Source organism: Leguminivora glycinivorella, chromosome 15 (assembly GCF_023078275.1).
Source record: "Leguminivora glycinivorella isolate SPB_JAAS2020 chromosome 15, LegGlyc_1.1, whole genome shotgun sequence".
In the NCBI taxonomy this organism is placed as follows: domain Eukaryota; kingdom Metazoa; phylum Arthropoda; class Insecta; order Lepidoptera; family Tortricidae; genus Leguminivora; species Leguminivora glycinivorella.
Window position 1 is genome coordinate 22,157,788 of NC_062985.1, and position 144,179 is coordinate 22,301,966.

A 144,179-nucleotide genomic window follows, 5' to 3' on the forward strand; every position below is an offset into this window, starting at 1 on the left:
TTGTTTCGTCTGGCTTGATAACATTTTAATTTACCTACATTTAATCAAAGACACAGTCTTGAAAAAAAAACATAAGCGTTGAATTTGTTTCACGCTCTATCCAGGAACTAAAAATATGCCCTTTAATTGCTTTGTTTTGTCCATCTTAATAAAACTCGAATGAACATTAAATCAAACACTTTAAACAAACTTTAAAAAAAACGTTGAATTTGTTACGTTCTGTGTAAATAAATAGGTGGGCAAACTTTTCTACGTAGTCCTTTATGAGGAACCATGGGATTAGGCGCGCCGCATTAAATATCACCCATCAACCTTCTTCATCTGACTCTTGATCCAACAACCTGGCGACAATCTCTCAGGTGGCTGAGACACTTCGCTCTCAAACTATTCACTGAAACGGACTTTGGGGATGAATGTCGAATCGACATCCCACGTGGCGGTCATCTCGTGAGACAAGGTTAAATCCTTCCAAGTTGATATTATTGTTGACATGACGTAGAGGTAGTTGCCTATGCTTATTTATAAGCAATACTCATTTACAAGACTTTTCAAGATACCATTAAAATTAATAAGCCCGCCCGCAGTGAATAGCGGTGACCGCTTTCTATCAGGCGGACCGTATGCTTGTTTGCCACCGATGTAGTATAAAAAAAAATACGGACACTCTGCACGTTAATACATCGCGATTGGCAACATTTTATCGAGTCATATGGAGACCCCTCATCAAGCATAGGACTAGACTCCGTGGGGTGCGTATCGATCGATATAACTTTTTTGATATATTTTTAGTCGTTATAACGACCATTTGATATAATTAATAAAACATATAACAACAAATAATATACTAACAAATTGTATAATTCTTATTTAATATAATGATCATTTTTTCGAATAACATTTATCATAACATACTTTGAGTATAATGCTTATTTCCTATAATAAATAAATTGTATAACAGAAATTCTTTCTAAACACAGTTAGAACAAAAAAAAAAATTGTACAATAAATTAAATCCATCATTTACCAGAAAAGTAAATTAGGTTAGAACTGTGATCCCTACACACAACGCGCTGCTACCAGAAAAATAGGTTAGGTTAGGTTAGAACTGTGACCCTTAAACATATATATGTACTACTATCAGATAACCTAACCACAAAATTAAAATTTTGAAAAAACCCCCGACCGCGACATAGTGGACCGATTTTCATGAAACATGGCTAAGAACACTCCCGACTAACTCAGCTTTCAGACAAAAAAAACTAAACCTAAATCGGTTCATCCGTTTGGGAGCTACGATGCCACAGACAGACACACACACAGACAAACAGACAGACAGACAGACAGACGGACAGACAGACAGACAGACACGTCAAACTTATAACACCCCTTCATTTTTGCGTCGGGGGTTAAAAAGTAGGTTAGGTTAGGTTATAACTGTGATCCCTTCAAAAAAGAATAAAATTAATTCATGAAATGTTTTATACTGTTTGCTAGTTATATTATACTAGTCGTATATCAATAGATAGTTATACCATATAACGGTTATTAGAAATAAGTGTTATACGAAATAAAGATTATACAAAATAAAAGTAGATATTTTGTGGTTATACCAAATGTTAATTATGTCAAATGAGTGATTATATCCTTTGAATATATACCAAATGTTGTTATATCAAATGTTACTATAGCAAAAAAAGTTATACCAATCATTACACACCCGACTCCGTGGACGAATACATCCGTATTAATATTTAAAAAAAATTAATATATCTCACGTAAATTTTACGTCTATGTTTTCAAGATCTTAACATAAAAATAACAATTACAAATGTGAAACTTAGAATCAGCCTCCGATTTATGAACTTAGCGAAGAAGCCACAAGCTCTGCTCATCCTAAGCCGCGCTGTCTTCACAGTCCGGGTACAGTTCTGCGCAGGATTCGGTCGCCGAGTGCGCTCTGTCGTACTCTTCCAAATCGAACGAGTAGGAGCCTTTTGGTAAACTGAAATTAATATAAAGTAATGTTTAAATCTACCCATTGGTTTCTCTCACAAATTTTGTATTTTTCAATTATTTGGCTGAATCGTTTGACATTGTGCTTAGTCTTGTATTTCAGCATTTACTTTAACAATGTTCTTATGTTTAACAGAGAAAACTCAAGTAAGGAAAGAAACATTCAGTATAAAATTAAATAGATAGGAAGATACCGTTTAAGCTAACTTTAAATCGACTTGCACAGAACAAAAAAACACGGATCATGTATTTTCGTTCTGTGCTAGTCGATTTAAAGTTGGCTCTTTTAAATATACTAGCCTTTTCCCGCGGCTTCGTACGCGCAGAAAAGTACCTTTGTTATTTTTGTTTAATTTATACATCCTTTTGTACCTATAGCACCTTTTACCTGCACCTGTGTTCCTAAACGGGGTAGGAATTGCACATGAAACTGCTCAAGGGTCAGAGCCACTCTTAGAAATTAATGGTTTGAAAGAAAACGTTATTGTGATATTGATATTACAAGTTGCCAGCCCACCGCCCATACCGCAATGGAACCCATTTCCTAATTTCACCACCCCTTTTCCTCCCGTGAGCATCAACTGTGGGATATGGGTTTCATTATGATAATATGGGCAATCGGCTGGCAACCTGTCACTATATTTATCACAATTTCGTTTTCTTTTAACCTCTTAATTTTCAAGAGTGGCACTGAAACTTACAGTTTCACGTGCTCTGCCTACTCTGTTTGGGTAAACAGGCGTGTGTGAGTAAGTATAGGACAACGTTTAACGATGTGCACAACTTTCGTAAGTTCTTGTATGATTACAATTTTGCCCTTCGTTATCGGATATTCTCGGAGGGATCATAATATACTTATATTTACTCGTAAAGTAAAAAAAGAACGCGAGCGTAGTGAGTGCAACATTTTTTATAAACTTTTATTTATCTTGCAATGCAAGTATATGTATGTATGTATGTTTGGGTGGGCTTGCGACTCATTTTGAAGCAGATAGGTATATTTGAACGATTGAGCTGATATAATTTTGCACAATATGTAAATCACGTGACAATGTAATATTATGGTATCATGGAGCTGATGCTGGAGTAGAAGGTCTTAGGAACTCTGTAATGAAATGTCGGGGATACGACACACCGACCGAGTAAAGTGTTTTTAGAAACGTCTCGGAGAGCAGTAGGTAGACATAACTGTTGAAGGAAAAGTACAGTCGACGATAAAAACTTGTGCCAAACATGATTTTTTTGTGAAAAGACTTATTCGACAGTAATAATGCTTTTTGATATACATATCTAATATTTTGGTGAAGGCGAAGCGAACTATAAAACAAAAATCAAATCGCGAATGAAAATTTTAAATAGTATTAACGCAATCCAGTATTTAAGAATGTCACATACAGAAAAATCGAACAGATTTTGTGAGCGTTGTATAGTGTTCGATGACTCGTTTGAGTCATTCTTTGGGGGAGGGGAAGATGAATCGAATGTGCTAAAATCCAGAAGCATCCTGAAATCCAACTTTGAAATCAGCGCTTGATGAATCTCGGCAATTAAGTAACCTAGCAGCATCAGAACCGAACCAGTCGGAAGGTCAATATGAAACTTAAATTATCAAAAATACCTACAAAGTAATTGAGGAATTGGCATCATCACGACTAAGCAGTTGTGGGTCATGATTAAATGCATGAGCCCCTGCCTAATGTTTTAATCCAACTTAGAAATAAGAATGTCAGCAATGAAGCGAAGTATTGCAGATAGTAACTGTGCAGCATCATAAGTTATGTTGTAAATAAATATTAATAAACGATTAACATTTCTCTCAACGTGTCGCCCTGGCGATACAGAGAGGAAATGCCGCCATCATAATGGGCACCATGCCGCAGGCGGAACTTTTAGATGGAATTTTCTTTTTATAGTTGGGTTTATTTTTAAGTAGTTATATTTAGTTGTAATTTAGTTTTGTTTAGTTATTTCTAAGTATTTTTTAAGTTTTATATTGTTATTCTTTCACCGATGTATATAATTGTGTTTACTAAATAAACAGTCCATAAACGATTTGTTTTATAAAAACAATTATTTACATATCTGCATCTCCGTACATGACATCAGGATTTGAAGATCAAAGTTGAAAATCTTGTATAAAATAATGGTCACTGGGACGTAACACATATCAAACTTTTTCGACATCGGTTAGTTGGTAATTTTATCGCAGACTGTAATTTCGTTCCACATGCAGGCTGCTAACACTCATCGAGACAGTTTTAAAAACCGTAAAATCTGATTTACATACGCGTGCAAAGTTTCAGCTCATTTCTAATTCAGAAAGTGGGTCAAATCATACAAAGTTTTATCACCTATTTTACCCCAAACATCACCATTGGTGCTAAACTTGGTGCTAAATTTGGAATCTCTAGCACCAGCGGTTTGGGCTGTGCGTTGATTTAAGTCATTCAGTCAGTCAGGACTTTGCCGTTTATAAATATAGGTTTTCGTAAACATTTCAAATAAATGAAGAACATTTTACAGCTTTTCATTACAAATATCATGCTTACTCGGTCAAGCTCACTACTTACGTGAAAACAGCCCTCATGATTTCGTCCAGGAAGGACCCTTGTGGCTGGTGCTGCGTTTGGCCCACGCGGCACAGAGTCCTCAGCACGCAGTCTCGCCCGTTGCTGCCGATACTGAAAACGGAACATCTTTAAAGAAGTTGTCATCAAACTAATAGCTAACTGAAATCAATGGCAGCTTTCTAAACTGACTAGTCGCAGCTGCGTAAAATGTGAGATTTAAAACATGGCCAAACAAAAAATTACACCTAAGAATACCTAAGAACACATCTGCTTTAATGATTTTACTAATGGTAACTATCCCAACCAGCACTCAACTCAGTTTTCTCAACTAAGTACTATATTTTGCAAAAATCGTTCATCAATTTTGTAGCAGTTACTAAACTGTTAACACCTCGTAGCCTCGTACTAAACTTTTCAAAATGTTTGAATTTGCAACGTAAAATCTACCAACACGTTTGATCCATTTGCACACCCGTTGCAAACCTATCAACACCTTTTAATCCAAAAAACAAAGCTTACGCCTGTAGCACCGTCTCAATTTTCGGATAAAGCTTCGCGCGCGCGGTGCGGTGGAACTCGGCCCGTCCGTCCACGTTTTTCAGAAACCGGCGCGTGTGTTGCGAGGCGTGCATGCGCCGCCTGTCGGGAGTTTTGAGGCTGCGCTTCGCCATCGCCGGGTTTACGAGGGGCTTCCTGAAAGGTATTAGCTGAGTGGTGAGTGCCTTTGATTTGGAGTGAATAGATTGGATTGGTAGTTGATTATTTTATATGGAGTTTAAGCTTTGGAAATGAGAGAACAAAAACATTAGAAATCTTTTTTAGGAATACTAGAAGGAAGAAATGTGTTATTAAAATACTGTGGACCCACAGTATTGCTAATCTTTCATTTTGTCTAGGTAACCTCAAAATATAAGAGATGAATGTTACACAAAAAAAGGGACCAGGTCCACCGGTCTGCCCAGGATCGAGCCAAATGGATAATGCTTCTTAGAGCCTGATGTCGAACGTGAAGATGATGATAAGGGGACTCACCTATGGTACTCCTTGCCCCACAACACTTTCCCTTTATCATCAGTGAAGTATATCATCTTAGTGTCGACCCTGCGATGGAGCGGATCGGCGTGGTGCATGGCCGGCGAGTAGGGGTCCTGCGGCAGCTCGTAGGCCAGAGCCGCCGTGTACCCGAACTGGAATATGTCTCCGATGTCGAAGATTGTCGGGAACGACAGGCAGAACACTGGAAATGTAATTAATAAAATTAATGCGCTTAGATGTTTAAAGGAGGAACTCTCGGTTGAACAGCTAAAAGTAGTATACTATGCACTGGTGGAGTCTAGGCTGAGGTATGGCATAAAATTTTGGGGAAACACCTTCAAATATAATATGAATAGAGCCATGGTAGTGCAAAAAAGAGCAATTAGGACAATTATTGTCCTAATTGCTCTTTTGCGTATACCACAATGGACATCTTGTCGTGACTACTTCTCAAGGTTGGGTATTTTACCAGCTTCTGCGTTATACGTGCTCGATTTACTGACCGACAAAACACATGTCTAAATTTGAATCCCTAGAGGAACAGGAGTTGCGCTTTCAAACACGAACAAAAAACATTAAGTACTCCTTCTGCCCTAAACTTCAAGTAGTTAGGCATGGTGTGAGGTATCAAGCGGTCAGTATAATTATTTAACCAACTACCTGAAAACCTGAAAGTCATTACGGATCATAAAATATTTGGTAAGCATTTAAAAATGTTCCTATTGAGGGGGTGCTTCTACAGCATTGATGAGATATTTACTTGTACAGATTAAGTTGATTTATTTATAATTTAATTACATTTTTTGAATCTTAATTATTGACATATTCCGCTTTTATTTTAGAATTTAAAATTGCATGCCTTAGTTTGTAATATTTTTCTAACACAATAATTTATTGTTAACGAAATAAATGAATGAAATGAATAATATCTACTATAAAAATTACTGTGTGGGATATGGGTTAAATTGTGGCGTAGGCGAGAGACTGGCAACCTGTCACTGCAATGTCACAGTTTCATTTTCTTTCAACCCCTTACTTGCCAAGAGTGGCACTAAAGCTTTAGTAGTTTCATGTGCTCTGCCTACCCCTTTATGGGATACAGGCGTGATTGTATGTATGTATGTATGTATGTATAAAAATACTGTATAATAAATTAAAAAAATTAAATCACATACCAAGTTGAAGCGAACTCCCTTCCGGATACACCAAAAACCTTTTCCTCCGCGACAGCACTTTAGATTCACTAAACCCTACACTGTGATTATAGCTTTCACTGACAACCGCACTGACTAACATACTTAATAAGATATTATATGTGGTCGCCATAGTTACCGCTAAAACAGTACAGGTATAGCTGAATACGGAGTCCAAGAAGCGGCGGTCGTGACGAGCGTCATGCCACGATACGTCAACACGAAACACCGTTACATTGTGTCTACATGATGTTCTTTTTTCAAAATTATGTTTTATATTTTATGTATTGATGCTGTTTTGTTACTGTTTATCTAAAGACTTTTTTTTTTTCGTTGCAATATAGAAATTAATCGCAATGCAATAGTAATGTAATTTAGGTAGTCATTATTTATTTTATTTAATTGAAAAATAACAACGCATTACAATAGGCTAGTTTCCTACTAGTCAAATCAGCTTCTTTTTAAGAAATGTCAATACGACTTGCTAATATGGAATTACTATGAAATACTGAGGAGTGACGTCACGGTCAATTCATTTACTTTATATCTTTCTCTTTGACTTATTAAATAGAAATTATGTTTAAACATAACCACTGTTCATATTTTTCTTCTAATTATGTGGTGCTTTATTTCGTGCACTGCATAAAATATTTTATTTTAAGTGTAGGAAACTAGCCTATTTCACCAAGGCCCTGTGAACTACAAAACTACCCAATAAAAAAGAGACACAAATTACAGTCGGTCCGTTGTTGTGTTGTGACTAAAGGATTCCTTAAAGCCTAAACGGACGGAATTTTATTTGAATCTTGGCTTGAGAATAGTGCTATAAATACACGTATTTTTTATGGTCGTTTTTCTTTTTACTGAAATCGTAACGTTACCTATTCTATCACAGAGCCTTCAGTTGTGCTGTAAGCTATTTTCGTCTATGATTTTCTTTCTTTAAGTATGTTATAGTTTTCAACGAAAAGAAAATCGGTTTTTATAATGTATTGGGGTCTTCTTAGATCTCGCAAAGTCGCAAAAGCATTCGACACGGTTTCTTCCCCGATTCTGCTCCGGAAACTCCAAAATATGGGTATACGGGGAGTTCCATTGGCCTGGTTCACTAGTTACCTTCCTGGTAGAAAGCAGTTCGTTAAGGTGGGTTCCTTTAAAAGTGACTATGAGCACATAGATTTCGGGGTCCCTCAGGGTAGCATTTTAGGTACAACTCTCTTTACAATATATATCAACGATATATTTAATCTTAACATTCCTAACTCTGAGATTATATGTTACGCTGACGACACCGCCATTCTTTTTAATGAAAGTAATTGGGAGAAAGCAGTGACTGTCGCCGAGAGAGGTATGCGGGTTGCATCTGAATGGTTTCGTGCCAACCTTCTGACCCTTAATAGAGACAAAACCAAATTCTTGTGTTTTTATAAAACTGCTTTAACAAAACCATCTTTCAATACCATAAAGATCCACCTATGTACGGACTCACCAAATATTTCCAACACATGCGACTGTGACATAATTCAGCGCGCTGAGGTTATAAAATACCTGGGACTTTATGTAGACGAAAACATCACAGGTTTTAAAAGGTTTTAAACATCACATTCACAAACTCTCGGGTAGAGTTAGGAAGTCTATTTTCATTTTTAAGAGACTTCGTAGCTCTGCAGACGAGTCTCTATTAAGATTGGTCTATATTGCATTGTGTCAATCTGTTATCTGCTACTGCATAGCTGTCTGGGGCAGTGCTGCAAAGACGGTTATGCTGGAGATGGAGAGAGCGCAGCGCTCAGTGCTAAAAGTAATGTTCAAGAAACCTTTCCGTTTTCCAACTGCTGATCTCTTTATGCTGACTAATGTACTCACTGTTCGCCAACTTTTTATACACAAGATCTGCTTACAAACACATGAGTCATCTAGACTACTAAAAGATTACACGGCCTTATCACAGAAACGCGTCTTTAACCTGCTCACTCCAAGAGTAAACTCAGCTTTTGGCAAACGGTTTGGGGATCGCATCCGAGCGTCTACATATAACGCAATTAATAAATTATGTATCCTTAAAGTTGTAGTCTAAAGGAAGCAAAAGTATTACTCTGGACTTTTTTGCATTCACAGAAATTTGCTGGGACAGAAGATTTCGTAGCTTCAACCATCTAGTTTCAACTTGAGCCTTAGTTGTTTAAATTTAACTTTTAAGTAGTTTTCTTTAAATTTGTAACTAATTCAGTAACACAATGTAAATGGTTCCCCGCGACACAGGCACAACCTAGTGCGGAGACCCCTGGAAATGCAGAAACCTAACTCTGATAATAAACTTTCTTTCTTTCTTTCTTTCTTTTTTTTCTTTCTTTCTTTCTTATCATAACGAATTATTTGTAACTTTTGTAAGTATATAATGGAATCCTATTCCTCAACGTAATGTAACTTGACGCAAAGTCCCAATGTGCTGTTGGTGCTAATGAAAACATTAGCACGTTGTTGTTCACATGCCTTTCCTTTATTTTACCACCCCTATTGTGCTGAGACAGTTGTCTGACGTGTGAGGTGCGATCGTTCAGCGGGTTAGCGCTACTGGCGAGTGCAAGTGTGAAGTTGAAACTGTTTTTTTAAAACTTTGTTACTTACAGTTACCATTTCTTTGTTATTGCTTCTTATGGAGTGAGCAATCTCAGCAATCTTTCGTATCGGCGTCGCTCGACTACTTAATAGACACGGGTGCGTGGAGCGGGAGTGCTCCTCAGTGACCCAGTAGATGCCACTTTAAATCCTAAGTCATTGTCAATAAATGTTAATGAAAGGCGTGTTTTGGACAACAGTGTTTTTTATCTTATTTATTTAGCATCCGCATCTTTTCCCAGCGCTTGCGTTACCTATCGGCTAGATAACATTAAAACATTATGATTCTGGTATGGTGCCGTACACGCAGACAAAAGACGGACAGAGCCTAGTCAAAAGACAACAAACGCCTGAAACTCTAAATATGATAATGTATTAGTTGAAGAAACGTAATTTTTAACGCTATTAGATATTTTTAATTTGAAATATATGTGAATCTTTGACAGTTTTATTCCTACTTATCTAATAATTTCCCTTAGTTACAAAATTTGCGCTTAAAGACAGCATTCGGATGAGATGAAGATGAGTAATGTGGAGCTCGGGCAGACGATTAGTCAACGTCGCGCTCCTTTTTAGTTATCCATTGTAATTTCCCGGGTTAGTCGGGTTGTCTTGATACACTTCATTGTTTTAAGCAGCCATATCTGGGGAATGTTGCCAGTACACATACATACCGAAATAAGCCAAATATAAACCACAACCAAGGATGATTTAGGATATACGCCGTGTCAGACGACGCAACGGAGCCACGCTGTTACGTCGTCGCCTAAATAGAATATTGTTTTTTTTTTGTCTGATTTTTACTGTTTTATGTGCTATATTTATACCTATTGTTTTTATTTTTTAGTTTCACAGTGCTTTGGTCTTACTGTTATGCTGTGTAACTTATTTGAATAATAAATAAATAAAATAAATAAAAATATAAGATTTACAATCTTCATACTAAGAATCGTACCTCAATTTTTTAGCGCCACCTATTAAATACTATCATACACTACTGATGATGCCTACAATTTTTTTTTTTTTCAAAATGTGTATTTACTTGATATCATGATATGAAAATAAAGAAATACATCATTTGTTCTTATAAAAAATAAAAACATGCAAAAATACATACATACATACATACAATCACGCCTGTGTCCCATGAAGGGGTAGGCAGAGCACATGAAACTACTCAGGTTTCAGTGCCACTCTTGGCAAATAAGGGATTGAAAGAAAACGAAACTGTGACATTGCAGTGACAGGTTGCCAGCCTCTCGCCTATACGCCACAATTTAACCCATATCCCACAGTCGCCTTCTACGACACCCACGGGAAGAAAGGGGGTGGTGAAATTCTTAACCCGTCACCACACGGGCAAAAATATTTGGGGAAAATATGATTTTGGCAACTTCCAGGCTGCGAAACAGCGCCATCTAGGCCTAAAAGGCCCATACATTTCAGGAGTACGCTTTTTTGTATGGGCTTTGTCAGTCCCGTATTAAATCGTCGTTGCCACAACCTACTCTTACGGGTTTTGCAAAAATATTTTTTTTTGTGATTTTTGGCAGACGTTGCTTCACACCAACGCTAATGTCGTTTACATAAACCCTTAAGGTACTAATGATGTATACATAATTAGATTTCGAAAATATTCACTGTTAATGCGTATATTGCGTATCTTTTATTTATTTCTAAACATTTTGGAACACAAAATAAATTAATACTCACCGTAGGACTCAGTCAATAAAATAAAATAAATATTATAGGACATTCTTACACATAGAATGTCCTATAATATTTATTTTATTTTATTTATTAATACTTATTATGGTCGCCAAAGTCCTAATGCAACAGCGAAATCCTTCAAAAATCTCAGCATTGGATTAGTGTAAACTTTTCCAATCCCCCTGTAATCTTCGACTCGCTGCAATCACGATCTGACCGCAAAATCCGACATCAATAAAGTCGCGGTCAAGTCCCAAAAATAGTTTCATGAAAGGGGACGACGTCATTCTACCGCGTCTCCATTTTCCTCTGCGGATATGAACTTGTAAGGATGTGTTTATGACACCCTCGCGATGTTTTCCTTCATCGAAAATCAACATCCAGATATGAAATGACATTTCGCACAATAAGTTCCGAAAAAATTATTGGTACGTGCCAGGGTTCGAACCCGCGATCTCCGGATTTAAAGTCGCATGTACTTACCGCTAGGCCACCATCGCTTTATACGCTATCGAGTTCTGCTTATAAAAACTCTTGGTAACTTACACATAGGTATTCGAGTAAGCTTAACTATTACCGTTATGGTACACTTATCTCGTTTTCAGTTTGTTTGCATTTAATGTTATCAGGTTTCAACGACGACATTTTGACCCACTGAAACAGTTGGCCAAGAATAAGGAAGGGAGCAGGACAGCCGCATTGTTGCCATGAAAATGTTCCAAGTCATTTTATTGTCTTATGTAGTTTTAATAGCTTTTGTGTTGATCGGTTCCGGTGGTGCAAACAGTGAAAGAAGTCAGAGAGTGAAGAGATATCTAAGTTTTGAGAATGTTTCTCACTTCTTCGTGAGTATTTCATTTTTTTATAAGAGTTATACGGCGATGAAAAAATAAAGATTTCAATGCTTTATTGCAAATCATGTGTATACATAATGATCTTAGGCTAAGTATAATATAGTCTCAACATGAACCCTGAGAGGGCATAGCAACATAATTATATATAATTGTTAAAAAACTAACTTAAATAAAACAAAAAATTACATTACATTACAAAGAAATCAAATTATCATCAAATTACATTAGATTACATTATTATTATTATTCATTATCATTAAATTACATTACAAAAGAAGAATTGAAAGATGTCATAAAAAGTACCCATAAATATATGTACAACGTGTTTCCAGTATCACTCAAAACCTCAGACATCCCAACAGATTTTTATTTTTTTAAACTCATCTAGAGTATTCATCTTTTAATCTGATGGTTACTTTTTTTTTAAATTGAATTTTTAGATTTCTGTACACTTATTGCTACTACCATCATAAACCATAAAACTATTTATTTGTGTACGTTACTGCAACGACATAAGGTTTACCAATAGGCAGCTAAGATGTCATTGTAAAACACTTTAAAGCTTTGTCACAGTAAACTTCAAATTGATGGACATGTAATCACAGTAAGCAAATTTAAACCCAATATTCAGAATAACAAGGTTGTAATTAGGTACGAGTTCAATTTGTTATGACTTATGATAAACATTAAGATTAAACTGACAAACAACGTCAAACTCGTAGCGGAAAAAATAATCGCCCAAGTAACCAGCCAGTATTAATACCCCTAAATACTGAAAAAGGTAAACAACCTCTAGCAATGCGATATACACAATGTTGTATTACGAATACAATAGAATAGGCACGTAAAAAATAACTAATCATATTAATTTAAATAAAAATATTACCCCCATCTAGATATAGCTCAATCGATTCTACTCTCGATTCTGAACAAACGGTTTTCAGGTTTTTAGTGTTAAGTGAAACACGGTGTATAATAGTTGCTTAGTAGGTATTAAATTAATAGTGTTTTTAGAAGAGTTCTGTTTCAGGTACACTATATGATACGTCAAAATAAGTATTGTACATAATACATATATCTATCTACAGCTTTATTCAACTTTACCTACTGGTACCTTGAAATCATGTGCATTGTGCGCAAGGCTATCATTCTTTCATTGCACTTCGATTATGTGCGTTGTTATCATATATGTAAGTCCAATTATACCCACCTCTAACTATTCTGGTGTTCCGGGTGTCCATGGGCGGCAATGATTGCTTACCATCAGACCTGTCTGTTCTTTTGCCTCCTATCGCAAAAAATAATAATTTAAGAGTGAATAAAAATAGCTAAAAATTCTATGTTTCCTTCATTTTTGTTTTGACGACCGGTCTGGCGCAGTCGGTAGTGACCCTGCCCGGTAAGGGCATTCATTTGGGTGATGAGCACAGATATTTGTTCCTGAGTCATGGATGTCTTCTATGTATATAAGTATTTATATATTATATATATATCGTTGTCTGAGTACCCATAACACAAGCCTTCTTGAGCTTACCGTGGGCCTCAGTCAATCTTTGTAAGAATGTCCTTATAATATTTATTTATTTATTTTATTCCAGTATCGACTAAACTTCAAAGCCAACATGGTTCCCTGGAACCAAATATACGCGTTAGCGTTAGGGTTCCGCATGAACTGGGACGAACCCCCCGACTCTTTCCACCCCTACCACCACCTGCATCGGAGATCAGTGTACGACAACCTGGAGACACTGCTGGACAGGTTAGTTCTGGCACAAAATACATATACGGCACCACACAGAGGAGAACCTGTTGACTCTGTCTAAAGCTACCACCACCTGCACCGGAGATCAATGTATGATAACCTGGAAACACTGCTGGATAGGTTATTTGTGCTGGGACCAGATAATATACGCATACGCCTTCACACTGGGGTGAACCCCCGACTTGTTCCATCTCTGCCACCTGCACCAGTAACAGTGTATGATAACTTAATAACCTAAAACTCTGTTGGACAGGTTTCATGTCACATACATCATTCATACTGTCATGGCCGATTTCGACTACGGCGACTGTTTACTTGTTTATTAGCCACTAATTAGTGGGAGTGACATTCATGAGCTATCAGGTGGCTGACTTAAACAATCACATCAAAATATTAGACATTCCATATCCAATGCTTCATAAACATGACGTATTTTTCAGGAACGGTCTCAACGGCTACCACTGCATCCGACGAGCGATCTGCGAGACGCAAACGCTGCTGAGACCTACGGGGGTGTACTTCAACATACTGAAAATGGTGTTCCGGTACGTAATATACACATACGCCAACTGACAGCAGGATGTAGATTTAAATGGGTATCTGCCTGATTGTAAAGTTCCTGTATGTATGTATGTGTAGTAGTGGCACTGAAGCTTTAGTAGTTTCATATGCTCTGCCTACCCCTTTATGGGATACAGGCGTGATTGTATGTATGTATGTGTATGTATGTATAGTATATCTATCTAGAGTCAACGTCCAATAGACAGTTCCAACGGCCCGACTCAAAATTGGCCTAGTACTCACTGATAAAAACAACAAGATAAAGTCGAGAGTCACCTTCCGAAAAATATCCACCAAACACTTCTTGTCTTGTCTTGTGGCTTCATTTATTTGTCCCAAAGACCGCAGGTGGAGACAGGTTTTGCTAGTCTACGAAATAGCCTCTTGTTCATGCATCACCGTATTTTACGAGCCGCTCAAATGATTAGATCTTAAGTTTAGCTGCATACTCTTCTTCTTCTCGTGTCGATGGTTTCTTTTTCTTTTTTATATTAAGCGGGACCAGAAGGTAGCAATGCTTATTGCCCTGTCTGTCGCGTCCCGTAGATCTTCCACTGAGCATATGTGTGGATTCGCTGGACAGCACAGCATGTGTGTCATGGTATAAAGAAACAAATGCTTTTCTTGGTCTTTACAGGAAACAGTCGTCAGCAACCGAAAAATGGCACAGCAACGTGACGGAAGAGAGTTGTCAGCAATCAATCTCCAACTGCCCATTTTCTTTGCTCGAAGTTTCAACATACACTGACTTATGATCTAAAATCCGGCACGCGTGGAGTGCAATCCGACTGCAATTTATAATAATACGTCGGCTTACAGCTTAAGTTCCTAAAGATATAGTATGTTAGTGTTGCAGTCGTGTTAGTGTCGTTTTAATCTTTGAAGTAACTTATAACGGAAAAGGATTCGGAAGAATGTAAAAATATGATGGACTTGTTTAAGGTACAATCAATAGTTTCATTTTATTAAAAATACTACAGCCATAAAGTCCTAGCCTTGTGTTCCTCGTTAGATTGTTATTAATTCTACATTATTAAATAATTACATGAAAACACCGTAGCCGTCAAAATACTCCACCTTTCGTCACAAGTCCTCTCTGATCTCGTGATGATTTTCAGCAGCAGCCGAAATCTTAAATTGTCAAAAATTAAACGGTCGGACATGGCTATGATTAAAACAAATCAAAATATAAACATTTTCCGTTATGACCATTCTGATCTGTGTGTCTATAACACCCTTTCCTCATATATTTCGACCTCGTACGCTGTTATGACATATGATTTATTTTTACTCCCTTTTCTGATGCTGACACGAATTATTCTATCTCGGAACAAAAACTACAGCAAACGACGCCTCGTTACGCGAGCATCATTACTCACTCTCGAGTACTAATTAGGAGGCGCTGGATAATAATCCCGAGCTCGGCAACACTATGATAATATACGTAGTGTTCCGTGGTTATACCATGAACAAAGCATTAGATAGATATAATAGTTATCTAGGCCTGTGCAGTCACCGGCAATATCAACGTACATAACCACGATACATCATTCCAATTTTGAAGAAACCCCCGGTACAGTGGACCCATTTTCATCACACATAACATAGCTAAAAATACTCCCAACTAATTCAGCTTTCAAACTAAAAACGAAACCTAAACCCGTTCGAAAGCTACGATGCCACAGACAGACACACACAGAGACAGACAGACAAACACGTCAAACTTATAACACCCCGTCGTTTTTTTGTCGGTTGTTAAAAAAGACACAAAACACAACGACAGCACAATAAGGGTCACTTACGCCATCGAAAATAGAGGGTTAACCCGAGGTTAACCCACCATTTTATATGGAGTTTGACAGTTGACAGCCCACTAAACTTGATTTAAGCGGGTGGTGTAAGTGGCCCCAAGCAACAAACAAACAAAAGAAAAGCGCAGACCCTCTTACGGCTCATTTAGGGCCGGTTGCATCAAACCGTCTGTCACCGTTAAAGCGTTCGTTAAATTTTATTGTATGGGAGGTTCCATAGACGTCTGCTGCGTCACGATGATGTGTCTGTCAAATGTGGTTGATGCAACTGGCCCTTAATCAATAAGATTGCGTCAGATATTTATTTAGTGCAGTTCGCTACACTTGGTGAGAGCTGGTAGCAAATTCTAGGCCGGCGATGTTGCTGACAATTTTATAGTCTAATATGGATGGAATCACATCTATTTAATGTGTTATAATTTAGCTCTAGTGCATTTTAATTTAATTTATTGTATTATAATTTTAATTTTTTATAATATAATTATGATCCTATGTTGATCGCAGAATAAATAAATGAAATGAAATATAAATATCGAGTCGCATTTTGTGTATCAGAAACCGCTCGTTTGTATGAACGTGCACGATGCACGATGCACAGGTGTCTTCAAACTAACGAGCGATTTCTCATAAATAAATTGCGGCTCGATGCTGACAGGTGTGACTTCACCCTATGTCTTTTACAAGAGAGTGAACATCCAAATTCCATAGACAATGACAGCCAGACACCCTAAGCATGAAATACGTCCGGCGCGCCACCCGCGGTAGTAAATCGACGGAATCGCTTGCGATTGCCGCTCCTCAGGGCGCCATTCCTTGCCTCATGTATCTCACGGGGTGTTGAGGATAACTGCTTAATTGTTTTAATGTAGTTAATATATAATCCTATTCGGTATGTAGTAGGTACTTAATGTGTGTTTTGCTTTTAGAATAAATGTCAATAGTACATTCTTACACAGATTTACTGAGCCCCGCGGTAAGCTCAAGAAAGCTTTTTCACCAATGTTTCAGTTTATGAAGTTTATGTTCGTGAAGATGGTGTGAATATTACTACCTAAATAAAATAATACAATGGTTAAAACTGTTTATTTAGAAATAGTCGAAACCCAGTCATACGATACGTTTACATAATTATACTTAAGTTTGGTTGCTTCAGAACTTCAAAAAGTCAAAATAAAGCTTACTTGATCTACCTACCTATAAATGATTAACCTTGAAATCTTTAAACCCCTTTTTGCCAAGAGTGGCATTGAAACTTAGTAGTTCATGTGCTCTGCCTTCCCCGTTTATGGGATACAGGCGTGATTATATGCATGTATGTATGTTGAAATTTTGAAAAGCAACCGTTTCAGAATTTTGAGACATGATAATCTACCAATCATCACATAATGACTTTAAATAACTATGTAAATCATAGGCCATAGAAGATCATATTTATCTATCTTCTTGAACAATTTAACAACAAATGATTTTTTCAACTCGGCAACCCAAACAAAACGCCAATTAAATGAATCAACGAACATTTATGATTCAAAATAAAACCGGGATGCAGTAATTGCATTATGCAGCAACAACTGTTACTATTACGAAGCAGAAAATTGAATTGTCATCATAATTGAATTTCACACTAATTTACAATTCGAGCCACTGATTGTAATATTGATTGATATCAACTGAAATTCGTGTTCAATTTTTGTTCATACAGTAAGGAGGTACAGTAAACGAGGTGAGATGTCGTTAGTGCAACCGCTGTACGGTTTTTGGGACTTTTACACGGAGTAATCATTTGTGCAATCACGCCTTCAGGATGTTCATAACATTTATGAGTTTTAGGAGACCGAAAGAGAAAAATCTTTCATTTCGAACTGTTTGCTACTCGTTTCTCAACTGCGAGATGAACTCCAGGATGCCCTGCACTGAGAGAAATTTGCATTGTGAATTTAACAAGTTCGACTTGTTGCGGTTTATCCGTTTGAATCAGCCAAACGTATGTTTAAAACAATATGTGTCAGGTTGTTTTTATAAAATCGACTTGTTGATTCAAATATATTGCCGATTCAAATGACAAGTAGCTTGTTGTTTGAACCAAAGAGCACGTAGGTGCTATTTTAACCAAAAAACTTGTTGAACGAACATGAAAACTGGTTGTATTTTCTCTCAGTGTGGCCCTAGGGACAGCCGCTGTAGATGTAGGCGCAGCTGAACATCTGCCGCCCCGCCACCGCAGCGTCCACGTACGGCGCCAGGGCTTCCTGCAGCTCTTCGTCTAGTTGCTACTCGTCTCTCAGCTGCGAGATGAACTCCAGGATGCCCTGGCCCTCGGGACAGCCGCTGTAGATGTAGGCGCAGCTGAACATCTGCCGCCCCGCCACCGCAGCGTCCACGTACGGCGCCATGGTCTCCTTCAACTCTTCGTCTATTTCTTCGAAGGGAGATTTACCGTAGTCTGGTCTGGAAAAATAATTTGATGTTTTTGGAAATTTGTGTTGTTTGTTTTGTATTGGACTTGCTATATCTAATAAATGAATATGAATGAATATGAATATCTATTAAAACTCTGGTATCGGACATTGGAACAGACTGTGTGAGAAATGTTATGAAACGTATGAAAGTAAATTATGAGATGATGGGCGATAAAGAGTTAACTATGGAACAAAAAGACATGCTGCACCGTACCCATCTAAATGGGATAAGGGCAAGCGAATGATGCAACAAAAAAGTATTAGGTCTGCGATACACGTGCCTACAGCTTCCACAACTGGCGTGCCAGCTGCGTAGAAAATTGCTGGCAAAGGGACTCGACACGCAAGTTGTGCAAGCTACAGGCATGTGTATCGCAGGCCTTACTTACGTCAATAGTACGTGTAAGAGCTCCCCGACGAAGCCCTCTTCTTCTACAGGGAACTGCGCCGCCTCGCAGATTGCACGCAGCACACATTCTCGTCCGTTCAGACCCTTTCTGAAAAAAATGTAAGAAAAATATGTTATACCTAACAAAGTAAAAGTATCCAGTAAGTAAAAAGGAAAAAGTATCCAGTAAGTAGGCTATGGTAGCCAGTTGAGCTTTTACTGCTCAAGTCTCAGTGTATACTCTTGTTAATGAAGGGGTTGAAATAATACGAAATAGATCACTACTTTAGACTGATATCAATCACAGTGACAGGTTGTTTGGATATCCCATCGCCCACACTACAATTGACCCATATGTCACAGTAGACCTCTACGTCATCCACGAAAGGAAAAGGGGAGGTGAAATCTTAGCCCGTCACCTCTCGGGCCTACCTACTCTCAAATCTTCACGTTTCTACTCATAAAAATATAAGGATGCTTACGAGTCCATCACTTCAGCAACAGATCTGTAGAACAGAACCCTCTCCTCCCTCCTGCCCGCAGCATCAGCATTCCTTTGCTCCCTCGACACGGTATTGATGACGTAGTACCGCGACAGTTGCGTGATGTTCGTGAACTGGACGTACTGGTACTGGAAGTTGAACAGGAAGATCAGGGGGACCTTGTCGTCGTTTTTTATGGGGGTGGTGAAGCCGGTGATGAGCTGGAAAGCAGAATGCGAAATATAAACATGATGGAAGCCGTCAAACTGAGATTATGTATACTGAGTACTTTCTTGATCAGAGCAGTGACTTTTGGTCAGGTGGTTATACAAAACGAATTTTCCGTCGAGACTAACCCCAAGCTACAAAAGATTATACTGAGTTGAAGTGTATCCGTAAGGGCCCCCGCAGATTTAAGATAAGATCTAGATAAACTATGTTGACTGTCCGGATCTCCTGTCAAGCTTGAAGTTCTCAGTCCCCTCACGCCTTTCGTCTCGCGCTAAACGAACGTTTCATATCCCCTACGCTAACACTAACTTTAGGAAGAACTCCTTTATTATAAGAGCCACTAAGTCTTTCAATCAAATTGGTAAGAATCGAGACCTCATCGATCTGTTCTGTGACAGTTTTGCATCAGTACGCACACTACTGACCCATGACTTCTCCCACTGTTAATTCTCAAATAACACATAAATGTTTTTTGTTTTTTTTTTCCTTTTTCTCTTATTCTCTTAAGTATTGTTTGTTTTCAATCATTGCTCAAACTCATTACTGCTGTAGGTACTTTAAATACTGATATTACTGATACATATGTAGTACTAGATCTTCAAATATATTTAAAAATTTTCTGTAACTTTGCACGCATGTACTTTGCCCAGTTTCTATCTGTGGAAACTTGTTATTGGCTCATTGTTTTTATGTTATAAGCCTTATTGTAACTTTAGCTGTAAGTTTTCCTAACAAATAAAATAAAATAAAAATAAATAAATAAGATGGTGGAAAGTAAAATATTGGACACATCAGAACACATCACCTTCACATCAGGTAATTAGTTAGATGGCTTAACAGCCCAAGGTTGTACTTTTTTCATGATGCATGATCGGTACCACAGAAAACCATGTTAAGAATAGCCATCATCTATTTTTGGGGCAGCCTTCCAGGTTCTATTCGGGATCTTAAAATACTTGGATACCCTTTCGTTTGAAACGATATAGAAAGGATAGATATTCGGAAAAGTTGTCTTACCTTATAAGTTGCTCCATAAGGGTAGACCAAAGGCAGTGCATTGATTTGCCTTTTGGCCCTATAGTCAAGCTCTCTTAGGTTTTCTTCTGAACTCGCGTCTCCAAGAGTCCAGTATAAACACAGTAACCAGATAGATACCCTGAAATAGTTATTAAAGTTAGGTGAGCAGGGTTGTAAATTGGCTAAAACTGACAGGAAACAAATTTTCTAGAATACCTATATCCTTAAATTTTTCAAGATGGGTTCAGTCAAGTCTCTTCCAAGAACCGTTCGGTTTTCAACTAATTGTACTTCTGTTTCACTTCTGACTGAGTCATCACTCGTTAACGCCGGAGGTGCATTTCAGCATTTGTCACTTTCCTTAATAAAGTAAGTGATTTTTGTTGGGCTTTCCATTATGTGCACTAATGATAAAGATATGATTGGGGCATTAGAGAATATTTTGACCACTACCCAAAGATATTTAATATCCGGTAAAAGCTGATCAGAAAGTGTTGATTCATAATTAAGTCAGTAATAAGACAGTTACCATGGAGTTATAAATGATTTTCAGTTTTAAATCTCCATTCATAAATAAATAAGTAATCCAAAAGCACAAAATATTCACTGACCTCATGGTTCGGATGAAAGCCATTTACGGCCGACTGACGCGCGTTACATTTTTCCTCTAACGCTGCTCACTGACGCCCGATGCTTCGGCAGCGTCAACGGACGCGCCGGCTAATACGTAATGCAATTGTTAGGGTGTGTTCACATTGGATAATCTTACTACGCAGCTTGTGGACGTAAAGCTGACCAGAAATATACGAGTACGCGCCATGTTTCGGAATTCCATTAGAACTATTTTCTTCATATAGTACTGAACTGTCACCGCAGACATCACTATAACAGCGCCCACTTGACAATAGTCATACATTTCTGGGTGGCTAGCCGAATGGCACAATCGCTCACGAAACGAAGCGCTAGTAGATATCTATCTCTATCGCGCTTGCGTATTGGCGCGACAGAGTCAGCGGCGTATCGCTTTCGTTTGGCGTCGGAGAAATGCCATTCGGCTACGGGGCCTGGACAGGCATTCTCGGAGGAGTAGACCGAGACTTCGGATTTCCACTTACTACTTATGATCAGAAACTTCGGAATGTGGAATGGTGGAATGAATTGTCGCCTGCGGTATTTCCGGACCGATACGACCTTCAAATTTTCAAGAAAAGAGCGTACACCCATCTTAAAGGCCGGCAACGCACCTCCAACACCTCTGGTGTTTCGGGTGTCCATGGGCGGCGGTGATCGCTTACCATCAGGCGACCTGGCTGCTCGTTTGCCTCCTATCCCATAAAAAAAATTCCTGACGTAAACTATTGTAGTGAGTAATTTGGATTTAGCACAAATTATGATACTCTTTCAAATCCTGTAATTGGATTTTTGTTTTTTTTTTCGATTTTTTGCATGTCTAAGTCTAGTACGTCTATTTAGCGTGACATGGGGCTAGCTTGTCTTGACAGCTCCTCAACAAATGTTCCGAGTTCCGTCATTACAATTCTCCTGTCGTTATAATTCTCCTGTCCTTTCAAGAACGTATTGCATGCCTATTAGGAATCCGTAAACCCCGTTCCAAATATCGCGTGTACATTTTCTAGGATTCCTTGGATAAACCATCATATATCAAGGACGTTACCGATCAGTCACACTAATATTTATATTGATAAAAACAGTAAGCAAATCTAAAACTATCAGGGCATCTAATAATAGACGTCCCGTGAGAGCGTGTCCAACTTTATGCTCTGAATAAAAGCTGCTGTGTGGGATGATTCTCAAAAATTAGCATGCATGTACAACAACGAGGGATGTTTTATCATTTATCGCGCGACCATAATTGCCTGCCTGAAGAACTTTTGGACTTGGTGCTACCGTCGAGCCAAAGAAACTAAGTTCATCCCCACTTTCTCGACACGTGGCTTCTCGCTCATTTTTGCCCAGAACGTGCTTGTTGTGGAATGAGCTACCTTCTGGAGTATTTCCCTTTACTTTAAGACATGGGGTTCTTCAAGAAGCGGGTATTAGAAACGCATAAGTAACTGCCCTGATATTGCTTATGCCCATGGCCGGCGATGACTGCTTTCCTGGTCGTTCTTTTGTGAACTCCCTGGAATATACTGAAAAACAGCCCACTGTCCACTGTGACCTCGCCCTTCGGATCGCCATCCAAATATCCAGTCACATGCTCAAGTGGCCACTAATTTGTTTATCCAACAAGGGGCATGTCACGAGACGCAAAGTACACTGCCTTATTACGTGTCGCAGTTGCTATCGGATTTAATGACAAGTAACAAAGTGGTTCCTGTTGACGAAATGGAACTTTGAAACATTAAAGTTTTTATTTCTAGTACTAGAGGATTTCTTTACGTACGTCGTAAGTAGAAATAAAACATCGCACCAGCATGTGTACAATACTGTCATTGTACTACTTTTAATACATTTAAATGAACTTTCTTTAAGCCGTGTTTTAAAGTGGCTAACGAGACAGATCTATTAAGCTTTTTTGTATTCGTAAGAAGTAGATCAAGGGCCGATTGTATCAAACCGTCTGTCACCATTAAAGCGTTCGTTAAATTTTATTGTAAGTATGGGAAGTTCCATAGACGTCTGCTACGTGACGATGATGTGTCTGTCAAATTAATATGGTTGATGCAAATGAAAGCTTTTTTTTGTACATTGTGACAATTAAAACATTAGATAGGCGTTAAGAATATATTAAAATATTTCGAGAACATCAAGGTGCCTCTCTTAGTCACAAATTTTATTCTTAGTGACTCCTATGTCTTAATAACCCAAATCGTCATCGCAATCTCATTGACACGTAATAAGTGCCTCTTGCCCACCGAACGGCACTGACCACACATTCAGTCTATCAGAGCCATCACGATGTCGAGCTATGTGGCGATAATCAGTGTATTATGCGTGGCAACCCTGATGGGAGTGAGCGAGACGGCGATACGAGAGGAAACGGTGCACCGGTATCGGCGGCAGCTGTTGTATCCTAACAGCACCTTGTTTCAAGTAAGTTATATTTTCCGATGCAATTATACTTCCTATCCAAATCCGAGACAACAAATAATGTTTACTTGCAGCAGCACACGGAATCGTGCCGTCCTTGTCACACATTTCAGAGATATAAAATTTAAAAACAAGTTCTCACCATTCGTACCTACCTCCAACATCGCCCAGCGCCCTGCGGCGTTTACCCATTACATGTTTTTGTGTCGTCCGAGTCACACGTAATTTTTTCAAAATAAGTGTTCCTCTAAAAGTGTAAATGTTTTTAAATTTATGAAGTTCGGTAAGTGATTTGACACCTATGTACCTATAGTGCGCTAAATGGTAACTATAGAATTCAAACTATATTTGAACAACGGCCGACCGCCATATAGTACATACCGGCGAGTGTAGTTTCGTTTTTCATACGATCGTCGATCGTAACTACGAGCTAGTAAACTCACATTAAAAGTGTACTATCATTTAAGTAGCTGGCCTGTCGATAATTAGAACTATTTAAGAAGTTAACGAAATACTAAACTTATTTGCGTTCATATTTGCTCATACGAAAGGATTTTTTACGACTACCTTCTTTTTCAAACAAAAGGCTTACGGTATGAATAATTAAGTTACAGTAGGAAAGTAATACGATGGAAAGAGTTACCTACATAATTATATGTGTATGAGTGAAACAAGTATACGTAAATCATAGATTACTTACAGAAATATGTAACTATTAAACTACCTACTGACAATCGATGTGATATCTGACTTCAATGTTTACGAATATGATTTGATATATCGTAGGCGTATAGAACAATATAAATACGTTAACCACAACATGTCTGGTCTATTAAAATATTTTTTCTGGTTGGTGATAAAGCGCCTTTTACAAAAAGTTAAAAAGAAAAACGCATCTTTATGTAAATTGCAACAACATTCAACAACATTACAAATAAACAAATTATACGTCAAACAAGATATAGTTGTAACAATATTTACAATTCCTAGAACCAGTAATTGAACTATATTTTTTCCGTTGATTCATTCAATAATATATTAATAAATATAACGACAGACTGCACATTGCCAGTAACTGATAGGTACATTTAAACAGGACGCGCTTACACGGTCCTACCCTATGGCGCCTTAACTAATACCTACTACCGAATGCATGGCACAAACAGCAACACCAATAACTGACTATCGTTAGACTTTATGCCGTGGTAATAGGAATTACAAATGTGTTAACAGTCTTGACTGTTGTTTGCCGTTGTATAAGGCCTAAGGGTCGTACTTCGATGCCGACGAAAGGATGTATGCGGACATTACGGGATTATAGCTTGGCATCATGGTCACATCCTAATTTTTTCTATCAGTAATTTGTGAACCTCCTTTTAGTACTTTGATGTACTTAGTTGACGTTGTAAAATGTATTAATGATGCCCTGATATTATTAGTAGGTACTTATTTTTAACAGAGAAGTACCAGATGTGAGCAAGTCTCTTTTTGTAAGTAATTGCCTATGATTAGGATGACATGTATTTGTTTCCAGCAATTTGAAATTATAATGATACATACATTAGACATTATAATTATAAGATTTTAAATTGTAAATAAAGATTTAATTTGTGTCATATTGTGAACTATTCCTTAAATAACTCCGATATTATAATAGCGTCGAAGATGATTGGTCGAGTATCGGGTGGAAAAGAAATATAATAAAACCGTGATGACTGAAAATTGAGATTACAATACTAGGTACCTGTACCCCGCTGTAACAGTGTCGTCGCTATTTTCTCTCTCCACAGATTAGGTCGAGAGCTCCGCTAAAGGCGTTGTAGCTACATGTGCCCCACTTTCACAGTTGGCGTGGCTATTTTTTCTCCACAAATTGTGTCGAGGGCTCCGCTAAATGCGTTGTAGCTATATGTGCTTCACTTTAATAGTGGCGTGGCTATTTTTCTCCGCAAAATTGTGTCGAGGGCTCCGCTAAATGCGTTGTAGCTATATGTGCCCAACTTTAATAGTGTCGTGGCTATTTTTTCTCCACAAATTGTGTCGAGGGCTCCGCTTAATGCGTTGTAGCTATATGTGCCCCACTTTAATAGTGACGTGGCTATTTTTTCTCCACAAATTGTGTCGAGGGCTCCGCTAAATGCGTTGTAGCTATGTGCCCCACTTAAATAGTGGCGTGGCTATTTTTTCTCCACAAAATTGTGTCGAGGGCTCCGCTAAATGCGTTGTAGCTATATTTGCCCCACTTTAATAGTGTCGTGGCTATTTTTTCTCCACAAATTGTGTCGAGGGCTCCGCTAAATGCGTTGTAGCTATATGTGCCCCACTTTAATAGTGGCGTGGCTATTTATTCTCCACAAATTGTGTCGAAGGCTCCGCTAAATGCGTTGTAGCTGTTTGTATGTATGTGGCACATATCCCACTTTGACAGTAACTTTGCTATCTTTGTTCCACAAATTGTATCGAGGGCTCCGCTTAAGGCGTCGTAGCTGTTTGTGTCACACTGTAACAGTGATAGGCTATCTATTCTGCACGAATGAAGTCAAAATTTCCGCTCTCTGATTATTGAAACTTTGCGGGCTTCACTTTATTATGAAATAAATAAAATAAATTTCAACAGTGTGACTATTATCTTTGCTTCAAAATTGTTTCGGGAGCTCTTCTTTCGTTCAAACTACATTGAGAATTCCCGTCTCACAGCGCATCGTTCACTGTGTTTTTCAATCGCTTCGCGCTTCGGTGGATTCATTCTTCTGTCGCTACGTTCATCGGTCAGTTCGCTCTTCGCTCGCAACTCGCAACCTTCTTCGATTGCTTCGCTCCTCGCTGTATTGAATCTGTTTATTCTTAAGCCGCTCCGCTCCTTGGTCTCTCACAAATTAAGTTAAAGATAAAAGATACTTACTCCGCTTTAATAGTGTTAATGTCAATGAAATTTATATTATCCAGAGACTTTTTAATTAAATACCTATATGATTTAATAGCGTTATAATATAACTTAAGTAGGTACGTACCTACCTACTTTATGTACAATATACAGAAGGAGTATAAGAACATTTTCGCCTAAAGATTGAACCAATGAATAGTATAAACAAAAATGTAAATTTTATTTTCCTTGAAGTTGCTAATACTCTTGCTCTGACAAGACATGCAGTATGGTTCTATAACGTGTGAGCATCATGCACACACTAAAATAATAAAATAGTCATAGCTACATGATCTATACATACACTATATGATATATACCTACATAAATCACATTATACTGGTTATGTGTCATAATGAATTACTCGCTATTATAGTTAGCTTAAAAATAATGAAAAATAAATAATCAAGACGCAGTAAATCGACTACATATAGATAGACGTTGCCACATACGCATTAACTACCTCCATACTACACTTTAATTAACATACCTCGCTTGAAAAAGAAATATAGTACAATATTTAGCTCTAAACTAGAGGGGAGCTGTGGTGCAGGAAACAGGGTCTGACACGTTGTTGGTGCACATTATCTAAGTAGGCCTACACGGGGCGTAAAATCGCCGATGGAGACTAATACACACAATAAATTTGTGCAAATTATACAGAGTTATGCTGTTATGAACAGCTAGATAAAAAGTAATTAAAGTTTCCAATTAAATTAATGTTTAAAATGAAACACAACTACCTATTTCAATTTCAATTTCAAGTTCATTTCAATTTCAATGATTTATTTGCAGAAAAGGTTAAAGTTTCTTTCTTGTTAATTAGTTTTGTACCGCAGTACATGCACATTGCACACAGTACAGCTTTACTGTAACGTTATTTTATTTTATATGGTTACTCCATCAATTCATTAATAAGGAAACTGTGGAATAACCAGAACTGTTTCCTGAAGGATTTCTAGACAAACACGACAAATTAAAATTTGAATTAAAATAAATAATAAAAAGTAATGATTCGGGTGTTCGGTATTCATGAGTGACAGTGACCTGTCTGCTCATTTGCCTTCTTTATAATTTAACAGTCAGATGTTAAAATTAAATGATTTTGTACAGTTTGTCCTCAAAACACCAGCAATAATGACATAATAATTAATCTACTTCTTACTTTTTATCGAAAACTTTTTTGTTCTGGCACTTATATAAATTCCCTTTATTCAAAAAAAAAAATTAATAGTATACTGGGTACAAAAATCTAATTACAATTATAATAAATTAAGTATGTTATATGGACAAAGTGCTATGATGCCTATGATGTTTCTAAACAATAACTACAAAGTGTTATACTTTTAAATTGCATAGTAATTTAATTTGACTTTTAACTAACCTTGCAATATATGTAGATAGAATATTTTAACTGCTTATGCTTGTATTGCCTATGCACAAGACATAATTTATTGCTATGTTTAAAAACATAAGATAGAAACATAAGAGAAGAAGATTTCTTGTATATGGTAATGGTAAAAACCTTACATCGAAACTGATGAAGCTATTATGACCTTGACTTTGAAACGTAATAATAATGTAAGGAAATTTGATTACAGGACAATGGCATAAAAAACTAATTCAATACACAAAATAATGGTATAAAAATCAATGCAGTTCTAAATAGAACTTAGAAATTATTCAATGTCATCATGACCAGAAAATATCAAAAACAGTCATAAATGTATTCTTTATTTACATGAACATATTTACATAATTATACAAGAAACTAAGACTAGACTTAAAAGCTAGCTAATGTCTAAAAAAAAAGCTATTAAGTTGAAGCTTAATATAAATAAAATATGATAGTCTCAATAGGTTATATAAAATAATAGGAATAACAACAGTTATTTTACCTTTTAATCTAATTCATGATGTCATCATGACGCTAAATCGTCAGGTACTTAATATCATTAAGTAGGTACTTACACGTAACTTAATAGTCTGTCGTATATTGATGTCGATATTTTATTTTATTTTCGCATTCAGTATTTGTATTGACATACAAGGCTCTGAACATCTACAAGTAAACATTATTTGTTGTCTCGGATTTGGATAGGAAGTATAATTAATAATCAAACGAACTTACCTGTGAAGTTTGATTACAATTATACGAGTATCCAAATCCGAGACAACAAAGTCCCGCCCCCCATCCCCGAAAATAACAATAAAATCGTTTCACGACACAAAAAATCTACTCTAAAATAATAATGGGTAAACGCCGCAGGGCGCTGGGCGATGTTGGAGGTAGGTACGAATGGTGAGAACTTGTTTTTAAATTTTATATCTCTGAAATGTGTGACAAGGACGGCACGATTCCGTGTGCTGCTGCAAGTAAACATTATTTGTTGTCTCGGATTTGGATACTCGTATAATTGTAATCAAACTTCACAGGTAAGTTCGTTTGATTATTAATTATCATTTAGAACATAATATAAATATGTAGTTGAAATAGTCAATCATACTCCAACATACATGCAAAGGCATGGTGTTTTATATACAAGACCAACATTACTGCTTACTATCGACATAGTACAAAATGTAAACACTGTCAAAGCAGACTATAGTCCTGCTACTTAAAGAAAGGCTGTTCCAATAGCGAACTTACCTACCTTTGCTAGAACGGAGCAATATCAAAAGTATGAATAATTATAGCGAGTTTTCTGTATCTTGCAGACTTTCTTATTGAAATACTTGTGATTCCTCGCACTGTTGCTGGCCGCAAAGTGCGCCGTTTCACGGTCTGCCACTGACGGCTGCAGACATGTTTAGTTAGACATCGCAAACACTAAGTTTTATTTTCGGTTCAATAATCAATCCATCGTGTAACGGCACATGGGAATTTTGTGGGAGGGGTCTGCTTGACAAGTAATCCCAAGAATTGAAGTAAGCCTAGTGGTTTCTACACGATATTTTCTTTCATAAAAAGCGAAATATAATTTGTACGATCCGCGCGGGGGTTTAGGGGCAACCTTACGCAATCAAAAGTCGCACACTTTTACCGTTAGAGTATCAACACTTCATCGTACCTAGTTATATTATAGTCTTCTATAATAGAACAAAAATGCACTTTGCACAATACTCTTATTGTTGATTGGACTTTGGTGAGAGCAGTATTAAAACGTGCCTTATATGTATACCTACGATATTTTTGTTCTTTCCTAACGTTAACGCGTCAACACAAACTTAATTATGACAACCACCAACTAAGCTACTAATTAGGAGCTATTGGACCCTTTTGTAGCTTCAAATCTTCAAAGCAGTGATTTTAATATATTTCTCTTTTAACATAAAATATTATAATATGTAATAGGTACGTGTCGCTCGCAATATCTGCTTGATAAAAATCAATATTTACTTCATAAAGATAGTCGTGCAAAAAATAGAGTGCAAGCATGATTCCAATCAGATAAATGTCTGTGAACGGCCATTTGATTCCCAGACCGCCACTTTCCCACCCGCGCTCTCTTCACTTCTATTTCAAAATTAAATAAATGACGATTGGACCACTTCGGTCTCACTTGGAATTACACAAATGACAATCGCATCAGCTTGTATTGCTTGCAATTTTATGTATAAATGTAAAAGGTAAAAGTAAATAAGTTTTTTAAATATGTAATAAATTGACAAACCCACCGAACGTAAGTTTTGTCACGAGGGTATTTTATTCGTTATTCGATTCGGAGGTTGCGGGTACTGGCTGATGCTCACTGAGTGAGTTGCTTATTGGCGAAAGAAAATATTATAAGAGTTTTCTCACGAGTACAACTAACATTATTTGTCGGCTAATTCTTCAGGGCTAGTTGCATTATCCACAGTCAACGTCACGCAGCATGCAGAAGTCTATGGTAACTACCATACAAAAAAATGCGAACTCTAAATTCGGTGACAGACGGTTCGGGGCGGAGCAATTATCACAAAACATTGTAATAATAATAATTCAAAACTTTATCGTATATTTCCAGGTGAACATAGGCTTTGGAACCCCAACGCCGATCAAGACCATCAACGTGAACTGGGCCATGCAGGCCAACTTCCAGCTGCCCTGGAATCGCTCGCAGATCCCCGTGGACCTTCTGTGGGCCAACTCCGGCTATGACGGCGAGTCCAGGGGGAAGAGAGAGCTACAATCCTCCTATTATGAGAATGACGCAAAGCTGTACCACTTCTATCAATACGTTGAAGATGCGTTGAATAAGTAAGTATCTCCTGCTTATGATAATAAGACATAGTTTTTATATATCTAACTTAAGACAACTTGATCGTCCTGAGGTGGCAGAAGTCAAAGCGTCTTCAGCTTTCGTACGTTTCATTTCTTCTTCAATCTTTGAGCGATTCATACTTCATAACTAGACCAGCACTGCACCTTTGTCAAAGCAACAACGTAACGCAGTAATGCAATGAAGAGTCGCTAGGTCCTCGTCCACACCAAAATTGAACCCATACCCAATATCCCATACTATCGACACGCTTTCTATTTACTTCGTGTGGTGATGAGTTAAGAATTACACCACTGGACAGCTTTTCTTCATAATCAGTAATCTATCATCTTATTATTCTAGGTATTGTAGAACTTTTTTCTCAATGTCATTCGCAACATATTGGCCAGACGTTCGTAATATAAAAGCCAAAAGCCGTCCATTTGCCGCGCGAATTATCGAATTCAGAATATTCTGACAATTGTTTGCTTGAAAAGCAATTTGCGCATAAATTGCCCTCGTCATTCCTGTTTTCCGAATGTCGCGCTGTAATTTATTACTGTTTACTGGGACAAAGCCTGCTTCATACTAAACGTTATAAATAGAGTTGTTTACATGGGGAAATTTACATATTGAAACTAACACTAATCGTACATAACAATAGCAATCTCAAATAGTGCCTTGTATGCATTTCCTCTCATCAGAAGGTGTTCAAGGGTAGACTAAAATGGTGTCAGTAGTAATGTGCAAGTTGCAAAAAAATCTTAAATTTCTTGAAAAATTCATGAAACTTTCACGAAAAATAAAGGGTATTTAAATTTATGAAATGGAAATTTTCCATCCATACAATTGTCCATACAAAGTATGGAAAGTTTCCGAAGTTTTCCTATATGAAAATTTAAGAATTTTGGTAACTTTCCGTCGGCACATCAGTAGGTGTCAGGATCCCCAAGATCAGCTTAAAATGGATATTTTAGCCACCAAGCATGACAAAGGAGATTTTAAGACCTTTTGAAAACGCAGAAATCAACTGAGTAGCAAATCAAGTAAGTATACCAGTAAGTGTCAATGTTGCAATGGTATTACAGAGCCAAAACAGACAGCAAACATGTTTTCCATACTCTCTAAAGCGCAGTCGCCCTTGGGGCCGTCTTCATGCGATGTTAAGTCACATCATGTCCACTTCTCATACCTATGGTGTAAGCTGGCTCAATTATCGCATAGGATTTTTATCTGCAATTGATGATGCAGGATCACTGAGACTCACATACAGTTTCTTTTGTGGTTTACAAACGCCAACCCCTTCAAGTGCAGGATGTTGTTGATGGTGTGGTGACTAAATTATACAATAAAAATGTACCATTTTCAGTTACGGGCACAACGGAACGGCCTGCGTGCTGAAGACCCTGTGCCAGCTGGGAGCGGAGCCGCTGCACACCGACCACGACGACGACCTGCTGCATGAGATAACCAGCTATGTACTCAAGTGAGTACTTCCTTTCTTCATAATCCACTTCTCACACTTTCACAGATCTTAATCGCATCTAGATTGCAACACTGAAATAGATAATCACAATTTACGAGGATACAGAATTCTATACACAAATAATTCCTTTCGCCGGTGAAGTAGTTTTCTTACATAAGAATGCGATTTTAACCTCAAAAAAGCTTCGTTAATGGTACCAACAGGGGCCTATTGCATAACAATTTACAACTCATATTACAAGCGGTAGGCCCCCTCCAATTCATTTTATAAGAAAGAGAGTTCCACTTGTAATACAAGTTGTAAATTGTTATGCAATAGGCCCCTGGAGTTTAATTTTAATTTTATAATGGACAGGAGCTAAACTCTAAAAGTTTTATTATTTTTCACTTCCTTCCTACCCACACTCGTCAAATTGATAAAACTCGATTGCACACTAACTGGATTTTTCTAAGTAATTTCACTTGTTCACCTTAACAACACCTATTTTCATACATATTTCAGCCCATCAAACGACATAGCAAAGCGTCCGTGCGCCGAGGCAGCCCCTTACGTGCACGCGTTCGAGCACGGGCGGAACCTTCGAGACTGTTCCAGGATGTTCCAGTGCACTACCATTTCACTACTGGACATGTTCACTAAAGTGTTCGATTCTCCATAACAAAGACCTATGGCTAGTTCTACTGAAGCGTCTACAGCGACGTGTCAAAACTAACCCAACAGCCTGGCAATGACCACAAAATTAAAATTAAAAAAAACGCCGACATAGTACCGATTTTCATTAAACATGGCTAAGAACACTCCCGACTAATTCTGCTTACAAACAAAAAAAACTAAATCTAAATTGGTTCATTCGTTCGGGAGCAACGATGCCACAGACAGACACACACACACAAACAAACAGACAGATAGACACGTTAAACTTATTGTTTTTGCGTCGGGGGTTCAAAAAGAATAGAAATTGAAAAGTTTCTACATCGTAGTGCCGTCCCGTCCCTCACAAATCAATTAGTATGCGGAAACGCGACGACACTACAATGTAGCCACTTTTTAATTTCTACTGTTTTTTGGCAGGTTGTACAATTTGTATGGAAGAACATAATAATGTTACAGTTCGCATACAGCCCCCATACAAATTGCAGTTCGTCTCTATCGACCTTAACTGCGTTTTCACATTATCCGATCCGATATCGGATGTATGACCGATATCCCATACATTCAAGCTGCCACCTCTGATTTTTGCCTTTGAAATATTTCCTGTATCCGATATCGAATCGGATAATGTGAAAACGCACTTATGTAGGTCATTCAATTGCCTTGAACTGAAAAAACTAACTACTGATAAGGAAAAAGTGTCATTGCATATCGTCACTACTTTGAAAAAAATCTCGTATCTCACGCTGCTCCTCAAACTTAAATGCAGTAAGTCTATATGCATTCCATACATACTTACTACAATTTTATTTTCATTGACAGACAAAGATACAAGTTTTTTTTAAAGTAGTGACGATATGTTTATAAGATTAAAAATATTTGACATAAACTCTTTCATTGTGTCTATGGAGTGTAGAAAGAAAAGGAGGGTTCAGTTTTGGAACAGAACGGTCGCAAGTGTCGAGCTGTCAACTTTATAGTTACAAATCCGATGTCGCTAGGGGACCGCAAAGGGAATGACATGAAATTAGTCGTTAATGACGGAGTGAAGTACGCTGTCAGCGATTTGGAATTTGCCCACGAGGGGTTTGCAGCGCCAGCGCCACCTATGTATGTATAGTTTTATATGTGCAATTTTCATACATAAAGATATTTCTTTTCGTTTTACACTCCATAATGTGTCCGCTTACTATTTCCGGACTAATACTCCCTCCATAATATTTAAAAACTAGTAATCGTTTACTGATTTGTCTATTCGTTGATCTTTTGTAGGTATGAGTTATCAAATAAGTCTACGAAGGCCATTTTATAAAACATATACATATTACAGAAATTTGAAGGGCTAATATGGCCTTTACTATGGCAGGAAAATGGTAGGACGCGGTGTGACAGGAAGGTGATTCGAAACTAAGGAAATTGCTGTAGTGATATGCTGATGACAGACTTGGTTAAATATTAATAGTAGACTTTCAAATAAGAATACATTAGCTATCTCAACAATTTTAATACAGTCCGAATTTATGCAAAGTGTCGACGCCGATTTCCGTGAAGGTCTCCAAGACCGAGGTCTCACATTCCGGGAATAAAGACTCGCAGTTGCCGTCGGCGCTGCGGCCGAGCCGCTCCGCCGCGTGGTACTCGTTGTCCGTGTGGTGGGACAGCTCGTCTTGGGTTGTAGAAGGTCTGGAAACAAACAAATCAGTACCTAAGTGTCAGTATCACTCAACTGTGTAGTTCCATGCTTCATTTTTTCACAGGAGGGGGAAAGTAATTGTATACAAGATTCATTTGCGGAATCTGATGTTCCGTTATTACACGTGAAGGCTCGACATACTCGAAAAGGCTGATTTTGTTATGACTGCCCCTGTGGTGGTTATTATGATAGTCGTAAATTACTAGCGCTGCGCCTAAGATGGCCCGATTTTGAAGCTTTCAAACTTTCTGAATTTCATGCTTTTGTGAGTGTGAATGTGCTTATAAGATGTAAGTGTTAGTTTTACGCTTTTTATAAAACAACAGGTATTATTTGCCACTTCAAAGTCAGCCTCATAGTGTGCTAGTTTTGTTGTTCAGCATTACCTTCATAATCAATAGTGCACCACTGAAGAATGGTCACTTCGTTAAATATTAATGAAATACCGGAGCCAAAGTTTTACTTACGTGAACAGAATGTGTGCTATTTCACCCAGCAGGCCGTGTTCGTACGTAAACGGGATCTCAGCTGCCTCGCAGATAGTGCGGAGCAGGCACGGACGGCCCGAGTACCCGTATCTGTAACACATGAGATTTGAATCAATAATGGATTCTCGAGAAATTGGGGTAAGCCATCAAGCACCCCCGACATGTTAATCATCAAAAATTGGATAAATGGTCGTAATAAAATAAAATGGTCCATTATAATAAGATAAGCCATGATTTAGACCATTGCAAAGTTTGGCTTTTGAATAAATTATGTACTTGTACAATCCTATTTAATAGATCTGCTGCTATAAGCAGGCAACTCTACTGCAAGCTTCATTCTCATATTGTTTTCTTCGTTGTATATATAATAATTGCATGTTAATATAACACATGTGAAAACAGACTACATAAGTAACGGTCCGCTCTAAAAATGCAAGTGGTTAGCACACAAATGTGTCAATTGAGTTAGAGACTCCAGTTTTAAAACCGTTACAGATCACTACGGTGCAAGGAAAATATTACCTTTCTGACATATGTTCAATGATTTTGTAAAAGTCCCATCTGTTCATTCTCTGCGGCCCCGCCTCCTCTTCTCTCGCCTTCTGGTCTATCAGCTCCTGTCGACTAATAGCTTCGTCTAAACTCAACTCGTTTTTATCCTGTATTGCTCCACCTTCAGAATATATTACCGATCGTCTTCTTCTGTCATTAAAAGTGATATCAACTAGTGAATCTTTTTGAGATTCTTTACTTTCTTTGCTATCCTCGTTTTCATCGTCATCATCAACGTCATTTTCTTTAGATTTTTCTTTGGCATCATTATCAGCAGCTATTTTCCTAGATTCAGAATCTTTTTTATCTTCAGTATTTTCATTTCCATCCATATCTCTGGAAACAGTTTCAGCGAAGCCGTATATTCTGCTAGTGTACTCGCTGCTGTTCGAGGGAAGGTAATATTGGAATTTTATGACAGTTCCCACTGTCACTGCCTGCTCCTTGAGGTCCACTGGAATACCCAAACCAATGATAAACTGAAAAATAAAGGTAATTTGTTCTAATTTTGTGCGGTAAAATACTTGTTATACAAAAGTGGTATAATGTTGTTCTCAAAAATTTCGATTATGATGATGAACATTGATGGAGAGACGGTATTCATAGTACCCATTTGTAATATACCAAGTATAAGACCAGGTATCTATAATAAACTATCCGACAACATAAAAAATATTAAAAATGAAGCCACATTCTATAGTAAATTAAGGAAATGGCTGACTATTAATGCTTTTTATGACATCTCAGAATATTATAATAATAATGCAATTTAATGTTCAATACGATCACATACTATTATTATTATTTTTTTGTAATTATTGTTCAATATCTATTTCTTTTTTTAAATTAATTATTGAATTTATTTGAGAGTATTTTCTATTTTTAAAATGTAATATTGTATTGTACCCTAATTATGATAATTTAACTTTAACTTTGACATGTAAAATTGTTAATTTTATGAATAAATGAATATGAATAATATGAATATGAATAAGCTTCCTGCGAAATATATCAATCAAAATAATCATGTCATGATTAATAATAATTACTAATTCTGCCATGTAAGCAGGTATATTTATTCGTATGTCAATACATTTAATTAGTAAATAGATTAGATAAGTGATAAAAAAAATATTTGCTGTTATTTTACTGTACGGAATAAAAATAATAACATTATACTATAGACTTTTAAGGCCAGACATAAATATAAAACAACACAAAAACCCAATCAATAGTCGGCGAAATTCTAGCTTTCCCACAAAAAGTTGCTCTACTTTACCAGGCAAACAGGTTTAGCCTAAAAAGATATTTACACAAACGAAGAGGATATTATATAAAATATAAAAGCGAAAACAATTTAACAGCGCTTATAATATCGGTTATTCGGGCACTTCGTCGCTATTGTTGCGAAGGCCCTTGAGGCACTTATGAAATTAGATATACTCGATCATGGGCTAATGATACCCAGTCATTTGCGGAGACGGATGACAGTCCGCGGGGACGGTCGCCGCGCATTGATACTGACGTGATTAGGTTAATGGAGATAATTGATTATTAATGTATCGACAGTATTTTTAGAGATCTGGCAAATTGGAGGGGAGATCATGTAGATTAGCAAGTTTTTGCAAAAGAGACTTTGTATTCATCAAACTGAAGAAAAACCCAAGAGCGTAATTAATAAAATAATTAGAAAATGGGTATGACTGTTTTTTTATAATTGCTCAATTATTCCTACTGAGTTTTGAAGCTTAATCATTGAGCGGATATTGTCTTTATAATTATTTATTTATTTCCTATCTGAAAGATTAACTGTCTACATCTAAACAAAGTTTAAGATTGCTATCAGGGGCGGCTCACTCCGCGATTCTATCGCCGCGCTACAAGTACATGTCGGCGGCCGCGAGTTCGCGGCCCATTCAGTGACGACCTTCGCGCGGCGCCATAAAAGTCAATGTCGGCTGCTTGTGTGCGGTCCGTTTGTTAATGTAGGCAAGAATTTAGAATGGCAACATTTTATGAACATCAAAGGAGTGAGCCTTCTGTACTTGTACTATGTATTATATATTCTGTGTTGTATCTAAAAACCTAATTCTACTAAAATTTTCTACGTATGAATCTAATTTCTTCACACAACACTTCTCCATTCAATCAGATTAAATTAAAAACCCTCCACTCACCAGAACTACGTCAAGAATTAAACGAAGCAAACGAGAAAAAACCTCGACTAAACAAATTCCTCGCACTTCAAAAAGCAGGCCAAAGCGAGCAACTTAATTGCATTTAAATTCACCAACAAGAAAAAACATTGCTTCGTTAAGCCCGATCCGGTGCGCAAAGAAAACATCATTTGCCCGAGTTAAATCAGCTACGTTATGTAAATTTGCATGAGCGAAGTCGAATAAGGGGAATACCTGGGCGCGAGTCGGGCCTCCGTCGGGGTACACCAGGTACCTCCTCTCCCTGTGGGCCGCGAGCATCGTGAAAGCATTCAGGAGAACCAGTGCGAGCAGCATCGTGCGCGTCGTGTGCGGACTGCCGTCGGAAATGAAATCAATGTTACTAGTATTTGCTCTGCTTTGTGACTAATGAACCGTTATGTTTTCTCTGCGATTCCGGCATGCGCCGCATTAGCGTTACCTGAGCGAGCCAATTACGCTCGCATGCCTGTCTGCGAGCCATCCCTTTGAACTGGCAAAGTTAGCTCGGTGGAATTAGTATTATTTGACTAGTTATTAGGTCAAATAGGGATAGTTTTTTCTGGTTAATAAAATTAAAACAAAGTTCTTTCATACCGTGTAGATTGGTACATTTTGGAGATGACTTTATTTTTTTTAATGTAGGTCAGTATGTCTGACTATATTTTGAGAGGTCGATCAGTTTATGAATGTGACTCCTCAATTTTGGCCAAACACCAAATCCATAAATTGGCAATAATTTATTCTGTGTCAAATAAAACAGAGCTGAGACAAATGAGCCGGCTGGTTCTCTTTTTGTGACGATAATATATTATGTACCTATTGGTCAGTTTTAAATTACATTTTAATTTTTTTTTGTGTATTCAAATGTAAATTCAATCGCTTAGTATTCTAGATAGTTCGTGCAAAATGTTACTAGTACATCTCTTTATTCAATTTACTACATAAAGGCTCTCCCGTTAAACTGAAATCTGATTGAATTTCGCCACAGACCATTCGGCTCCTTTCTGAGTCGCAAAGCGAAATAAATTGTAAATTAGAAGGCTGCATGTGGAGCATTTATTGAGCATGCCGCTGCACCGCAGAATCCCATTATATTATGGCCCTTCATTCCGATAAATTGGCTGCGAGCGGAAAGAGAGCGCCTTTGATGCGGTGCTGCCGAGCGATGTCGGAAGGCACGGAGGAGGCATGACGCCAGTTGTAAAATCTACGCTGGTCTCAAGTCTCCGTAAAGGTGGTCACTAATAAGCAGAAGACTATAGATTCGTGCTGGATCAATCCAAATTAGAAGAAAAAGTGAGCACCGCTGAATATTGTACCTTGAAGCAGTGTTGTTTTGATAAAAACCTCTTTGAGTAGTATGGACCTATTTCTACTATCATCATCATCGTCATCATATCAGCCTTTAATCGCCCGCGAGCATAGATCTCTCTTCTAGTACGCCACTTGTCCCAGTGGTTCTGACCAATTGTACCCTGCAACCTTCCGGATGTCGGAACTCGGAACATCGAAGTAAGTTTTGAACAAACGTTTTCTTTAACTCCAATTACCACTTCTACTCATACTGTTGTATTTCTGACGATGAGTAAGATTGCCAGAGCTCAACGAGGCTAAGAAGTGTTACGGACGGCAACCGCTTGTGACACCTTGGGGTGCAGAACACCTCAGAATTGGTAGGCTAATGAAACTGCTTACCATCAAGCAGGTCGTATATGTACCTACATAATATGAAAAAATTTATCTAAGTGTACCTACCTACAAATGATGGCCTCATTTTAATTTTCTATTTAAGTAGGTTATCCGAATATTCCAATCACAAATTATGACTTGTTCCAAATGCAGTAGACATAACGGATGTAAATCAAATAATTCAAACATTTTCCGAGTGCTTCGAGCCTGCCCGGCGTATCGTGAAATTCGACGACCCGATAGAAATGCATCTCAGCGTTCAGTTCACTGAGCACTGAATGTAGGTACTTGTACCTTGCGAGCGTATTATTTTGAGTGGTTATGGTGGAGTGAATTTAGGTTTTTTTGCGCGCAGTCATCCAATTTGAATCCTAGGCCACTGTAAACGTCAAAGTGGAAATGTGAAGTAAGCTCAGTGGGCCACGAACCACGAACATCAAAATTCAAGTTTCAGGACTCCTTTACTCTTATTACCACTTCTAGACCCTATTTCATAGTGTTGTTCTTGCCAGTGAATAAGGTAGCCAGAAGAGCTCAACGCGGCTGCAGAATGTTAGGGCCGCACACGCGCAATCAATATTTTTGAAGTTGCAGGCTAAAAAATACGCTGCCCGCTTCCCATCATTATTCAAGTGGGCCGGATGCTTGTTTCCTACCGACGAGTATTAAGTAAAAAAAGTTAAAGTACATTAGAGTTGTTTGTTGTTGAAATGTTTCGTAGCTCGGCGTCCAATCGGATCCGGGCCGCGTTTCAAATATTCCCTCTCCGGTGGCTCCGAGCATTCCATTGACTTTTAAAAGCCTGCACATATGAATTATATCAATTATCTAACGTTAGCTTTAATGTCAGTATGGGATAACTTGATTTCCTTGCTTTTCTCTTCTATTTTTGTATACTCTTTGATATACTTGTAATCGATACTTTATTGCCAATTCTCTGGTAGCTTCAGAAATGTACTATTTAACAGGTTTAAAATTAAAAATAATATAATTTTAACGATAAAAAAATATGGTAAGTTAAGGCCGGTTGGTAAAAAAAGATTCGGAAACCTTTCTATTTCTAGTCGATCTTCCGATTTTTGGACTCAGAGTACACAATGATGTTAGTCAGACTAACCATGAACCATTAATAATCATTTAGATAGATCTTAGAGACATATTTATACAATAAATGTAAGCACTCTGTCATCATAATGGTACGAAATAAATTTTGATACCTAATAAATATAGACTACGGAGGAGATGTAATAGCACAAATATTCAAAAAGAAAACCTATGTAGAAAATGGTCTAAATCCACGTCCGAGTAGCATTCACCCCCTGACATAGTTGAGGATCGTGATGGCTAAATTACAAGTCCTCGCGGACGTGACCGGCAAACCTTACACTTGTAGGAGCTCTCTCCCCGGGCCCCGCTACCACGAGTTTCATGTCAGTATACCGTATACGTTACTCGATAGGTCACGGGAACAGGAGAATCACGAGCGAGCAAAATGGATGCAAGGGACACATTCACGGCGAGGCGTTTGTAATCTTCAGCGTAGTAAGGTATTCGTGTGTTGACTACCATTAGTCGTATCGTATGGCACCACATATGGCACGCATGTTCAAATCAGTAGATGCATATGGAACTTAAGTGAATAATTATTGTAAAACATGGGAAAATATCGATTAAAATGGTCCCCAGTCAAAATTGTTCCCCTGTACCTTATGCAAAAAATCCCTTTTAACAGGGAAGAAAAGTGCCAATTTGCTCCTTCTAAACGGTAAAGATTCCATAATCTTCCTAAGATCATAAGATCCTTTCCGAAGTGGTGATGTAAAAATGTGTTTAGTTATTGGCTGTTGTGGGTATTCGGGCCGCTGTTCTGACAACCTTTCATTAAATCTCCTCCACCTCCTTAGGTACAATGAATGTCTTTTTCATGACGCTTTCGTGTAACGTATTAAAAACTCGTAGTAACCACACACTAATGAAGGCGCCGAGCGGAGTTGCGGAGATTTTCGTCTTTGATTACAGCCGCTATGTGCAACCAAACACGAGTCCCGTCAACCAATTTACACTTACTCGTCAAACTATCTCAACTACTGCGCGTACAGACTTCACTGCAACAGAGTACAAATAAACCAGATCTCTAACAGGCGACAGGTTGTCAGGCGACCTAGCCGAATGACAATCGTGGATGTCAGATGCCAATCGAAACTCAGTCTGGCTCTGTCATGCCAATACGGAAGAGCGATAAAGATAGCGATAGCTAGGAACGATATTATCGTGATCGTTTGTATTTACATTTGGCTACGTATACAGTTTAAATGTACAGTTTAAATGTAGGACATCAGAAAGAAACCGTTTACATAGACATCGTGCATCTCGTCCGCGACAAAAGGAAATTCTCGATATCCGAATAACATCTTTTCAGATGTTCTAATTATATCAGTATACTTAGGTTAGAATTCTTAGAATTTGCCTCTAAGAATACTGTTGCGTTCGTCAAGCGTGTAAGATTTTTTGAGTTCGTTAGCTTAGTCTGTACGCGTCGCGGAATGATCACAAATTGGTAACACAAATAAGACGTCAAGCGTTCATTAAGTTGAACGCCGTCAGTTTTGGGAGAAATTGCTGTCAATCACCGTTTACAACTGTCTGTTGAATTAAAAGAAGATGTGGATTGGTTACCGTTGGGTGGTGTACGTATTTATAAACTTACTTTTTAGCCAATATTCTTACTTACTCACTTTTAATGTAAACGTTTTCATAATTGTACTTTAAAATTATGAGATACGTTTGAAAAGAATATACAATTCATTAAGTTTTGTGCCAGCATTATTTAATTCAAATGCAATTTTATTGACCTATCCGGATTGACAGGAGAGGACAGATTCAGCATCGAATAAGGGATATGAGAAGCCTTTGCCCGGCAGTGCATTGGGATACTAAAAGAAGACTCATTAAAATAAAGTATTCTATTGTTTTGGTAACTAATAACCTGTTTATTTTCAGGTATTTATTCCTCTTTAACTTGGACCAAGGATATTCAGACAGACAAAGGAGATATTTGTTATTTACCACATCTACGCAATATGGAGTGAGTATAAATAGTTTAAAACATTTATGATTTTAGGTAGTAAGTTCTACCAAAATCCAAGTTTTAGTTTCAGTTACAATTTTTTAGGGTCACGATCAAAGAGCTTTTCACACTGTGTGAATCTCACGTGAAAGTAAATATTTGCTACATTCAAGCAGTGTATGATGTCCATAATTTTTTACAGATCTTCGCGACGGTGTCGGTGCCACTGCACCCGGACACGACGACGAGCGTGGCGTGGTTCTACGAAGCGAACTACTACAACGTGGCCAACGCCTCATACTTCGAACCGTTGCTTGGCGACGTCGCGGTGAGTTGAGGCTACCTAACTTACATCTAATATTGTTTCGTATGACATAGGTATTATTCATTTTACCGAAATATGTTAGCTAGCCCAGACGATCCTCTAGTAAACGAATTTCAATAATATTTATTATCGTGGTTTTATTGTAAGACTACCGACTAACCCCCTCATTCATAAACGTTCACTAAAGTTATCAAGCCGATAAAGTTCGTTGGTCCCTTTCTATCACACCAATACGTCAGAAAGGGACAAACGAACTTTATCGGCTTGATAACTTTAGTGAACCTTTATGAATAAGGAGGTAAAACATGTTGCATTCACAGAGTACATAATAATGAAACCTTAATATTTTTTACAGTGGGGAAGAAGTGAAGATAAACGTAGCGCTGATAATACCAATGAGTTGTTAACTAGAAGACTCCTGTACACTTCCATCGAAGCAATGTTAGAAAAGTAAGTGTGCTACCTGTGACAGATCCTCTTGTTTTATATTTACTTAGCATCACGACCACATGACTGTAACTTATCAGTTAGTAGTTATTCCATTTCTCGTCATTGTTATAATTATTTCCCGCACCTATTAAGCTTTTATTGATTTCTGTTTGGCCCAAAGGTAACCTGGTAGAAAACATATAAGTAGTTTGCATTTTATACAATTTTTACAGTGCAACAAAAACAAATAAATAATTTGTTTTTCCAGGAACCGTTTTCCGGGCCGATCTTGCCTGTTAAGGGCTATCTGCGAGGCAGCCACGTCCCAACTGACGCATAATGGCGTTTTAGGAGACCTACTGCATCTTGCGCTCACGTAAGTCCACTTCGTGGTATTTTAGTTTTACAATGGTTTTGATACTTTAATTAGGATATCTGTAAAAAAACCTGTATATCCCGAATTTCTACATTTTCAAACGTACTTTTCACCTCCATTTAATTGTTGCCTAATTGTGAAAACCTGGTTAATTTCAGGTATACCATTTCTCAGGCTTTGTACCAAAATTTCAACTTTTGACGGTCATTAACTTCTTAACATTATAGGTACTGCCGGCGTACCATGCTTCCAATTTTATCACTTATCCACGTGGATAAAGCATCCGTCACGCTTTAGCAAGTATGTCAGTGTGAGAGTGACAGATGTCTTATCCACGTGGATAAGTGATAAAATTGGCAGCATGATACGCCGACTTTTACACCTAACTATGTCAGCTATGATCAATCAAATTTACGAATATTTGACTTTTTTTTTAAATCTACAAGATAATTTTTTTTATAAAGATACTACCCTGTTTCAGGCCTTCAACATCGATGGAAGAGGCGGACGTAGAGGAGTGTTTCTACGAGGCGGAGCTCCGCGGCGCCCTGCGCGCCTGCGCCCGCTACCGCCGCCGCTGCCCCGACAACCCGCTCGACTACATCTCACTACAAACTGAACAATTCATTCATTAATAATAAATTAAAATCAAAGTCTTTTTACTCTTAAAAACTGCCTTATTAACTATTAAACAAAGTATTGCAGGATCCTACTTGACTGTGTCAAGTACACCGCCTACACGATTACGCCAATTATCTTTGACACTATCCAGCAAATACCTCATAAATCTTCATTCAAACATAAAATAGATTATTATAACATTACTTTGAAAACTTCAAAAGCGTTATCATAGATGAAATCTTTAAATATCTCGTGGTATCTCGGACTTGATGTGATTACCTGACTGATGAGTATCAATGTAACAAAATTAAGATAAAAATGCAGTCAATCAATGGTTGAATATTAAGCAATTTAAAATACCTACAAAAATCTTCAAACTTGAATTCAAAATATTCGATATTTGGCAAAAACATAGCAATACCGGGTGCGGTCAACAGTGAGTCAGCAGAAATTCGGCATCATTATATCGCCGGCGCGAGGTCAGTTTGCGATTCGACAAATAAGCATCGGTGAGTCAGTTGCAGCGCCGGTTATTTACTCTTCAACGCCAACGAAATACAGCCTTTTCATAAAATACGGGATTTACCAAAACAGGTAGGTTTTCTACTGTTGCATTTTGATGGCAAGCGTTGGCAAACAACTCGCAACATAAAAGATACTCTAAGTAATTACAATTCGTTATGCACCACATAAATAACTATGTAGAAGGCTGGCTTCTAAAAATGTGTCTTGACACTACACATATCTAACAAGTTACAGCAAAACTATCCGGTAAACAAAAATCGCAGGTAACTCTACTACTCCAAAATTGTTCAAATTAACCCAGTTACAAGTATACAGAAAACGAAAATGCAAACATTCACGTTATTCCATCGGTTAAAAAACTACCGATTTTCTAAACCAGGTGAATAGAGAAGAGGGCTGAGTTTGTATTGATTGAAGGCAGAAAATTGGGGATCTTTTGTGTGTCGATGTTGTTTTCAATGTATACTTCGATTACGTGGTTTCAAGGCAATACGTGGTATATCTATGTAAAAAAAACAATACAATGTGTTGCATTTATTAAATTAAGTGGAAACGACTTTATTGTGATTAACGATTGGTGGGCATTTTCTGAATTTGAGCCCCCCCTCCAACTAGCAAAAGTTGTTAACTAAAATTAAGTCTCTGTCAGTTTTTTGACGATAATTAAGCATGAAATTTCAATAAAAATTTTGATTTTGTGTGGTTTCTTGCAAGGAACTTATTCCTACACCTTACGAAATAAATCATTTTGCAATCTAAATGTTCAAAGTGTCTCCATGTTAACTATAAAACTTGTTTCAAAATATTCCAAAGTGCTTTTTACTTTATCTAAATTGCAAACTGTATCTCATGTACGCCATTCAGCGCTGACTCTATTCAGGCCGGATTGAATAGTTGCAAAACTATATTGGCTGTTTTGTGATGAAATAGAATAAAAATTGGCTCTTGCTGTGAAAGGCTTTGATAGGTTTTAGCCCGTTTAACCACAATGGCGCGGTGTCGACGCGTGAACTGAGCGAAATGATTTAGTTTCACTTTTTAGGACAAATCATTTTTATACCACGACTGTTGCAAAGCTTCCGGTGATGAAGATAAAATAATATGTGTACTGGCAATATACCTACTGCTAGCTGATATGTACCTGGAGTCTTTTAAGAGCTAACAAACGTTTATAATGTATATTGAGTATACAGTAGGCTAAACAGCAGCAATGATCACACTGGCTATACGTATGCCGTTCGGTAAAAACATTTCTGAACAAACTACGTGAAACTGGTGAATATGGTAAGTTACAAGAGATGGAAGCATGATTGGTGCTATTTAGAGTATCGGGCCTTATTTTGAAAAAAGCCTGGTTTTTAACGAAGTTATCTCAGAAATGTATACGAACAGCATACCAAACTGAATGTTCTATTGTACAGCCACTGGCGTATATATCGAAGCGGATAAACTGCTTATAAATATCTGAGCAACACCTACATTATCAAGGTGTTTAAGTTCGTCCAAAATTCGTAATTTTAAAACAAAATTCCCTTCAAGATATCAACTGGGATATAGTTGGCCTCTCTGAAGTGCGTAGGGAGGGTGAAGAAGCTCTCGAACGGAAGAACACCATTTTCTTCTACTGTGGAAACTCGGGAGGACGGAATGGGGTCGGCTTCTTAGTAAATAAAAAGTGGAAAGAAAACATTATTGAATTCATCGCATATTCTGACAGGATAGCAGTTTTGAAATTTTGGATCACTGAAAAACATAATCTAAGTTTGTTTCAAATCTATGCACCAACAAGCACACATTCAGACGAAGAAGTAGAAAATTTCTATGACTTATTAAACAGAGCTTGTGACGAGCATCGGGCCACTTATAATCTAGTTCTTGGCGATTTTAACGCGAAGATCGGGAAAAGGCAAAACATGAATGAAGCCAAAACTGTGGGTCCTCATGGTTTAGGAGACCGAAATGACAGAGGATCACGCCTCATTCAATTTGCCTTTGGGCAAAACATGCAAATCGCAAGCAGCCATTTCTTTAAAAAACCCCACCGCCGTTGGACCTGGATATCCCCTAATACACGAACCAGAAACGAAATAGACTATATACTTACCTCAAACAAGCATGTTATTAAAAACGTAGAAACAATCAACAGCATCAAATTTAGCTCCGACCATAGACCCCTGCGCGCCAAATTAATATTCGATAGTAAAATTCATCGCCAACAGGTCATTTCGAAAGGTAAAATACGTAAACACGACAAGGACACTCTTATAATTCACAAACAAGAATTCAATATAGAAATAAGTAATTACTTTAATGTTTTGGACAATTATAGCGAGGAACATGTGGATGACCAATACACGCATATAATAACTAGTATAAAAAGAGCCAGCAATAAATTAAAAACATTAAAAAACAGGCATAAAAAGTTGACCGAATACACCCTAAAACTTATAGACCAAAGACAGAAATTAAGCCTCCCTAAAGACAGTCAAGAATACAGAGAAAAAGATAGACAGGTTAAACGAAGCATTCGCAGAGATCTTAGGAATTATAAAACGAAACTTGTTAAAATCGCACTCACTAATCATAAATCTCTTAAGACCGCTAAAGAAGGAGCTTCACACGGTCAAAGTTGGATCACTAGCTTAAAGGACAGCACAGGCACCAAACACCGAAATAGAATTAAAATTTTACAAATAGCTACAGATTACTACAAAACCCTTTATTCTGACCAACCAGGGATGAAACCTGTCACGCCATCCCACCTATAACTGAACACGAAGTGCACACAGCCCTCAAGAAAATGAAATACAGCAAGAGCGCCGGTGAGGATGGCGTAACTACAGAAACTTTGAGAATTGGAGAGCCATCACTCATTACCTACATACAAACACTGTTTAACAATATTATTAACACCAACACTTTTCCATCAAAAATGTGTCATTCCAATGTAATACTGCTACATAAAAAAGGAGACAAGGCTGAAATTGGCAATTACCGCCCTATCAGCCTTGTATCTCACCTATATAAAACTTTTATTAAAATTTTATTATAGAAGACCGCATCTCAGGACAGCTTGATCGCCACCAACCGCCCGAGCAGGCTGGATTCCGGCCTGGCTTGTCAACCACGGACCATCTGCATGCACTAAATCAAGTGATCGAGAAATGCACAGAGCACAAACTCCCCCTTTACCTCGCCTTCGTCGATTACTCAAAGGCTTTCGATAGTATATCGCACCATTCCATTTTTGAAGCCCTAGGACACCAACAAATAGCCACAAATTATATAAATCTTCTAAAAACCATTTATTTAAATAGTACCGCCGCCATAAAACTCCAGTCCTCTGGCCTACCTTTCAATGTACAAAGAGGAGTTAAACAGGGAGATCCGCTGTCGCCGAAGCTTTTTACCAGCACTTTAGAGCACGTGTTCCAAACACTTACGCAGCGTTGGAAGGGGAAGGGCTTAGTTGTCGGTGAGAGGAGGCTGACCAACCTCCGGTTCGCCGACGATATAGTCTTGTTTTCCTCTACTTCATCCGAGCTACGTCACATGCTAGAAGACCTTAGCAACGCAAGCCTCGAAGTTGGACTGAAGATGAATATGTCAAAGACTAAGGTCATGACGAACAGCACAGAACGTAGGATTGAGATAAACGGAGAACACATCGCATATGTCCAGGAGTACCTTTACCTAGGCCAAATAGTCTCTTTCCAGGCGCGACAAGACAAAGAAGTCCAAAGACGCACTGAAAACGCCTGGAAGAGTTATTGGTCAATGAAACACCTAATGAAGGGAGACCTACCTATGTCACTCAAACGTAGGCTCATGGACATGTGCGTACTTCCAGTTCTCACCTACGGTGCTCAGACCTGGTCTTTGACGAAAGCTCAGAAGTCCAAACTCGGGGTTTGCCAGAGAGCTATGGAGCGCAGCATATTAGGTGTAAAATTAAGGGATCGGATCCGGAACATCACGCTGCGCTCTAAGACTCAAATAATGGACGTAGCTCGGAAAGCTGCTAAGTTGAAATGGGACTGGGCTGGTCATGTCTGCCGAATGCCGGACGACTTGTGGGCTAAGATAACCAGGAAGTGGGAGCCCCACGAGTCAAACCGGGGATCCGGCAGACCACATCGGCGATGGCGAGATAACCTCGACTCATTTTTGAGTGGTTGGTCAGACATAGCACTTAACAGAGACGAATGGAAAAAGAGGGGGGAGGCCTTTGCCCAGCAGTGGGACACAGCAGGCTCCTAATAAAACAAAATGTGTGTTGCCTGAATAAACATTATTCTATTCTATTCTATTCTATTCTAAAATCAGCTGCGACTGCCCGCCAAAGTACACGTTCACATACAACTGGCGTGTTGCAGTGCGTAATGCGTATGTATCGGCCCTTATATGTATTTCGCGAAGGAGCGAAAATTACCTTTAAAGCCGAGCACACATCACTCCTCACTTCCGAATCACACATACATTTGTTTCCACGTCTCGTCATATTAACGCGCTCACTAATGTCATGTAGGAGCATGTACACCCGCCCTAATGACGCCAAGAGGCTTTTGTCACGAAAATTACGTAAATTCAGAGATTACATCTGTCAAGACGACAGAAAGCCAATTTGTGAGCTTCAACCAACATACATTGTCCGTCGCCTTTGCCAAATAAATTCAGGATTCGTTCTTACCTTTATAGAATTGTGTCTGAAATCCGGAGGTGAGCAGTTTGAGAGATGCAAATGTTATGTTGGTTTTGGTTGGAGCGGAAAGTGATATGGGTGGATTTTTATTGTAAGTACGTCTTAGTTCTTGGACATTGATTTGTTTGGGACTTATTAATTTTCTATTATTGACTATAAGTACCTAGGTCAAATTGATGGATACGTTAGGCCTATCTTCATTATCTTTTATTAAATTTATCAGAGTTAATAAATAAGAACAAAGAAAACTATATGCATCCTTTTGTTTAGGGTGCTAGAGAAAAGGATACCTATAGTTTTCTTAATAACCTTTATTAATAACACTTAAATAAAAATTTGGTACAATAAATATTATAAACTAGGCAATAAAAAATAATAATAATAAAACTAATTTCCTCTCTCTGCAGCCCTAACCACCGGCAGCTTGGGCCCTGCCCCGCTGCTGGCGGCACCCTAGATTAGGTTTTTTATAATGTGTTTATATATTTTGTATTGTTTTGTATGTGGTTTTGTATTTTACTTTTATAATCATATTATAAAAATCCTAGCATAAGAATTAAAATGAATAAAGGAAATAAAACTAAAAATCTAAGTCTAAAGAATTAATTGAATTGAAACAGGTAAAGTGGGGCCATCAAAATATCAATATTCAATAACATATTAAACAACTTAATACTAACATTAAAACAATATTAAATAAGAACTAGGCTTGTTTAAACGAACAGCTCGGTTTAAATATTAATTTTAAATGTACATAAAATATTAGATGCAGATACGATATGAATCGGATAACTTTATGACAAACATGACATTCTGTTTAAAGAAACGACACACGACCGGTCTGGCGTAGTTGGTAGTGACCCTGCCTGCTCAGCCGCGGTCCCGGGTTCAAATCCCGGTAAGGGCATTTATTTGTGTAATGAGCACAGATAATTTTCCTGAGTCATGGATGTTTTCTATGTCAGTATATAAGTATGTATTTGTCTATATAAGTTTAGTATATATATCGTCGCCCAGCACCCATAGTACAAACTTTCCTTGGGGCCTAAGTTGATCTGGGTAAGGTGTCCCCCAATATTTATTTATTTATAATATTGACAGATCGGTATCAGTGCCGAACTCACATTTTATTAGAAGCATTATTCGAATATAACAGTAAAACTAAATATTTGATTAAAAACAGAATCTCTCAATAAATATGTAGTTAAAGAATTTTATTAATCTCAAAATATTTAATAAGTATTCAGAACTACGGCAAGAAAAGTAAACATTAAAAATAGGCCTTTTAAAACATCACACTGTCCCAATTACAAAATTACAGAAAGGTTAAACAGTAAATATGAAACCAATCGAACCTAATTTGAAAGACAAACGGAACCCTGCTCCACATGTAGAGTAGACTGTCTCCATTTAACACCTCCTAGGTAAGTGCGCAGCGATCCACATACAAGACTAACAATACTAACATACAACACTAGAAGCTCCAAAACCTGTTGGTAGTGTTAGTGTCGTATATAGACAGTGTCAGTTATAGTCTAGTCTAAATTTGTGCGGCGTGAACTAAATACGTGTTGATTTAGGAATTTCGTTTTTGGTGGAAAAATGTGGCTTGAGGTGACTTTACTTTGGTAAGTTTTTGTTATCTTGACTTTTAATTTAACGTTTTCTGTGGTTTTTATGACATTCGTGAAATCAAACTTATTTAAACCACGTATTTTGAAAAAAAATACTATGATATTTTAAATCATTCAGAGTCAAATGGGAGTCAATCATCTCTGAAGAAAGAAAAATGAAAAAATCCACACCTTCGATCCATGTTTCAGTTTGGCTGGAGGTCACAGGTTCGAGTCCTGACGGGAGCGTGAATTTTCTTATTTTTCATTTAGTATAAAAATATTTCAATATCCTTTAAATTTCATCATGTAAACAAGGAAATTTATTTTATATTTCAGGAGTTTGATTTGCTATTGCACCGGCGACATCGAGAAGCGAGCTCTGATCTTCCCGCCAACAAGTCTTTATGGGGTGAGTTTTTACTTTCATAGTTTCTTGATGAAAAAGTACTCCTATCTTCTTGAAAAATAATTCTTAACTAAATAAAAATGTTATTTATATTCGCTTGGCGTTTTTCGATAACCAATTGCTTTCTTGTTTGTGGTCCGGAGGCAAAAATTTACTTGGCACAATACCTTAGGAGCCTATTTTAGATTTAAGCTTGTTAAGGAGTTGTAAATAAATAAAATATTATTTATTGGACCACTAACTCTAAATCTTTTCAAAAGGTGTATGCTGTGTTTAAGTTTCTAATTGTATTTTTTCTAATATAAATAAGTAAACTTACAAACCATTTGACTGCAGACATTTCTGGCGATCGCCGTGCCGATCGACATCCCGGACAAGAACGTGTTCGTGTCGTACAACTTCGAGGCCAACTACAGCCCCGTCACCAACATCACGCAGGTCGACGAGGTCATCTTCCCCAACTTACCCGTGAGCACTCTTTTATGATACAGGACAGGAGACAATTAATGATTTCTCCCCTAATTTACCTAATCCCCTATTTTACGAGAGAACTTCATGTGGCGCGAAATCCAATCGCAGATCTTTGCCGCCAACACATTTTTTTGATATCTATAGAATCGTCTTCTTCAACCTAAATAAATAAATAGTATTGGGGACACCTTACACAGATCAATTTAGCCCCAAACTAAGCAAAGCTTGTACTATGGGTGCTAAACGACGATATACATACTTAAATAGATAAATACATACTTTATATACATAGAAAACATCCATGACTCAGGAACAAATATCTGTGTTCATCACACAAATAAATGCCCTTACCGGTATTCGAACCCAGGATCGCGGCTTAGCAGGCAGGAACAAATATCTGTGCTCATCACACTTGTACTTGTACTTGTGGATTCGAATAACAATAACCATAAAAGATTCTTCGCCTGCAGTTTTATATTGTCTTGTGTTGTGTATTGATTTAATTTTTAATTATTGGTTTGGCCTAGTGCATAGTGACCCTGCCTGCTACGCACGCCGCGGTCCCGGGTTCGAATCCCGGTAAGGGCATTTATTTGTGTGATGAGCACAGATATTTGTTCCTGAGTCATGGATGTTTTCTATGTACATATATAAATCGTTGTCTGAGTTCCTTCAACACAAAGTCTTCTTGGGCTTACCGTAGGACTCAGTCGATCTGTGTAAGAGTGTCCTATATAATATTTATTTATTTATAATAATATTTATAAGTTATTTCTAATTATTTTTGCAGGAAATCAGCCGCAGACATAGCCGAAGCATCACCAGAGAATTAGCTTACACAGTGTTGGAAGCAAGATTCAGGGAGTGAGTTCACTTGCTATGTTTAATAGTAATCATTATTAGTTTCACCTGTAGCCATTTCAATCACAGTATCAGTATTTTCAGTCCTTCATTTTACAAAACAAAAATGATATTCTGGTATACGCCTTTAACATAAAACTTTTACACCAATATCTCTATTGGTGTAAAAGTTTTATGTTGTGTTGTTGTGTTGTTACTGAAAATTGTTATCTGGCTTGGTATCTATGGTCTCCCATAGATACCAAGCCAGATAACAATTTTCACAACTCCGTCGGTGCTATTCTTATTGTATAGGTCAAAGTGCTATGAAATTATGATATTTACTTAACTCCTGTCCATGCAGGGCTATCAAAGTTGCTTTGAACTTAGCTTTTTACGATCATCTGACCATATCCGTGTGAATTTACGATGCCTAAGAAGATTTTACTCGTAATCTTTTACTTGCCCGCATTTTTTCCACTTGAGATCGGTGCAGCATGTCTTTCTCTTCGAATACCGATTCGCCCTTACTTTTTCTGCTCCGGGTGTAACCTTCAGTCTTCCTTTCTTCTTCTTCCTACCCTTATACCATGTTGTCCCTACTTACTACCCTTGTCCCGTGGGGAATCACTATTTTTTTATCCTTCTCTTCTTGTTTTACTGAGCTACCGAGTTGAACTTCCAGGCACGGCATGAAGGGCAAGGAATGCATGCTGCGCAACATCTGCGAGGCTGCCGAGACGCCGCTGCACCACAACGGGCTGCTGGGACACATCATGCACATCATTTTCACGTAAGCATGGGTTATTTATATTTTATTCCTTTAAACGCTCCATGTCATAACTACAAATCAAATTCGAAGACCCTGGGCACAAAGGAGCTAAACCTTTGCGCCCAGGAAAATAAAAAGTCTGAAAATTATTTTGACAGTCAGAGACGCGCTGTACTCTATCTGCTAGAAGGACAACGACGACTTTTGAAGTGTTTTTTGCCTCCAAATATTTATCTGCAAATTCCGCAACAATATTCTGCTCAGTGTAAAATTTTTGTTTGCCTTGCTACCCTATCAACTTAGCAATTTGTAACATACAATACAAAATAATAAATATCCCAAAAGCATCCAAGGCTCAATGTTCAAGGTCTCTTTTGTTTTTAAAACGTACAATTTGCTTTGACTGTCACCAAATGTTCTTCGCCTACATAATTATTTTTGTGCTATTACACACACATTACCTGTTCCAGGCCATCCACGTCCCGTGAGGAAGGTCTCTCGTATGAGTACTACCAAGCTGAGCTGGACGGGCAGCGCCAGGACTGCGACAAGTACCTGGACCTCTGCCCCTTCAGCGTGTTCGACGTCATCACCAGGCTCGTGGAGTACCCACACTGACATTCTACACTAGGGTCTTACCACACCAATTGATCGATTATCAACCTAAATAGAAACTCTTCTTCTTTGTCGTATCTGACGTTCGCGCGGCGGTGACATACTCTCGCGGCAATCATGTGCTAACCCTGCTGGCTGAGAGACGTGACGACATCATCAAAATGAGACTCTCCATTTGCACCCAACGTGTGCTGGGTTTCTTCGGCCATCTGAGCAGGCACCGCATAGTCTAGAGAAGCTCACAATCACGGGACGCATGGCAAGGAAGCGAAGACGTGGAAATATGGGCACAGGTTGGGCAGACAGAATAACGTCTGTGACAAAGACCACATTGCAGGCCAGCATGCACCGGTGGAAATAGAAACTAGAGACAGGCAAATATATGGCAACGATTTTAATAGAATTAAGGATTGAGTATAAAAATCACAATTTCATCAAAGACGTTTCAAATAACATTTGGACGTGCGAGGCTTTCAAAATCGTTGTCAACATGGACTGACTTCATCTTCCAGACATATTATTATAATGACACCGATCTAATGGTGTGTTAAAAAACTAATCAAAGTTAAAATCAAGACTGTGGTGATGTGGTGATACAGTCCTCCATCTGAACTTAAATCTTAACAATTAAATTATTGATATTAGTATTACTTTTTGTTTGTCATTTGTAAATAAATACACTTACAGTTTGTGAGAATTCAAAAGGGCATTCGGTTTTTGAGTGAAATCAGACTGACGTAGTCGCAAAATTTACACTAAAGTAGTGTAGGTACTTAGTAGTAGTTTTCGTCCCATATTATAGCTCTAAAATTTTAAAGTCCTTTTAGAAGCCCTCACACTGTACTAATTAAAATCGTAATATTAAAAAAAATCCTTGTTAAAAATTAATGGAAATAAGTTTCTGTTAACGTTTAATGACGAAATGAAATGTATATTTTAATTTCTGTATAATTTTATTGTGTGCATATCTTTTAACCCGAAAGTATTTCACATAATATATTATTATGTGTTACAGTAGCTACTAAATTTAAGTAGGTACGAAGTACTTAAATTACTAAGATATCAAATATTTAACAAAGTAACTTCACAGCCATCAAAGTAATTCTTATAAGTTAAAAACTTACAAAAGCAATTCGATACTTACGAAAGTTAAATAATACATACATCCCTATCCAGAAATAATGTACCGCCAAAACTGCTCAAAATAGGAAGACTTAAAATGTATTTTTTTTTCAAAGTACTTTAGATATTATTCCTTTCATAAACATTTACTAAAATTGACAAGCCGATGTAAATAATTTCTCCCTTTCCAGCATACTAATACGTAGGACAGAGACACGCGATCAATCAAAGCGCTTATTAACTTTAGTAAACGTGTACGAATACGAATAAGGGGGTTCGTAAGTGTCAGGTAAATCACATTTTAAAGTTGTCCCTACTCACCCCATTTGACGGTAGGTATCTGCGTACACTAACTCTGACGTCGAGACTTGTTAGTGTAGGCATAACAAAATACCTACGTATTTCTATTCAAAATTCTTACAATTAGGTATCATAATGACACTATGGTGTTGCAGGCAGGGTGCGTGACGTAGGTCAGCCACAAAATGCAAACATCCACTTTCTCCAATAAATATTATAATGTCTATAAATACGTTTACAACACAGAAGGAATATCCAAAGTTCAGAAGATAGAAACACAGAAGGTAACAGTACGGAAGATATTTAGAAATATAAAATACAGCGTAAACAAAGGCAAAGCGATAGCGATCGTAATGCGTCTAGCGGTCATAAGCGACATGCGTTTCGCGTCAGTATCGTGCATAGACTGAGGTGGGGCGCGGCGCTTGCCGGCCGGTACTGGACGCATCGAAACCGGGCGCCGCGAACAAAGAACTGCTATCGCGGTGCGCGTTTGCATAGCACACAACGACCTGTTGGTACGGCAAATTATTGACGGACGATACATAAACTTAACGTGTATATTATAAATATGTAAATGTAATATAATATTGTGTTTGTTTGTTTAGCCTTCAAGCGGGCGCGCGGCCATTTATAATGGCAGCGGTCGCGCGTAACCTTAAAGACCGATGGGATATTTTAGCGATTTAAAACACAAATTAATTAATACTTATTTATTTTTTTATACATAGATACATTTATGATGCTATACGGACTCAATATGTTTAAAAAAACTGAAACTTGGATAAAAACTACTTAACAATAAAATTAAATTACATGGGCACTGGGCACTTTGGATTTTCTTCCAATTAGAAAGTAACTTTGGCTACACAACACCTCTAAATAAAATTCTATAAAAATATCTTTGTCCGTCATCAAGCCGCAGTAATAAAAAGGAAATAAGTAAAAATAACAAATTAATTAGGCTTTACGAGATCAAATAATGCACATGCACATCAAAATGTTTATCAACCTAGGTCTAGTTTTCTTCAGAATCAGTTAGTTTTTTCGTCAAGATAACATTGCAAATTTGCAAATAAATGTCGCGTGAGGCATGGTCTGCATAAAGTCTTGCTTGGATTGCCGCTTTTTTTTTGGAGGGCACAGTTCACACCTTTACAACATTATCTTCTTGTTCGATTTGCGCCAGTATTGCACTATCACATAACGGCCGATGAGTCATTTTTATAAGAAAAAACACTAGTACACACTTTTTTTCTTTTTTAACCGACTTCAAAAAAGGAGGAGGTTCTCAATTCGACTGAATGTTTTTTTTTTTTTTTATTTTATTTTTTATTTTTTTTTTGTATGTATGTTACTCGATATCTCCGAGAATCGTGGACCGATTTTCAAAATTTTTTTTTTGATCGAACCGGTATAACCCCGAGATGGTCCCATTGGCACCAAGTCAGGGTCTGATGATGGGATCCTGGAGAAATCGAGGGAACTCTTCAAATGTTATAGGCACATGTAATGTTTTTAGTCTATTTTTCAAAGGTACACCAGTATTTACGTCTGATGGTAATAATTTTATGTGGCTGAGCTGATGATGGAAGGTCAACTCCTCAATGGTTAGGAGTTTAAGGATAATTCTTTCACTACTGTACATGTATTCGGACTGATACATATAATATCACTAGGAACCACTAAAAATCAACTGAGCTGATGATGGAAGGTCAACTCCTCAATGGTTAGGAGTTAAAGGATAATTCTTTCACTACTGTACATGTATTCGGACTGATACATATAATATCACTAGGAACCACTAAAAATCAACAAATAAATAAACTTTTTAACAAAAAATAAAACCGCCTTCAAAAATAAGCGCGTTACAAAACACGGAGAAACTAAAAAGCCAAAAATAATAAACCTTTCAATTCAGATTTCTTATCGTATTGCAATAAGCTAAACATCCAAATTATAAACAAATCAATTATTTTTGGAGTCGGTACCAGCCTGTGTATGGTTGGGTGGGGCAAACAGGCAATAGCAAGGCGACGAACAGGTCTGGTACCGACTACAAAAATAATTGATTTGTTTATAATTTGGATGTTTTTAGTTGGTTAGATTCACTAATGCAGGTCGTATGCAGCATTCAGGTCGTAGATTAACTTACTTTCGATTCGATTACAAGCTTTATTGAATGATATTGCAAACAAGAATACCTCGCGTTGTGCGTCGCGCGTCGCCTTTTAAACGACTGGCGCGTGGCGTTCTTCCGACGTCTGCGCCGACATTAAAACAATTACAAATTGTGCCCCACGGGGGGTTCCAGGAAGGGACGTAAGCAGTTTATTGCCTCCCGGACCACCAGGTTGAATTCCTAAAATGTTGAAATCCCGAAATGTTGACTTTCCCAGAATGTTGATTTTTTTCAGTTTCGCAAAATGTTGAATTCTTATAACGTTGAAATATTAAAAAGTTGAATTCTCAAAATGTATACTTTCAACATTTCGGGATTTCAACATTTTAGGAACTCAAGTTTATATTCCTGGAATCTTTTTTTAACATGGGTATTTTTTAATATGATTTTTACTCAGAATCGCGAGCTTTTTGGTCCTAATAGGAGAAAAAAATTGTCATGTGTCAAGATTTCCAGACATTTTTGGGATTGTCCATCCCATTACCGATATAGCTATGAAAAAATGGTAAACGGAATGGAAAACAAATCTTGGGACAGTTCCTTTCTCCTATCAGGCTATCAGGATTAAAAGAGTCCACGATTCTTTGAACAAATCACATAAAAATTACCAAATAAACCAAATACCGTTTAACACTAAAGACCTACTTAATCTTTCTGGTTGGTTGACTGTTGGTTGACCATTGGTTGACTGGTAGAGAATGTTTCAAAGCATTAAGTTCGCCATTTATACTTCTGTATGCCCTGAGATAATTTCGACATACAGAAATACTCGGGTAATTTCGAAAGGGGAATCTTGATATGATGGAAATAATGGTGATTTTATGTGACTTTCGAAATTAGACGACGTTCGAAATTACCCCAATGCACCCTACTTCAACAGCCGACAAGGTCAATACCCTGATGAACTACGAAATGTTTTCACTTGTATCGCACTTAGGGTCATTAGTAACCCTATCAGCTGTTAAAGTATCACTCGGGACCTTTGCTACACCCTGTAGGTACCTACCGCAAATTCAATCTTATGGAAATTCAACATTTTAGGGTTCACCATACCGCAAAATCAACTTTCTGCAAATTCAACATTTTAGGATTCAACAAGCTGCAAATTCAACTTTATGCAATTTGGACATAAAAAGAACTCAACAAAATGCAAATTCAACATTTTAACATTCAACATCCTGCAAATTCAACTTTTTGCAAATCCAACATTTTAGGAATTCAACTTGGTGGTCCTGGAGGGTTTATTGTAAGAACAATTAAACTAAAAAAAGCTATTAGGAATAGGAAGTTCATGCCATAAAAAGTAACGATACTTGGAACAAAAATGTGTTATGTGCGGTCAATTGGACACCACGCGCCCGCTTAAAGGTTAGTGATGTAAGTCAATGTATATAAAATGTATATAAATAAATATGTGTATATATTAATGATTTTATTTTATTATAAGTGTAAATATGTTATTAATGTAAGTTTAGGTGTAAGTGGGAAAGTAGCCCACAACACTAATGACATAATTGCATACAATTTTGTTTTTATTGTATTATAAAACCTGGAAATCAATGTATTCCAGCATTATAGTTATTAGTAGTTACAAATTAATGCTATATTTTTAAAGAATAATTATTGTTAGCTTTAGTTTTAGATTTGATCCTAATATTGTGTCTCTTACGGAATTCTTATAACATGTCTAATTTATTTTTTCTACTTAAATAAAACAAAGTACTTATGTACTTTTCAACAATATAATGAATAAAGTTCACAATTATCAAATATATAAAACGAAATAATCAAACATATTTAAGCCTTTTCTACGGAGCAGCGTAGGACGTCCACCCACAAGATGGACAGACGACCTTATAAAGGTCGCCGGCAGACGCTGGTATACAGGGTGTCCCAAGACCATGGGACATGAAGGAAAAGTACCTAAAATATCACAGATAGGATATATTGCTGAAAGAAGACTTTATTTTATTTTTAAAACTTGGTAAAACTGCATTCAAGATTTTTAATTTTTTTTTGAAAAATGTATGGACAAATTTTAAGGCTAAGCAGTATGCCATGTAAAATGTTAAAATTCATGGTCTTCCTTTTATCTCCGACACTATGTTATTTAGAGAAAGATATTTTTTATGATGAAGCCTATCGATCGGTATGACAAAATTACAGGATGTTTTTTTTTCTCGTGTGGTTTAACCATATAATTATTTAAAAATCTATGAATGCAGTTTTACTTAGTTTTAAAAATAAAATAAAGTCTTCTTTTAGGAAAATACCCTATCTACGATATTTAAGGTACTTTCCGTTCATGTCCCATAGTCTTGGTACACCCTGTATATGGAGGTCCAAAAGGGAGGCCTATGTTCATCAGACGACGTCCTAGAGTTGACATGATAAATACATAACCTAGAAAGGAAGGTTACATTTCATGAATGCCCAGTACAATTTAACTGACAATGCCAATAGTCTCGACCCCCTTGGGGTAGAAGAAGTTGGTCTTCCGCATGGGGATGGAGGAGAGCTGCTGGTCGACGGGCACGCGCGTGTCGTACAGCGACGGCGACTGGAAGATGATGCCGAACGTGCCCACGAAGCACGCGATCGTGAACAGCCACAGGAAGAACCGGTCCAGCACCATCGACATGAACTTCCAGTCTTCCACCACCTGCCGGCAAGGGGGGCGGTTAGTCAAAATAGAACTGCTGTTTCAAATCATGTGTGCTCTATATTTTGCCACGCGGATCCTGGGAACCATGGGGGTCATGAACCTACTTAATTGCAAATAAGGTCGGATTGTCATCATTTGCAATTAAGTAAGTTAATTTATTTTAATTACTTAAATGTTTGATTGCTTTTTGTATTTATGTACACTGAATAAATAAGTAACAATTTAGTGCAGACAATTATTAACGAATTGTGATTCATATTGCCCGTTCGTTAATTTGATTGGTAGTAAGTATATAATATTACGCTTCGAGGCGCCTTTGATACCTTCAAATGAATCTATTAGGTTTTCAGTTATCTCAACTCAATGTACTAAGGACTCAAGTGCCTCTTATATTTCATTATCTCTCGTTTGGTAAAGAGGATAGTGAAGAAAACGTTGTATTCCAAACGCTTAGCAACCATTGCAACAAAAATGAACAAGTACACTACATCTGAGTGCAAAACATTGTTGTCACCTCTGAGATTTTGTCTCACGCATCAGTAATATTTTAAAAAGTCAACAAAAACCCACATAAAACTCACAGCTACACAATTTTGAGTCCTTCAGGCACCAAAACAGCAGTAGCAAGTTTCATAAACTTGTGACGTCTATAGTGATTTTTTAACTGTGTTGGACTCTTTAAGTTTGTGGAGAGAAAAGTAGTCATCAAATGTATCTAGTTGATAACAGGGATCACACGGCAAATGGTTCTTTTAAACCAGATCTCGGTAAGGACATAAAATATCCGAATAGGCCAGGGAACTCGGTTGTGACACTTGTGACGCAAGCTAAATTGAAATTCGATATACCGAGGCACCGCACCGCACCGGCGGAGATCTCGTAACCGAAGCGATTGTGGTTAGCCTTCACAAGGTCTTTGCTAATTGAGCTTTTTGATCTTCAAAATATGCGTTTAAAAATGGACCGTTTACCAGAGTATCTAGTTGGGATCGTTATTGGTTCTTTTCTTTTCGATCAACTTTCAAAATTTATTTCAGCTTGAGTTGCTTAAAATTAATAAATACATTCGAAACGATAAATTACAACATGACCAAAGGTTGAGTAAATATTTTCGAGATATGAATAGTATCAATTACCGCACAAGTGCAGTAAAATATAGCGCCAATTGACAAGTTGGTCGTGACCTTTAAGACAATCGCAGAATCATTCAATTTTATTGATGAGTTGCTGATATACATAGGTACATGAGACATTTGGGTGTTTGAAAGGTGTGATTGTTTTAACCCTTTGTTTGGACGTTTTTGAACACTGGCTCCTGAAAAGAAGCGCGGCAGAGCATTCAAACATAAAATTGGTAACAAAAATGATGTCAAACACTTCATATTAATTTCACCCCGAATCACCGTCTCAATTTCCCCGTCGCCTTCTTTATTCAAACAATCTCCAACGTGACCTCGCGGCCGGAGCGCGGAGCACCGTGAAATGACTCTCCGCGCCGCGGTTAAGGATTACGAGTATGTCCGGTGGCCGAGTGGCTTGCTAGCGGAGACTGATACTGTTAGTTCGCGGATTGTGCAAGGTACTAAAAGCTAGTACTTTTATGATGGAAAACTTAATAAAGAAATCAGTACCTATATTGTATAGTTTTTGACGCTGAATTAAAGATTATTTCAAATTAAGTATATTTACTTAAACATTTTTACAAGAAATAGTTTACCCCAAAATGAATTTGACAAAAGATGGTCTTAAAACACTAATTACAGTAATTACCCCACTATTTCGGACCAATATGTTCTATAATTGAAACCGAAGACTTGAATCACACACATATTTAGGTTTTCTGTGCTCAGAATCACTTGCAGATAATGATGATAAGAAAAACCCAAAATTTTATTAAAAGGGATGCAGAGGAGATGAGTCCATACGATCGCCACACAATCGAAGCCGCGGGCACTCGTTGGTTACATAGATGATTTCAGGTTTGCGTGTTGGCCCTGAGCCACCAAACTTCCATATAGGATCAATTTATGTAAACTTGCTTCAAAGTAGGTACGCACTGCAGGGCAAATGAATTCTACTATACGTTGACCTAAACTGTAAGAATTGCTGTGAGTCATTGGGGGTCTAACTTAAATTGGTTTGGAGCCCACGAGCATTGGTCAAAGAATTAGTATGGCGTATGGCATGAGAACTGCTACGAGTACCAAATCGCTACTTTTCAAACAGCGTTTCAAATTCAACTATTTTACTTTGGACATGAATATTAAATTCCAAATGAATGTAAATAAACTTTTTAATGCATTTTAGCTCCTGGTAACTTATATAAAAAGGCAGTATTACATTAATGGTTAAGTACGTCCATTTCAAATCAAAGTTTAAATGATGTGTATTGATTCATTTGATCTTTTAATTATTTTGGTTTAAGGTTATGATTTTCCCATGTTTAGGTAGCTACCTAATACATGGAGCGATTATCTCGTACCCTACCTACAAATTACCCTTTGATAAAGCCGTCTAAACAATTCCGCAACACGCCTATCTCAAACACAACAGCACTCAGGGTTGCCAGGAGGTCGGGATTCGGCGAGAATCTCCCGATTCTCACCCTTTCCTCTCAACTCCTGATAAAATTAAAACTTTCTTGAAATCAACAAGCGAAGCATGCACACACACACACACACACACACACACACACACCTTTGGACCGGAATACCTTTGAAACTACTAGAAAATTGTGCAATTTAAAAAAACATAATATTTATAACACTTATTTAAACGATTGTTTCACGATAATTACACATTGGAGGTTAGTTTATTTAATATTTATAATTTATTATAATACCATATTTTATATTGTCAACGCGTGGAGATATCGAGTTAAGAGGATACGGTAGCGAAAATGCTAAAATAGAAAGGAGCCCCCCTTTCAACTTGGGAATTTTAGTTAAATATACAAGTGTTATTAACTAGATTTATCGAAAAAAAATTGTCCATTAAGAACAACTCAGTCAAAAGATATTTCAAAAAAAATCTTTAAAATCGAGGTTCCGCTCTCGACTCTTTCCTCCTTCAAAACTTAATCAATCGGAACGAAATTTGAGAATCTGAATAACAATGAAATAATCTATGTCGGACCGTTTAGCTTTTTTGGTTAATTGTTACCAATCTTGAGTATCACACCTTTTTTTGCGCCACAATGAAAAAGGCCGTTTTTGGAAATTTTTGATTGGCTCTAGAATCTTTAAAAAAGCAGAATATCAAAAAAATCAAAACGGTCCGACACAGATAAAAATAATAACAATCTGTGTTGAAAAACTCATTGCTCTATATTCAAAAACCAGGGAGGAAATAGTCGAGAGCGTTTGTATGGAGAATTGACCCCTACAGTATCGTCTTAAAAATTCGTCAATTTTATTTTATTTTCCCGACGAAACTCTGAAAATCCCGAAAACTTGACATGTTTGTCCCAACACTGGGTTAATTCTGGCAACCCTAGCACGCACGATCAAAGAGACAATCAGCCCCATTCTCCCCCGGAAATTACTCTCGTCATTAGCCCAGGTCTTTGTACGCCGGATGTAAAAAATAGCCTTTAAAAACTTTGAACAGGCTCAATTAAACTAGCTTTGTAAACAAAGATTGCCTTCTTAACATAATTGGGTATTTCTTTGGAAAGTTTCAAAGGCTTAGAAACAAGACTAGGTACTTTATGATTTGAATTAGGAGGGGAGTAGACGCAGACGGCTTCTCTTCACAAAGACTGGCTCCATTTTCCTAGTGGATATTGTTATAATAGAAAACATGTTTAAATAAAATGGATGTAATATATTACCAAATTACCAAAGTTTATGAACAAAACAATATAAATGAACCATAGGGGTATAATTTTTATATTATTTTGTTTATTGCAGAGTCTGTGAGGGAAGAAATGCTTCGTAAGGGAACCTTTTTAAAGAAAGAAAGAAATAAAAAATATTTATTTGTTATTATTGTTATTAAAAACATCGGTACAACACAGTACATAAAAAAACAAGTGAACCGGTATACCAAATAGGATGCCGCTCTGCGTCGACCGTGTCTAAGAGACATGGCACTGATTTTCAGGGCAGCCATATTAAAACTAAACTTAAAACTAAAACAAGATAAACAAGGAACACACAGAACTAAAACAGAGAGAGAAGCAAAATGACGTATATTTTAGAACTGAAAATTAGAAGCATGGCTCAAGCAGCGTGATTTATTGAATTGAATAGAATCATTTATTTCAGGTATCCGTATTGTACCTACCCATATTTGTATTGGTAACATTTTTTTTTCTTAAAGAAGAATGTTAATGTAGGTACATATTAAATTAATTTAAAGTTAAATAATAACAAATAAATTAAAAATTAACAATATTAATTTATAAATAATGTACTAAATTATTTTCAGTGATGGTATCCAGAAGAAATCGATAGGTTTGTATGAGAAAGCCACCGCGCTGTTCCTCCGATTTCGCTTATAATGTTATTAATTAAATTTATTCTTGTAATTTTAAGTATTACCATTAGAAGTACGTAGAAGTAAGCCTATTAATTTTCGAAATACCTTATTGTACTTTCAGTTTTAAGCATCTTATGTAAGTATTTAGATTTTTTAATTAATATTATTGTTGAAGGACCTGCGGATACGAAGTTCCTAACGAACTATTGTAATAAAATAAAACAAAACGGAAAATAAAATTATGGAGATTGATGGGGAGCCAAACTCACCGATGTTGTCGTCTCGAGAGTTTATCGGGTGGCCACCCTTGCAAAGCTTGGTTCTCTCTTTCCTTGCACTGCACACTCGCGAATCGTTCTATTATAATATAATTAATTAATAACTTAATTCGTTGCGGATATTTTTATTCACCATTGACAACGACTTTCTTTTTGCGGATTGACACTTGACGTATTTTATATTTTTTAAGAAGTTTGGCAAAGAGGCGGGTGACATGACAATTAAAAATGAGGTTGAACCTATCATAAGGAAGAGCGAGCGAGATGGACGATATGAATGATAATGAATGAAAAGGGCGCGAACATTTCTCCCCGGCTTTAAAGGGTTCCTTTAAAGGAAAGAAGTACTAAATAAATAATGACCCTTTTCTTCGAGTAAAATAATAGCGAAAAAAAATAATATCATTCTAACATAATACCCATTCCATTACTGGTTAGGCAAAGGACACAACCGCACGACAGGACGGACGAAACTTCCTTTACTTGTCCTGACAGTAACAACGCGGGTTGAGCCGTCCTTTGAAGGATGCACTGCGTCTACAACACCCAATGGCCATGAGAATGGCGGCGCATTATCTACTTTAATGACGACTACTGTGCCAATTGCGATGGGAACTGATGGCGTTGTCCATTTAGCTCGAGATTGCAACTGATGCAGATACTCTGCTCGCCATCGTTGCCAGAAAGACTGCACTATCCTATCTAGGAGGGCATGTCGTTCACGTAAGTTACCTGACTCGACCAATGGAGTAGGTAACGACAACAGTGGAGCAGTATGGAGAAAATGAGCAGGAGTAAGAGCTGATGGCTCAGCGGGGTCACTGCTCAAGGCTGTTAGAGGCCGGGAATTAACGAGCGCTTCTATCTGAGCAAGCGTCGTTAGAAGTTCTTCGTACGTCAGTATTTGCGTACCGATCACCTTGAAAAGGTGATTTTTTACTATTTTCACCATAGACTCCCATGCGCCTCCAAAATGAGCAGAAGCAGGAGGGATGAACTTCCAATCAATGCGGTTCTCCGCTAGTTCCATCTCTATAAGTGGACGATGAGCATCCAAGAACTTGTAGAGGTCACGCATATAAGAATTGGCGCCAACGAAATTGGTTCCATTGTCCGAATACATGCATTGGACGGGACCACGGCGTGCCAAAAAGCGCTTTAATGCAGCCATGAAGTTGGCGGTACTCAATTCCGTCGCTATCTCAATGTGAAGACAGCGCGTAGTGAGGCAAGTGAAAATACATAACCAAGCCTTGCGACTCTTCACTCCTCTGCCACGAGTAGGCGTATATTGCAGAGGGCCTGCATAATCACACCCTGTATGTGTAAACGGTTTATCCACTTGATTCACGCGACAGCCCGGTAAGTCTGCCATGAGCGGAAAAGACGATTGTGGATTCGCTCTGAAACAAGTGTTGCATTTGGCAATGCGGTCGCGAATGACACGACGAGCCGACAGAATCCAATACTGAAGCCTAAGTATAGTCATCATTGACTCGGGACCAGCATGCAAATGCTTTCTGTGAACGTAGTCAACGATCATATTGACTACATGATCACGTCGCGGGAGCACAATTGGGTGCTTCTGAGAATACTGCAAGTCTGTATTTGTCAACCTGCCTCCAACACGAATTAGACCGTCTTTGTCTAAGAACGGTTTGAGCTTTTGTAAAGCAGGTGAGCAATATTTCTTGCTCTTAATTTTCTCAATATCGTCACAAAAATGTTCGTTTTGCAACGATAAGAGAATTTTGCCTTCAGCAAACTCTAAGTCGGATCGGGTAAGGGCCGTGGGGAGCGGTTTCGGATTAAGGATGCGGTACACGTATACGACGATGCGCAGTAATCGAGACCACGACGATATCCGCTGCGCGAGGGAATAAAGTGGTGACTCTGACTCTGACACATCCGTAGTAGTAGCGTGTGCAAGAGGCTTAAGCTCCGGCACTTCTCCGATGGACTCTCGATCGAGCTCCCTTAAAGGCCATTCTGATGGATGCTTGGATGCCCAAGCCGGTCCTGTAAACCACAAAGGATGATCCACAAGCTTAGCAGGCGTCAGGCCACGCGACAAGCAATCCGCGGGATTTTCTAAGCCCGCCACATGATGGAAGCAGCTGGCCGGTACAGCTTCAATTATCTTAACAACGCGATTGGCAACGAATGTTTGCCAGCGGTGTGGTGATGACTGAATCCAGCAGAGCGCAACTTTCGAGTCAGTAAAGGCGTAGATCTCGTTAATGTTGTAACGGGGCTCGAAATTATCTTGCACCTTCCGCATGAGCTTTGCCAGGAGGACAGCAGCACACAGCTCTAATCTCGCTACAGAGACTGTCTTCAAGGGAGAGACCTTCGACTTGGAACACACCAATCGAACTGTCACTTCATTCCCGTTTATGACCTGAAGATAAACTACACCTCCATATGCCCGCTCGGAAGCATCACCGAAGCCTAAGAGGTTTATAGTACAACCTTGTACTACCCCGAGATGACGCGGTATATGAATTTCATTCAATTTTGGCAACTCAGAACAAAATCGTTCCCATAAATTTACAATATGGGTCGGGGGAGTCTCATCCCAGTCGCATTTGATCAACCAAAGCTCCTGTATGAGGAGTTTTGCGTAAAGGACAACTGGAGCTACTAAGCCGACGTTATCCCATAGGCGAGCCACTGCAGACAAGATTGTCCTTTTAGTGCACGTTGGATCTGGCTCTGTCACCTTGAAATGGAAATAATCGCCAGATTTATTCCAACACAAGCCAAGGACCTTTTGCGAGACTCCTGGGTCTATTTCCAAGTCTACGGAAGCCCTATGAGAAGCAGGTATCTCACGTAGCACGGTCTCTGAGTTGCAGGTCCATTTGACAAGATCAAATTGACCGCATTTGAATAGGTCAATAAGCTCCTTAGCCGCAGCGATAGCAACAGATTCATCCTGCTGTTGCGAATCATCTGACATAATGCTGAAGCATACGTCATCCATGTATGTGCAGGACGATGCGATCGCTGCTGCCATTGGAAACTTATGTCCATCGTCTGCAATCATCTGGCGAACGACGCGGAGCGCGTGATATGGGCTCGACTTCATACCAAAACACACACGGTTAAATTCGTATGTCGAAATGGGATCTGCCGGGCGGAATCTATATAAGATTCGTTGAAACTGGCGGTCCGATTCGCGAACACCAATCTGTAAAAACATTTGGCGACAATCGGCTGAAAGCGCTATTTTGAATAAGCGAAAGTTCAAGAGGATTGAAAATAAATCCCCTTGAAGATTGGGCCCTGAGTGCAAGACATCATTCAGCGACAGGCCTGTAGTTGTCTTGCTACTCGAGTCCAGGACCATACGAACTTTGGTAGTGGTCTTATCCTCACGCACGACAGCATGATGAGGAATTATGTATGCGAGGGCTGAAGAGGTGTTCGCGTTGAGAGAGTTAGTCACGTCCGATATATAACCCTGACTGACGTATTCACGAATTATATCGTCATAGGCGGCACGTAACACACTCGATGACTCTAGCTTTCTTTCAAGACAAAGAAAGCGCCTCTTAGCAGCCGAATGCGACTCTCCGAGCTTGAACACGTCATCTCGGAAAGGCAATGCCACAGTATATCTACCACTAGCGTCGCGCGTAGTGGTGGCGCGGAAATATTCCTCGCATTCAAAGTCATCCTGGCTTTGAGCGGGCGGAGCGGATACTTCCTCAAGTTCCCAGAACTTTTTGAGGAGGTGGTCCATGGAATCCACGGAAGTACAACAAGCTGAAGTATATTTACGCGGTGGCTGTAAAGCAGGCACCGAACCCATTAAAATATACCCCAGTACCGTCTGTATAGCTGGTGGCATATAGTCCACTTCGCTTTTGACGATGTGCGGCAGCAGCAAATGTGGAAATATAGTTGCACCCACCAGTACATCAATGGCGACGGGCGTATCCAACGTGTCGTCAGCTAGAGGGAGACCATGAACATGTGTCAGTGCTGACATGTCCACGGGCACTGACGGCAGGTCGTCGGTGATGCGATCGACCACCAAACTCGAAACGTCGAAGTTGACATTATCGTCGAATCGCGAAAATACTTTTACGTTTGCGTTCCCCTTAATAATTTTCTTGGTTTTTCCAATGCCAAATACAGAGCTTGGTTTCCTATCAAAAGTTAAACCTAAGCGCCTACAACATTCTTCAGTAATGAAGTTACTTTGTGACGCGGTGTCAAGCAGACATTTGATAACCTGCGTTTCACCCTTACTGTCGCGAACGATGACCTTTGCGGTGGACAGCAAAACCGTGTCACACGAAGATGCTGAGTCTTGATTTGACATTTTATTGTTAGAGGCAGCAAGTGCTTGCGTCACGATAGACGTGTTACAGGACGTGCCTTCCGGCGGCGAGGATGTTTTAGTAGCTGCGTTGCTCGTAGATGCATTTGACTCATCAGAGGTCGTAGCTTTTTCATCCTTGTTCTTGTCAAAATGCAACAGAGTATGATGCTTTTGATGACAAACTCGACACTTCACCTCGGAATTGCACTCGCGGGTGCGGTGTTTAATGCTTAAGCAGTTAATACATGCTTTAAGCTCTTTAGCGCGTTTGAAGCGATCAGAAGACGTTAAGTCGTTGAAAGAAGGACATTTGAATAAATGTTCATGGACAATATTGTCACAAATACATTTAGTAGTGCTCGCGCAAGCAACGTAGCTTTGTAGTTTAGGTGCGGCACTACGCGGTTGAATCGACTTAACACCTTTTTCGCGCGATGGATTTACGGCGGCGGAGACGGCGGTACATGGTTGCGAGTTTTGATAAATCCTAAACTGACTTTTCATGAAATCTGACAGATCGCGAAATGTAGGCAACTTCGTATTTCGATGCAGCATCTCAAATGCTCGAAGAGTTTCCTGGTCTAACTTCTTTAAAGCTATATGCATAAGCATAAAATCGCTTAAATCATCCAGCTTAAGCGATTTAAGCGCATTCGCAGCTGTCACAAACTTATCAATGAATGTCTGGAAGTTAGACGAGGAAGCGGGACCATTAATCTTCAAATTGAGCATTTGATCCATGTAAGTCGAGGCAAGAGTGCGCTTATCTTGAAATCTGTCAAGTAGACTATCTAGAATAAGCTGATAATTGTCAGCGCTCGGAGTTATGCCTGCAAAGACGGCTTGAGCTTTTGGTGACAATTTCCCAATTAAATAAAACAGCTTCTCCTCGTCGGTAAGTGACAGATTGTCGTGCACTCTCGATTTAAAACTAGCGTAGAACAGCGGCCAGTTACGTATGTCTCCATCAAACGCTACCAGTTCCATCGTTGGCAAAGAAGGTCTAGCTCTCTCCACCGATAAAGGCGGCGAAGAGGCCGGCGGTGCGGCTGGTTGCAGTCGCTTGACCACTCTCCTGATGCGGCAGTACAAATCTTCAAAGGCTATGAGCGGCTGATAGTTAGGGACAGCAGCCGTCTTAGTCCTCAGTAGCGTGCGGTTGTACTCATTTACCACTTCTTTGAACTCCGTCCGAAGTTCGTCAATAGTGTCAGCAGCGTCAAGAAAACTTTCGCGACTCACTGCATCTGTATCGGCAACTAGCGACTTTTTATAAATACCCTGGACGAGTTCAAAGAAGACGTTGCGTTTTGTTTCAAGCATTGACAACTCGTCTTCATAACACCAGCTGTCAACGCTTTCGGCTTTTGTTTCTTTTGCCATTTTGCAGGAGACGGGTTAAATATGCGGTAAATCAATTTATGTTCCTATGAAAGGATAAACTCTTATAAACGTATACCAAAAATGCGGGTGCGGTTAATAATATATATTAAGGTAAATAATTTATAAGGGCGGAGCGACGAATAAAGTTATACACGTATAAATAAATACCTAAACTGCGGGAGCGAGTAAGTAAGAATAATTTAGGTAATATTTATACGGGCGGTGCGGGAGGAGAACGATTCGCAATGAATGTATGAGGAGAAAATAGGGGAACAGGGAAGAGAATCAGGTTCGAAGACCAGAAATGTTGAAGGACCTGCGGATACGAAGTTCCTAACGAACTATTGTAATAAAATAAAACAAAACGGAAAATAAAATTATGGAGATTGATGGGGAGCCAAACTCACCGATGTTGTCGTCTCGAGAGTTTATCGGGTGGCCACCCTTGCAAAGCTTGGTTCTCTCTTTCCTTGCACTGCACACTCGCGAATCGTTCTATTATAATATAATTAATTAATAACTTAATTCGTTGCGGATATTTTTATTCACCATTGACAACGACTTTCTTTTTGCGGATTGACACTTGACGTATTTTATATTTTTTAAGAAGTTTGGCAAAGAGGCGGGTGACATGACAATTAAAAATGAGGTTGAACCTATCATAAGGAAGAGCGAGCGAGATGGACGATATGAATGATAATGAATGAAAAGGGCGCGAACAATTATTATATAAGTATGAATGCAGAAAGTAAAAAATAAAATGTGAGTCAGGGTAAAAATATGAAATGTGAGTTTAATATTTCATTATTTGGTACGCAGAAGAAAACGGCCGAAAATTGTCAAACATTCCCAAACGGGGTAGGCACAAGAAACTGCTCAAGTTTCAGTGTCATTCTTGGCAATTAAGTGGTTAAAATAAAACTAAATCGTGATATTGCAATGACTGGTTGCCAACCCATCGCCCTCACAGCAATGAAACATATCCAACAGTCGGTTTCTACGACATCCACGGGAGGAAAGGGGTGGTGAAAGTGTTAACTCGTCACCACACATCAGGCACAGTAACACTACCTGTGTTGTGATCCCCTTTATCAACAACATAGTGTTGTTCAAACTTAGCGAAACGTCGCAATCGGTTGCAAGCTTGGGGTGTCAGCTATGAGGCAAAGTATGTCGCTCTCTCATAGGTCTGTTTAGCCACCAAAAGCGATGTTTTTCGGACATTGCACGTCTGAAATAGACGCTAAGGCCAGTAGTAGTAGTAGTATTGTTCGATAGATAATATTTGAAAGGATTCCCTTTATCAACGATATAATAACGATAGTATTTCCACTCTGCAGTAATGCTAATGTAGGTTGAATCTGAACATGGACTTACTGTTAGACGGCTTGCAAGCCCATTCGTAATTACATTCCGACTAGCTATCCCTCTGTGAGGCAAACGGCGCTCTGGTTCTGACGGAACATCAGCGCGGCGGCGTGCGTTCATGTTGTGTGCTCCTCGCATCCACTCAACCAAAATGCTTAGGCTTGTACACACAATTGAAAACTAAACACAGTACTTAAGTAAGTAGGTATATGCGTATTCGAGCAGCAACATCAAAAATATAAAATATAGCTATAGTAGTATCTACTTACATAGGTACGTATTGTGGCATATTAGCGTGATTTTTTTAAAAAGAGTTTAATCATCTACGAATGAACGCGAGTAGCATATGTATAAAATCTATGAACTCGCAAATACCTGTGGCAATCCATAATTCCATACTAATATTATAAATGGGAAAGTGTGTGTGTCTGTTTGTTTGTCCGTCTTTCACGGCAAAACGGAGCGACGAATTGACGTGATTATTTAAGAGGAGATAGTTGAAGGGATGGAGAGTGACATAGGTTACTTCTTGTCTCTTTCTAACGCGAGCGAAGCCGCGGGAAAAAGCTAGTTATATCATAAAGAAATAATTATCTTTATAACACAATACATGTTTATATAAGCTATCGTTCCTTGTAAATTTCCTCAGAAATTCATCAAGCCCTTGGAAAAGCAGTATAACCAAACTACATTCTGCTAAAATGCAGCCGCCGCGCCGCGCCGCCGAGATAACTGGCTGCATGTCGCACATAAACTGCACAACCCGCGGCGTCGACATCCTCGTGTGAAACAATATAAACTGGAATTTACGTTACAATGTGCCTGTATCTACAATGGCTGAATCTCCATAGCTGCCGGCCTGGCCGAAAAGCCAGTCTGGCTCTGTCGCGCTACAGGAGAGCGATAGGGAGAGCTAGCTTACAAAGCATTATCGGTCTTGACGTTGGCTAGGGACCCGGACGAGTTGAACGTATGCCATGTGCATGAATCCCAGTAGATATAACTCAGCTCGTGTTTCCGAAATTGATGGAACGTGTAAAGGTTGAATGCCTTTTTTTACAGCATTTTAGCACTGTAATTAGAGGGACTTCCGCAGTGAATACATAATTTAAATCACACTTGCTCAATAAGTGTTTTGCCGTAAGGAAGGATGGATATTCTTGTACCAAAATTATTATTAGGTATTCCTTTTATATATTGTTTATTGTAAGTGTGATGAAAAACATTGTTTGTTACTCGGGGAGTAAGAATATTGCAATTATAGCAAAATCGAATCTTTAAATCATTCTGGCAAGACGTCGCGCCCTCACTATACTCTCGTTTTACCATAATATTCAATTTAAATGCACTATTTTGCTGTTTCAACAATGCCACCTATAATTTATTAATTACCAACTACCCTTTGTCAACAGTGGCCTGTTTCAATGACAACGACATTGTCGCCCGGCGGTGACTGACATCATTCATTGTCTGTCCAACAAGTAAATATTGCCGATATGAGTACCAAGTTGCTTATCGACCCAGAAATGGGCACATTTTCAGTATCAAGCGAATGTCAACGTGGCGAAACAGGCCATTGCATTCTCTGAATAGCTTCTATAGATGAACAAATTTACCCAATATCAACAATAACTTATTTTTGTTATCATGCAGAAACATTTTTGAACATACGCCACCCTAAGTGCATTTTCACATTATCCGATCCGATATCGGATGCAGGACCGATATCCCATACATTTAAGCCGCCATCTTTGGTTTTTGCCTTTGAAATCCTTCCGACATCCGATATCGGATCGGATAATGTGAAACCGCACTAAGGCGTTTAAGAATTGAATAAAGACATGGACAAATTAGCACACATCCATCAGGCCTCATGACTCAGGTGGTCAGAGAGAGGAGCTGGACCGGTGTTCCAGGTGGTCGCAGGTTCGAGTCTGAATTTTCTTTACTTTATAAATAAAAACCAATAACTTTTTTGTCTACCACTTTATCACCGAAACGATAAATAGGTAGCGCTTCCAACTTATTCCTCGCCGTCGCGATAGCGGAGCATCATTTATAACGAGCCAAACAAAAATGGATCATTTTTAAACTGTCGATGCTCTGTAATCTGTTCAGTATTGATAGTAGGCGTGGAGGCCTATTTCAAGTGCTAAATTCTCGATTTGATTTGTTTTTAATATTTGTCTTGTGCAAGTAATATCTAACGATCTGCAAGGTCCAAATCAAGTCAAATCAAATAGGTCTTTAGTTTGACGACGCATTTTGCAGCGACTGGCGGGAGCATGCAGCAAACCGCTATGACGAGAAAAAATGGAGTGACCTTTGCCTATCAGAGGGACACAAAATTACAAGGAAACAACGAACCCACAACCATTTTAGAGTCTCGGGTTTCCATGGTCGACGGTGATCGCTTACCATCAGGCGATGCGATTTCTGGTTTCCCTCCTACCTCATGAAAAATTATGTTCATGGCAAATCAAACTGAAATTTGTAAATTCGAGTAGGCCTTCTGGGCTTCAAAAGCCGAGTTATTGCTGAAGAGATGGATCAAGATTAGACGGACAGTACAATTGTGCGTTCAAAGTGAGTTATATCCGCTTTTTGTACAGAAGTTCCATCACACTGTGATCTATGGTCCTTTTGTGTAGAACTCGGCAAGTTCTTGCAATACCTATTAAAAAGGAATTCAATACTTTATAGCAAATAGCAAAATTAAAATAATTAAATTTAAAAAAACTCTAAAACTTTAACAGAAGGGTGCCAGCCACATACAAAGTAGACTGAACAAAATCTTGGCTAGCCCTCTTTGGACTGGTCATTCTATTAAGCAACCAGTGTTAGGGCCAGAACACTTTATCATCCGTGTTAATTTATAAACAGAAAATAAATATTTGTAAACAGACACAGAAAATAAAATTAGGACAGTTATTGTAAATTGCTAAATATTATATGAATTGATTTACAAGTAGCAATTTTGTAAATCGCATTGCCGGTCTACATTAAAAAGTAGGTATCCCAGATCATTATGACCTACTTGTTACCACGAATTCAAACAAATGAAGAAGATAACTAACTCCAAACAGTCGGTGTTAGCTCCGTCAGCATTCGGCGCACGTCTCTCCCTCAGATAACCGCACTTCATTTTTGGAGCGGCGATAAATGGGCCCCGCGGGGCGAATACATTTTAAACCAAGGATTAAACAACCAATCTATTTTGCGGGTTCGTTTTGGAGATTGATTTTGTAGTTGGCGCTGTCATGGCGGATTACGAGATGATGGAGGCGCGTTTTAAAATCTGTGACCGCGCTGGATGCGGCGCGGCCTCACTTTTATAATGGTTTTGATTACTTTAAGTTGACTATAATCATGATCCTTTTCATTTACAAACTTCCTTTTGATTTTGTACTGACTGTGTGATCTAGATATTTAGATTCAACTATAATAGTTTGAAATTTTGAGAGAAATTCGTTGTTTTTCTTACACGGAGAGTATCTGTATGTATTTTCCTGACATCACATTGACGATCTGTTATTACAGTCTGTGTCATGATGTCATTCGCGATTTTTTCAACGCAGATTTTTTAAAGCTCTAGCTTTCTAGCGCTCTAAAAATAGGATTGCCAGAAATCATTCAATCCTTTTTACTTCACATTATATCTGCGTATAGCTTTATCAGAAACAAGTCGAAGAAAAAGAGCTAAAATCTGTGCTAAAACCCCGTGTGTCAACATCCTGTAATGAACTCAATTGCTCACGCTTTCGGCCTGCCTACACTCCGCTGCGCAAAACGACTAAGACGCTCCTCTGAGACTTACACCCGTATTCCCGATGCATACTAGGATCTAGCGACTTACGTTACATTTTAATGCAAGTGTGCAGAGTACGTCACAAAGTGTCTGTGTTTCTTTTAATTCCATACAAGAGACCGCCGTAAATCCCTGTCGGGTTTGTGTCGGCAGTAGAAAAGAAGAGTACACCTAAACAACGAAGGATGGATTGTGTGAAAGAGGAGGAGGCAAAGAAAGAAGTAAATCAGCACTCACTGAGACGATGGAAGATAGAAGAGAATATAAGAGAAAGACACATAACGTATGATAAGGGGAGAAGGAAGAAGAAGAAAAAAGCGCAAAAAGTGTTGTTTAACAGTCGCAAGAGTTCTTTTACTCATTTACTTGCTACGGTGTGTGTATGGGAAGGGACTTATCTCCAAGGCAAAGATGCAACTTCGTTTTCTTTACCCCAGTGTGCAAAAATTAATGTTTTCCACACTGTTACCAGAAAAAAAAATTAGTCAATGGAGAATATCATCATCCTCCTTGCGTTATCCCGGCATTTGCCACGGCTCATGGGAGCCTGGGGTCCGCTTTAACAACTAATCCCAAGATTTGGCGTTGGCACCAGTTTTACGAAAGTCAATGGAGAATACCATTGAAATTTCAATTGTTCGTTAATCATTAATCCACCTAAAGTAAGAATACCATACTTTATCTTCCTCGGGGTAGCAACAGCACAAGGATTCCCTACAAACGCTAGTCCCTTCTTTACGCCACAAGACAAGTGATTCTGTTTCCCCGGCACACGAGCGGTCGGAACAGCGAGATCCTTGGGGACCAGAATCGATGACTAGCAATTTAAATGTGCTGATTCTAAGCCCTGATGTAACGGCAGTAATTAGTTCGATGAAGTCGTGCCACAGATCCCTTACTTAGATCTAGCATTAATATCTATGCTGCTTTTGTTATCAAAGCACGAGAGCCCATTTTCTATTGGGACCGTGCGCAACGACAACGCCACGTGACAGGTGACCATTATGGACAATATTGTCGCCGCTGTCAAGCGAGAAGCAAGTAAACATTGTGAAAAAAATTATGAAATCTTGTGGTTTTTTACTATATTAGACAATTTTGGACGGTGGTGGTTATAACATTATCGCCAATGATATTAAAATTATAGTTTTCAGTGAGAAATTAACAAACTGGTGACTAAAACGGGGTTTCGTGCCATCACTCACGAAATCATTTTCCAACCAGAGACGATGAATAAAGGCAAGAAATTGGTGCTAAGTAGCTGGTCATTTTCTACAGATTGAAGACATTATTTATTCCACCATTTGTACTTGTGTGCAATAAAGTGTAAATAAATCATTGGCTTTTGAAATTTTTGATCAGTTCACTGCTATGCTATGTCATTTTCATAGGCTAACTGTAGGTATTATAAATATCATTTACAGGGTACAGGGTTTATTGTAAAATAAAAACAAACTCCATTACATTACAAAAACTTGTTTCATTTACTTGAAAATATTGGAAGTTTACCAGATATCACATCAAATAAATGTAATCATGCATGAATGCGATGAAATAAGTTCTCAGTAATTTTATTTAAAATGTGATAAGCCTTCAGTGGATGGTCTGCTTCTGCTTCTATTGCTGCTCCTTCGTCCCATCGAAACCTCGATATTTACGCATTTCGATTTGTACACAGGAGCACACACATGAGGAAACAACTCAAATGATTTTGGAACATAACTGGGATTGGCTTCCATATTGGCTTCTCTACCTCCAATCAAGTTCGCACTACAAATTCACCGTAAATTCAATTCAATACTTGTATCAAATGATTACGCACTTTAAGTAAAACTTCAGAGGTCATCACTTTTCTTCTTACGGCAATTGTCCACTTAAACGGTGGTTTCGTTTCCACCACGGTCTTGGAAATTGCTATAATTTAGAGTCTGGCTAGCCAAATATTGTTGACAGATATTTCCTTGTGGTATCACCAATTGTCTATGGTTTAAAAAAAAGGCTAAAAGTCTGCTGTCAATTTATGTCACTTATTCAAATTGTTCGCGGGTTATTAAGGGTAAATCTTAAATATTATAACAATGACGATACCAAGCGAGGTCCGCAATTTGCTGTTTAAGCTAATAAATAATTACAACCAAGAGCGAAGTCGACGTGAAGCGGCATATAATGAAAAACTGCAATGTTTACAAGTCGTAAACAATATAGTAGGTTGGTGCTCTATTAATATTTTGATACTTTAAGTACTAGTTCTAACATTTGCCTATAACTTTGATTAAGTATGTGAATATAATAAAACTTAAATCTCATAAACAGGAAAAGAGTGTAAAGACAAGGAGAAACTCGAAGCTCTGGAAAGCATTAATAAAATAAAAATATTGGAACGTAACGACTTACTTACGAAAAACCAATATTTAGAAGAAATCAGTGAAGTGACTGGTCAGTAGTAATTTGATATAAAAATATAAAAAATAAAATAAATAATATAATTTAGCCTATATACGTTCCACTGCTGGGCACAGGCCTCCTCTCATGTCTGAGAGGGCTCGGGCTATATAGTCTCCACGCTAGCCCAATGCGGGTTGGAGACTTCACATAAATCTTTGAATTTCTTCGCTGATGTATGCAGGTTTCCTCACGATGTTTTCCTTCACCGTAAAGCTAGTGGTACATATTAAATGATATTTCGTACGTAAGTTCCGAAAAACTCATTGGTACGAGCCAGGATTTGAACCTGCGACCTCCGGATTGAAAGTCGGGCGTCATCGTCATATCCACTCGGCCACCACTGCTTATATGACAATAACAATATAAAATATATAAAAATATCTTGGTGAAACATGTCTATATATGAGCGGCAAAAATGTCGATAGTGCATTTTCTTTACCTACCTACTTAACATATTAAACAGACATTTGAAATAAAACTCTTTTAAACGGATTAATCGCGTATATTAACATCATGACCTACGTTTCGAGCCCTTTACAGCACTCGTCTTCACAGGTTCTACCCCTAAGACAGACATTTGAACCTTAAAAAATGTCAATTACCACCATTAATTGGATCAAATGCTAACAGATTTTGTCAAATTTCTGTACATATATTAGCAATTTCTATTGATTTTCAATATAAGTGTGCACAGAAAACAAAAATATTTTCTAGTATCAAAACTATATCTCCTACTATACCAGATTTTTTGAATCCCGCCAAAAGTTGACCAGCCCTAGATTTTTTTGAATTTCAGCATAACCTAAGCCATATTAAAAGTTGGGGCAATGTTTACTGAAATTCATTAGCGTAAGTCAGCGACAAAAATGTCAATTTTGGCCGTAGTGAACGCTGTGATCGTTTAGCTACCCCCTCCACCCGCTTTGCACCCTGCCAATAATCTAATATTTTAATGCTAAAGACTAAACAATATTTACCCTTAATACTTACTACCATACCTTTATCTTCCTCGGGGTAGCAAAAGCACCTTTATTTTAATTATTTTTAAAACTTTCTGCGTTTCTTCTGTGATTTTCCAAATAAATATATTCTGTGCTTGTTATTCATTAGCTATCAACTGATCGCTTATTTAGAAAACATTATTATTCTATGTACTATGTCATTGCGATATACCTACCATTGCGATAAATCAACTTTTGCTTATATTATGTACATTCTTTTTCCTGTTTTTGTTTGACCGGCTGATTGCATCAGAGACCAGCTCTGCTAGTCTTCAGTGTCACCAACATCTCCATCACCACCATCATCGATGACCATCTTGTTCCTTCACATTTCCTTTTTCTTTAATATTCTTTTATCTTTGTCTCTCTTTCGGTTTTCATTTATTTTTACTTTCTACTTTGTTAAAATCTTAAATGGCTGTGTGAGAATGTGTCGAATCATCAAAAACCTTCCTAGTGCTATATCTAGGTGAGGTAATCCTGGCGACAACGCTAATATCGGGTCTGACTGCAGCCGTTTGTTAGAGCCCGCGATTGGCGCAAATTACTCGCTAATGAAAGAAACGAACTATTCCAAAAAAGTACCTACAAGAGAAAAGATAGAAGTCCAGTAAGATTGTTTACTTTGAAAAAAACATGATGAAAATATGAATATATTTTACGTACAGCTAAACTGCTGATCATATTATTGCTATCAGGATTTTGTAATACATACTAATAAGGTAAGGTAGCGTAAGACAAACACTGAGGAAAGGGAGATTCTTATACTTGCAGTAAAATAAACGTTTTTCGCCTTATGTTTTTGTATATGTACGCACGCAAATAAATGATTTATGATTTATTTAGGATTTTCTAGCGAATCTAGAGATGTGCCATTCCCGGGAATTATTCTGTAGAAATTTTATAAATAAGTAACTTAATTAAACTACGTAGGTACCCAATTTAAATTGTTAAAATTGGATTTTAGACACTAGGGACCCCTTATAATTTGAATAATTTGGCCAAACTCTCTTCTCAACTGGGTCAGAAAGTTTTATAATTTTCGAGGCGGTTAAAATTATATTAATACTCACGCAGTCTTGGGAATATCGAATGCTCATTTGCCACCGACGTAGTATAAAAAAAAATACAAATCCGCAAGCGCTTCGGCACCTACCCGCATTTTAACCACCACGGTGACCGACGAAAGTTTTAGAAAACATAACCGCTGTTAAAAGTTGATTTCTAGATCGCGCCATTTACAGTAGTTTTCTTTGGGTCCCCTATTTTTGTTTAATCGCACGTGCCAATATTTGATTTATTTACTTTCCTAATTGAAATGTCATGTAGTAATACACTCTGTTGGTTACAGTTTCAACATGGTGCAACAGAGTGTAACACTAAACTTAACGACACGCTTTACGGCTCACTGATGCCGCTGTAAACTACTAAATTGCACTTTTGGTGTTCACGTGGAGTGCATTCAATGAGATGGTTGAAGTTAAACGCGAGATATTTTGCTGTAAATGCGTAAAATGTTAATCGTTTCAGATAATAAAATGTTTTATTGTAACACAGACTCTAAACTACAATTGAAAATTATCATTTTTAACAGTTATTTCCTCGTAGGAATTTGGCAAACTTAGAAAAACGAGATGGCATAAACTTTAGGTTATATTTCAATTACCTACCTATTGCAAACCAGTGACGAAACAGCTTAATATGACGTAATGCCAAAAAGTCGGACAGAGTCAAACCAAAAGGGTTTTTTCTACCCTTTTCGGACGGAACCCTACAGTTTTGCCATATAGCTAGGTAGTTTTGGCAAAATTGTGGACAAAGATATTTTCTTTGAGGTCAAACTTTTAACGTCTATAGAAAAAGAAATTAGCGCTATGTCAACTCATCTGATAGTTCATCTCGATTTCCCCTACTTAAAACAAAACTATGAACAGAAACAATTTCATTTCAAAACCTGCAAAACGTTTTGGCATTACGCAGCGGAAATATGAACAAATGCATTTTTTGCCGCCTTGCAGCCAATCAGATACCAAACTACTCTTTAATGTTTAAACGTCCTATGAAGGTACATCATTTAATGGAGATACGACGTTCTGTTAGCAAGTGAGATAGGAATCGCTTGTAAAACAAGTCTGTGAACGGAGCAGTGCGGCGGCGGCGGCGGCGGAGGCGGAGGCGGAGGCGGAGGCGGAGGCGGCGGCGGCGGCGCCGGGAGCCAAGAAACGGCCCGGTTTTAACTATTTTAATTTACGTTTCCTTTTTGCTGCTCCACATAACATGACATGAACAGTGTTAAATGACATGAATGATAGGCGTTTCCCAGATGATCAGATCAGATCAAATCAGATTAGATCAGATCCTTCAATAATCCAGGTCTAACTCCTACTCTACATCGTAGATATTCATTTCAGCAGCAGATAATTGTGTTTGTACAACTAGTGTGGGAGGAATTAGCGAAAAATTATTGCAATAGTAAACTTTTTGAAAAAATAAAAATTTGTTATCTTTAAATGTAATCTGCACTAATATTGATGTGAAAATAAAAATGACATAATAATAAAAATGTCTTTAAATGTCTTTAAACCTAAACCTAAAATAACTTTTTCTGAACGTTCCTAAGAGATGTGAGTACTAAATATAAAAATGAAAAAAAAAATTCTATCATTTAAAAATTTAATCTGAATATTAAGTATCTACTAAAAAATAAATGAGAATAAACGATTATTCAGGCTACATTAATACGATACCTTCAAAAAGCAGAGCCATAACACTTCGTTTAAAGCCTTTCTTAAGGGCTATAAATCCTTAAAATATACCGTCTAGGCGAAATCCCGCTCAAAAACAATATTGTAATCCCTCCAGCGAGAAATGTCGTTAGATTTCCAATTTAAATATTCAAAAGGTGTTAACTGATGAAGCATTAAAATGTCTCCGTGATTACTGCTAGTGACGGGACAGCGTCGGGAATGTGTCCCAGCCACAGAACACCCCACTAGAAGCCAAATGCAAGCGATATTGTTCGAGACGCAAATCACCGATCCTTGCGGGGTGAGGCGGGCGCGCACGGTGCTGCCATTGGTCGTTTCAAATAATGGCGCGCCTTTATGATTAGCAGTAGGGATGGGAATGGGACATGTCTATTATAGACAATGGTACCGGTACCAGTACTGTGGTGAATTTGTTTTGCAACAAATTATAATATTATAATTAAATTATAATAAGGACTAGTTACCCTTCGGGTTGGAAGGTCAGATGGCAGTCGCTTCCATAAAACTAGTGCCTACGCCAAATCTTGGTAGTAGTTTCCAAAGCGGACCCCAGGCTCCCATGAGCCGTGGCGAATGCCGATGCCAGGATAACGCAAGGAGGATGATGATTGTGATAGCATCTCAATAAAAATCATTCTAATAACTAAACTGTGCATTTTTACTTACGTTTATTAAGTTAAATTACCAACAAAATATTCTAAACTAATCGATGAACTAAATACCACTACAGACTCTACAGATTCTAGATAATTATTCACTATTACAAATCTGCTTTCTTTTATATTTCATAAAATGGTAGCACATGGTACGAACGGCAGTACGAAGTTCCCGCAACAGACATAAACTAACATGGCCCCATGCCTAGTCGTTTACGTGAAAGGGATAGCATATCACATTGTTAACTCGGCAAAAAGGGATGGACGCGCCTCGGCGCCGCTCAGCACAACCATATTGACCAATATAAATGAACTCCGCGGATAATAAACAATATTCAACAAAATAATTAATTTGACTTAACTGTGGAATGTTATTCCATCTTTTTTATATGTAGAAGTGTTAGAAGACTTGCCACACCACTTTATGCTGTAAGAGACCATTGTTTGCAACCAAATTTGATTATTTAAGATTTTTTCCCGAGCGGACACGGACACTGTTAGCGGGTCGTATACTTGGGCGCTACTGATCGGTGTCGCACGCGTTCAAACTTTTATAAACCTGATTTGTCGTATGCTTGGTGACCGCGAGTCGCCCTGTAAGGGCCGTCTTGTTGTATTGGTCTGTGGTCCCAGCACAAATGGGACGGGAAAACCGGGTTGTGAGTTTGTCTCTTAATACAGATGGTATTTGTCTGTTACATCGCGCGGCACATTCGGTATTCGTTGTCATATTCTTTGGGAATGTTCACTGGTTACTGCTGCACAACGAATGCAGCAGTAAAACAATATCAATAACTAATATGGCAAATACTAGTGACGAAAGTAATGAATGAAGAATGAGTCACCACAATAAAAACTAACATAACTTAAAGAAGTTGACAAAAAAAACGGGTAAGCGATCCAAGACGATACCAAAATATATTCACTCTGCAGCCGAAATAAAACTGTGTACAGTCAGCAATAATGTCGAATTAAAAGAAGGTCGCATAAATAATTCTATCTAAATCCATAAGAGTACGTGAGATATTAAATTATATGGCAGGCATATCCTTTTTGTACAATATTATTGCCGGTGACTGAAAACATAAAATAACAGTCACCATTTTTCCTCAAAGAAATATTCCCTCAATTATGGAAACAGATAATCCCCAACACCAGTAACATCACTAGGTAGGTACAGCGCATTGGATACAATTTCCATTGCAGCATTCTAAAATCTATTTGAATTTTCAAAACACTTCGGTGTTGAGAATGGTTGATTTTGTTTTATTTCTGAACAAGATCCGATGCTGATACACTTTATTGAGTTTTATTTGCTTTTGGTCACTGGAGCTACCAGGGCAAGCACGGTGGCGGGATAGAACCTATCACGACGTGTAGTATCACATGTACTGTAATAGTATATTGCGATAGCAGTGCAAAATGTATTATTGGAATATGTCTTTTATAACGTTTTACAGTCCATATTGTCCTTAAAAGCTTCGACAAAAGAAAGTAAATTACTACTTTGCGCTCTAGTGCGGTTTTAGCGATCAAAAACGTTTGAGAACGATGCTATAAGCATAAAATACATTTAAATGTGTAAAAGCAAAGAATCTATACTCGTAAGTTCAAGTAGGTAATTTCCACTTTTAAATTTAAATTGCACTTAGTTCGTTAGGAAGGAATTCAAATAAAGAACAGTAGAATTGCAGGCGGCGCGGCGTGCGAACTCCCGCGGGGGTGCTCGCTACATTTTACTACCTATCGGAGACGCGAATATTGAACGGTGCGGTGTCATTTTGGCGATCAATGAAAATTTTATGAAGTCGTAACTTGAAACTTATTCGCATATGACTGCGGTGCTGACACTTACTTTGTGAGTTTTGAAATGGTGAGCTCAAAATTTCATAGTCATTTTATAAACGAAATCATTTCTATCGTCCCCGACCGCATGATTAGCTAACAGTGGGCGATGCACCTTGTCACTGCAATATTACAATTTCGGTTTTAAATCGTCCATGTACCTAATCATATCGAGCTAAGTTATACCTAGCGATTCTGAAGCCTCGCCGGTGCAACTGTCATTTTGAACGTCAAACTTCTATGAAATTGTATTGTTTACTTTACTTACCCGCTGACTATCTCTAAGGGCCGGTTGCATCAAACCGTCTATCATCGGTAAAGCATCCGTTAAATTTAATTGTATGGGATGTTCCATAGACGTCTGCTGCGTCAGCTGCGTGACGATGATGTGTCTGTCAAATGTGGTTGATGCAACTGGCCCTAAATGCCTTAACTACCAGCAGGTAAGGTTATTTAAATACTACTCATTTTAGAATTGGTCTTGTTTTAAAAATATTTTTGATACTGTCGTAATCCGATCCATACGTATATCATGTCTGCAGTAAATAGCGATGTTACTTGTTCCTTAAATGTCTTCACAAATAGGTAAAAATGAGTGAGCGTCGGCGTGTTTACGGCCGCCACAGACGCCCGGAAAGCGATATTTACTTAACGCGTAGAGACGCTATTTCAATATTAGATCGTCACGGCAGCATGATGGATGGATGGCGGGATCACGCCTGAATAAGTCACGCAGATGACGACTGTGACTGTATGGCGTGTATACTCCGTATTGTGATTCAGTTTTTACCATTATTTCATTTGCTGACGGTTTAGGAAATTTAACATTCGGGGAGATGAATGAAATACGATTGTGATAAATATGTTGGCTCTCCGTGGTCAATTAGAATTGAATGCTACAAGCCGGTTTTGAAACCATTTCACGCCAGTGGAGCACATTTTCAGATAATATTATTAAGAATTAGAATAAATGAAGATGACTAAATACCTACTCGTATCACATAATTCTCGTTATTTAAGATTGCTTTATGTTTTTAAACAAAATAAAACCATACAAAGTATTTATTTAGCGCCATCTACTACGTATGTAATCTGCTGGAGCGAATGCGAGAACGACGCGACAGAAACCCTGGAAGTTGTATGTTGTTCTTGCTTAGTTGCTTACCGGCACCGCCTACGGAACAATTCAATGCTCATAGATTTTACTGCACAAAGTTATTTCTTTATGTAATTGAATTTGGAATATCCTCTGTAGGTATATAATTATCGATAGGTACCTAAAGGCCATAGGAAAAATTAAAAATGATTTTATCTTAGTATGCTCATCTAAATTTTCCGTCCGCCCCTTAGTGTAACTCTTGTCCGTATTACGGATGGTTAATAACGACTTATTAGTTATTATACAATGAAGTGTTTTTCATAATTTGTTATTTCATACACAAAGTGTTGTAATAACCATAATAAAACCAATATTTTCAAAAATATTTACAGCAGATAAAATACATCAAGCCTTTGTTTCAGTCTCACAAATACCCTTGAATTTCGCCACAAGCTCGTCGACCGCGCCGAAGCCAGCCAGCTATGAAACCCGCACAACGAGCTACTTATAACTTTGGAAACCTATTAACTTGATCAAAATTCTATTTAAATTCAAACCTTGCGGTACTGAGTTAAGGTTAATATTTGTGGTCAAGTTTTAATGGTATACGAGTTTCAAATTGTTCTCTCGTGTTTGCGGTAAACAAAATATTGGTCTCAAATCTAGTTTCCCGAACAACGTCTAGCCAATCTAAAAGAATAAATAATTCGTTCAGAAGTCTCACCACTGCAGCAAAGCAAACCTGAAACCAGAATAAGCTGAAATCCAGAATTTTCTTCCGTGGGAGTCGTAGAAGTCGACTGTACGTTATGGGTTCAGTCATGGTGTGGGCGATGGGCTAGCTATTTTTCACTGCAATCACTATTTATTTTGCTTGTTAAGAGTGACATTGAAACTTGAGCAATTTATAGTGCTCTGCCTCCCTGTGCGGTGTGTCGACTACCAAAATTTGGCTTTGCACCCTGATTTTTCGTCGAGATCGACAGTGTTTACTTTTCATTAAACTATTAAATGTTTGTGTGTTGGTCTACGGGTAATTAACGTAGACCCAACACTGCGATGCTATCTATTTGGTTTCGGGGGCTGAATGATTTAGTTAACGATGCTCATTTGGTTTTTATAGCCCTCTTTTGTTCATGTTTTATTGAAAGAAATTTATTGCTTCATTAAGTGATATCAGTATTTCATTTTAAAATGCAGAACTACAAAAATAAAACCGCCTTCAAAAATAAGCGCGTTACAAAACACGGAGAAACTAAAAAGCCAAAAATAATAAACCTTTCAATTCAGATTTCTTATCGTATTGCAATAAGCTAAACATCCAAATTATAAACAAATCAATTATTTTTGTAGTCGGTACCAGACCTGTTCGTCGCCTTGCCTGTTTGCCCCACCCAACCATACACAGGCTGGTACCGACTCCAAAAATAATTGATTTGTTTATAATTTGGATGTTTAGCTTATTGCAATACGATAAGAAATCTGAATTGAAAGGTTTATTATTTTTGGCTTTTTAGTTTCTCCGTGTTTTGTAACGCGCTTATTTTTGAAGGCGGTTTTATTTTTTGTTAAAAAGTTTATTTATTTGTTGATTTTTAGTGGTTCCTAGTGATATTATATGTATCAGTCCGAATACATGTACAGTAGTGAAAGAATTATCCTTTAACTCCTAACCATTGAGGAGTTGACCTGCCATCATCAGCTCAGCCACATAAAATTATTACCATCAGACGTATATACTGGTGTACCTTTGAAAAATAGACTAAAAACATTACATGTGCCTATAACATTTGAAGAGTTTCCTCGATTTCTCCAGGATCCCATCATCAGACCCTGACTTGGTGCCAATGGGACCATCTCGGGGTTATACCGGTTCGATCAAAAAAAAAATTTTGAAAATCGGTCCACGATTCTCGGAGATATCGAGTAACATACATAAAAAAAAAAAAAAAAACATTCAGTCGAATTGAGAACCTCCTCCTTTTTTGAAGTCGGTTAAAAATACAGGAACATACCCAAATCAATTATAATTATTATATTATAATATATTCAGTCATAATAATACTTACATTTTAAAATAAAAACATCTTAAGTTGTAATTTCAAAAGATCCTATTTATGATATGAAATACTAAGTAGTTTCATATGAAAAATACCTCTATTACTCAAACGAGGGTCTTCAACAGGAGCAGGAGTCGTCCTTTCCTTAACCGATACAGACATTTCAAGCAATATTGCACCTCAGATTCGTTCGTTCATAGTGATATATTTTGTGTGAATTGTAAACTATTCTTCATTTCCTTTCCAGAAACAAGTTACACAAAAGAACGTCGCTCAAAAATGTAATACATCGCTCAAAGTGTGTTTCCTTGCGAACGTGACTAAAGTTAAACCACAATAAAGTTAAACAGGCTATATGCATGTACTTAGCGTCTGCTGCACGTGGGCTTCAGCAAAGATACACCTCTCGCTAGATATCTCACGTCATGCCCAATTTACATATACCAATGAAAAATGGTTTATATCTCCTGCGTTGTGAACTAGAGTCATTTCAACGACCTTTGTTTATACGTTATAGATAAACATCTACCAGCAAGAAAATAACCGATGGTTTAAAAGTACGGAGAATTTTGGAGCAAGTCATTTACCTACCATGAGACAAGCTGGTCATCCAGTCACGTTTTTTTTAAAGATAGCAAGCAGTATGGCCCTCGCTGAAAATGATTATATCGGTGTGTACGGAAACTGTATCTGGAGCTTAAGGGTGGCAGCTAGCGCGGGTTTATCACTTTTAAACTTACGGATAGATATTGTATTACTCTATCTAAGTGTTTGTAGTCTATAAGCGCAGGAGATAAATGGTTATCGTGCAATGCATTTGTATGCAGCCGTGGCGAGTGGCTTGCCGTAGCTTAACGGATCAGATTTATGATATTTGCTCTTTAAGAAAAAAAAAAATATTGGGACACCTTACACAGATCAACCTAGCCCCAAACTAAGCAAAGCTAAATTGTTTAACTTTATACCTTTCGACGTGTCCCAGTCTTGATCAAATGCGTCATTTTATACTAATTTAAAATCGATACCTATATATGTAATCGATAGCTGGCGGCATCCCACTCATACAGCATCCGGTAACATTCGATACTAAGTATGTCAGATTAAAATGCAAAACTACCATAAAAGCAGCGTTAATAAAAACCTATGTATATGAAAGTGTTTCATCCTCAGTGTTTCATTCTATATATTCTGTTGTTGCATTCTCTATCTAAATGTATGTGATCTGTAAGCGCAGCAGGTTATCGTAGGAGCTGTGATCGTGATGAGTGCAGTGGTGGAAGTTTGAGTTTTGCGTTTGAGAAAGGGTCCCGCGAGGGAGCACTGTCTCTGCGTAGGGCTGAAGGCCTGGAAAGTCCCTGAGAGGTTCCTAAGTAAGAAAATAAACTACACATTTTACAAAGGTGACTGTGTTTATAAATAATAAGCGTAGCCGGCGGGCCGAAGTATATTCTATCGTTGTGCATGCTCTATCTAGCTGCCGGTGGTCTATAAGCGCAGGAGACAAATGGTTATCGTGGATGCATTTGTATGCAGCCGTGGCTCGCCGTCCCGCGGTTTAGAGGATCAAATTTATGATATTTGCTGTTTTTAGGAATAGAAAAATATAAAATCAAGAGTCAGCAAAATAAGATAAATACATGCTTCAATTTTTTGACTACATAAGATAACTGACACTCATCAAGCCAATACAAGAAACCCTAAAACAAGTAGATTGGATGTTGAATTATTTGTCACATAGGTACAGATATTTATTTTACGTATTTATCTACATATAGTCATCCAAATCGCAATAATAATTTATTCGTTTTAAAAACTTCCTTCTTTGTAACGGTCGCTCATGACCCAACTATGAAAGAAAACCCCGCGTCTTCATCCCCTCAAAAGTCCATTTTCTTACAAAAAAATAATGAAAAGGCTCTGAATAAAACAACTCCGCTCGCGGCCAGTGGCCTTCTGCGAAAATCGAAATTCCTTGCCCCTCTCTATCACTCTTGCACGAACCAGCAGAGATGGAAGATGGAAAGGGCCGGACACAGTCATGAATATGTAACAAGTTAAACAAACGGGGCCCTTAAGAGGCGATTAAAACCAGCTGCCCTCTCTCCGCGCCGTTTGACGTTGTTCTAGAAACGTTTAGAAGATTTAAAAGCTGGGAATTAATTTATTTTTACACAAAAGAGACTTAAAAACAATGGCATATAAAAAAAAAGACAGATTTTACAGTTGCTCCGCGAGAGATTTGAATATTTAAAATGGAACTATTGGAACGGGGAAAGATGAAAACGGACTGGAAATCGGTGCTTAGTGGGCATTATTCAATAATTATGGCTAACACTGGCAATGAGCTGACCCATTGAGGATAACCCGTTTTGTTGCAAAATAGAAATGTATGGCAAATATAATTAGATCACATACCTAATTGTGAAATTATCTGTCTAGCAAAGAAATAATACTTATTGTAAAATTTAAAATAAATATTATTTTGTGTCAATCAATTTGGAATCCATTAATACTAAAATAGTAGGTAGACTGGGTAGACATAGACCCACTTCGTAAACGAAACGTAAGGCTTGCCATTAAACTGAAAACAAATTACAGCCAATTAATACTGGCTTCTGTAATGCCACTTCGAACCAAATAAATAACTTACGCCGCGTCTTGCGTGAGCGACAAACCCGCGACGGCGACGCGATGCGATGCGATGCGACGAAATCAAATCTTCTATCTCTATGGACTTGTCTTAGGTGGGCGACGGAACGCGACGGCGATGCGACGCGACGAACTAGCGATGAACATGCGAATGTTAAGCGACGCGATGCGACGCGATGCGATCAAACCGCTGTGTTCCTATGGGAGTGTCTTGCGTAAGCGACGGCCCGCGACGGCCCGCGACGGCGATGCGACGCGATGCGATGGCGATGGGCGCGCGATCAAGCTATTTGATTTTTAGAAGCAAATTCAATACGTAGAGAGGTCGGACTAGAGAAATAACGATTGAGTCTCACATTTCATTCTTTATATTTTCTTATAATAAAAATTCAAAATATTCAAATTAATATAAGTTGACCAAAGGAGTAATGTGCCTAAAAAGTAAGGAAATTACAACTTTTGTAACTTGTATTGACAGCCTTTGATTATGTGCACGGTGATACGTGATTGTCTGCGTAAAATATTAAAATTTAAGTGTGAACTAAAAATATGAAACACTAGTGCGATGACCTTACGATATATGTACTAGCACGACTTTGGTCAATAGGATCACAAAATTAGCTAGTTATTACAACGGGCTCGTAGCCTAGCGGTTTCGACGTCTGGACGCCGCGCCAGCGGTGTGAGTTCGAACCTCAGCTGAAGCGTGCTTTTGCAGTTTTATTTTTGTTTCTTTTATTTTCTATTATTTGATTGTTTACTTTTTTTTTCTGTAAGAATCTACATTCTTATTTTTATTTTATTTTTAATAACTCCGGCTTTTATACTAACAAGGAAAGGTACCCATACAAAAAAATATAATTAGACTACTCTTTAAGGGGCGTTCACTGTAATTCCTGCGATTCCTGCATTTATTGTAACTCTTAAATAATAATATTATCCTAAACCAGAACTTCTTGTTGACATAAAAAAAAACATACATATAAGACATACCTTTGTGTCGATAGATATTTTTCAGTACAGATGATGTTTTTTTACGCACTAGTGCGAGAAGTGGTTCATTATTTATTTATTTATTTATTCCAAGAAAAATTTCACAGCATTATATGCCAGGTCGAAACTTCGGAGGCTCATCTGTACTGAAAAACGTCGTACGATACACGTGCGAAAAGGAAATTCGTAACTCGTGTCGATTTAAAACACTCCCTTCGGTCGAGTTTTAATTTATCGCCACTCGTTTCGAACTTCATTTTTTACGCACTTGTATCGTAATGTACTATTTTAAAGCACATAAAATTCGAATAAAATACACTGCTGACACGGCCCGCTCACTGTTCAGTCTGCGCCCAGCGCTCATAGACAGTGGACCTACGTTCGATCGTCCGGCGCACCGTGCTCTCGTAAGCACTGGTCCCACCGCGAGCTAGTAAGCTATGAGCTATCGGCTATAAAAACGAACAAAAGATAATCACTCCCGTGTAAATAAAAGAGACACGGCGATGTTTATAGTTACTCGCCCAGCAGTGACTCTATCAATATCGCCGTGTCTCTTTTATTTAAACGGGAGTGCTTATCTTTTGTTCGTTTTTATAGCCGATAGCTCATAGCTTACTAGCTCGCGGTGGGACCAGTGCCGTAAGCATAAGCAGCTAGATAGTTCTGAGAAGTGCTGTATAGGTACTGCGACTAAACAAATCTTGATCCTGTTGGTGGCAAACAGGCATACGGTCCGCCTGATTTTTACACATGCAATTTTATCCAAGAAATTTTACTTGAAATCTGATGAGAGTTTGAATTATTATTATATTTCCGGACCAGGGGACCGATTTTTGAGTCTCACGCGTTCGAATTCAGAAAATTGTCACTGAAAATATTAAGCAATTCACTGTTTTCAACCGGTATTTTAGTGACAAATCCCATATGTGAGATTCAAAAATCGGCCCCCAGGATGAGGTTCTGGTTCTCATGGTGGAGTCAGGATATGGTCAACAAAACTGCTATTTTACTCATAATATGTAACTCCATTATGTTTGGGCTCATTACATTTGGGCTGATGAGCAGCGTCGATCTCCATGATGTCCAAGGTGACATGATCGAGTCAGGAAATGAATAACAGAACTGTTATTCTACTTATCGTAACTCGACCATGTTTGATCTCATTAGCCGGGCCAATAACACATGTAATTTTTTGCACACAGCTCAGCTCTTTGAAACTGTTTATTTTAAGTTACTTACAATTTAAGTAGGTACCATAAAATAATAATATATTCTTATCTCTTGTAAACTTTACAAAAAAGTTAACACATAAAACCAAAAGAATTGTTACTAGCAATTAAATTCAAAACTATCAAGATCATTCTTGCCTGTGTGTTGCGTTACCGGTGGCTCGCGTACCGAGCGCCAACGCCATCTATCAATGGCTAATTCACGAAATTGATGAACGCTCTAAGGAATAAGGGCTCTTAGTGTAGTGGTTATGCCAGTCGACACTAGATGGCAGTATTAAAAAACACTGGGTTACACTGTATGACATTTTTTCATTTCAACATTAAGTTAATAGCATTCTTTATAAGTAAATAGTATACGTTAATTCGTCGCTCAGTTTTGCCGTGAAGGACGGACAAATAAATAGACACACACACACTTTCCCGTTTATAATATTAGTATGGATTAAAATAAACATTAATTTAATAAAAACAAAATGCAGTATTATTGTGTGCTACTTAAAACTTTCCTTGTTAGTATAAAACCCGGAGTTCTTAAAAAAAAAATAAGAAAGTAGAATCTTAGAGAAAGAAATAAGCAGGTAAACAAAATCAAATAATCCATACTGATTAAATTGGAAAGTGTGTGTGTGTCTGTTTGTTTGTCCGTCTTTCAAGAGAAGCCGCGGGCAAAAGCTAGTAGAACATAAAAGAAAAAAAGTAAATAAAAATGCAAAAAGATTGCGTGAGCCGAGATACGAACTCACGACACTCGTAGCGCAAACGATTCCACCTAGAAGTCAAACCCGCTAGACCATTTGCACATTGTGAAAGACGGCGAATCTTGTGATTCTAATCACCAAATGCTAGTGCCGAAGTTTCGCGCGATGGATACGCGATGACCTTGAGCCATCGCCGTCGCATCGCGTCGCATCGCGTCGCGTCGCGTCGCGTCGCCCGTCGCTCACGCAAGACAGAGCGTTAGTTATGTTTCCAGCACTCGAGCTAACATTGGCAAACATAACAGGTCCCTTACCTCATTGTCCTTGTCGGCATCCTTGATGTGCTGCGCGATGAAGCGCACGCTCTGCAGCGCGGCGGCCACCTCCGGCGACAGGTGGCGGGGCAGCATGTTCTCAGATTCCGTTACTGACAACAAAAACTTCTTGTTATCTTCCTCGTCATTGCATCCTGTGTTTAAATACGTACTTGCGGCCTTAACAACACAGCCTGAACGCGTCCATTTGTCCAGGCTGTGTTGTTAAGGCCGCAATTACATGTTGCACGTTTTTGCGTCCGTGGCACACAAATGGTCTCGCCGGAAGATCAGCGCTGACCCTGTGGTTAGCATTACGCTGAGGCGGGACCATTTCGTGGTAAACTATTTCATGGATATGTGATTTTTACTTTGTTTTTAACCGACTTCATTTTTTAATTATTAATTTTTCTTTTAACTTTGAATGTGCTTGTCTTGTTTTATATGTGTTGTATCTTGTTTATCACGAATAGTGCGTACCTATGATAAATATGGGTTCCGTGAAACAAATAGTGCGTACCTATGATAAATATGGGTTCCGTCTGCTTGCAAAGAGAATGAGTATTTTGGCTACATTTCTAGGAAAGACAGTGCTATGTTTGACATTGAGCGGTAAGTTACCTGAAGGTCTTTGATGTCCCCCGGCGGCCATCATGTCATCTTCAGGGTTGGGAGACTTCCTGTAGTCGCCGTTGTCCTCATTTTTGCTGTCACCGAAGGCATCAGTCAGGCTGTCGCGGCTGACAACAAACATGGGGTATCGTGATTAGGCGTCCTAGGCCAAAGTAAATCTCATAAGAGCTCCGCGAATAGTTTTTTTGATTTTGCCATACAACATGATGATTAAATAAATATCAGCAGTATGGACAATGAAGCTTGTTGCAGATTTGATTAATGATGAAAAGAATGAGGTAGTGGGCCGGCTGCAGCAGCCGTACCTCATCTCGAGCTCGTTGGTGTACCCGTTGGAGACGAAGGTGTCGTCGTACTCCGGCAGCGAGTACTTGGTGCGCCGCATCATCAGCAGCTTCGGCATCAGCTGCAGGAACAGCTTCTTCATCCACGGCGACATGGTGTGGGTTGATGGGGACCTGGGGGGGTGAAACACATTGAAAATCGTCAAACTACTTACTTTTATTTAATTTTTTAAGGCATAGGTTATCTTTCTCTTTTCCAATGTCAAAGAAGGCATAATTATTAAGCTAATTAATTTGTTGATTCCTGCTGTTGGTACTGCTACTGAGTAATAGTATTGTATCGTAAAATTAATGCATTGTTGCCGTTATTGTCAAAAAATTCATACAACATGTCACGCGTTGTTGATCACGCGAGACCTGTAAATGTCGGGAGCGTATTATACGTAAATAATTTATACGACATAATATATAATCCGTTTCCATGGCTTCATTTCATGGTAGTCCATGAAATGAAGCCATGGAATCGATGTAGTCATCGATTTTGATTTTCGCGGCAACAAAATGGCAACAATAAATAAATATTATGGGACATTCTTACACAGATTGACTGAGTCCCACGGTAAGCCCAAGAAGGCTTGTGTTGCAGGTACTCAGACAACGATGTACAAATATACAAATACTTGTAATATACAAATACTTATATACATAGAAAACATCCATGACTCAGGAACAAATATCTGTGCTCTTCACACAAATAAATGCCTTTACCGGGATTCGAACCTGGGACCGCGGCATAGCAGGCAGGGTCACTACGCGCTAGGCCAGACCGGTCGTCAAACACAATGTCGCATCGCACCGCGTCATAGCAAAAGTATTGTAATAGAAGTAGGTAATAACTTTTTAAGTAGTCTGAATCCGAACAGTACCATTAACTGCTTACTAACATTGGATTTTGACCATAGATAGTTTGACCGTGTTCTAAATTTCACGCACGTGAAGCATTTCTGCAAGCATTCTACTCCCTCCCAGCCAGACAACAAAAGGGCTATTTATGTGATGCATCCACTGGCATACTGATTATGAACTCTAGCACGTTTTCATAAAGGTGATAACTGATAACTATATACAAGCATGATACTTGTTTATGATATGACATAGCTTGCGAGCATAGCGGACCGCCGGAAGTCGGCAGCTTCTGTGCAGTTGTTGCAAATTTACATTTGGGGATGTATACTTTTGTGTGTCCGCTTAGCTAAAAGCTAAAAATGGAATATCATGCAGAAATGCATAAAATCACGTAGGACTCCGGTTAGTACGTGGCGGAGGCGGAACGTAAAATTTGACAAAACTTGAAATTTTTATGTACGTATATCGTGAAACGTTCCGAAGGGCTACTATTTCTAAGGCATCAAGAAGCAATTGCAGAAATCTTACCAGCCTTTTCTGGCTACCGACAAAACGTTTTATGATCTGTTTTGCCGCAAATGTAAAATCACCCGGAATCCCAAACTACACCACACCAAAATATTACACATACACACATGAATAGGTTTGTGTGATACAATGACACCGAGCGCGTGCATTCAATGAAGCATCCCAATTTAGGGCGGCGCATATTTCAGCGCGGCGCTATCGACACAAAGCAACAATGCCGGAGATTTACACGCCATTGTACACTGCCGGCTATTTTACATCCTTCACTATGGTTCACTACGATACCTTTGTGACTACTTTTATGAGTTTTTAAAAGTTTAAACAACAATTGTATACTTTTAGGCGGAGCAAGACAATCGATTGTGCGTTAGGTCACTTTTGGAAATTTTAACATTATTTAGTAATCCCAATTTAGTGCGGCGCATATTTTCCAAAATAATTTTCAAGACTAATTCCAACAGGGCCTAGTTACCCTCTGGGTTGGAAGGTCAGATGGCAATCGCTTTCGTAAAATTAGTGCCTACGTCAAATGTTGGGATTATTTGTCAAAGCGGACTCCATCAGGCTCCCATGAGCCGTGGCGAATGCTCGGAATAACGCAAGGAGGATGATGAATGTATGCGGAACATTAAGTGAAGCGAAAGTGGTTTATCAAGTTAGTGGCAAATGGAAAATGGTATGTATGTATGTTCTAGTTGTTAGTAATGAAACAATGAAACCGCTCGACAAATTGCGCTAACTAATAGCTTTTATCTCGCGATCTGCCGTATATCACGCGTGCTATTATTGCAGCGACACGGTTACAATACCGCGTGATTTATCATCGGGACTGCAGTAGCTGCCGCAGAATTAGCTGGAATTTTAGGCTTTGCGCAAAATAGTCCACATTTTGATGTTGTATCGTATACAAAATTAGTATACCGCCCTCGTACTCGTATAATGATGTGTTAAGTATCATTTCACCACCCTCTTTCCTTCCGTGTGTGTTGTAGAAGTCGACTCGACTGCGATATGGGTTCAATTGTCACAGACAACCTTTTCATAGCCTCTTGAACTATGAATTAAAAAAAAGCGCAAACAGATGTGCTAACAAAAGTGCAATTACGAAGCCCTGCTTAACTCCGCATGAAACAGACAAGCTCAGATTGCTCACCGTTGATGGTAATGCAGCACTTCATTTCGAAGTTTTATAATGGTCCAGAAATATTCATTACTTATAGTTTTCCTGATACCTAATCATAAAAAAACTGAAGACTGAGTAGAGCATGTAATATGATTGAAAATGCACTTGATGTAGCAATAGATGCGTCAAAACACCAATTCGGCCGCTCCAATGTACTTATGTGAAATTTGGACCACCCGGACCTAGTAATGTAAACTCTTAGTATTTCCGAAACTTCATTATCCTGGTTCCGCAGCTACCTTTATGGCAGACGCCAGCGTGTGAAAACGGATGATAATTTGTCCAACTGGTGCGAGCTCTCCGCTGGTGTTGCGCAGAGGACATTCTTTCACCAATTTTATTTTCCATTTTTATCAACTAGTGCACTTCAGTCATCATACCATCTTTACGCAGACGACCTACAGATTTATGCAGCGGCCGGCTTAGACGATCTTCCCTCGCTGATTGATCAAGTGAATTGTGACTTGGAGTCCATACGGGATTGGGTGAGCAGATTTGGGCTCAAAATTAATGTTCTTAAGTCACAGGCGATAATCATTGGCAGCCCTTACTTTACTACGTAAGCAAGCTCTCACATAGTGATACCTGAAATTGTGTTTGATGGGTGCACTATCCCTCTCTCCTCTACTGTTCGAAATTTAGGTATCACCATGGATCAGACGCTGTCTTGGGCTCCTCATATTGCTGAAGTGAGTAAAGATATTTTTGGGTCCCTTCATTCTCTTCGTCGATTGCAGAATTTCCTCCCTTTCCATACCAAGTTGACTCTTGCACGATCTCTCTTGCTACCCCTTCTTGACTACGGCGACGTTGCATTAGTTGATCTCAACGAAGAATTGCTGGACAAGCTCGAGCTATTACAGAATGTTTGCATCCGGTACATATTTGGCCTCCGCAAATATGACCATATTTCTGATTTTCGCTCCCAGCTCGGGTGGTTGCCGATCCGCCGACGTAGAGATGTGCGTGTTCTGTCCCTACTTTACAACGTACTTTATAACCCCTGTTCTCCTTCTTACCTTACCGAGAGATTTAAGTATCTGGCTGAGGGCAGTGAACACCGTTTACGTTCAAGTGCGAATATATCACGCTTGCTATTCCTATGAATAATACACGTACGTGTACGCAAAATCATTCACGGTGCGCGCTGTGAAATTGTGGAATGAGATGCCTCTGTCGCTCAAACGGTCTCAGTCTGTGACATCACTCAAGTTGAATCTGAAGAAACTTAGGCTTTCTGAACAAGTATGATAATGGTTGGGAATTTTATATATAATATACTTCTTGCCATATTTATATGTATATTATGTTTGTATTGATATATTGATATATTGGTTAGGTACATATTTTGTATTTTATTTATGTACTCTAGTATGTAATTTATTTTATAGTGTCATTTTGTATTTATGTAGTTTATATAATTGTTAGCAATATTTTGGATTACTTTTGACCTTTATCGTACTCCTGTAAGTTTGTCTATCTTACGTACTGGAACGATCCTCTCATCTTCTCCAAGTTAGCTGGAAGAGATCCCTTATAGGGATAAGCTCGCCTTTGTATCTCTATTCCTACAAATTGTATATAAACTGTTGTACACAATAAAGTGATTACTACTATTAATGTACCAGTTGCAGAATATTCACAAAATTTCCGTAAATTACTAGAAATTTTGATGAGAAAATTGTTATGCCAGTTACTATTGAGAATTGATCATTAAAATTAGGATAAAATGAAAATGAAATATTTATTTTTCAAGTAGGCATATTACAATGCGCATATGAACGTCAAATAAAGCTACGCCGGCTCTAACCCTACGCCTCAGCCTCGAGAAGATTTCAGTCCCCCCTCAGTTAGGAGGGCGGTATCCACTATGGGACCGGCATGAAATCGGTGGGCCACTTCTTATCAAAACATTACATCTTATAATTAACATGAGAGGAATGGAAAAAGAGGGGGGAGGCCTTTGCCCAGCAGTGGGACACAATAGGCTCAAAATAATAATAATAAATAATAATTAACATGCATTAAATAACAAGATAAAATTTAACATGCAAAAGTATTCATCAAAAAAAAAATTAAAAATATTAAAATATTAATTTAGGATGTATTGCGCAATATTATATTTAGGATGTATTGCGCAATGTTCTCAACAGTTGACGATCGCTTCATTTGATGTTTGAGTTACACACTGCCGTTCATTATTAACTCATCAAATGCCATAGAAATTGGTCTAAAAGCTTGGCAATAAATGTGCGACGAACGATACCGAGAACTTGTCATGAGAGACTTGACAACAATAACGCGTGTTCAAGCCTTAACACTTTCCAACGCGCCCGGGTTTGTCATACGAGTAAAACATACCTACCGAAACATACATACCGTCACCGTCACCCAAACGCTAAGCGAGTCGCATGAAAAGCAAGTGTTTTTGGAGCAGAGCAAACGTAACGAGTTACAAAATCTAAGTTTCTTCGCCAAGCACCCTTTTATGATACGAGTAGATACCACAGAACACTGTGACAGAACACCTCACTTACTAGACGGTAAAACAAAATCACTAACGTCACTACTATTAGCAGTCTCCTGTAGTAATTTAGTATTGGGACACAACCGCTAGATCCCGTTGTGTGTTGACGTTTACACCATGCACTCATGTAATTTTGAAATATTTGTAAAACTGGCATTTAAGTGATATGCACAATCTGACTTCTTACAATACAATACAAATACCATACTCTTTATGCACAAGAAACAAAAACAAACTAAACAGATGAACTACTAAGGATGAACCTAGTCTGTAATATGTACTATGTAATTTACATATAATTTAATAAAATTGTACATGTCGTTTGGCGACCACATGCTCTTTGTAAACGCTTCATAATGTGGTGTCTGTGTAATCTGTGTAGATAACATACCTGAAATGCACGTTGAGTATGCAGACCGTGACCCAGACACTGAGGGAAACGAGTATCATGGTGAAGAGCAGGTACTTCCCGAGCAGAGGGATGGCCAGCGAGGTGGGCGGGATGATCTCCGCCAGGCCCAGGAAGAACACCGTCAGCGACACCAGGATGGAGATGCACAGTGAGATCTGGAGAGAACTTGTTCTTTAAATATCTTTCCAGGGTTGCTTGCTGTGAGAATATGATCGTCACCTTTCAAAGAGGCCTTCATATTTGAGAGCGATACCTAATACAGGAATAATAAAAGTCAATGTCCATTTTATGATTACGTACGATTTCATCCGAATACTGAAGGACCTCTGGAAATCTCACGAGAACATTTGTACAGCCCAGCTAGACCAAGAGTGCAAATGTTGGGTACTCACTTTGTTTGTTCTAATGGTTTTGTTTTTGTTAGATTTGTAATAAAAGCTGCTTTAAAACAATGAAATAAATATTTACAAAATTTATTTTTAATTCAAAGAATCGAATTATATCAAACCATGCTCTTAGTTAAATTCTTCCGCACAGTCATCAATTTGTATTATGAATACAATAAATACAATACATATATATTAATTTACACATTACATTATACAAATAAGGCAAATCAAAGATGAATATTATGCATTTGTCCGTTTCATACCTTCTCGCCAGAGTCCGAAGGTAGATAGAACACGAGTACAGTGAGGAAGGTGAGGCCGACGCAGGGAATGATGAGGTTGACGGTGTAGAACAGCGTCTTTCGTCGCATGGTCAGTTTGAAGGTTATGTCTGAAACAATGTTTTGATTAATATGTGTCGGAGACAAACCGGATATTGGCACGGACAGTCAATAGTCAGCTGACGTCACAACCAACCAGTTGTCCCCACTTCGTGCGCTAGGTCGGAGCCGGGATACCTGAGACCCAGCACTCTCTGGCGGACCACGCTAGAGACAAGAGGTCTTAGAGCTACCTCAGAACTGTCCACGCTATAATTGTTCTAAATAAAGTTGTTTACCCATCAGTTATTGTAAAATTGAAAGTGTTTTTTAAATAAATCGTTGATTGCTATCGCCGTCGTTGACCCGTATCCTCGATGACCCAGCAACGCCCTGATGTCTGAAGATGGTGGCAATCCTGACATTCCTGACCTATCCCCGTCATATGTATGTATTAATCGATATGTGATAGGAAAGTAGCTTTCCTGGATATTATATAATGGACCAGTTAGTGCAGTTATACCTAGTGATAAATAATTTATTTATTTTTAATATTAATATCCCAAGATTAGTTAACTGATTTGCCATAAAAAGCAGGAGATTCATGATTACTCAATTGGTACTCGATTTCTCGCCACGTGACAAAATAAATGTTCACGTGTGAGTTTATTGATACCTATTTATGTAAGTAATAAAATAAGTACCCATACTAGAGTCGGTGAGGAAAGAGGAAGTCGTGAAATGTAAGTATGAGATGGGATTCAATGCAATACATTTGACGACACTTCTCTTTCCAAGCAGATTCAGTAAGTTTTTCGTATATCCATAAAATTCTCACGGACTGACACTAGCGTGCGTTAATTGATCAAACATACCGGAGAAGGGTTCGTTAGGGCAGCACGGGTAGTACTCCTCGTTCCTCGTAGCCGGTACTTCTAGAATGTCCCACTCCACGGAGAGGTAGAACTCGCTGAGGTCGATGCCCACGTGCACCAGGCTGCTGCCCGCCGGCTGGTCCATGTGCTTCAGGTCCACCTGCCCAATTATTTGACTCAATAGCTATCAATGGGGGTGTTGTTAGAGTACGTTATTTTTGTGTTTCTACCTCTTTAATTTTGAAATATAAACGTTACCTGAAAGCCGCTGTACGTCCAGGAGCCGAACTTCATGAAGCAGGTCTGCTCGTCGAAGGGGAAGTACTCGACGTTGATCTCGCACGAGGACTTGTAGATGGCCGGCGGCTTCCAGTTCACTTCCCCAGTGTACTTGATCGTGGCTTTGGTCATCAGCGTTACCTAAACATATCAAAAATGTAAAAAACATTTTAAGAAGAGTGGTATTTCTTCATACAATTTACATTTTGACTGAGATGCCCAGCCGAGCAGCCGGCAAGAACATAAAAGCAAGAGTAGGTAAGTTTTTAGGTATCGGCTCAGAGGCACATCCATACGAATATTATAAAGGGGAAAGTGTTTGTGTCTGTTTGTTTGTCCGTCTTTCACGGCAAGACGGAGCAACGAATTGACGTGATTTTTTAAGTGGAGATAGTTGAAGGGATGGAGAGTGACATAGGCTACTTTTTGTCTCTTTCTAACGCGAGCGAAGCCGCGGACAAAAGCTAGTAAGTAATATTTGGCTGTCGTTTTAAGGCGAGGGAACCGCTGTTTCTCTCCTGGGTATGAAGGTTTCATAAAAACTAGGGCTTCCCAAATTTTAAATCCCGTGGATCGTAGCAACAAGTTCGTATAACGAATTTACAAATTGACTGAGTGCCACAGTAAAATTAAGGACTAGAAGGGGAAAAGAAAGAAAGGGAAAGTAGGGGACAAAAAACCTTGTGCTTACTTCGTAATTGCCATCCCAGTTATTGTAGAGCACGATGTCGGGCAGCCAGATGTGCTCCGAGGGCACGTACAGCATCTCCACGCCGCCGTACTCGTCCGGGTTCCACTGCAGCTTGTAGTCGAACCATTTCTGAAACACAACACCACTTCATGAACACATAAATACCTAGTAGACTCAAAATGGTGAAGAACTTCCGCTAGCATCCTTGGTGTACTATCTAAATGTCTCAGGTTTTTCACAAACTAAAGGATTGTTCAACGAATGGGCATGCTTGCCAAGCAAATATCAAACGAGTAAATTCGCTATAATATACAATTCATCTATCTACCTTTGAAGTATGTATGGGACTAAGATGTTCGATGCTTATGTATACCTATACCTAGTCTACCTACACGCCTTAGGCATAAACAGATTTACGATACGTAAACCAAAACCACGTTGCCGCCAGCAACGGGACAGAGCCAAGCTGCCGGTGATTAGCGCCGCAGAGTGTGACTCTAGACAGGGTCGGAGTATCCGCACCGCGTACACGTTGGTGACGGGCCGGATCAGCAGGTTGTTGTAGTACAACGCTTGCTACTGACCTGCTCCACCCAGAGATTGGTAGTCATGACTTGGTTCTTCAGGTTGACCTCCATGAGCTGCGACAACTTGAGGCCGAGGCGCACCGTGAGTATGTCGGACACGTTGGTGACGGGCCGGATCAGCCGGTTGTAGTTGCTCAGCAGGTCGTCGTACAGCCGCTTCACGTTGGGGTTCGCCTCCAGTAGCCTGAGCCCTGGAATGAGGTTATCAAATAGTTATCAGAAATAGGTATGCCCATTTGATCTTTAATATTAATTGTATAAGTAATGCATATAATCCGTATCCGTATACATATATGTCAGCGGACGATCGTAAAATCCGCCAGATCACGAGATTCCTAGGCATATCGTGAAACGGCGCCAAATCATGAAATGCCTAAAAGTTGTCCAGGCATATCACGATGTACCTGATAAACAACACGGCCGATCGATTAAAGCAACGCATTCATCGATATTCCTAGCTCTATAGCGGGCACTTCGTAGAATAGTTTCTTTCTTAGCCATTGGTGGCGCTGCGTATGCGTGTGTAAAATAGAAGTGCAAAAGAAGCTTTTTTCTACTCGTCAACTTTAATTTACCAATTACTATAATATTAATTATTAGCTATAATTATTTATTATAATTACTAACACATGTCTTGTTTTGTAAATTTTGTAATTTTTTTTGTACAATTTAAATGTATAATTATGGACCTGGTCAAATTATTGAAAAAGTTAATTTAATATTTATTCCAATTAGGTAATAATACAAGTCTCTTTTCATTTCATTTGTTAACTACAAAGTTTTTAATTTAATATTGTACTTATTATGCTTTTTTGCATTTTTTACTTCAATTTTAGAACCCTAATGTATTGAACGATATGGCGGCGTATCATGATATGCCTAGGAATCACATGATCTGCCTAAATGCCACTGGCGGGTTTTACTTGGTGAAATCACGATATGGCGGCATTTCATGATATGCCTAGGAATTTCATGATCTGCTTAAACGTCACTGGGCAAATCGTTAAACGGTGAGTTTTGAACAATATGGCGAATGTTACTACGCCAAATCATGATTTGGCGCCGTTTCACGATATGCCTAGGAATCTCGTGATATGGCGGATTCTTCGTTCGGCCGCCGATATATACAATACATATAAACATAAAATAGAGTCATTCTCGTCAGGCAATTCCGTATTGTTTTCGATGTTCCTCGTTATACATACATATAAGGACAAATATGTCTTGATATTTTAGTGAATTTTAGCTCCATTCTACTCAGAATTTACTTTTTAATAATAGAATATTTAATCTTCAGGCCAAGTGATATCTAAGCACTGTTTTTATTTTATAGGTATATTAACAGGTATACTTTGGTACACCGACTTTCAACCGATTTCGTATTTACCGGTTATAATTTTGTACCTACTATGTATTTTAACGTTAAATTTTCTTAACTGTTTTTATATTAAGTGGTAGTGGTAAATGTTTAGATACGAGCCTATATTATTTAGATTCCTCTGCTGGACACAAGTTTTCTATCAACCCGCGTATTTTATAAAGCAAAGGTTAGGAAGCCTTTCTTGTCCTTAACATATCATTCTTTTATCAATTAGTATTCTAAAATCTTGTAAGAATCATGTCTAATTTTACTTACATATAAAAAAAGTAAATTACTACTTACCCATACAACTCCTAGCAGACGCTATAAAAAACAACACCACTTGTAACTTCATAGTGCTTGATAATTATTACAGTTTTATTTTCAGTGAGTCATGTTTATGAAATCCTCTCAGATGCAGTTTTCCCGTGAACTGAGTGCGTGATCAATAGGGAACGAGAGCGCTACTGTCGCTCCTCCAGAATAGGATAAATTTATATGAGAAGTAACCTTATTGCAACGAAATAAAGATGTAAACCAATATGGTAATAATGAAGCGAAAAGGAGGACGAAACTAGATTTTGATGTTAGCGCCACCTAGTAGACGTGTGTGGAACCAAGAAGCCTACGACGCTACGCGTTGGTAGCCTGAAGCTTGCTCACGCTATGCGATGATTTAGTTCACTCAGAGGAGATATAGATGGGGCTACGTTATAAATTATTCTAATTTTTGCACCTTTTGCGGACCTTTATGCAAAAAAAAATCCAGTAAATTAATCTTGCCTGTACTGAACTAGAAATGTTATTTGCGATTATAAATAGCGATTATAAATGGACATAGGTACCTGGGATGGGAAAGTGTTAACCTAAGTAATTGTTTCCAAAGTTTTATGAATGAATGAGTTACAGTTTTGATGTTAACTTAAAGGGGAGGTTCTTTAGGTCAATTAGAATTAATTTCTCTAATAACTAGTGTGTCTTAACTTACCGTTATCGAAATGACAAATGAAATGAAAATGAAATGAAAATGAAAATGAAATGAAAATGAAATATTTATTTTTCAAGTAGGCATATTACAATGCGCATATGAACGTCAAATAAAGGTAGAGTTATTCAAAAAATAAATTTGATGACTCAATTAAATACGGCCTTTACAACTTCCTAGTATTATTTATTAATTTTATTATGACATGTGTCATCAGATACTTGGCACTTTTAACTTTAATATTACACAAGGGTTTCTTACGCTTATTAATTACCTACTTCATTTATTGTGTAGGTATGAAAACAATCAAAAATAATTTTTTTCGAATTTAACTAAAAGTGATATACCGGGTGGTTCCTGATAATGAACCTAACAACATGTCGAAACTACGGAAAACAAAATAAAACACGGTGTAATCACGTTCTCACAGTGACTTGTACTTGACATTAGTCAAGTCAATAAGTCGATTATGCTTCAACGTCAACGCATCGAGTTCTAGTTGTATTGGGAGGTAACATAAACATTTTTTTTATAACCAAAACGATTTCCATAAAACTATGTATATTTCTTGCGTAACTTTATATTTTGTTCTTCATAAATTATTTTACAATGAGATTGGCACATAACCGTTTCGTTTTCCTTATTCTAACTTAGGTACTACGAGTAGAAGACATTTACATTACTATTTATTGTATATTTTTCTTATTCACACTTTCTTGTAAATAAGATGACCAAAATAACAAAATATCAAATAATACAGTGTCAATAGAAAACCTCAGATTGCATGTTTTCTGACTTCGGTTAAATGTTCCAACCAGGCAGGCAATTATGGTCACGCGATAAATGATAAAACATCTGGCCGTCCCTATCGCACTTACTAATAGTGCGCGACCATGCTACCCGTGCAGGATCTTATCATCAGAAGTAGGTTTTGATAAAAATGGGACCAGTCTGTATTTTGTATTGTTATTAGTAAACCATGCAAGTTATATTCAAAACAGTGACATTCGATAAAGTGGAACTGCTGATGATCAAGGGGGCACTCTTCAGTGACACATAGCTCATGTGAGGTGATTTGTTCTCTTTCTTGTGTTTGTTATCTCAGCATGTCGGGTTTTCGAGCCACAGTTTTGTCAAGCTCGATTGTAATGACGGGATTTATGAGGAATCGAGGGAACTCTGTAAACCTTATCAGTGTACATATAATATCAAGGTAAACATTAAAACATTTCTACATAAGTAATCCAACATCCGCAAATACATCTTTCACCAGCCTCTCCAGGAAGTCGATTTTTTTTTCTTGAAAATTATTCAACTGGTTATTCTTACAAACGAGTCTCCTCCAAGGAGAGGTCTTCAACGCTCACAGCTCATCTATGTATTGCATTTTTGTTATAAATTTAAACTAACGTTGCTGCCTTGGCTACCTCTTGTTGAGTTTTGTTTGTAAAACTAAACTGCTCTTGTGCGGTAAGTGGCCCGTTTCTCTCCGGTACCTGAAGACCTCACTAGATTCTTCTCCTTCTGCAAACAAATAAATAGCATTATAATTTTTGCCCTTAAAGTTCCTATGTGTTAATGTTATAGGTAAGTTGTCAGGTAGCGACACCTAGTGAGTATCAGTGTTACTAACGTGGTATGTATTTTTGTACTTTTATGATTTTATTTTTCTAATAAATAAAATAATATATGTTCTAGTTAAATTAATAAAATTACATTCCAGTCTATTTTATAGTTTCAGCATAAAGGTTTTGTTCATCTGGTTTATTCAGGACTTTTTGGCTAGTTACCTCTATGGTGGGGAATTAAAATTTTTGATATTGGAAGAACAAATGAAAGGGGGAAAAAAATGGAAAATTCTGGACGTGAAGCAAAGGCGTTTTCTAACAAAATAAGTGGAATAATTAATTTTATTTCATAAAAATGATTATTTTTGGTGTAAGCACCTTGAGGAAGTTTACAGGTGCATAAAGACAAAAAGTTTTGATTTAGTGGTAATGAAAAGTCAGAGATAGTTCCAACATCGAGGACAGGAGCAATAGATCCTCAGACCACAGCTGTTGCTGATATGCGTTGGTGCTTCGGTGGTTGTGCCGAGACCTAATGATTTTAATGCTGGTCTGCTGAAGTTTTTTTCCGGGGAGGAGAATGTAAATACTTCACTGATGAATCCGGAGCCGTGAACGTGAGTTCTTCTTCGGGGACTTCAGCAATAGCAAGTACCTATTGTGTTGGTTTTTTTTTGGTTTGTTTCTTTTTTTACAGTTAAAATCTTAATTTAAAACCTTTCTATTCAAAAGTTAATAACCATAAAATGAATTCTTGAAAGTCTATTTCATGATTGCAACATTTGCCAGATCCAGTTTTAGTTTCAGTTCTAGGTATAGCATTTAGAGTCACACATTTACTGAATAATAATTTTTGTTTACAACAATTTGGTTGGTGGTGGTTTAATCTATATATTAGGTTTATCTAAAAATAAGTTTGATCTATGGATGGTGCTACACATAGGATCTGTGTTTTTCCTAGGTTTTATGATCGAACTGAACTTGATGTAAATAACAGTTTAACGAACCAAATCTTGCTCTACCAAGTTACTGAGTTAGATTTTATTTAGGGTCTACATAATAAAGAATTTTGTATAAAATACTGGTGTTTCTTTATTCTTTCCCAAACCCTAGGCATTATGTCAACAGCCGGGCATATCTCTTAGATAAGGTGGTGACAAAGTACCTACAATTATACACGGAGCAACATGAGGGAACCAAATAATTTAACAGCGCATTCCTGATCATTTCAAGTCTAAAAAGCCATAAAAAACTTGTCTAAATTGTGCAAAATTGGCACTTCTGCAAGTTTTATTAAATGGCCAATATCTCAAAAACCATGACATTTTCATTAAAGTCAAAACCACTTAAAGAGATAGTCAATGAGGCATTCTATCACCCCTTTTCATTTTGGCGTTGGTTTTAGGGACACCCGGTATATACCGATAGCTTTACACGGCCACATCCGCATGACTTGCAATTTCTCGCCTAACCTTAGTTTATAGAATGAGTAAATAAATAGTAAACTGCCGGCACCTCTGTTCGGGAACTTGGGCAGCGGCCACAGGCTGTACGGGTAGAAGTACGCGTTGGGCATGCGCCGCACCACGATGCTCTTCTCCTGGACCTTTGTCTCTGAAACAACTATATTATTACCACCTTATTCATCACACTCTCAATCTCATTTTTCTCACAAAAAATAATATACGTACATAATACATAAGCTCACACACGAGTACAGTCTCGAACACATCAAGTGTCAGTGCCATTCTTGACAATTAAAAGGTTGAAAGAAAACGAAATTAATATTTATATTGCTGCTGTGACAGGTTGCTATTAGCCCATCACCCATACCACAATGGAACCCATATATATGTCGACTTCGAAGGGTGGTGAAATCCTTAACCCGTCACCATACTGGAAATTATGTAACAGGTACAAAAGATGTTTATTTAATGAGGTAGGTACATACGGGGTAAATATAAAGGTCATATTGAGCAAATTTTACTGTGGGCCGAATCCCGAAATCGCAAAAAAAAAACTCTCCAATAGAATAAAAAGGTCAGACATTCAAACTGTACGAAACAGCACCGTCTATTATTTTTACGATTCGAGATTGGTCCCGTAGTAAAAGTTACTCTGTATGACCTAAGTAAATCACACCGTAAATAATTCGAGGTAGACTAATTTAGAGTCATATGGTCAACCAAGTAAGTACCTAATAACTCAGGCAGTATACGTACGAGTATCAGTCAACATGCCTGTTTGTACAAAAATATTAGCACAGAAGATCGAGTCAAATCTGTTGAACTTTAGTTTTGACAATTTGGCCCATATTCTTAGCCGAGAATCAACCAAAAGTGTAACGCCATCTAGGCGACCTTACATTTCTCTTGATGGTTCCGAGGTATTTTTTTTCTTAGACTTTATCTGTCTATATGAATTCACAAGTATGATACCTACGTCTTTGATATTAGGTACATGCGGCTAGGATATGCAACATATAGCTAAGATGAACCATGAGACCAGAAGAATCCATAACCGTCCTAATGAAATAATGATCCAGTCTCCAACATTCTAGAATACAACTAGGAAGCCACCAGTGTCCTGTTTCTACGAGAATCAGGAAGAACGACCAATGTCAACCGGCTGTTTTGCGCGAGCAATATTCACGTACCGGGGAAAATTCCAGCCACCATAATTGAGTAAACAACCCTGGATACGAATTGACTCCACGTTTCATTATGATTCATTCTATTTACCAACTTTGTTTAACAAAGTATACGGGTAGAATATTCTCAATTGAACATTGATTTTGAAGGTACCATTTTCAAAAGTGTTGTTTGGTCTTGTAAATCTCATAATCGAGGGATTATGTAGTTGTTTATTGTCAGGGAAGCATATTGCTATTGAAATCCGAAACGGGAAAAGTTGGCATAGATTCCATTGTTACTACTTTTGTAGAAAACCCTCATCAGTAATGAGTGTAATGAATATTCTCTTGCACCAGCCCTTCGCTGACGAATCAGAGCACCGCACCGCTCCAAAAATAGGGTAAATCAGTTGACAACATCCTGCCAAGTGCAATATTTGGGTCACTCGAGACCAAAGACGCCGCCGACCGTTGACTCTCACCTACACAGTTAACACAGCGATTGAAGATGACTGTCTCTCTCTCTATCACACAGCTGCTGTTAGCAAAGGATGGGATTCGTCGAAAGATGTCAAGAGTCTTGAATAGGCGAGAAGATTTACGCAGCGCGGGCACTACTTATTGAGATGCGGCTGAGCAAGTGTTTAGATTACTTTTGTCTTTGTCGTTTCTTGGGTGTGTGCGAAGGATGGTTAGATAAGGAGATGGGTGAATGTCGTGAGTAGTCGAGCAGGTCGCTTGGAGACTCGTGGCAATGATCTCAATAGTCGCGGGATAGCGGTCAACCGTGCGTGCGCCAATGGCCTACCTCGCGTATGGACTCATTCGAAGTTGTGTCACACCACAGCACGATTACATACAGGTTATTACATATTCATATTCATTTATTCATGCTTTCACATAAGTATACAATAATGGGTAGGTACACGTTATATGACACCCTGTTAGGGCATCATAGGTTAGTTCTGTCGTAAGAATTATAAAGATAAACAATGAACATTAATTTGTTTTCAAGGCTTTTCAAGGTTGCTGATTTATTTTTGCTAAAACTATCAATTGTGACACCACGTGTTGCCGCCTTACCTAGTGACGCTCGCGTGCCTATCCCAATTGGTAAACGTTTGCTTCCTTGTGACGCACTCGACGGTACAAAACCATAGCTACCACGATTATCTAATGCGTAATTCGATATCGAGAATGTGTATGGAGCCTTAAAGACCAGCATCATGGTCTCTCAGTCAGAAGACTAAGGAGTCTTATTTACGTATATGTATTGCTCTAGCATTGGTCTATTTAGTCACCAAAAATGATTGTTATCCGACAATATACTATAGATTGGCAGAAATAAACATTCTGAAACGGTTACTTAGGTACCAACCAAATAATTACATGTTATGTATATCCGCCAAGTTCTTGATATCGAGTAACATTATCAGGGACTCATAGTAGCCACATAAAACCGAAGCCACAAACAAACCACGTTATAGATAGCGGCACGACGCCAACGTGGGCGTGATGTAGCGTAGCTGGAAACTTTGCACTTTGGTTGTATGGCGTCCTCCACTGGCGCGGTTTTGAGACTAAGAATAAAGGTAATATGGAGTTATTCCTGCTGTTCGTCGTATTCCTGCAAAATAGGAGTCACATTAATTGCATCGTTTCATTTTATATTGAAAATTCGGCGAATCAAGAGTTCGAAGAAACAGGAATACAACGAATCAAGAAACCCTCGAGAAATTCAAATAGCACTGCTTCAATACTACAATACTTTACAAATGAGGTTTTTTTTTTTTTTTTCTTTACTGTGTGTGTTCTTATATTTGTACAATAAAGTGTATTACTACTACTACTACTACTACTACTTTAAAAACCCTCTACAATTCTTCAAATCCGCGGCCGCGGTATGCAACAGTATATTTGGAACACAAACGATTTGCCAGTAATAGTATGCGTCTAGTAAACGGGAAGCGCACTTAAGCCACTGTTACACAACCCGACCACGCTGGCCGTTCATCATTTAGCGTCCTTCCGCCAATGTGACCACGGTCACGTTGGACTGCATGCTGTGGGATGGGATTCTTACACACTATGTAGACTACCTACAATAGGGAACTAAGTACAAAATGGTCATGAAAATCGAAATAAGTGTCATAATTCTGTGAACGAAATGCTGTAAACAGGCCTCTACAGTTGTGGTAGATGACTGTCTCATCATCCCCTGTCAGGCAATCAACTATGTAATAATAATAATAGTTGATTGCCTAATTAATTTGTGTGCCGACAATAAAATAATAAGTTTGTGCGTTGCTGTGTGCATTGCTTTACTGGTAGCGCTATGGGTCTTCTCTTTCACTGAGTGGTTTGGTATTGGTAAGTCTAAATATAATTATTGTATTTGTGCTCTTTTACTAGATAGTGCAAACTCACGACCCGGTGCACGGTGTGACATTGCGATATCAAATGTAATTAATCATCTATTAGTTTTTGATATATATATCGGATATGTCCGTTTGAAAAGTAATATTTGACAGTAGTTGGTGTGCATTATTCGGTGTTCTGCCTTTTCGCAGAAATATTTTTGGCCGAATTTCATTTGCCAACCAACGTTTGGCCGAAGTTTCATTTTGAAAACCAACGTTTAGCAACTTTTTGTATGGCAACTTTTCATTTAGCAGAATTATTGAAAAGCAGATTATTATAATGGAAAAAAACTTTTTAATATAATAAAAACCAAATTAAACAATATTCATGTAAAAAAAACTAAGTACTTAGGTAACTATTTAAAATAGTACATTTCGTTATAAGTGCGAGAAGTGCCGCTCGTGGCAAAATGTCTCGGGACTCGTGAAATAATGACATTCTCGCACGTGTGACGAACGACGTTTTTTAATACAGTTGCGAAAAAACACTACTACAACGAAATAAAACAATCCGAACTAACAATTTTCCCATGGACATTGACGGATTATTTGACAATTCAAAGGCGTATTTTTGAAGCTTTTAAACTTGCGTGCATATTTAATTTTTCGAGTTTTCTTTTCATCTAACATAATTTATTTCGGCACGTATTTAACCGGGCGACTAAATAACCATAGAAATGGGTATCAAAAATAATAGTTTGGCGACTAAAATGTGGCCTCAAATTATTTAAATATGAGGTATCATTTTAATGTCATTACGGCTACGGTTTATTCAGACGCGAGTACCAACTATTTATTTGGCAACTGAATTATTATATTGGAAACAATTTAAGAGATACAGTTTAATAGGAAAACGGCTCTCTATTAATATAAAATATACAGTTCTTTTAAAATATTTATATAGCAAATTAACATAAAAAGTACATTTAAAATTTATACATCGGCACTCTTCACCTGAGCTTTCATTTTAATAAAAAAAAGGATTCTTATAAAATATAATGGTCGACAAAATATTATTACTTATGGGTAAGAAATTAGGTGTTTGGGAGTGCTGGCAACTTCGTCTCTATACAATGAATTTAACTTTTCATTACGTTTACTCTATCGAATCTAAGGCCGGCCTTACGCAGTCTTAACATCACTCTGAAAGATTCATTTTTTGGCAGGAAAACCTTACTCAGAATATGCTTTGGCATAAATCGTTCCGCAGATTTTAAAATATCGAATCTTATGCTGGCATGATGTTCATGAGCAAAATAATCTTCTAAATTAAGAGTACTTCCGTAGATTTTTGTTTGCATAATATTTAGGCGGTAAAAAGTTGTCCATCTTTTTCCTATTTCTGTTTTGATATTAGCGAGTCATGTGTGTTGGGGATGCAAGATACCTAACACTCCTCCTCGCTTCGCTCGTCGTCGTACCTAACGGTGCCTCTGGGACTGTATTTCATTTCCTTTTTGCTATCGTTGTTTTGTTTATACAAATTATCTAAGAATCATGCCATAGCAAAATTTGGTAGGACTTATATTCTACTAAAAAAATAACCTAACCCTAACCCACTTTTCTGCTAGCAGTAAATAATTCTGTTCTTGTAATATTATACTATACGATTATCATGGTAATGTTTTTAAATACCAAACTGGCAAACAAGCATACGATCGGCCTGATGGAAAGTGGTCACCGTAATCTATGGACGCCTGTAATTCAAGGGGTATCATATGCGGGTTACCGACCCATTAGAAGCTTATACACTCCTTTTTGCTGTGTACTTATTATAAAATGATTTGGTACGCGTTCCCTTATAGAGATATTTAAATACTACTCGTGGTTTACGGGTCGCAAATACGATGTTTGAATAGAATAGAATAAACATTTTTCACGAATAAACACAGGCAAGACAAAATACACATAATAACAACAAGACAGAAAGGAATGAAGTGCCACGAAATGGCCTCACCTCTTTTCATAAAGAAACGATTTTATATGTGTTTTAAAAAACCTACTTCCCAATTAATTTTTTTAGTTGCCTCCGCAATTTAAATACTACTTTAAACGATGAGCTAAGTATAATTATTTAGGTGCTAACATCTATATGAATACAAATATTAAAAACCTTACGCTCTGCAATACTAGGTGCCAATTATTATTTTAGTCGCCAAAGTATTGTTTAATGTTCCTCGGAAATATTTTTGTCGCTTGAAATTTGCTGCCGTTTTTTTAATAATAATGATGCTTAATATTTGAGGCTCATATATTTTTTTTTGTCGCCACAATATTAAAACACAGCCAAATTATATTATTGTATGCCCGACTTAACTTCCCGTTTAATATTTTAGTTGCCCGGTTAATTATATGCCATTTATTTCATTGGGTGCCATAAAAACATAAACATTTACGATTTGGGACGATTGTTTAATGTACAACTACATTTTAATTTAATCGATCCATTTATGCCCCGACGTATTGCAAATAACGTAAAATAATTATGACAAATCGTGTAACATATTGAGGATTTTGAACGTGCATTAAGTTAAAACATGGTAGACGCCTCTACTTTGACAGTAGAAGGCGCGTTTCGTTCCAATCATGTTCTGTTTACACGACTCATTATGACCGATTTTTCAAAGTATAAACCATTTTATAAATTATGTTTAGTATGACTAAAAGTAAACAATTACGTATTAAATATTAACGTTTTAAATATTAATCACTTAATAGTATGTTTATAGTTTTATTATGTCTTAGTAAACTAGACTAATATGAAAACAGCTCGGTAAGTAGTCGTAAAATGGAACGTATACTTTTTACGCACTAGTTCGTAAAATACAACTCGCACGCTAAACAGCCAAAAAACGGGCACTTTTTGAGCAACTGTATTAAAAAAATATTTATACGTAAGTAGAAGTATTTATACGTTAGTAGAAGGCGACTGTGGGATATGGGTTAAATTGTGGCGTAGGCGAGAGGCTGGCAACCTGTTACTGCAATGTCACAGTTTCGTTTTCTTTCAACCCCTTATTTGCCAAGAGTGGCACTGAAACCTGAGTAGTTTCATGTGCTCTGCCTACCCCTTCATGGGATATAGGCGTGATTGTATGTATGTATGTATGTATGTATGTACGTAAGTAAAAATTGAATCCCTGTCAATAAATTAAGAACTTCATAGAAGACTCAGTGGCTCAATTAGACGCGGGCGACACGGCCAATTTGACGTTTCACGTTGACTCTGCGTTGATAGTGGATTAGATCACGGGTTCCCGAATACGTACAACTGTCATCTGGATTGGTACCTACTAGGGCTGAGGCAATGTACAGGATTCGATTTTGGAACAGGTATTATTGATGGAGTATTTTTAACATTTGAGTATTTTAAAAGAACGGACTTCTATCTTTGAAAGAAATAACATATGACATTTTTATCACCACGTTTCTCAATTTTCACTGTTACTTGAAGTAAAATATTTTTTGCTATAGACGGTCGTCGTCGTGCCAGCTACAGCAAAAATATTAAAAAAATATGTTGCATAAAAAATATGTTAGTTGATTAATCGCTTTGACTCAAAACTTCGCGACACATCCGAGCCTTTCTAACAAAAAGATTAAATATTCACAAATAACACCTATTTGTAGAAATCCTAAGCACGGCAAAAGAATAAATTCCCTTTTTTGGGTCAAACTTGTAACACTGGTAATACTTTTCTACATACTTTTGGTATCCAATTTCCTAACGTGTCCCATCTCTAGCGTTGATTCTACTTTGATTTTACGTGTGTCAAGTGACAGAATGAGATTGCAATTCGAATCATCGGTTCATTCACAAAGACGCAATTTTACAGGAATTTAACCTCAGTATTGCATATTTTTTAAATACGCCATACCTACATATTGTTTGTGTTCAATTAAACATTTGGTACCTATACAATATACAATTATACAACTAGTTGTATATTACTATTATTACGCCAAGCAAAACTTTCGACAACATGAAAGTTTGGTTTTTAAAAATAAAAGGTCAAACGTTAAGTTGGCAATTGTGAGGTTGCCAAATAAAAAAAAAACAACAACAGTCATGATAATTTGGGAAATGAACATCGGAATGTAATTCGGCGAAATAGTTGGGAAGTGATATTCGGTCATACAATTTTCGGCGATAAATAAGAGAACCAGATTATTGTTAGATACATTCACTTTCTGTGGACTTGACCTACCTGATCAAGAAGACTATACAACTACAATGTTGCTACATGACCGTCGGTAGTAAATGTAAATAAATAAATAAATTGACCAAAAAAACATAGGTATATTACGAGTAGGTACTTATCACATAAATAGCAATTATTGGGACCTATGTGGTACTAAAACTACTGAAACGGATTATTTTATTTTATGAGTTAACTATCGCGGTAACCGAAGACAAGATAGTACTTTTAATTTAAAATTGAAATGACATCATATTAGTGTTTTTCGAGACAAATATTGAAGTAACTTTACTCATTCGTTTATTTTTAGTAACTGTAGGTAGCTATTTATACTCGAATACAATCGTAACGTGGTTATAGCAAGAAAATGACTAGGAAACTAATAGCTTTTAAAATTAAAACGTAGTCAGTCGTATCTACCTGTTTAACTTTAACATCAATTGATAATATTTGCATAGAAAAATCAAACGAGCAGACAGGTTGCCTGATGGTAAGTGATCAGTATGGTGCTAAAATTAAATGTTTTAGCCAAAAAGTTGCCAATAGCCTACTTCGATAACAGAAAACGCTTGATATCCACCAACTCCTGGATCTACTAATTACAAAAAGAAGCAAAAATATCCCAGTTTACCTTTAACATGCGTGTGTAGCGGCGCGGGCGCAGGGGCGGGCGGCGCGGGCGCGGCGAGCGCCACCACCAGCGCGCAGCACGCGCACACTGTCCACGCGCGAGACATCACGCACTGCCGCGGCCGGCTGTCGACTGCCGAGCGGCCATGCGCCTGCGCCCACCACTCTGCTGACAAGAGGAAGCGCGGGCGGAACAGACCTCAAACCCTGCATCGAGGGTGCTTATAGCCTTCCTAGTTATCTCTCGCCGTCGTTCTTCCGTATTGGCGCCACAGAGCCAGTTGCGTTTATCGCCTCGGGGCGTGAACGATTGACATTAGGCTAAGCTGGCTTGCTAAGTGCGTTTTCACATTATCCGATGCGATATCGGATGTCGGAAGGATTTCAATAGAAAAAATCCAAGATGGCGCCTGTATCGGTCCGACATTCGATATCGGATCGGATAATGCGAAAACGCACTAACAGCTAGTGTGCAGATTTAGTACAGTCGACTAGCGCGACTTCAAGAGACTACACGTTGTCTCATATTAGCCGGACACCAATAAACTACGGGGCTATGGATGCTGGAAGGTATATTAGTAGAAGCCAAAAACAGAATCATTTATTTTATTTTGTGCTGAAAATACACTACAAGAGAAAAATTACATATATTAAAAACTAAGAGTACCTACTGCCATGTTAAAACAACATTGTACGTAAAATATAAACACATTGAACACACACACTTACAGACAATATTATATACACGACATGTTTGACACTAAAACAATCCAACAATAGCTTAAATGTAATAGGTTCATACACTTGTTAAAACAACATTGTACGTAAAATATAAACACATTGAACACACACACTTACAGACAATATTATATACACGACATGTTTGACACTAAAACAATCCAACAATAGCTTAAATGTAATAGGTTCATACACTTACAATAAAATAAATAAATAAAAAAGCACAAGTAATTAGGTATTAATTACGTTTCTGGCATGTTAAACCAGTTTCCCTCAAACGCGGCGAGTACGTCCTAAATGATGCCAAACGTCTGAATAACGAGGATGAAGTAAGACGTGCACAACCCGCCGAAGGAGCACGCGCACGAGCGACGCGTCCAGCGGGAAGATGCGCCACAAGCGGAGGCGGGGCGGCCGGCGGGCGGTGCTCGAGGTAGTTGGCGGCGTGCACTCCCGCATCTTTCCATAACAAAAAAACCGGCCAAGAGCGTGTCGGGCCACGCTCAGTGTAGGGTTCCGAAGTTTTCCGTATTTTTCCCAAAAACTACTGAACCTATCAAGTTCAAAACAATTTTCCTAGAAAGTCTTTATAATGTTCTACTTTTGTGATTTTTTCATATTTTTTAAACTTATGGTTCAAAAATTAGAGGGGGGGGGGACGCACTTTTTTTTCCTTTAGGAGCGATTATTCCCGAAAATATTAATATTATCAAAAAACGATCTTAGGAAACCCTTATTCATTTTTAAATACCTATCAAACAATATATCACACATTGGGGTTGGAATAAAAAAAAATATCAGCCCCCACTTTACATGTAGGGGGAGTACCCTAATAAAACATTTTTTTCCATTTTTTATTTTTGTACTTTGTTGGCATGATTGATATACATATTAGTACCAAATTTCAGCTTTCTAGTGCTAACGGTTACTGAGATTATCCGCGGACGGACGGACGGACGGACGGACGGACGGACGGACGGACGGACGGACGGACGGACGGACGGACGGACGGACGGACGGACGGACGGACAGACAGACAGACGGACAGACAGACAGACATGGCGAAACTATAATTACTATTGCATCCCTTCAGATAGCTTCTTTTAAAATTAATGACCTAACAGCACGTCATCAATTTTCTGAGAGTCAGCTACAGTTAAAGGTTTGTACATCAACAATTTGCCTGAAACCGTGGTGACACTCGCAGGTTTAGCTAACTATGATAATTATCATAGCACATACAAATATATCCTTAATCTACCATTCATTGATATAAGCAAACCTTTCACTCTGCACGGTTGATAATAATATTCCTTCAAATCCTTCAAATCATAATATGAATATATAAGTCTTAGGTGTCTTTCGTTGTGCCTTTTAGTGAGAAGTTGAATTTGACACTAAGTTAAGCACCCGCCCGCAGCGGTCTTCCAGATCAGCGTTTTGTGTTAAACTTATCATAGATTATTAATGTTTATTACGTTATCTAACATGTTAATTGACATTAAGGTTGTTTCAAGTCATTTTAGAAGTATTTTGGTGACGTTTACCTAAATAAACTAAAATAATATTACGAAATCGCTATCACTAATGCCATCTACTGGTGAACTGAACAAACCGTGAAATACATAAAGGAATATATGAAACTAACTTTTGCCCGCGGCTTCGTTCGCGTTAGAAAGAGACAAAAAGTAGCCTATGTCACTCTCCGTCCCTTCAACTATCTCCACTTAAGAAATCACGTCATTTCGTCGCTCCTTTTTGCTGTGAAAGACGAACAAACAAACAGACACACACACTTTCCCATTTATAATATTAGTATGGATAAAACTGTACGACTTCAACAATTATATTAAATATTGGTTTTACAGACTACTGAAATCGTATTCTTTTATATTATGTATTAATCATACCAAAAATGAATGCTATTAGAAATGCAGAAAGCCAATGAAAATAATGCACAATAATTGCACACCCTCAAACTGATCAGTGCTACAATTTGCCTCACATGATAGGTTTCCGGAACCAATGGTCAGGTACACATAGAAATTACAGTTTTACTACTGTTAGACCTTGCGCTGACATCAAACCTCACATACTTAAATGGTAATTAAACTATCCAATTATTATTTATATTTATTACCGCTGGCTGGCTTCACGCTCGCACTAATACATTTGCGGACAAATTCGACCTGTAAGGGGTGAAACTTCAAAGAGGGGTGGGGCGTGCGCGTATTAGGCGCAGAAAAAGGCGGCGTGTAATAGACAGGCGTATTCAGTCGGCACTATTATACTAAAACACTAGACTAGCTAGTCTAGTCTAACTCAGCTGAGTTCCAAAGTCCGTACAGCGTCCTTGAGAGGAGTTCAATGGGGAGCGTGGTAGATGTAGTCAAATGGCTTACAATGGCCCCGTACGGTACCTACACTATGTGCGCGCAATTGACTCCTAGCTAGTTCTCAAATAAAACATAACGCAGTACAAGAGGTCCTTATTCCGGGTAAAATCTTAATAGCGACAACTACCTTTGAGATGTTATTCCATAATTTACATATTCAAACATCGAAGTTCAATAACACAATATCGAACCTACTAGCGGCATCCATTGACGGGTGGCCAAACTAATAATTTAACCAATTTTACCTTGGAGTTACAAATTGACTTAACCCATATATGCCCATAGGGTCGTTTTCGACCCACTGCTGAAAACACGCTACTACTCATTAAAATAAGTAGGTAGGAGAATGAGGTTGTCACCTCAGAAAATAAGGAAAAAAATGTAAGTGTTGGGCACATATGGGTTAATTACTATAAAAATCTAGGCACCCGTTCACAAATGTTGCACTAGGTTTTCAAATTTAAAGGATACGGGGTCGGGAACTCCTAAATATTCACTAAGTTTACTTGGCAAACCGACACCACTAGCGACATCTAGTATGCCCGAATGAACTAAACTTGTTAACGCTGATCATATTCACTTTTGATAAATGTTCGCGTTACAGACCTAACTACTATTATCGAGTATATTTTGCTTTAATTCAAAGAGTCGCGCACTCCTCCTTTAACCACAAATTTAAAATTTTGAAAAAACCCCCGACCACGACATAGTTTACCGATATTCATGAAACATGGCTAAGAACACTCCCGCTAACTCAGCTTTCAGACAAAAAAAATCGGTTCATCCGTTCGGGAGCTACGATGCCACAGACAGACACACATATACAGACAGACAAAGAGACAGACAGACAGATAGACAGATTCCTAATTAATACACTACGGGGTTAGGGCCGCCCGGCTGCCCGTCTCACAGGTTTTGTCGGTGAGTGCAGGCAGCCGCCCGTTCCATTCCCCATCTTAAATCATAGTGAGAGAGATTTGCGACAATTATGAATGTTTCTAAGGGTCTAGGGTGTGATTATTTATCGTAATTTACAATAGTTTACAGTAAAAATTTCTAATACCGATAATTCATCAGTATACTTATTTATCAACACTTATGTTAATCAGAATTTACATTAATCTTAATCTTATATTCCTAATATTCCTAATTAATACACTACGGGGTTAGGGCCGCCCGGCTGCCCGCCTCACAGGTTTTGTCAGTGAGTGCAGGCAGCCACCCGTCCCACTCCCCATCTTAAGACATAGTGAGAGAGATTGGCGACAATTATGAATGTTTCTAAGGGTCTAGGGTGTGATTGTGTGATTATTTACCGTAATTTACGATAGTTTACAATAACAATTTCTAATACCGATAAGTCATCAGTATACTTATTTATCAACATTTCCTAATCACTTGTTCCAGATGACGTGGCGTGGAGCAGCTAGTTTGTTGGAGCAGCTGCATGGAGCAGTGGCGCGGCGGAGCAGTGGTGTTGGAGCAGCAAGAAGAGAGATGCTATGGTTGTTGCTGCTGCTGCTGCTCATTCTCCTAGTTCTCCTCTTCCTCGTCTTCCGGTATAATTCCAGTATAAAGTGCTTCCAGCCACTTCTTATTTACTCCGGTGACCGCCCTTACCAGCCACAACGGGGGCAGATGTTTTTGCGGGCAGTACTTCTTTGCTGGTGAGTCTGTTTCGAATGTTCCATATTTCTTGAACTCCCTCTTTCCCCCTTCCACCATCAGTCCCTTATGTATGCTTCTTTGATGACGCAGCATATGCCCGTTACGCGAGACATACCCACATAGCGTACACTGCTTGATTTTGTGCTGGTTTCTTTGGTTGTGGGGTTTTGTTGGTGTTATTGCCTCTTTTGGATTTGGGTTTTGATTTGGAGTTGGGTTTGGAAGTGGAAGCGTTTGTGATGTTCTTTGTGTTGAAGAGGGTGTTGGCGATGGTGATGGTGAAGGTGAAGGTGAAGGCGAGGGCAGTGGTCGAGGCTGTGGTGCAGGAGCTTTTGTTGGCGTTGATGACGACGATGGTGACGACGAAGGTGAGGCGGACGAGGAGGAGGACGAGGAGGAAGACGACGATGATGATGATGATGACTGTGAATGGGATGAGGCTGACGTCGACTATGCGTTAGTTTTTGCCTGGTTGTTATCTTGTGCTCTTGTTCGTTCGTCCATCCACTCGCTCACCACCCCCGCCGCCACTCCCGCGTGTAGTGGATGTGGCTGTAGTCCCGGTGGTTGTAGATGATACCTCTTCAGGCAGTTTTATTTTCTTTTGCCTGAACTCCCTCCCACCCTTATCACTCCGTTTAGTCCGGGTGTCCTGTGTTTTTTCCCATTTTAGGTGCGGCGACAGTAGGTGTTTTAGTTCTTCTACCGGTCGGGTTGATGGATGTCGCTGCTGCCTCGGGCTTGGTACCTTATTGTCGTCATTCTGTTGTATTTGCTGCTGTTGTGGATTTCCTGTGTTCAGTGAAGAGTTGCGTATTATGACTGGCAAAGGTGGCGATGGTTGTGGTGTTGATGGTGATGATGGTGAATGTGAAAGCCTCTTCCTTTTTCTCTCTTGAGGTTTTTCTGTTGGTGTCCTTTGCCCCGGCACGTTGTCCACGAACCCTAGGTCAGCCGGGTGTATGAGGTCGCAATTCATGATTTCGCTTGTCTCCTGTGCCTCCCGCGTCTCTCTCTTTCCGGGGTCTCGCCCAGGGTTTGGTTCAAAAGGCCGAGGCTGAGGCTGAGGCTGAGGCTGATTCTGATTTTGGGGCTGGGGTTGATTTTGTTGTTGTGCGTTGTCTGTGGGCGTGTTCGTGTTTTCACGCTCCCGATTTCGCATTATCTCTTTTCCCTCCTCCATTGCAATCAGTCTGTTTACGATGTCCTTGACCGCGTTTATTTCTGTTATTGTTTTAGATTGGTCTTGAACTATTTTCTCGATTCTTTGCTGTACTTGCCGAAGTTCTTTTTCCATGTTTGTACTTGTTTCGGAGTGTCTATTCTATTACAAGTTGTTATTAATTGTTGTTGTTGGTGGGGTAGTGTTAGTTTTTTCCCCTTAGATTTAGCACTTATTTATTTATCCTTCTACCGCCTTTTGTTTCTTTATGGAGCAGTGGAGCAGTGGAGATTGCGGTTCAGAGGGCGTCCGTACACTTTGGCTACTGTTGCTCTTATATAATATTTATTTCGAGCTTACTTGGGGGTATCTTATGGAGCAGCGAGTGGAGCAGTGTCGTGGAGCAGTGTCGTGGAGCAGTGTCATGGAGCAGTACCTTGGTGCAGTGGAGCAGTAGGTGGCTATCCATGCAGAAGCAGTGGCACGGTGGTGGTGGCGCAGTCAAGTAACGGGGCACCAGCGCTGTGGGGCAGCTCCGTCCAGCTAGGGCGGGCCGGAGCGTGATGATGGAGCAGCAGCGAAGGATGGAGCAGTGGCGCGCGGCGGCGCAACGGAGCACCGGAGCAGAGCGCCGGAGCACCGGAGCGGAGCGGCGGAGCACTAGCGCCGTGGAGTAGCAAGCCGGAGCAGGATGGAGCAGTGGCGTGCGGTGGCGCAGCGGAGCCCAGGAGCAGAGCGCCGGAGCACCGGAGCGGTGGCGCACTAGCACTAGCACTAGCACCGTGGAGCAGCAAGCTAGAGCAAATGCAGCAGTGGCGCGCGGCGGCGCAGCGGAGCACCGGAGCAGAGTGCCGTTTCATAGTCTGTGGGGTTGTATTATCACATGGACAGGTATTGTCATTAGTTATTTTATACCGATGCAAATAAACTTTGTTGTATCCATGTCCTGTTAGTACTTGGGTTAGATGGAATGAAATTTTTGTATGCTTTCGTAGTTTGTCTATGTGTTGAAGCGTAGGTAGCCATGATTTAAGATGTAGCCCGGTGTTACTATTTTCCTCCAGGACCACCAAGTTGAATTCCTAAAATGTTGGATTTGCAAAAAGTAGAATTTGCAGGATGTTGAATGTTAAAATGTTGAATTTGCATTCTGTTGAATTCTTTTTATGTCCAAATTGCATAAAGTTGAATTTTCAGCTTGTTGAATCCTAAAATGTTGAATTTGCAGAAAGTTGATTTTGCGGTATGGTGAACCCTAAAATGTTGAATTTCCACAAGATTGAATTTGCGGTAGGTACCTACAGGGTGTAGCAAAGGTCCCGAGTGATACTTTAACAGCTGATAGGGTTACTAATGACCCTAAGTGCGATACAAGTGAAAAAATTTCGTAGTTCGAAAAAAATGAGTTTCGATTTTTTCCACTTAAATAGCAATCAGGATATTGACCTTGTCGGCTGTTGAAGTAGGGTGCATTGGGGTAATTTTGAACGTCATCTAATTTCGAAAGTCACATAAAAATCACCATTATTTCCATCACATCAAGATTCCCCTTTCGAAATTACCCGAGCATTTCTGTATGTCGAAATTATCTCAATGCACCCTATTGACTTTTGTTACATGTTATAAGGCACAATACAGAAGTATCAATGGCGAACTTAATACTTTGAGACATTCTCTACCAGTCAACCAATGGGCTATACAAGAAAGATTAAGTAGGTCTTTAGTGTTAAACGGTATTTGGTTTATTTGGTAATTTTTATGTGATTTCTTCAAAGAATCGCGGACTCTTTTAATCCTGATAGCCTGATAAGAGAAAGGATTAATTTTCCCAAGATTTATTTTCCAGTCCGTTTACCATTTTTTCATAGCTATATCGGTAATGGGATGGACAATCCCAAAAATGTCTGGAAATCTTGGGACATTTTTTTTTTTCTCCCATTAGGACCAAAAAAAAGTACCCATGTTAAAAAAAGATTCCAGGAATATAAACTTGACTTACTAAAATGTTGAAATCCCGAAATTTTGAAAGTATACATTTTGAGAATTCAACTTTTTAATATTTCAACGTTATAAGAATTCAACATTTTGCGAAACTGAAAAAAAATCATCATTCTGGGAAAGTTAACATTTCGAGATTTCAACATTTTAGGAATTCAACTTGGTGGTCCTGGGGGACTTTTCCTTTGATAGACGTGGTCTTGTGTAGATCTTGTGTCTTTACGGAGATTTTTTAAGTGATATGACAAAGGAAATTTGTAGAAGTCAGGTTGTTTATGGAGTGTTGCAGCAAGTTTAGCTGCAGCATCTGCGGCCTTGTTTCCTAATAATCCATTATGCGCTTTTATCCATGAGAACTGAATTTGATGGCCTTGTTCATGTATTTGTGCTACTAATTTCTGTGCGTTATTGATTAAGGCGTTAGTACTGCTCCTGCGCATTAATTCATTCAGAGCTGATTTAGAATCAGAGAAGACTGTAGAGTTATCCAGACCAAGAGAAAGACACAGTTGGCAAGCCTGTTCTATAGCCAAGCACTCAGCCTGGAACACTGTACAGGAGCCATGCAGTTTGTACTTCTTTATGGTCTCACGGCCATCTGGATGGTATATGACCACCGCGGCCCCGACCGCTTCGTCATGTTTAGAGCCATCAGTGAATATTCTATTCATATCGGTAGTGTAGAAAGGGTCTAGATCTTCCTGGGTGAAAACTTCAGTTATCTTTATTTCAGTTCTTCTGGCTGGATGCATTAATTCTTCGACTGGTACACGTTTATCGTACAATATGTCCTCCGGTAAATATTTAGTTACTCCAGTTCTTTTCGTGTGTTCCGTCGACGCCACATCTTTGATTTTTAGAGGTAGGGGTGTGAGTCCCGCTAAGGCAATTGTTCCAATTGTGGGGAGAGTTCTGAAGCCATAGACAATCTTGATTGCGAAACCACGCTGGAGGCTTGTTAGCGAATTTTATACCTTTGTACAAAAACAGTGGTTAGGTAAGGTTGTGAGTTAGGTTAGGTTAGGTTTGAGTTAGGTTAGGTTTTGAGTTAGGTTAGGTTTTGAGTTAGGTTAGGTTTTGAGTTAGGTTAGGTTTTGAGTTAGGTTAGGTTTTGAGTTAGGTTAGGTTTTGAGTTAGGTTAGGTTTTGAGTTAAGTTGTTTTTTTTTTTTTTTTTTTTTTTTTTTTTTGTTAGGTTAGGTTTTGTGTTAGGTTAGGTTTTTTTTTTTTTTTTTTTTTTTTTTTTTTTTTTTTTTTTTTTTTTTTTTTTTCTTGTTCCTCCAACATTATCGGAGTCTTTTTCTATCTATTGTTCATTCATTCCAGTTCTCGCAGTTATTCTTCTCGCACTTTTATGCTTCATACAAGTCTTTCATTCATACATCATCTTTCTTACTATTCTGAGTGGGATTCTCAGCTAACTATATTTATCTTTATTTATTTATCTTTTGTAATGGTGTAAGTAAAATACAACGGTTGGCAGTCAGATATAGGACATTGGGGGATTTGCGGGAGTTTATTGGGGTGTATTTTTATTTCTTTTATTTAACATTGGTTGCCTTTATTTCTAATTTACTTACATTTCTATTTATTTACAATTTTTTGCATATGACAGTATTAATATTTTTATCAAAAAATATATGACTATCATATTTTTATCTATAACTACTTATTTTTATTTACTACAATTGTCACTATTTTTACACAATATTTTAAAAACTTGTCCCTTTTTTCATCACTACATACTATATTACTGAAGTTTTCTATGCTGATAATTTCGTCTATCTCGGCTTCAATGTTGTGTCTAGTTTTTCCAAATTGGGGACATTCTGTTAGGATGTGTATTAAACTTTCCGGTTTCCCGGGTTCGCATGAACACGACGGATCGTCCTTGCACTTGAAGCGGTTCAGGTACTCGGAGAATCCGCCGTGCCCCGTGAGTAATTGTGTGGTTATTCCATCCAGTTTAATTTTTCGCACTATCCGATACGCCGCTTCTATGTTCGGGAAAAACAGCTTGGTTGTCGAGGCAGTGCTGCCCGTTTTATATCTGCGATCCCACTCCTCAAGCGTCTCAGCTCGAATCTCTCGCTTTACGTAGGAGACCGGGCAAAGATCGTAGTGTGGACGTCCTTTGAATCTCAAGGCTGCCTCTTTGGCTAGTTCGTCGGCTCTTTCGTTGCCTTCCAATCCCGCATGTGCTTTGATCCAGAACAAGGTTAATACTTTATTCTGGAGAGATACTGATTTGATGTGATCTCTCGTTTTTACAGCTAGCGGGTGGAAACAACGATGGTTTATGACTGTTTGCAGAGCAGCTCTGGAGTCACTGTATATACCAAAGGACGTCGCGCTATGCCCCGCTACAGCTCGAGTCGCCTCGCATAGTGCTAGGAGCTCAGCCTGGAATACGGTGCAGTACTTGGGGAGAGCAAGCTTGAGGGCTTTTGTTTCAACATCGCCACTCCATATGGATAGTGCGGCCCCCACCCTGCCCTCGATCTTGCTCCCGTCTGTAAAAATGCGAACATCAAAATTACAGTTTTGATCCAGCATTTCTCTGTTCTCCAGGCTGAGGAATCCCAGCGTCATATAATCGGCTGGGTGAGGTGCTTTCATTGCTGGGGCCATGCGCTCCATTTCTCTGTCCGCCAGCTCCGGTCGGGATACTCCCTTTTTGGCCTCGTATAACAAGGCCGCCTCGCGGATTCGGAGGTCAAGAGGGATCATCCCGGCCAGCGCAAGCGCTGCGTTCATGGAGACAGTGCGGTAGGCTTTGCACTGTTTTTGGGCTATCCCGCGTTGTAGTGCCTCGAACTGCCTTTTTGCCATTTCTTTATTGGCAGCTGGTGCCCAGACACTGGCGGCGTACAGTACAATGGGTTCCATGGTAGCCACGTATATTGTTTTTATGACTTCTGGGTGAAGTCCCCAACTCACTTTTGCCGCCTTTGCCAACTGTTTATACGCGCCAGTAGCCTTTTTACAGACGTTTGAAATGTGGGTATTAAAGGTGAGCTTCCGGTCTATAGTAACCCCTAACAGTTTTATTTCGTCAGACATGTCTATCCCGATCCCTCCCATGGTCAGGCGAGGAGTGTCGTATTTTAATTTTTTAGTGATCGTCATCGCGTTTGTTTTTTGCGGAGCGAACTTTAATTTGTTATCGACACCCCACGCCCGAACGTATTCAAGAGCAGAGTTTGCACGCCTTTCGATTTCCAGGGCCGTTTTACCGTGGAATGCCATAACCACGTCGTCTGCAAAAGCCTGGCAAAAGTCTCCCTTCGCTTCTAGGCTTTTTAGGAGGGGGTCCAATAGGAGGTTCCAAAGGATTGGGCCTCCGATTGACCCTTGGACACATCCTTTGTTTGTGCTTTTGGCGTACTCCTCTCCTGCGTACTTGACAATCACCTTCCGATTGCAGAGATAGCTATCAAAAGTACGTCTCAGGTTCAGCGGACAGTTTTCTTCCGCCAGTCGGACTCTTATCGCTGGCCACCATGCGCTATCGAAGGCTCCCTCTATATCCAAGGATACCACTGTGACAATTTCCTTATGATTGATTTTACTGCGGATGTATTGCATTAGGTTATAGAGGGAGTCTTCGGTGCTTCTTTGCGGCATGAATCCATACTGGCGGGTACTCATGTTCGGTAGCAGATGGAACCTGAGGCGGGCCACCAACATTTTTTCAAGGGTTTTCCCGAGCACTGGCAGGAGGCCTATTGGCCTATACGCTTTCGGAACAGTATAGTCACTTTTGCCAGGCTTTCTCAGTACAATTACCGTGGCTCTCTTCCATATTTCCGGGAAGTGGTTGAGTTCCAGGCATTTGTTCAGAAGCTGTAAGAATAGTTCCGGGATGCATCTTATAGCCTGAAGACATATGTCAGCGGTGAAGCCATCGTCTCCAGGAGCTTTTTTAGGGTTGAAAGACTCACTGGCAGTTTTTAGTTCCTCCATGGTGAACGGTGGGTCGCTTGGTCCCACATGCTCCTGTGCATTCACCATTTCAGCTCTCTGCCTGATGTTTTGGTGGAACGCATTGTCGCTGGATGTGAGGTCTTCTGGGTAAAAGGTTTCTGCTAACAATTTAACAGAGCCTTTTGCGTCTAGTGCCTCGCCGTTTTGTTCCAGCGGTCTGTCCTCTTTTCTCTGTATGGTTCTTCCTATTACCCTATAGATGCCATCCCAGACACTCTCTCTATCCTGCTTACAGCAGAACTCCTTCCAACTGTTTGTCTGAGCTTTTGCTGTCTCTGTCTCATATTTTTCTTTTTGTTCTAGGTATTCTTCAACAACCTTCGCTCTGCGGATTGGAGCTGCGCATCGGATCCTACGTTTTCTTCTTGCAACTTCCCTCTTCATCTCTGCGAGTTTCTCGGACCACCACGGCACGGTGAGTATTTCTTTGGTTTTCTTTAGTGGCATTGATTTCTTGCATGCTTCTGTAATTATTTGTGTGAGTTTTTGTGTGACTTTTTCTAATTCTTCTGTGTTAATTATCTTTACTATTTCAGTTTGTGTTAGCTTGTGTTCAAGTGTCAGTTCGCCGAGTTTTGCACAGAACTCTGGCCAGTTTGCCTTTTTTGTATTGAAGATTCTAGTAGTCCTGTTTATTGTAATGCCTTTGGATTTTTGCAGGTATATTTCAAAAAGTATGCCGTTGTGGTCCGAGCTCGTGAGGCTTTCGTCTACTCTCCACTCGCCCATCAAGCTGAGGATGTCCGTTGAGCAGGCCGTGATGTCCACAAAGCTTTGATACCTTTTCCCCCTCGGACAGTGTCGAAGGTCGGTATGTTTCCTCTATTTAGTATAGACATATTTAGCTCGTCTAGAGTTCCGGACAGCTCTTCACCTCTGTAATCATTTACCGGGCTTCCCCACCACATGCTTTTGGCGTTTACGTCGCCTCCCACGATCCATGTCCTGGAGCCGGTTTCTCGAGCTATCAGGGCGAGGTGGTTCAGGTCTGGTCCAATTGGGTGGTTTTGTTGTGGACATTCCAGGTAGATGGAGACAAGCGTGACTTCCCACGCACTGGTTCGGATCCTCACCACGACGATGTTATTCGTGGTGAGTTTTGGACACTGAATGACGTCTAAGTCCTGGTCTAAGACTGCTATTGCAGCCTTCACAGTTCCTTCTCCTATATCAGTGCTTTGGAAGATCCTAACGCCCCTGTAACTTCTCATCTCCCTGGCAGCCCCCACGTATGGTTCTTGTAGGAGTGCCACTGCAACTCCCCGCCGCTTTGCTTCTATCAACAGTTCAGTTGTTGCCAATTTGGACCGTTGGAGGTTTGCTTGGGCTATTAAATATTTGTTGGCTTGTGTTTGGGTGCCCTTAGCAGTATGCTACGTTTGCTCGTGCTAATATGTCCCATTTTTTTCGACACGGGCACTCGCTGCTGAACGCGTTATGCTCTTGATGATCGAGTTTTTCTCTAGCGCAGTTTTTACAGGTCGCGGGTATGTTAGCTAGGTAGTCAGCGCACTCGCCCCTCAGGTGCGGCCCACCGCAATGGCTGCAGAGGTCGACCGCCTCTTTGCAAAACCTTTTGCCGTGCCCGAATCCCAAGCAGCGAGTACACTGTACCAGGGGGATTGATCTTCGGCTCTGACTCGTTGGAGATCGATATGTACGCTGCCAATATCCATCACTCTACGCCATATGGACGGCGACACACTGATTATTATGTTGCTTGTGTGTGGATTTCTGGTTTTCCGCCTATACCTGATCTCCACGCGGTCCTCTTCTGTGCTGAGGTCATGGAAAATCCCCCTGTTCTGATTCCTCAGGGCTTTTTTAATATCTTCGTCAGTATTTATTTGTAGGACGTTTCTGAGGATCAGTTGGGGGTCTTTGTTTTTCACTTCCTCTACGCACAAGTTTGTTCCTTCTTTCGAAAGCCTTTCCAGTGCCTTTTTCTCTCCTCCGTGGTTTCGAATCCCATGATTACTTTCCTGTCTTTGGCTTTTCTCACTTTCTCCACTCTTATCCATCCGTCTTTCGCGTCGACTGTCTTTCTGACTTTCTCCAGTACGGCCTCACCAGTTTCCGTTTCATCGGTTGATGTGACTACAACCGAGTGCAGAGTGCTTCGTTGAGGGTGATTTGGACGCGTCGCTGTCACGCTGGCATATGTGGCCCCTTTCATGTTCTCCTTGTGCTCCTCTAGCGCTATCTTCAGTTCATCCATCTTTTTTATGTGTTCACTCTGTCTTCTTTCACTCTCTATCATTCTCCTTTCGTTTTCTTTCATATACTCTTCCATTTTGTTAAATCTTTCTCTCACATCCTTCTCTCTCGATTCTATTTCCAGCGTGGGATCCGGTTGTGCGGTTTTGTCTTCTGGCTCTGTTGGAGTCGCCGGCTTTGTCGCGTTGGTCCCTTTTCCTCTCTCTCTAGCCAGTTCTGCCTCCGCCTCCTTTACTAGTGCGTATAGTCGCTCTAGGGCTTGTTTTACTTCCACTTTAATTATTGTTTTGATATTGCCCGATTCCTTTAGACGCTCGTTTGCTTTGTCCAAATTGGCCTTGGCTTCTGAAAGTCTACTCACGTACTTTTTTGTCGGGACGGTGGAAGTTTCTGTCACCGGCGGCTTGGTCACTTTTGTTTTTGCCTTTTGTGTGATGCTTTGGGCTTTCTTAGTTTCCGGTGTAGTGATTTCCGCCGCCGGCGCCGAGGGGGCCTCTGGAGCTGGCTTCACCTTGTCGCCTGCTCCCGACGTCCCCGCGGACTCCGGACTTGGTGACATGCTGAACGTCTTACCCAATTCCCACTCCCCAATGCTTCGCCTTACTGATGGTCGTGTTTCAGATTTTTCCGGTTTTTTAGGCGAGGCATTGGGGACCGGGTTTTTCGCTGGTGTTCTGAGCATTGTGCTGTTGCTCATGGATGTCGAGGGGATAAGTTGGAGTTTTTACCTCTGTAAAGGGGAGGTAAATTGTCTAGGTTATGGGTAGGTTTGTAAAAAGTAATAATAAAATAAAGCTAAAATTTTGAAAAAGTAGAGTCAGAGGTTTTTCTTAATATAGAGTCGCAGACTCTTTAATTCAGTCTTATTAACTAATATACTATCACTACAAGATTTCTGGCGGTTTTTCCCAGGTCGAAAATTTTTCGACTCTACGTAGAGCCGAAATGTCTGCTCCAGTGGATAGCTCTCCCCGAGCCCTTTCTAACGATACCAAACACGGGGTACCCGTGAGTTGAAACGCCGGAGCTAGGGTGGTTTGAAATATCCGGTTTCAGGTCTGGTTTCCGGTTTCCGTTTCGGTATCTATGGATATCTCCGGCGTTTTTGGTCCAAATCACTCGTGCTTGGGCTCGTTTTTCAAGGCTCAACAAGCTCCACAATTTGACCGAGCTTGTTTTCAAAAAATTTTTTGGAAATTTTTGGAAATTTCCAATTTCCAAAAGTTTCCAAAAACTTCCGGAAGGTTGCCAAGCGTAAAGAGGAGTGTCCTGTCGACCCCACAGAGAAAACCGCTGCCCTCTGCGGCCACGGGAAGCGGAGATATTTAGGTTTAAAAATTTTCAAAATGGCGGCCGAACTGTCAAAGTACAACTTTGATTGCCGATATCTCCGGTTCTAGAGGCCGCAGCGACCTCGGGTCTTCGGCAAAGGTGCGATGTCGGACCCGCTCTGTCCGCCGGGCTGGTCTTCCGGATCTGATTTTTTGACAGCTCCTTTTTGGATTTTATGTTGTGGAGGGGTAGAGTTTTATGCCCTTAATTCAGTTTCGAAAATCCCGTCTTCGTAGGACCTCCGGTTGCCGAGCTATGGATGGCTAAGTAAAAACAAGATGGCCGCCCAACTGTCAGATCTTGACTTTGACGGCTTCTAGCTTTGCAACCAAAGGTCGTAGAAGGACCGGACTTTTTCTGGGGTGTGTGGCTCTATCTCCTCTACGCGTTTTGAGGGGTAAATGGCCTCTAAAAATTTTTGGAGATACAAGGTTAAAACCACACACAACCAGCAGGGCCTTAAAAATGAATATGATCTGTGAAAATTTGGATTTTGTACGTCACACGGTTCCCGAGTTATTTAAATTTTCAAATCTGGTATCAAAAAACAAAATGGCCGAAAATTTGGTTTCCTTTTGATTTTAATGCTAGAGGGATGGCGTTTGGGGTTGGGGGTGATGAAATATGGATTCTAAAGCTATTGACACTATAAAAAATTGATTTTTTCTATTTGTTTTCGATTTAATTGAAAAAATGTTTAAAAATTTGTAACTCGAAAACCGTAAGCTGCAAAAATCCGGAAAAATTACTAAAAATATCTAAATCTAGAGACTTATACTACCTTATATCTAACAGACTTTTTCCTATACAAAAATTTTACAGGAGGTCACTTTTTCAAAATTTTTTGAAAAACTCAAAATTCTTGGTCACTAATGTCTATATGTCTCTGGAACTTTGAAGATCAGTTCTTTGTCCAAGCGCGCAACAGGAATCACAATAAAAAGTATATGGTCTGACTGAAGATTTTCTTTTATTAACACTTAAAGTTTCAATTTTGATTTTAAATTTTTTCCAAAACTATAAGTCCAAAAATTCAAAACAAAGTACCAATTGGATGAGTCCGATGAGAGGTTTTCCTGTGCTGAATGTGAAGTTCCCAGCTGCTCTATTTCGCTGACCTCGTGGCCACGTGGTTCTTGTTTTTCTGGTGATTGTGCCTCGGTGTTGCGGTGCCCAGGTGCGTTTGAGGTGTCGTTGGATAGCTCTCTGCAAGCTGCTTCTGCTGGTATATTGCACGTGTAGATGTCTCAGTCCGTTTCTGTTCTATGCACTCTTTTAGGTTGTCCTAACCTTAAAATTGACAGTTTTTGCCAATTTTTGGTTTCCACTGCACTTAAACCTTCACGCACTGTAATCCGTTCGATGGGTCTTGTAATTCCGCACCACGCGACACTTGTTTGAGGCCGATCGGATGAAAATTGCCACGTCCACGAATTTTTAACTGCGGAGCTTTGCGAAAAAGATGTTGCTACGACGCAGGGTGGCACGTGACTGAGTTAGGTTAGGTTAGGTTAGGTTAGGTTAGGTTAGGTTAGGTTCCCCTTCGACGTGTTGCCACCTTGCCGTGGTGAAGGGGCTTGCGTGCTTCCAGGACCCTCAGGGCTATGCCGGACAGGGCCTCCCAAACCGGACAGGCCTGAGGCGAGAGGCCAGACTAAGAGCAGCACACGGGGGGCGGCTCCGCGTGTCCCTCTGAAGTCAGCAGAGGGCACAGTGCGAGCTGCCAGGTGTCCCCCCGGGATGGAGTCGGGGCTCTATGAGCTACCGGAGGCGTGCCCAGGCCGCCTGGCGCGGCGTCGTGGCTACGGCCACCGTCGGGCAACCCGCAACCCGCACTGAGCGGACCGGGGGCCTCCCTCACTGAGAGGAAGGCCAAGTGGAGTAAACCACTATAAAAAATCCCCAATCCCAAGGTTTGCGGCGTGCCGATGGGATGCGTGGCTGGGGGAGCCCAGTCACAAGCGCCGCACAAAGGGGGCATACCCCTTAAAAATAGCAAAAATGAGTGGTCAACCTAGCGTACAACTACCCCAGGAGGTCTCAATCCTCCGTGTCACCACAGAACGGGCATCCGTACTAGATGCCCGTACTGTGGTGACATGCCGCCCGTCGTATTCTGGGGGGCACACCACTCTAGGATCAACTCCAACGACACTGGCAAGCGTTCAACGGATACCGATGCTCACGAACCGGATTTGTTGCTTAGGATACGTGGAGGAGGTGACGTGGATGAGGCTGGGACCGAGCCCTCCCCGAAGCCTGCACACGGAGGAGGAGATGCGGTCAGCGAGGAGGCGGTGGGTACCCCGTCCTCACCCGGGCTTGCCCTGCCCTCGCCTAAGCCCGTCCCAACGGGGTACCGCCCACTGCGGGATGCGCTCGGGCGTTATATTCGCTATCCCGCGTCCGACACGCAAACGGGGGCAGAGGATGCGCCTGTACCCACAGGGTTCAGGCAGTTTGTGCGTCCTTCCACGCCGAACCGAACGCGAATCTTCACGGGGAAGGTTCACGGCACCCGCGGAGTGGAGGCGTCCATGTCGCCTGAGAGAGAGGAGTACTTCTCCCCATCAAGGCTTGACAGACGCGACTTGTTTGGCGAAGGGGCGACCGACACCGGCGACTCGGAAGGCTCGGTGGAAATGGGTCCCCAAAAGGCGCACGCGGCGCCTTCGACCTCAGACATGCCCTCGAAGTTCTGGGGCTCGAGGCCCGAGAAACGACTTGCGGATGAGCTCGCGCTTTCTTCCGGCTCAGAGAGCGACGCGGGACTCTTGCTGGGCACTGCCACTGCCAAAAGAGGCAAGAAAGGCAAAGGAGGGGGCGCCGCACCGGCCCCAGAAACAAGCCTGATACGCTGGGCCAAACACCTATCGTCCTGATCGAGCGTATTAGGCTCAGCTCGCGCTCGCCGACAGCCAGAACGCAGGAGACGGACGTGACCGACGGCACTGGGAGCGCCAACACTCCCAATGCGGGTGCCGAGTCGGACTCAGCGCGAAGTGGGGGCTCGACGCACGACGCGGGACTTGCCCAGGCGAAGCGGGAGCTCACCGCCTCAGGCGAGAGGAGGTCCAGCGCAAGGCAGAGGAGGAGTTAGCGAGCCTCACGCGGTCGCTGGCGCCGGGCGGGTCCCCAAAGAGTGGCGGGACGATCCCGGGCCCACCAAACAAAGACGGGGCGGACAACAGTGCGGCGTCGCTCCACCAAAGGGTGCAGAGCAGCCTCAGGACGGTGGAGCTGGTGGCCACTGGGTCCGCTAACCTAAAGGGGACCTTCGTACGGGCCCTCAAGTTGGCTGTCGCGTCAATCGGGGAAGCGGTCGAAGACCTGAAGGAGCTTACTTCCTCCGAAGAGACGCGACGGCTACAGAGGCAGAATGCCAAACTGAGGGTGGAGGTGACAGACCTGCGCTCCGAAGTGGAGGAGCTAAAAGCGGAGCTCCGGGCCCACTTTAAAAAGCAGGCCCCACCTCCGGCTCCACTCAAAGAGGCGCCACAGCCCGCCACTGTCCCCGGACGTTCCGAGGCGGACGAGCTGGTCGGAGCGGTCGCGGCCAGGGTGGAGCGGATGCTGGATGAGAGGCTCGGAGCCCTGGAGCGTGAGGGCAGGATTCTGCCAGCCAAGCGGAGCAGCCCCCACCGGCTGCACACCGGGGACGACAGACGGAACAAATGGCCACACGGGGGAAAACGGTAGTGCCAACGCCCACCCGTGGTCCCCCCAATTACACCGTTGAACCCCAAAAGGGCGACAAAAAGAAAAAGGCAAGGGCAAAAAGAGCGCGCCGAAACTATCCGAGAAGGTCACTGCCACTGAGAGACCTACTCCGTCCGCGACTGAACCCGCTACGTCCACTGACGAAGGCTGGAAGGTGGCGGTCGGTGGTAGGAAGAAGGAAAAGAAAGCCCAAGCTGCGAAAGTACCTCGCGAGCCTCGTCCATTGCCTGCTGCTCCGGCGAACGCAGACAAGGGCTGGACACAGGTGGGTAAAAAGGGTAGAAAGAAGAAGGCAATTGGTCCCCCGACGCAGCGAGCAGCTCCCAAGAAGAAGGCCCGCAAACTGAGGGCTCCACGTTCAGCGGCAATTGTCTTAACTCTGAAGCCGGAAGCTGAGGGAGGAAAAACCACCTATAGAGACATTCTCAAGGAGGCCAGATCAAAAATTGATCTAAACGAACTGCAGATCGAAGGAGTTCGTTTCAAGAGGGCAGTTACAGGGGCTACAATTATTGAGGTCCCTGGTGCTACCAGTGGCAACAAAGCAGATGCTCTGGCCAATAAGCTGAGAGAAACGCTGAACAATGAGGATGTTCTAGTCTCCAGGCCAACAAAAACCGCTGAAGTGCGCATCTCAGGGCTGGACGACTCTGTTACGCCCGAGGATGTAAAAGAAGCCGTAAGCAAATCGGCGGGTGTCACTCTGACCAGATAAAGTGTGGAGAAATCCGCCAAGACTTCTCAGGCCTGGGTTCTGTTTGGGTCCGCTGCCCGATTATGGTGGCTAAGAAGCTGACTAACAGCGGCCGATTACTTGTTGGGTGGGTGTCAGCAAGGGTGCAATTGCTTGACCAAAAGCCTATGCGCTGCTACCGTTGCCTTGAAGCCGGTCACGTGCGGGCGCACTGTAAGGCTCAAGAGGATCGCAGTGACCTGTGTTACCGCTGCGGCCAGTCTGGTCACAAGGCGGCCACATGCTCTGCCTCGCCGCACTGCGCCGTCTGCGCGGCAGCTAATAAGCAGGCAGAGCATACAGTGGGAAGCAAGTTATGCGATGCTTCCAAAATTAAGAAGAAGGGGAACAGAAATCGTGGAAGCTCTCAAGCCCCATCGCAATCTGTCCACCAACCCGACACAAATAGTGCGGCCGAGGAAGCGCAGGCAGTGCAAATGGAAATCGCATAATATGGCGCTCAAATTTGTACAGGTGAACCTCAACCACTGCCTTGTTGCTCAGGATCTTCTGTTCCAGAGCATGGCGCAGTGGGCAGCACACGTGGCAATCATCTCCGAGCCCTACCACATCCCCCAAAGGGACAACTGGGCAGGGGATCACGATGGCTCGGTGGCAGTAGTCACTCATACTGCAAATGGCTCAGCACCATTGGAAACAGTGGAGAAAGGCAAAGGGTACGTGGCTGTGCTCCTTGGGGGCATTACAGTGATCAGCGCCTATTTTTCTCCAAACAGAAGTGTGGCTGAATTTGAAGCCTTCTTAGAAGAAATAGGACTGGTCATTGGTCGGTGCAACCCGCGCCCCGTGCTAGTTGCCGGTGACCTTAACGCTAAATCCGTGATGTGGGGATCGCCGTCAACGAACGCACGTGGTCGAGAATTGGAAGAGTGGACAGTCACGGCAGGTCTGGCCGTGCTAAATCGGGGCTCAGTCGATACCTGCGTACGGCAGCAGGGAGGCTCCATTGTCGATGTGACATTTGCCAATGCTGCTCTTGCGCGCCGTATTCAGGAATGGGAGGTACTTGAGAGTGTGGAGACATTATCGGATCATCGTTACATACGATTCAATGTCTCTTCACTCTCGGATACTCAGAACGGTCCCATTAGCAAATCTTTGCCGGGCGATGGACCACGATGGGCATTAAAACGCCTTGACAGGGAGGCGCTTCTTCTTGCCGCCGAGGTGCAGGCGTGGAACCCGGTCCAAGGGGACCCTACTGATGTAGAGGCCGAGGCTAAATGGCTGGGCGAAGCCATTACCAGCATCTGCGATGCCGCAATGCCTCGAACTAAGCCCCTTCCTACTAGACGTCAAGCCTACTGGTGGTCTCCGGAGCTTGCTAAACTGAGAGAGTCATGTGTTGCAGCGAGGCGCCGTTATAGTCACCAACGAAGGCTCAGGCTCCGAAACCCTACTCGGGAGACGGAATTGTACGCAGTATACAGGGAGCGTGCGAAAACCCTGCATATCGCCATAAAACAGGCAAAAGAGGCTTCATATCGGGAGATGCTCGAGACACTAAATAATGATCCTTGGGGGCGACCATATAAAATGGTCAGAAACAAACTTCGCCCATGGGCCCCACCCCTAACGCGTAGTCTGGAGCCGAATCTCCTAAGAGATATAGTGGTAGCGCTTTTCCCGGCCTGTGATAACTTCACACCACCGGCAATGGCGCCCCCCGCCGCGGTCGAAGATGACGAGGAGGAGACACCTGAGGTGTCTGGTGACGAACTCGGAGCAGCTGTGCTTAGACTCAGTGCTAAAAACAAAGCTCCTGGGCCTGACGGCATACCTGGCCGCGCCGTAGTCTTGGCCAGCAACGCCCTAGAGTCACGACTGCTGCGCATTTTCACAGCTTGCCTTCAACAGGGCAGGTTTCCAAGTCAATGGAAAATAGGCAAGCTGGTGCTACTGAAGAAGGAAGGGCGCCCGGCGGACTCCCCATCTGCCTACCGCCCAATTGTTCTACTTGATGAGATCGCAAAGCTCTTTGAGCGCATAATAGCCGGCCGTCTTATCAAGCACCTTGCCCGCGTAGGGCCTAACGTAGCAGATTGCCAATTTGGGTTCCGCAGTGGACGTTCAACAGTCGGCGCTATTCAGCGGGTGAAGGCCCTGGCTGATGAGGCTGTGTCCCGGGGCGAAGTCATCCTGGCGGTGTCCCTGGACATATCAAACGCCTTCAACTCCCTACCGTGGGGCTGCGTTAAGGAGGCGCTGCGGCACCACAAGGTGCCAGGCTACTTAAAGCGGACAGTTGACGCGTATCTTTCAGACAGATCCGTCACTTACCCGGGACGGGAAGAGTGGACAAGATACCCAATGTCCTGCGGGGTTCCACAGGGGTCGGTTCTAGGACCACTTCTGTGGAACATCGGGTATGATTGGGTTTTGCGAGGAGCAAACTTAGACGGCCTAAACCTCACATGCTACGCCGATGACACCCTAGTGACTGCCAGTGGGAAAACCTTTAGGGAGGCCGCCATACTGGCAACGGCTGGAGTCGCTCATGTTGTCGGTCGCATCCAGCGATTGGGGTTAAAGGTGGCCCTTCATAAATCGGAGGCTCTATACTTTCATGGGCCCCGTAATGCGCCACCGCCGGAGGCACATATTGTGGTGGGTGGAACCCGGATCGACGTCAAGCCCACCATGAAGTACCTTGGTCTCACGCTTGACAGCCGATGGGATTTCCGCGCGCACTTCAAGTGCCTAATGCCGAAGCTGATGGGAGCAGCTGGCGCTCTAGGACGTATACTCCCAAATACGGGGGGGGCCAGAGCGTCGTGTCGACAGCTGTACACCGGGGTTGTTAAATCTATGGCCCTGTACGGAGCTCCAGTCTGGGCGGACATTTTAAAGAGGGAACAGGTGGCCATGCTCCGCGCACCGCAGAGAGCGATCACTACCAGAGCCATAAGAGGGTACCGTACCATCTCGTTTGAAGCGGCATGTGTGCTGGCAGGGTCTCTACCGTGGGACCTAGAGGCGAGAGCCCTCGCAGCGGTTTACCGTTGGCGCGAGGAGGCGCACCGCAATGGAGACTCGCCAGCACCGAGAGAAGTTATGGGGCGGAGAGACGCAATCCGATTGGAAATGGTGGGAATGTGGGAGCAAAGGCTAACGCAGCCCAGTGCAGGCCACCTCACCATCGAAGCGATTCGTCCTGTCCTCAAAAAGTGGCTTGACCGGACACACGGTGCGCTGACCTTCCGGCTTACACAAATACTCTCGGGACATGGATGTTTCGGGAAGTATCTTAAGGACATAGCCGGAAGGGAAGTAACCGCAGGGTGCCACCACTGCGACTGCCTGGAGGACACTGCGCAGCACACCTTAGAAGTGTGCCCAGCATGGGAGGAGGAACGCAGCACTCTGGACGCTGAGGTCGGCCATGACCTCTCTCTGCCCTCCGTGGTCCGAAAGATGGTGGACAGCGACAGGTCATGGAAAGCTGTGCTGGACTTCTGTGAAGCGGTCATGGCACGGAAAGAGATGGCGGAGCGTGGCAGGGAAGACGATCCAGCCTCCCAACCAATACGCCGGAAGCGCGTGGGGCGGCGGCGACTGGCGTATGACCGCCGACTGCCCCCTTAGGGGCCCCTGTGGGTGACAGACTCGGGGACGTCTGTCGCCTACATAGGGGTCCCTGGGGCGGCCAGTGCGCTGCAGCTGTAGCGCACTTACTGAATGGTGATTTGGAGGGAGATGGACTGGAATCCTCCACAGATGTATGTCCGGAATACGGAACGCCGCTGGCGAGGTTGCGGAAGAGTGAAAAAACGTGCCTGTGACCTCGCCTTATAGCCCAGAGGCGGAAATCGAGGGGTTTTTAGTGGGTACACCATGGGTCTCATCAGCCTACCTATATGGGAGTCCCACATAACCGTCCTAGGCCAGTCCCCGCGCCTGGGACGGTATGCGTAATGCATTTTCCCCTCGTAAAAAAAAAAAGGTTAGGTTAGGTTAGGTTAGGTTAGGTTGTTGGTTAGGTTACGTGTTAGGTTAGGTTAGGGTTAGGTTAGGTTAGGTTAGGGTTAGGTTGTTGCCCCCTTCGACCCCTTCGACGTGTTACCCCTTCGACGTGTTGCCACCTTGCCGTGGTGAAGGGGCTTGCGTGCCTCCAGGACCCTCAGGGCTATGCCGGACAGGGCCTCCCAAACCGGACAGGCCTGAGGCGAGAGGCCAGACTAAGAGCAGCACACGGGGGGCGGCTCCGCGTGTCCCTCTGAAGTCAGCAGAGGGCACAGTGCGAGCTGCCAGGTGTCCCCCCGGGATGGAGTCGGGGCTCTATGAGCCACCGGAGGCGTGCCCAGGCCGCCAGGCGCGGCGTCGTGGCTACGGCCACCGTCGGGCAACCCGCAACCCGCACTGAGCGGACCGGGGGCCTCCCTCACTGAGAGGAAGGCCAAGTGGAGTAAACCACTATAAAAATCCCCAATCCCAAGGTTTGCGGCGTGCCGATGGGATGCGTGGCTGGGGGGAGCCCAGTCACAAGCGCCGCACAAGGGGGGGCATACCCCTTAAAAATAGCAAAAGATGAGTGGTCAACCTAGCGTACAACTACCCCAGGAGGTCTCAATCCTCCGTGTCACCACAGAACGGGCATCCGTAATAGATGCCCGTACTGTGGTGACATGCCGCCCGTCGTATTCTGGGGGGCACACCACTCTAGGATCAACTCCAACGACACTGGCAAGCGTTCAACGGATACCGATGCTCACGAACTGGATTTGTTGCTTAGGATACGTGGAGGAGGTGACGCGGAGGAGGCTGTGATCGAGCCCTCCCCGAAACCTGTACTCGGAGGAGAAGATGCGGACAGCGAGGAGGCGGTGGGTACCCCGTCCTCACCCGGGCTTGCCCTGCCCTCGCCTAAGCCCGTCCCAACGGGGTACCGCCCACTGCGGGATGCGCTCGGGCGTTATATTCGCTACCCCGCGCCCGCGTCCGACACGCTAACAGGGGCGGAGGATGCGCCTGTGCCCACAGGGTTCAGGCAGTTCGTGCGTCCTTCCACGCCGAACCGAACGCGAATCTTCACGGGGAAGGTTCACGGCACCCGCGGAGTGGAGGCGTCCATGTCGCCTGAGAGAGAGGAATACTTCTCCCCATCAAGTCTTGACAGACGCGACTTGTTTGGCGAAGGGGCGGCCGACACCGGCGACTCGGAAGGCTCGGTGGAAATGGGTCCCCAAAAGGCGCACGCGGCGCCCTCGACCTCAGACATGCCCTCGAAGTTCTGGGGCTCGAGGCCCGAGAAACGACTTGCGGATGAGCTCGCGCTTTCTTCCGGCTCAGAGAGCGACGCGGGACTCTTGCTGGGCACTGCCACTGCCAAAAGAGGCAAGAAAGGCAAAGGAGGGGGGCGCCGCACCGGCCCCAGAAACAAGCCTGATACGCTGGGCCAAACACCTATCGTCCTGATCGAGCGTATTAGTGTTGGCGATTCCAAGGGTCGGTTCGTATCTGGATCGGCTCCTGAAGAATCAATGGAAGCCCCGGAGGAAACATCTAAGGGAGATACAGATTCAGTGGTGAGTGTGAACACTGTAAACCAGGAGGAGCCAGGCGCGTCCATTGCGTCTTGCGCAGATGTTAGTCGTCAGCCAGTTGCACGAGTACAGCGACTCTCTGATTCTGAGTCCTCAGTAGCAAGCATGCGTACAGTGGCTTCGAAGGAAAGCCTTAAAGGCAAATATTGGAAGAAACCTGAGAAAAGGCCAGCAGATGAGCCAATTCTTTCATCCGACTCAGAGAGTGATTTTGGAGCACTAAGCGAAGGGTCAATGTTAAACGATCGAAGCAAATTCCTGAAAGCAACTCCGAAACGGGGTAGAGGCCGGACTACAGGCTCTGGAAAACTCCACTCTGGGACAATTGCTGAAATAGCACAAGAAAGGCAAACACAGGCAGACAAAAGCGTGACTGCCCTGAATACGTCGGCGGAAGCAAAGGCTCGGAAAAAGGCCGAGCGATTGATGAACCAGCAGCTCCCCACTAATATTCAGTTTAAGGAACAAACGTTGGCTGCAATAACACAACATGTACAGGATGCCCTTAGTGACATTATACACGTGGCCAACACCTCAGGCCACCTAAAAGGGACCCACCAGCAGAAGCTCAACGCTTCAGTAGCGGCTATTGGCGGGGCTTTTGCTGAGGTGAAGTCCCGCACTGCTACGGAGGAAGTTGCTCGCCTGGAGGCAGCGAATTCTCAACTCTCATGGCAGCTAGCAGAGTTGCGGAAACAGGTCGACGAAATGCGGAGCCAGCCTGCAGCGGTTCCTGAGGTGGACATTCGTCGGATCATGGAGGAAGTGTCGCGAGCTACTCACGAAAAGTTTAGTAATATGCTTAACGCCCGTATAGATGGGATTGAAGACCGTCTTCTCCCGGAACCTCGGCTACGGCCCGCCTTGGCAGCGGACCGCCGAGTAGCAGAAGTGGCTACGGACGGGCAGTCAGAGCAAAGGCCAGATCCCGCAAGGTCAGAATCTCTACCTACAGCAAATCCGAGTGCTTCCATGCCTGGCAACAAAAAACAACCCCCTCCAAAGTCGGCCAACAAGCAGAAGAAGGGCAAGCGTGTCAGCCTCGCGTCCCAGGAGGCAGCTGCCGCTAGAGAAACTCCCACAACAACAGCCACTGATGCGGTTCCCGCACCTACCAAGCAGAAATGGA

General features: G+C 40.1%; 9 protein-coding genes across 13 annotated transcripts; 4 read left to right on the top strand and 5 right to left on the bottom strand.

Annotated features, from left to right (window-relative positions):
* Positions 1 to 1,725: 1,725 nt before the first annotated feature.
* LOC125233824 lies at positions 1,726 to 6,914 on the bottom strand. Its single transcript, XM_048139953.1, has 5 exons — positions 6,794 to 6,914; positions 5,616 to 5,820; positions 5,103 to 5,276; positions 4,584 to 4,694; positions 1,726 to 2,002 (listed from the first exon to the last, which is right to left on the bottom strand). The coding sequence occupies exons 1-5, from the start codon at positions 6,912 to 6,914 to the stop codon at positions 1,894 to 1,896; spliced, it is 720 nt and encodes a 239-aa protein (XP_047995910.1). The 3' UTR covers positions 1,726 to 1,893.
* Positions 6,915 to 11,833: 4,919 nt separating this feature from the next.
* Positions 11,834 to 15,224, top strand: LOC125234284. Its single transcript, XM_048140509.1, has 4 exons — positions 11,834 to 11,985; positions 13,593 to 13,753; positions 14,197 to 14,301; positions 14,955 to 15,224. Exons 1-4 carry the CDS (start codon positions 11,848 to 11,850, stop codon positions 15,070 to 15,072), a joined length of 522 nt encoding a protein of 173 aa, XP_047996466.1. The 5' UTR covers positions 11,834 to 11,847; the 3' UTR covers positions 15,073 to 15,224.
* A 1,972-nt stretch (positions 15,225 to 17,196) lies between these two features.
* On the bottom strand, positions 17,197 to 21,402 carry LOC125233925. Of its 2 annotated transcripts, none has more exons than XM_048140096.1 (6): positions 21,317 to 21,402; positions 20,706 to 20,844; positions 19,458 to 19,606; positions 18,977 to 19,084; positions 18,291 to 18,576; positions 17,197 to 18,039 (listed from the first exon to the last, which is right to left on the bottom strand). In XM_048140096.1, exons 1-5 carry the CDS (start codon positions 21,337 to 21,339, stop codon positions 18,399 to 18,401), a joined length of 597 nt encoding a protein of 198 aa, XP_047996053.1. In that variant the 5' UTR covers positions 21,340 to 21,402; the 3' UTR covers positions 17,197 to 18,039; positions 18,291 to 18,398. The 2 variants fall into 2 exon arrangements, with proteins under 2 accessions (XP_047996053.1, XP_047996052.1); XM_048140095.1 differs by having other exon boundaries at positions 19,458 to 19,678.
* Positions 21,403 to 23,620: 2,218 nt separating this feature from the next.
* On the top strand, positions 23,621 to 33,174 carry LOC125234085. Its single transcript, XM_048140271.1, has 4 exons — positions 23,621 to 23,762; positions 30,690 to 30,922; positions 32,293 to 32,409; positions 32,911 to 33,174. The coding sequence occupies exons 1-4, from the start codon at positions 23,628 to 23,630 to the stop codon at positions 33,065 to 33,067; spliced, it is 642 nt and encodes a 213-aa protein (XP_047996228.1). The 5' UTR covers positions 23,621 to 23,627; the 3' UTR covers positions 33,068 to 33,174.
* Positions 33,175 to 34,548: 1,374 nt separating this feature from the next.
* On the bottom strand, positions 34,549 to 38,346 carry LOC125234111. Its single transcript, XM_048140298.1, has 4 exons — positions 38,205 to 38,346; positions 35,764 to 36,272; positions 35,221 to 35,331; positions 34,549 to 34,743 (listed from the first exon to the last, which is right to left on the bottom strand). The coding sequence occupies exons 1-4, from the start codon at positions 38,304 to 38,306 to the stop codon at positions 34,563 to 34,565; spliced, it is 903 nt and encodes a 300-aa protein (XP_047996255.1). The 5' UTR covers positions 38,307 to 38,346; the 3' UTR covers positions 34,549 to 34,562.
* Positions 38,347 to 42,055: 3,709 nt separating this feature from the next.
* Positions 42,056 to 44,533, top strand: LOC125234268. The gene is made up of 6 exons (XM_048140479.1): positions 42,056 to 42,367; positions 42,681 to 42,765; positions 42,950 to 43,075; positions 43,428 to 43,522; positions 43,770 to 43,877; positions 44,359 to 44,533. Exons 1-6 carry the CDS (start codon positions 42,342 to 42,344, stop codon positions 44,510 to 44,512), a joined length of 594 nt encoding a protein of 197 aa, XP_047996436.1. The 5' UTR covers positions 42,056 to 42,341; the 3' UTR covers positions 44,513 to 44,533.
* A 6,681-nt stretch (positions 44,534 to 51,214) lies between these two features.
* LOC125233999 lies at positions 51,215 to 56,463 on the top strand. The gene is made up of 6 exons (XM_048140180.1): positions 51,215 to 51,353; positions 51,678 to 51,750; positions 52,084 to 52,215; positions 53,009 to 53,082; positions 53,744 to 53,851; positions 54,301 to 56,463. The coding sequence occupies exons 1-6, from the start codon at positions 51,328 to 51,330 to the stop codon at positions 54,446 to 54,448; spliced, it is 561 nt and encodes a 186-aa protein (XP_047996137.1). The 5' UTR covers positions 51,215 to 51,327; the 3' UTR covers positions 54,449 to 56,463.
* Positions 56,464 to 60,262: 3,799 nt separating this feature from the next.
* Positions 60,263 to 117,687, bottom strand: LOC125233798 (acetylcholine receptor subunit beta-like 2). 4 transcript variants are annotated; one of them, XM_048139908.1, is made up of 12 exons: positions 117,539 to 117,687; positions 109,172 to 109,279; positions 103,741 to 103,934; positions 103,157 to 103,285; positions 102,445 to 102,606; positions 102,187 to 102,346; positions 101,255 to 101,382; positions 100,582 to 100,757; positions 95,068 to 95,220; positions 94,751 to 94,869; positions 94,130 to 94,242; positions 60,263 to 60,711 (listed from the first exon to the last, which is right to left on the bottom strand). In XM_048139908.1, the coding sequence occupies exons 1-12, from the start codon at positions 117,642 to 117,644 to the stop codon at positions 60,493 to 60,495; spliced, it is 1,767 nt and encodes a 588-aa protein (XP_047995865.1). In that variant the 5' UTR covers positions 117,645 to 117,687; the 3' UTR covers positions 60,263 to 60,492. The 4 variants fall into 4 exon arrangements, with proteins under 4 accessions (XP_047995865.1, XP_047995863.1, XP_047995864.1 ...); XM_048139906.1 differs by lacking the exons at positions 109,172 to 109,279; positions 117,539 to 117,687 and adding exons at positions 105,407 to 105,427; positions 106,436 to 106,883; XM_048139907.1 differs by lacking the exons at positions 109,172 to 109,279; positions 117,539 to 117,687 and adding exons at positions 105,407 to 105,427; positions 106,350 to 106,883.
* Positions 117,688 to 131,381: 13,694 nt separating this feature from the next.
* Positions 131,382 to 132,260, bottom strand: LOC125233825 (golgin subfamily A member 5-like). The gene has a single exon (XM_048139954.1). It carries the CDS (start codon positions 132,258 to 132,260, stop codon positions 131,382 to 131,384), a length of 879 nt encoding a protein of 292 aa, XP_047995911.1.
* Positions 132,261 to 144,179: the final 11,919 nt, after the last annotated feature.

What these genes read in the sequence shown, in the direction of transcription:
- LOC125234111 (XM_048140298.1), bottom strand. Translation starts at nt 38,306, where the DNA reads ATGCTGCTCGCACTGGTTCTCCTGAATGCTTTCACGATGCTCGCGGCC. An exon ending in GAGGCCCGACTCGCGCCCAG is followed by an intron (nt 36,273 to 38,204) that starts GTATTCCCCTTA and finishes TTTATTTTTCAG; the next exon opens with TTTATCATTGGTTTGGGTAT. An exon ending in ATAGCACACATTCTGTTCAC is followed by an intron (nt 34,744 to 35,220) that starts GTAAGTAAAACT and finishes GTTTGTTTCCAG; the next exon opens with ACCTTCTACAACCCAAGACG.
- LOC125233925 (XM_048140095.1), bottom strand. Translation starts at nt 21,339, where the DNA reads ATGGCTTTCATCCGAACCATGAG. An exon ending in GCTTTCATCCGAACCATGAG is followed by an intron (nt 20,845 to 21,316) that starts GTCAGTGAATAT and finishes TAACTATTTCAG; the next exon opens with GGTATCTATCTGGTTACTGT. An exon ending in GTTGCTGAAGTGATGGACTC is followed by an intron (nt 19,085 to 19,457) that starts GTAAGCATCCTT and finishes CATTTTTTTCAG; the next exon opens with AAAGGGTCTGAACGGACGAG.
- LOC125233798 (XM_048139908.1), bottom strand. Translation starts at nt 117,644, where the DNA reads ATGTCTCGCGCGTGGACAGTGTGCGCGTGCTGCGCGCTGGTGGTGGCG. An exon ending in CCAATCTCTGGGTGGAGCAG is followed by an intron (nt 103,286 to 103,740) that starts GTCAGTAGCAAG and finishes GTTGTGTTTCAG; the next exon opens with AAATGGTTCGACTACAAGCT. An exon ending in CCCTAACGAACCCTTCTCCG is followed by an intron (nt 101,383 to 102,186) that starts GTATGTTTGATC and finishes ACATTGTTTCAG; the next exon opens with ACATAACCTTCAAACTGACC.
- LOC125234284 (XM_048140509.1), top strand. Translation starts at nt 11,848, where the DNA reads ATGAAAATGTTCCAAGTCATTTTATTGTCTTATGTAGTTTTAATAGCT. An exon ending in AGAATGTTTCTCACTTCTTC is followed by an intron (nt 11,986 to 13,592) that starts GTGAGTATTTCA and finishes ATTTTATTCCAG; the next exon opens with TATCGACTAAACTTCAAAGC. An exon ending in ATACTGAAAATGGTGTTCCG is followed by an intron (nt 14,302 to 14,954) that starts GTACGTAATATA and finishes TGGTCTTTACAG; the next exon opens with GAAACAGTCGTCAGCAACCG.
- LOC125233824 (XM_048139953.1), bottom strand. Translation starts at nt 6,914, where the DNA reads ATGTTAGTCAGTGCGGTTGTCAGTGAAAGCTATAATCACAGTGTAGGG. An exon ending in TGGGGCAAGGAGTACCATAG is followed by an intron (nt 5,277 to 5,615) that starts GTGAGTCCCCTT and finishes AATACCTTTCAG; the next exon opens with GAAGCCCCTCGTAAACCCGG. An exon ending in ATCATGAGGGCTGTTTTCAC is followed by an intron (nt 2,003 to 4,583) that starts GTAAGTAGTGAG and finishes TATTAATTTCAG; the next exon opens with TTTACCAAAAGGCTCCTACT.
- LOC125233999 (XM_048140180.1), top strand. Translation starts at nt 51,328, where the DNA reads ATGTGGCTTGAGGTGACTTTACTTTG. An exon ending in CTTGAGGTGACTTTACTTTG is followed by an intron (nt 51,354 to 51,677) that starts GTAAGTTTTTGT and finishes TTTATATTTCAG; the next exon opens with GAGTTTGATTTGCTATTGCA. An exon ending in CGCCAACAAGTCTTTATGGG is followed by an intron (nt 51,751 to 52,083) that starts GTGAGTTTTTAC and finishes ATTTGACTGCAG; the next exon opens with ACATTTCTGGCGATCGCCGT.
- LOC125234085 (XM_048140271.1), top strand. Translation starts at nt 23,628, where the DNA reads ATGTCGAGCTATGTGGCGATAATCAGTGTATTATGCGTGGCAACCCTG. An exon ending in CTAACAGCACCTTGTTTCAA is followed by an intron (nt 23,763 to 30,689) that starts GTAAGTTATATT and finishes GTATATTTCCAG; the next exon opens with GTGAACATAGGCTTTGGAAC. An exon ending in GTTGAAGATGCGTTGAATAA is followed by an intron (nt 30,923 to 32,292) that starts GTAAGTATCTCC and finishes TACCATTTTCAG; the next exon opens with TTACGGGCACAACGGAACGG.
- LOC125234268 (XM_048140479.1), top strand. Translation starts at nt 42,342, where the DNA reads ATGTGGATTGGTTACCGTTGGGTGGT. An exon ending in CCACATCTACGCAATATGGA is followed by an intron (nt 42,766 to 42,949) that starts GTGAGTATAAAT and finishes AATTTTTTACAG; the next exon opens with ATCTTCGCGACGGTGTCGGT. An exon ending in ATCGAAGCAATGTTAGAAAA is followed by an intron (nt 43,523 to 43,769) that starts GTAAGTGTGCTA and finishes TTGTTTTTCCAG; the next exon opens with GAACCGTTTTCCGGGCCGAT.
- LOC125233825 (XM_048139954.1), bottom strand. Translation starts at nt 132,260, where the DNA reads ATGTCACCAAGTCCGGAGTCCGCGGGGACGTCGGGAGCAGGCGACAAG.